Consider the following 129,579-nt stretch of genomic DNA (forward strand, 5'->3'; position numbering starts at 1 on the left):
CTTATAATTTTTCTTGGTAGGCTTTTGGCCCATGATCCCTTAAATACTTTAGGGGATCATAGGCCAAATGACCACCAAAAAAAAGAATAGCTGCTGTCACATGGTGGCAGAGAACAGATGCCAATATGTAAAGTGAGCTGGGTCTGAGCAGGGTCCGCTGTTCCTCTCCCACTTCCAGTCTCTAGCATTTGGGATCTCAGAAATTCTGCTTTGGATGCTGCATCCCTCACTCCCATGTTCAATAGCTACTGATGCCCCTTTCCTCCAACAATGTGTCCAAGCCCTCGGTGAACCTGGCTGAACTCTCAGCTTCCACCGCATCTGGTGGCACCCTTGGTTGGCCTGCTGAGTGAAAAAGAACTGCCATGTGTCCAATTTTAAATGATGGCCCAGTCATTTCATGTTGTAGCAGGCTTGCCTTTTGGAGCTTGGGTTGAGACACAGGCTTGAAACCTTGCTGTTTTGATTTGTGGTGCTCATCCAGCAATCAAGAAGCAGCAAAAGGAGTTCAAGTCACACCCCTTTCCCCCTTCCCGACCTGATTGAAGACTGCAACACTCAGGTCCGAAGACTACACTCCAGGAGCCCTGGAGTGTATAAAAGGAGCTGCGCGCCCAGCATGAGGAAGCACACCTGGGACAGAGAAGAGAGAAGAGCGGGACTTAGAAGAGCTGAGGAGAGCTGCTCAGCAAGGTGAAGCAGTAGCCCAGAAGTGCCCCTGAAGACTTCCATCAGCAGGGAACAGCAGACAGCTCCAGCAGCTAGGCTCTTGGTGTCCAGCACAGCACGCAGCGTCCATACCCTGGGAGCTGCATGAGGTGGCTCGGGTCTGCAACCTCTGGCGAGTGGCCAGAGACACGGTGTACAGGCTGGTGCATGGAGCAGGACCTTTGGAGCCCATGGGGTGGTTCAGGTCCTCAACCCCCAGGACGATACTGGGAGCTTGGTGCAGGAGGCACTGCACGGCGGTCTGGGAGCGGACCGAGCCTGGTGCTGCGTGAGGCAGCCCAGGCCTCTGGCCCATAGCAAAAAGTTGAGTCCAGGGAGCCAAACAGTGCTCGGGTTACTGAGCCAGCAGACAGGGCCAAGCCAGAGGCCCCAGAAGTCCTGCATAGAGAAGCCCGGTTCCAGGAGACACCAACCCCCCCCGAAGCCCACTGCAGGTGAGAGAGCAGCTTGGTGCAGGGGATGAGGGATGAGGCCTGGGAGCCGTGAGTTGCAGGGAAAAGAGGATTCCCACAGGCAAGGGGGAGTCCCCCTGGTTAGTTAAGGGCTCCTGAAAGTGGAGATCCCACTGGGAGGGCCCCGCTAAAGTTACCAGCTTCCTTGTAGGGCTTGGGAAAAGCCCAAGGGTTCCCCTTGGGATTAAGTTTATCTTTGAGGTTCTTGTGCCATAAGTAGTGTGATGTCATGCCTTATATTTTGTGAACTCTCATGTTTGTAAATGAGTAGATGAGTAGAGTCCTAAGGCTCTGCTGGGACCCCCTGTTGCTATTATTTCACCTGTTGTCTACTTGTATGTATTTGTGGCTCACCCATACTTATCTGTAGTTTATCTGTTGGCTATCTATTTTTATTTTGGGGTTTATCTGTTTCATATCAGATACTGACCTGTGACTTACCTGTATCTGGAGCACTGGTATAATGTTTTATGTCATTTACCCAGAGGGTATTGTTTCTGTTATTTGTTTAGAAATCTTATATATATATACACATATGTTTATATCCATGTTCCTTTTCCTTGTGATGAGTTCATGTAAATAAATTTGTATATAGTTAAGTCCCCTGACTGTCCTGGCCTGGTTTTATAGGGACAGAGGGAAACTGAGTGGTCTGCAGTTCCCCCACAGCACGCCTGCCAGCTAACAATCCCCTTCAGTTGGAGAAGGGGAGTATATACCTGAGTTACCTGGGCTACACTGTGACCCACTCACTCTTGTATGGGAAGAGACAGTTAGTAATAAATTCCTATTGACTTTCTCTTTCTAGGATGCAGCCCATGAGAAGGACAAGGGAGAGGCCAGGAATCCAGGTCTACAAGTGTTCAGCTGTGCACCCAGCTGGGGGGACAGACAGCAGCAAGAGTCGAGGGATGGCCCCAACAAGGAGATGACAGAAAAGGACCCAGGCTCTAAGCCACCTACCTTCAGCCGCAGCTGTGTGCTTTTGCTCTATGGCAGATTGTGAAATGGCCACATGATGGCACCAAAAACCAAAGCAAGCTCTGGGAAGGGCCTGTGCAGGCTGCTTGAGGAGCCAGGCACAGATGTAGGATGACAGCAGATGTCAGATTTTCCCAGTACAAAGCCCTTTATTCTGGGACCCTGCAGAGGAATAAGCCCATTGTCCCATTTTAAAGACCTACAAAAGACATGGGGGACTTTCAATCTTGCTAGGCCATAGTGATGCTAAACTCTAGTTTAGATAAGGCACTGCAGAGGCCTTTGGAAGGAGCAGGCTTCCATGACTGCTGGATGACCTGATAATTTAAGATGTGGTGAGCCAAAGTGCTGATTCTCCCTGAGAACAGGAGCTGAACAAGCTGAGGAATAAAACATTAGAACTCACTGGTAAAGATAGCAAGTGGCCAGCTGGACTTAGCAGGCAGGGAGCTGGAGATGCCCAATCTCAGCAGTGAGTGAGCTGGGGATACCCAAAATCAGCAGGGTGTGAGCTCCAGGTGCCTGAACTCAGTAGGGAAAGAGCTGGAGGCATGTGGACTTGGCAAAGAGATGAGGAAAAATGGGACATCAGGACAGAGGTCAAGATAAGAACTGGCATGGGATGGGGCATCTCAGCTATAAATACAGGGGTTACAACACTCAGCCTTTCGTAGCGACTTAAGGGGTATCAGTGCATGTAATGCATTGCTTATCATTGTCTGGGCAGTGTTAGTGAGCTGGGCTGATGGCTGGACAGCCCTACTAGCTACTGTCATAGGAGACAATCAACCTCTCTGAGCTTTCACCAACACACACAAATTCAAGTCCTTCTTTTTGCAACCCATGCAGCCTGAACCCAAGAGTGACAGCAGGCAGGAGGCTGGCAGGGAACCCTCCCAATCCCATGCACCTCTGAACAATGGCACGTAGGGCAGCATGTACTGAGCAGCCAAGGGAACGTGTTAGGGAGTGGTGCTGGTGTGGGCGTGGATGGGAGAGAAGTCAAGGGGGAAGAGTGAGTGTTCCTTGTCCACGAGGGCTCGGTCCTCGTAGCAGTGGGTGGTGGAGATGTGTGTGGTGCTGGGGGACTGATCCCATGGCCAGTCACTACCCTCTGCATGCCAGAATTGGTCCCTAGGGAGTTGGTACCACCCCACCCAATCCTATGTGCTGGGATCAGGTGCCAAATGCAGCACATAGGGCCTGAGGCTCCTGGGGGTCTGGAGATTTGGCAGCATGATAGGGGTGGCACTGCTCCCCTGTTGCCAAACTTCCAGCCCTGTGGGGAGCCCCGTAGGCTGGATGACACAGCACCTCTGGCTGATATTCTACTCCCCATCCCCAGAACCTGAGACCTGCTGACCAGGCTCTCCATGACCACAGCCACAGCTGCACCCCCAGCAAGTCCCATAGACAAACACATAGCAGAGCCTGGACAGGGCAGCACCCACGACAACACCTCAAAACCACCCCTTCACAACCACCCAGCACCCATGGACCCCATCCCTGTTTCACTTGCTGGGCCTCAGCCCTGACTCATGTGCTATCCCAGCCCACTGGGGTCCCTGACCCAGGCCAGGCTACTCTCACTCAGGTACAGCCCCCTGGGCTCCCTGATCCTTGCAGGGCTCTCTGTGGGATGCCATCAGCCCTGATGGTGGAACCCATGCCACTGCTTCCAAACTGAAATTCACCCCCACTCTGCATCACTGCCCTACCCCAATCCATACTTCCCCCTTAGGCCCTTCGGGTAGCTTGGGTTTCCTGCAGCCCTTCTTCCTGCAGTATGCAGGGCTAGACTGCCACTTTGCCTCTGTCACAGGGCTTATATGTTCCAAAGTACCCTTGCTTCCAGACATGTGGCTTCCCAGCCACACACAGAGGTTTTCCTTTGGCCTAATGGCCCTTCTGCCCTCCTTTTCTGCAGGCTGACCCAGCTGCTTGCAGCCCTTACTCCCTGGCTGCCTGGGCACCTGCCCGTTCGCTGCCTACTGCAATTCACCCAGTTGCAGCAGTCACTCCCAGTACAAGCCCCTGTCCCTGCTGTCTGTGACCTGCTTGATTTGTAGCAGCCGGCATTGCTCAGTGGCCTGCCCCACACATCAAGCTCAGCCAGCTGAACTCTCTCCCTTGCCAGTTATGGAAGGGGATGTTTGTTCATGCCACTCTAGCAGTTGAAGGTGGAGATGACCCTGTGGACAGAGCACTAAGACACAGAAACAGGAAAGCCTTGTAGAAAGGCCTAGGAACAACCTGGCTTGAGGAACAAGTTCAAGATGAAGTTTGTGTTCAGATCTTGAGTTACAGATGAAGCTGGACTCAAGAAGGGAATAGAGTTACCGTCCGCAAGCCAGGTAGGCACTGTGTGGAGCCAGGTGGGGACCCCATGTGTTCACAGTGCAAATGGAGCAGGATTTGGGTCCCAGACAGCAGCAACACAGCAATAGGTTCTGAACACAGGGAGGGTGTGATTGCCTCACACAACTGCGCCTCTGTTTCCCTGATGAGCCAAGAAAGCTTCCCTCTCACAGGACAGAATCCGAGGCCCACTGAAGCTAATGGAAAGGTACCCATTGATGGCTGCAGGCTTTGGGTCAGGGCTGTAATAATGAAGTAAGGGGCCGCAAGGCGCTGGAAGCAGGTTCTTAGCACCTGAGCCAGCACGGAGATTTTTTCACCAAAGAGATAATCTCCACCCTGTGGACATTTCAATTCCCTGTGTCTCCTGGCAGTGGATGGGGTGCTGTGCCGTCATTGCCAGCCTGCCTGCTTCATGGCCACAGATACAAGCCACTGATGACATCTCATGGGAAACAAAAACATCCCATGCTAACACCAGGAAAGCATCTCTTCCTGCAGGCTTCTCACTGCTTACACTTCTACTGAGCAGAACCTGTAGCCTTACTCAGAACATAAATTGTGCCATTTCATATGAACTGGATCTTATTGATTTTGATGTCAATCAACTTCCCCCCTTCAGTGCAGATGTGTAACTACACATTCCCATACCACTTGCTGTGTCAGAAGAAGAGCTCCTGGCAAAATTACTAGGAACCTCCAAGATTGCTGCCTTATGCTAAGTTCTCTGACACTAGATGGCAGTGGCACATTAGTTGCATAGAGGAGTGGGGCTGGCAGCAACCTCCAGAGATGATATCTAGTCCAACACCCTACCTGGGACAGGTTCAGCCCTGTCCAAGCCTTCCTATACAATCCATCATCTAAACTCTGCATAAGACTACAGTCAATCCTGACACAACAACCAAACCTGCCACAGGGAAAGCAGGAGGACCACGGCAGCCAAGGTCCTGCTTCTATAGAAGTTTGTCACTATATGCTCAAGATATCCCCAGCAGAGGCCATGCCCCCAGTACAGAGGTAGGCAAACCCCACCACACACACACCTCTTTACCCCCCAGTCTATGCCAATCTGAGGAGGGGGATTCCTTCCTAACCCCAAATGTGGCATGAATAATTGGCCAAAAATGTATGATACCAGTATGTTCCCAGATATTAAAGCTTCCTGGTAAATTCCTTGGATTTAATGCAATATTATTAGGCATAGGCCCCCTCTATACATTACAGGTATCATGCAATTAGCTGATTAATTGCACAGTTACTTTGAGACCTGTGCAAGGTAGCTATCACATGATAAAAAGCTCCAACTAGCTATAAAGTCAGACCTGGCAAATGTGCACTAACTTTATAGCTGGTTGCTATCAAGCTTTAATTTGCACATGTAGCAGCAGGGTGACGCATAGGGGGTGCATGCAGGTATATGTGCACCCCCTGAGCGAGGTGATGCCCCCTACAAAAAGGTGCCGCCAACACTGTCGGCAGCACCTGCAGGCGGTCACCACTCACCACCCCCTGCCACTGACACCGCCAGCTGTGTCTGCCAGCAGCATCTGCGACTGGTTGCCAACCCTGGACTTCAGGAGGGCGGATTTCAACGAGGTAAGGAGAATAGTCAGGGAGACACTGAGGTCCCCTGAGCGAGGGAGGGCAGGAGGGGTGTCCAGGAAGAGTGGTTGTTCCTTAAGGAGATGATCCTCCAAGCCCAAAGGGAGGTAATCCCAACACGGATCAAAGGGGGCAAGAGGGAGCAAAAGCCCCCATGGCTCACCAAAAGCATCTGGGAACGTCTCGTAGCTAAAAAGGAGGCATACACCCAATGGAAGGGAGGGGCCGTCACCAGGGAGGACTATACCTCGGTTACTCAGGGCTGCAGGGGGGCGGCCAGGAAGGCCAAGGCGGAGATGGAGCTGGGACTAGCTACCCGGATCAAGGACCACAAGAAGTCCTTTTTTAAATACATAGGGGGTAAAAAGAAGGTACCGGGTAATGTGGGGCCTCTGCAGGACACGCTAGGAAATCTGGTCATCACACCAGACAGCAAAGCAAACCTATTTAACAATTTCTTTGCCTCCATTTTTCTGAGCAGGGACCGGGTCACCCCCCACACCGGGACCCCCGTAGGTCCCAAGAGAGGCGTGCCCAGGCCTAGGGTCAGACAGGATCTAGTCAGGGAACTTCTAGAGGGACTGGACATGTATAAATCAGCAGGTCCTGACGATCTCCACCCCAGAGCGCTGAGGGAATTAGCAGAGGTCATTGTGGGACCCCTGGCACGGCTTTACGAGCACTCGTGGTGCTCTGGGGTGGTGCCAGAGGACTGGAAAAGGGCCAGTGTGGTTCCCATTTTCAAAAAAGGGAGGAAGGAGGACCCAGGAAACTATAGGCCAGTCAGTCTTACCTCGATCCTGGGGAAGCTTGTTGAGAGAATTATCCTGGCGCATGTCCACGAGGGGTCAGCAGGGGAGGTTATGCTTAGCGGCAACCAGCATGGGTTCATTAGCGGCAGGTCCTGTCAGACCAACCTGGTGGCCTTATATGACCAGGTCACAAAATCCTTAGATGCAGAGGTAGCAGTGGATGTAGTCTTTCTGGACTTTAGGAAGGCCTTTGACACTGTCTCTCACCCCATTCTCATTAAAAAAACTAGAGGACTGTGGCGTCGACACCTACACAGTCAAACGGGTCGCTAACTGGCTGGAGGGCCGCACCCAGAGCGTGGTGGTGGATGGGTCATTTTTGACCTGGAGGGATGTGGGCAGTGGGGTCCCCCAGGGCTCGGTCCTCGGGCCCGCGCTGTTCAACATCTTCATCAGCAAGTTGGACGAGCGTGTGAAAAGCACCCTGTTCAAATTCACAGATGACACTAAGATGTGGGGGGATGTGGGCATGCTAGAAGGGAGGAATAGGCTGCAATTGGACCTAGACAGGTTACAGGGGTGGGCGGATGAGAACAGGGTGGGTTTCAACACTGACAAGTGCAAGGTGCTGCACCTGGGGAGGAAGAACCAGCAGCAGACCTACAGGCTGGGGAACTCCCTTCGTTCTCATAAAGGGGAGATCATATATTGGATTTGGCCCAAAAGATTTCTTTAGCCATGGTACTACAACACACCAAATTTCTATGTTGGCTGGCTTGGTAGTAATATTTAATGTTTGGAAGCACTGGTCACTTCTTTTGCTGAAGCCATTGCAGAATGGACTCTTACATCTACATTTCTTATTTCCCCAAATAAACATATTTTTCATAGCCTGCCAGTCACCTAAGAGATTAGTTGGCACTAGACTAGGTAGAGCTTGGAACAGAAAATAAATCTGAGCTACAATATTCATTTTGACAGCTGGAATTCTATCTAACAATGACATTTTGTATTTTGCTCAGTTTTCCAAGTCTATTTTGAGCCTTTCAATCAAAGGAATATAATTAAAACTGTACAAGCCCTGCCATTTTTTTTAGCAAGATTCACCCCTAAGTATTTAAATGAAGTAGTTACCCATTTATATTTATAGCTATCTTTACTAGATGATCTCTTGCGGTCCCTTCTAGCCTTACTTCTCTATGAAATCTCTTTCAGTGAGCTAGCTTGTTTTCTAGTGCATGGCAGGTCAGGGGCCACACTGTGAAAAGGGTCTTAAAAGCATAGTGGGGCACTTTTCCAGTGCCCACATCAGACTGGGAAGCTGATGTGGTTGTATTGTTTGCTTATAGGTTATATGCTGAAAAGGTTTCTTTGCATGGGCTTTCTTCTGGCAGGGAAAGGATTAATGGCTGGATTGCCAAGTGCCTCACCCACAGGGCAAGTGAAGCAGCCCGAATAACTTCAGGGTCATCAAAGTAGACCCAACGGACGTGGGGTGGTCAAGGCAGGGTCTATCACCAGTACCATTCAGAGGCATGAGTGGAGGGCAATGCTAGAAATAGATTGAGAGCTTTCAAATCACAGTGAAGGGGGATAGCTGGGGAGACGGATGGGACACAACACACCAAAGGCAGGTGTCATGCGGGTGCTATGGGAGGAGGGGTTTGAGTGCCCTGCGGGTGCCCTGGGGGACTCCCTGGGGACATGTCTACCCAGTGGGGTCTTGGGGCGGACAGGTGCTGAGTGGAGCCAGGCGGCCAGCAGGCTGCCCCATGTGTTCTACGAGCAGTACCTGGGCATTGTGGACAAGGGGCTGTTCACACTGGCACTGTGCCTGGCACCCACGTTTGCTGTCAATTGCCTGCTACTGGGCTTGGAGCTGCACCTGGGCCTGGCCAACCTGGTGGCTGTGCTGTCTGTGCTGGTGGGTACCAGCAGTGCCATGACCCTCTGGGGCATCCCCTAAAATGCCATCGCCCTCATCAACTTCATCACAGTGCGTTACCCCCTGGTCCCCACACTGTGCCCCCTGCACTCCCACCTGCTACTTCCTGCCCTGACACTGTCCCCTGCACCCTTGTGCCCCCTGTCCTGCCCCTTCTGTGCCCCCTGATCCCCAAACCCTTACCCTTGCCCTATGCCCCCTGCACCCCCACACCTACTGCTTCCTGCCCTGGCACTGCCCCCTACCAGCCTGCTGCATCCCCAGCTCGCCCCACCCTACCCTCTCTGCTGGCCCTCATCCTGCCCCCCATGCCCCCTGACCCTCTGGCAAAAATTAAAGTCAGCACCTATGGTGTGAAGTAAAAGGGCAGTGTGGGGGAAGAACAGAGAAAAGAGTGAAAAAAGCAACAACAACAAAATTAAAAGACCGAAAATCTTGCACATGTTTCACTCCATTGGGATTGGGTCAGGGTGGGGTGGGGTTAGCACTTGTACCACAGCAGAGCTGAGACCCAGACAAATAGCTGCAGACCACACCGGACAGAACTGAGAACAAGTGCACTCACTGCACACCGCACTGGGCAGAGCCGAAAACAAGCGAGCTTCCTGCAGTGCACACCGGGCAGGGCTGAGACCCAACTGAGAATGGTTTCCATTCTTTGGCTCAGTCTCTCCAAGGAGGCAGGTAGTTGGATTGTGGTACCAATGAGCCTTGGTAGAGATCCCCCTCAAATCAAAAGACTGCCAATACCAGTGGTGATGGCTCTGAGTGCTCAGGGTTTGCTGGGTCACACCACTCATGGGTGGGAGGGGACTTTGACTTGGTTCCAGCACCACCCCTTGCGCAGTAGAGTTCAGGAGGGCTGAAAGTCTGTGCACCAAGTAAAAGAGTGGGAAGGGCTGGGAACAGTGCATCCTGGGATTCTGGAGGAATTAAAATAGAGTGTTGTATCTCCCCAGAGCACGCCAACAACACCCTGGAATGACCATATCAGTAAGGCTGAAAGAGACCTCAAGATATCTTGTAGGATGAACGATAACCCTCCTCTGAAGTGGCAGAACCGTAAACCGATCACCGGTTATGTAGCATGGGTTAACACCCTTCATGGCTGAATGCTCCAATGTTAAGTGTCTTTATGACAGTTTAAAGGTAACCTGTATCCCTAAAATATCCTCGTTGCAGATTGAAGAGCAGCTAAAAACCAGCAGCACTGGCAAGGGCTGACAAGCAGCACAGGGCATAGCAAAAAGTCAAGCACAAACCTGGTGTCTTCTCCAGAAGGGGGTCACCTGCTTGTCCTTCTGTCTCAATAGGTCAGGGCTGGTTGGGAGGTCGCCACTGAGGGTCACGCTTCACTGCCTATTATCCCTTTCTGGCAGATTTGTGTGATCCCCCAGCATCATCTCGGATGCCCAATCTGGAGGTCTCTGTCCCACGTGGACTCTGTCCCTAATGCATGACAGCTGTCAGTCACAGGGGTCTCTGCCTCCTGGTATGTGCAGTTTCAGGAGTCAGTTTGTGATTTTGATTAATTTAATAATTATATTGTTAAGGGGTACAGGAATAGTCATTTGGGTGGGTGCTCAGTTCCAGGAATCAGTTCCTTGGCTTGATTAGCCTAAAATGGCTTGTAGAGTAGGGTTTTGTGATGCTAAGTTTCTCTGGCTAGGCTATTGTCAATTAACAGCCAGAGGCTCTTGCCTTGTCATTTAATTACCCACTGATCATCATACATACTCACATTCACTCAAGCGACCAGCCCAATATAGCAGGTTTTATCACTTTACAATTACAATTGCAATGCAGTTTACTCCCTGTAAAATGAAGTTACACTCTGGACCATCCAGGGTGTAACTTCATTCTACAGGGACCACATCATTAAGGGTTTAAAAGTATAAAATATAAAATACAAAGTGGCATGGTAAAGATGAGACAGATGAAATATACCAATGCACCATGAGAAATATATAAAAACGCAATGTGAGTACTGAGGATCAAAGGCTACTGAGGACAGTAAGTTAGTTGGGTTAGCACCAGGATATATTTACAGTCTTTGAAGTGGATATTTTAGTTCTTTTGTTTTCTTTCGTGACACTGAGCTTAACTGATATGTAGATATAGTTTCTAGGTTTCTCATATAGAAAGCCATTTCAACTTTCTGGCTTGCTCTGAGACTTGCCACACCCATGCAATGAGTGTGCTAGGTCTCTCCCAATACTCAGAAGGAAAAAGAAATGTACAAAATGGGGGGTGCTGGCAAGAAGGGGCTTCTTGTTACACATGTCCACATTTTCCCCTTGCTACTGAGCAAGGAGGACAACTAAATGAGTTCTGCTCCTATGCACCTGCTCCTCTTTTCCCTGCCTGTGGTCCTTTCTGGGACAGAAGCCGGCCCACCAGTGGGATCACCCCAAGCTTTAGAAGGGCATAGCATTGTCTGGCTATGGTGTCAGACTTGGGGACCTAGCTGCTCATCTCAACCAGCCACACTACAGCTGAATACCCGGGCTGGTCATGGCTAGTCTGAAGCCTCCAGTAAAGCCCAGGCCTCCACCCACTCCCTGTCACCCTATCTTTCTGCTACATGTATCAAGGGGGGGGTTAAGCCTTCCTCAGAGCTGTTGGCTGTAGCCTAGGCTGGGGATGGCAACTGACCTGTGCCAGTGCTCCTGTTAGGACCAAACCCAGAGGATCCTGAGTAGAGGGTCTTCCCTTCTGCTCAGGCTCAGACTGATGCTGCATTTGGGATCAGAAAGGAACTTCTCCCCCTACCCCGTCTCGTCCGACTGGTACCCTACTCTGTAGTGGGAGGCACAGCCTTCCTCTATAGTGGAGGCACAGTCTCTGCCTGGGGTCTCTTACAACAACTTCTTACAGCAGTAAAACGTTGGCCAGTGTGGTTCTCCTGCTTTTCCTGTGACCAGGTTGGGTGTGATGCCTGGTGTTGTGTCAGGCCTGACAGTAGTTTTACTGAGAGGTCAGACAATGGGGTTGTCTGAGCTGGTTTGGACAGGGCTGATACTGCCTCAGGCAGGGGGTTGGACTAGATGTGACCTCCAGAAGTCCCTTCCAGCCCCACTTTTGTATGATTTCTATGCTTCTATGAAACAGGCACCTTGTTTGCATGCACGTGATATGTGAGAAGACAGTATTAATATGCTGCAAGCAGGGACCCATAAGCCAGGCCCTGCTAAGTCAGTCCCTATGGGCGCGCCCTTACCCTGCAGTGAGTGACTGGTTCATAAACGCAGGGATGGGGTGGAGATGGGGAAAGAAAGAGGAGAATCCAAACAGGCCATGGAGTCCTTGGGAGCCAAGACAAGGCAGGAGAAATGTCCCAGGGCCCGTCCCCAGGAAGAGAATCCTGCTGGTGTCTTTTGTGCTTCTGGCTGGAAGCTTGCCTGACTTGCCCTGCCAATAGATACCTAGCCCCGCTGGCAGCAGGGGCACCCAGTTGCGGCTTGGACAGGGTCTTTGGCTTCTCTAGGCTCCTGATTGAACACACCTGGTAGTCCCCCTACTCCCTGGTCCCTAGCAGAAGCCCCTGGCCTGTCAGCCCCAGCCTCAGCCCCTCTGCTGTGTCCTGGAGAAGGTCACAGTGCCACCCGCATAGGGCTATTTCTGTCCTGCAACCCCGTGACTCCATGCTTCTAATTCTGTCCTGGCATCTGGCTGTCACTCAAACAGCAGACACCGCTCTGCTCCCATGCTGCAATTGGTACTTCCCCTGTCCCTCTACCCCACGTCAGCGTGGATTGGCTGGGCAGACAGGTATATAAAAGCTGCCACCAGCCGCCCAGGGGTCCCCCCTCGCAAGGCCTAAAGATGCCAACCCACCGGCTGGTGATTGTGAGGCATGGCGAGAGCACGTGGAACCAGGAGAACCGCTTCTGTGGCTGGTTCGACGCCGACCTGAGTGCCAAGGGGGCCGAGGAGGCGACACGGGGGGCCCAGGCCCTGAAGGAGGCTGGCTATGAGTTTGACATCTGCTTCACCTCGGTTCTCAAGCGAGCCATCCGCACCCTCTGGTTCATCCTGGATGGCATTGACCAGATGTGGCTGCCCGTGGTCAGAACTTGGCGCCTCAATGAGCGCCACTATGGTGGCCTCACTGGCCTCAACAAGGCCGAGACGGCTGCCAAGCATGGCGAGGAGCAGGTCAAGGTATGGCGCCGCTCCTATGACGTGCCCCCACCCCCCATGGATGAGCACCACTCCTTCCACCAGATCATCAGCAAGGTGAGCCAGGTCCCCCCAGTGGTGGCTAGGGGGCAGGGGGTTGATCTCAGTGCCCCATGGGGGATCTCAGGCTGGGTCAGGCAGCTGAGGAAGGTTTTGGTGCTTGAATGGGGTGTCTGCATGTGTCCCCAGGCACGGCGCTATGCAGATCTGAAGCCCGGAGAGCTGCCACTGTGCGAGAGCCTCAAGGACACCATTGCCCGGGCACTGCCCTTCTGGAATGACCACATTGCCCCCCAGATCAAGACCGGCAAGCGGGTCCTCATTGCTGCCCATGGCAACAGCTTGCGTGGCATTGTCAAACATCTAGAAGGTAGGCTGCCGCGGCTCCAGCCCAGCCTGCCTTGGGCCCTGGCATGGGGGATGCAGGCAGCTGGGCCGTGCCCGGGGCTATCACTTACTGGTAACCTTTGCCTGGGCCCTGCGCCAGCACTGTGCCCTCCCCGCTATGGGCTGCACCCTGACCTGTGACCTTTAGCATATCCCCACCAACCAGCACCAGGATCAGCAGCTGCTGGACCCCCTGCAGGGCATCTCTTCTAACCCCCAGGCTGACTGGGAGCAGGCACAAGGTCCCCATGACCCAGTCTGCCCAGTGCTGGGCTCCCACTGCACTGGGAATAGCTGGAGGGGTCCGGCAGGAGTTGGCAGAGCGAAGGCTAGAGGTGCCATGAGGCCAGGGAGGCTGCCACCTGGCACTGAATGAAGAGAGCCCCTGCCCCGCCTCATGCCTCAGTTTCCCTTTCCCTGGGTGGCATAGCCTGCCCTGTGCCTCAGTTTCCCCAGGGTAGGGCTGGGAGCTGGAGCCAGCAGCTCCATGACCCTCACTGAAGGTCATTGCTATTTCCAGGCGGGCTTCACATTTCAAGGCTCAGCGGGAAGGGGCAGGTTTCCCTGCAGAGCCCCCCTGCCCCCACCCCTACCCTAGCCAGCAGCCACACACCCCAACAGGGGATCTGGTTTCCTTTCCCCAGGCCTAAAGGTCACCAGGATTCCAAGGAGGTGGAAAGGGACAGGACCTCTGGGGACCCCCAGGAGCTGCCCCCACAGCTGGCTTCTGCCCCCCCCCCCGGCACACAGATTCTGCCCCCCCCGGCTGGTTCCTGTCCCCACAGTGCCCCCTGTTGGGGGCCTGGGAGCTCCCCCACACCTAGATCCTGCCCCACAGCCCCCAGGGCGCCCAGATTCTGCCCCCACCAGGCAGCTCCTACCCCCAAGGCACCCTCCCTACCACCCCACTCCCCCCAGAGCTGGGGGCCCATCATGCACTCCAGCAGAAGGTGCCTGGCATGTTTCCCACCCCAAGTCCAGACCTCACCCCCAGCCCATGACCCTCTCTGTCCCACAGGCCTATCAGATGCTGCCATCATGGAGCTAAACCTGCCCACAGGCATCCCCATCGTCTATGAGCTGGACGACAACCTCAAGCCCACCAAGCCCATGCAGTTTCTGGGCGATGAAGAAACCGTTCGCAAAGCCATGGAGGCAGTCGCCGCTCAGGGAAAGGTCAAGAAGTGAGGGAGGGGCCATGGAATAAACCCCTGAAACCATCCCCCAGTACCCGAGCCTCTGTCAGCAAGGAGGGATGGTTGGGCATGGCTCGACTGGCAGAGGAAGATGTAACAGTGCCTAGCCCCCCTGCTCCAGTGGGGCTGCCAAGCTGCTGCTGTAGGGGTCTGGGTTGTGGTGACCATCTCCAGGGGTCAGTCCCTCTAGGCAGCAGTTCTGGGGCAAGTTGAGTGCCTCTAAGAGTTGTGTGTGGGGGGGAGGGACTTGCTGAGACAGGCTTGGTGGGAGCAGCTATGGAAAGTTGTTACCCAAGCTCTAGCTGCTCCATGGACCTGCCCCGCACGTGCCACCAGGGCCATATGCCAGGAGACAGGTTCTGTGGTGGTCATGTCACCCCCACAGTCCCCCACCATGGGGGCAAAATGCCTGCAGGTAGTTCACCTGCTGTGTGTGTGTGTGTGTGTGTGTGTGTGTGTGTGTGTGTGTGTGTGTGTGTCCCAGACATCTGGGGGGCTGTGGGGAGTGTCCTGGGTAGGGTTACAATATTTCCGGTATCAAAAAAAAGGAGGGGGGGAGAGAAGGGAGGGGCATATGATGGGGGCGGGGGGGCAGTGGTATGCCTGTGCCCTGTCTCTGCCCCACACTCCTAAGCCCCTGCCCCCCCAGCCTTGCCAGTCCCACTCCCAGTCCACAGCCCCCTGCCCCCCAGTGTTGTTGGTGCCCCTCACTCCCAACCCACAGCACTCTGCCCCCCCAGCCCTGCTGCCCAAGCAGCTCCCACGTTGCACACATGCACACACACACACCCCCACACATACACAATGTCCCTTTTCTTGGCCAGCCTGAATGGGGAGCACATGTCCCCTGACAGCCAATCACCTTGCCTGCTGCTTCCAGCCCTAAGCAGCCAACCTGAGAGAGCAAAGGAAGAGTAAAAGACCTATTCTCCAACCATTTGGGTTGGTCTAATAAAAGATATCAAATTCACCCGAGTAAAAGCCCGGACATTTGCTCTCATTTTCAAAACCCACCCGGACATGAGGACAGGGGGCCAAAAAAGAGGACATGTCCAGAAAAACCTGGAAGTATGCGTGTGTGTAAGACAATGATTCTCAACCCTGGTTCTTTGTGTGTGGGGGGCAGGGTGGGGGCTCTCTCTGCATGTGCATGTGTGTGTGTGTCCTGGACCCTGGGTTCTTTGTTTATATGTGTCCCAGACACTTGGGGGGGGTGGGGGGGGCAGGGTGTTGGTGTGTAAGACAATTCTCATCCTGGGTTCTGTGTGTATGTGTGGTATAGGACAGTGGCTTTCAACCTCTTAGCATTGACTAGGGAAGAACCCTATAGAACAGCATTTCTCAACCCATGGATCACGACCTAAAAGTAGATTGCAAGAATATATGAAAGGGTCACGAACAAACTTTAAAAATGGATTCTCCTTTCAAGGAGAAAAACTTGGGAATCTGTGGGCTTTCCCTCTCAGGCTGACAGAGTTCCAGCCTGCAAGGGGCTGGTTGGGGCCCCCCATGCCCCCCTCCCTTGCCCCACACACTGGGAGTGGGAGCCAGCAGGTTGGGAGTGAGGGGCACCGAGTCAGGACTGGCTATCAATGTTTACAAATGGGTTCTGGTAGAAAAAAGGTTGACAACTTCTATAGAGCCAATCATTCTCGTGTGGCAAAGAACTCCGCCAGCCCTCGGCGGGGCAGGAGCGGGGCTGGCCACTCTGGATTCCTGTGTGAAATCCCTGAGTTTCTCTTGCAACTCAGGCATTGGTGTTGGCAACCCTAGCTGTGCTAAGACAACATGACACCCTGGAGAGGGTCTCAGGGATCCCTCTACATGCTGCAGACCCCACAGTGAGAACCACGGGGACAGCACAATCAGCCTCTGGCCAGGCACAGAGCAGGACTGAGACAAGGCAAGAAGAGGCATCTGGTGGAGGCACGGGTCTTGCAGTCCAGCTCCTTGCACCGGAGCGACACCGAGTTCCCTCCCTGCTATCACAGGCTGGTGGCATCTGTCTCCCGGGTTCCAGCATCCCATGTTGCCAGGGACTGCAGGGGCTGAGCCCACCAGCCGTCAGGGTGTCACAAAGCGGCTTCATCATGGTGCCGGGGGGGACCTGGCCTCCTGCAGGGGACTGGGTGCTGCCAAGGTCATGGGGAAGATCTGGCCAAAGGGCAGGGCGGGCTGCATCCCTTCACCCACGTGTCTGTGCATCCATCTGTGGTGGCCAGGTCATACCCTGAGGCTCCCATGTAGGCACACCCTGCCCAGGGATTTCCAACCTGCATGCCCATTGCTGTAGTCAGGACAAATGAGGGTTACCATATGTTTAGGTTTTCCTGGACACGTCCTCTTTTTGGGTCCTCCCATCTCCATCCAGGGTTTTTTTTTAAACATCAACAAACATCCAAAATTTGGGCTTTTTGCAGCCTCTGAGCCCTCCTTTCTCTGCTTAGCTTAGCATGGAAGCATCCCTCCCCAACCTGCCCCCACGCGGCACCTGCTCCTCCAGTGGTGGAAGAGAGCTGGGGAGGGGCAGCGCAGAGCCAGGTGGCAGAGCTGCACCAGTGCCTGTGCTCACTGGTGAGATGCTTGCAGGGCTGCGGGGAGCAGGGGGCTGCAGGTCAAGAGTGAGTGGCACCAGCAGGGCTGTGGTTTGGGAGCGAGTGGCACCAGGGCGGCGGTGGACTATGAGCTGCAAATGCAGGGCACAGATTGTGCCAGGGGTCTGCAAGTTGGGAGCGAGGGGCAGCAGCAGGGCTGGGGGCTGTGGCTTGGGAATGAGGGGATATCGCTGCCCCCTACAATCATATAACACCCCCCCCCACACACACACACACACACACACACGTCTTTTTTGAAACTGTAAATACGGTAACCCTGGATCAGGCAGCAAATGTTTCACACTATGCCCACTATGGTTGGACCCGTACCATCACCCCCCGCCGCCGCCGCGCCCGCTCAGGGATGGCCGGAGCACTTAACGGGGCGGAAGCTGGAGGAAACTCGGGCAAGGGACTGGAAGTGACCGGAATTGGAGGAACCATTAGGTGAGGAACAGGGGAGACCGGAAGTGGAGGGATACCACTGGGTAAGGAACTTGAAACAACCATTGGGTGAGGGGGCCTGGGAGACCGGAAGTGGGGGAAGCCATTTGTTAAGGGACCGGGGTGAGCCGGAAATAAGGGGGGGGACGGCTTAGGGTGAAGAAAGGGTTCCACCTACCGGAAGTGGAGCGCCGCACGGCCGGAAGTGCGGGTGTTGCGGGGCAGCCATTGGGCGCGTGCCCGGGCGGACCGGAAGCGCCGGGCCGCGGGAGCCGCCGTCGCCGTTGCCATGGAGCCGGGCGCGGCGCTGACCGACGCGTACGACCAGGCGCTGCTCGGCATCCTGCAGCACGCGGGCGGCGTGCGCCAGTTCCTGCACGTGCTCTTCGGCTTCCTTTACCGCCGCACCGACTTCTACCGCCTGCTGCGCCGGCCCACCGACCGGCTCGGCTTCCCGCCCGGCGCCGCGCGCGCCATGGTCGGACAGGTAACCCCCGGCCCCTGCCAGCCCTGGCACCTAGCGATGACTCGCGCCTGCCTCCTTCCCCCGGCCCCCCCATAGGGTCACAGAAGGGTGGCTTGAAACCTACTGATGACCTCATAGGGTCACAGAGGGGTGTCTTGGAGAGACGTCAGGAGGGCCCATCCAGTCCAGCCCCCAGCCTGAGGCAGGATCAGCCCTGACCAAACCAGCCCAGGTGAATCCAGATTCCCTCCCCTGAACGCATGACACAGTCGCCCCCGACACAGGTTTGGTCCCAGCAGGACCGTTGGCACAGCGCCATCCCCAGCCCAGGCTGCAGCCAAGCGCCCAGTGCTTCTGAGCCTTAAGAAGGTTTAGAAACCCCCTGACAGGTGTAGCAGTAAAAGGAGGGAGCGTATCTAATTTCTTTCCAGCCTGGCACAGCAAACGGCAGAGTCATGAGCTGTCTCATGAGTCAGAACAATCATATCTTGTCTAAAGGCTGGTACCAGGGCCCTTAACCTCCCTTCTCCCAGCTGCCCCCATTGCCAAAATATCCAGCGTGGCCAGCTTGAGACCCACACAGCAGACAGGAGTTGGCAGGGGCAGGCCGGGCAGGTCTTGGGGAACAGTATTCACAGCACTGTCAGCCCTAGGGCTTGTGTAGGTGTCATCAGCTGCCCTTGCCCTGTATGCAAATGCACTATATGGGTCACACAACATCAGCAGAACCTGTCATCAGGCAGGTAACGAGCGTGTGTTTGTTATTGTGTGTTGTACTCTGTAATTACGGACCTTATGAAATTCCTTCCAACCCTGCTTCCTTCTGATCCTGTCGTTTATACCCAGTGACTGCATTTATTCCTTTTCCCCGCCACATTCTTCAAGTCGTTTTTGCTGCCAACACAACCAGGTAACTTCTCCAGCTGCATCCTGAGCATCCTACTCAGGGAAAACTGGTAAAAATGCTGTGGGAGACAGCTCCCAGATCAGCACTTGCATTGCTTACAGTGGGGTTCCCACATGAGTGAAATGACTGAACACATGCATTGAATCTGTGCCTGGGAATCCAAGTGGAAATGTTGCACGTGGAATCTATTGAGGGCAATTGATTGCTCCAGTTGCTTTACATTGAGAGTATGCTCTGTGCTGGCCAGCATGGCAACTGTCTCACCCACCCCATGGTATCTGGCTGCAGCTAGGTTGGTACAAAAGCATTCCCCTTGGCAGGATGGTTTTGGTAGGGATTGGAGGAAGATGACAGGTGTCGTGGCAGTCAAGTCTAGGGAGAGGTGTTGGAGGGGGATTGACAGCAGTGGTTTGGATGTGCTGAAGGGGAGAGTTGAGGTGCTTGCAGAGAGGAGACTGCAGTAATCATGATTTACCACGAGACTCAAAGGACCAGGTAGATGCTGGAGCCCTGGGGTTGGCAGGGGTCACCTGATCCAAACCCCCAGGCAAATGCAAATTACTCTTAAAACGCATCAGAGAGAAAAGCAACTAGATATCGCCACAGATGGGTAGGAGGCACAAGTAGAGTCTTCCTCCAAATTTCCCATGTTGTGTCCTGATTCTGACCCAGTGCTTCTCAGCTGGGTGACATAGCACCTGGGGTGCTATGAGAGCTCTTTCAGGGCAGATAAAGGTCCCCAGGTACCTTCTGCCCAGCCAAGCTAGTATGCTCTCCTGCCTCCTTGAGGTCTCTGTGAAGCTTAGAGCAGCCAGGGGAGTCCACTCATGCCACAGCTCTCCTCATCTCCCCTCCTCCCTACACAGTCACCCACCCTTGCACCCCTCCCAGAAACATAAATGTTCCACTTGCCCCACACACTTCTGTTTTTGGGAGGCACCACGCAGGGTCGGGTCAAGGTGGACTGCAACCTGACACCACTCCCCTGCCTGCTTCAGTGTTACTAGAGACCCCCAAAGCAGACAGGAGTAGGGTGCCTCAATCTTACTAGGCAGTGGGCATAACATAGATGGTGGATTTGTCTAGGTTAGTTTGAACAGGGATGATTCTGCCTTAGGCAGTGAGTGGGACTAGATGTGACCTGTGGAGGTTCCTTTCGCCCCTGCTTTTCTGTGATTTGTTGTGGATGTCTCGGTCTATTTCCTTGGGTGACACCTGCATGATGTTTGAAACTTTCCAAGCAAAGTTTCATCCCAAAGGCAGCCCAGTGGTTGATGTGACCAGGGTGTTAGGGGAAGCACTGGCTGATTTAAGGTCTTCCTGTTCCAGTTGTTTCGTGCTTAAATACCCAGTCACTTACATCTTCATCACCTGTAAGGAATAGTAGAGCTAGGATTCAGCGAGACCTAGGCAAATTGGAGGATTGGGCCAAAAGGAATCTTGTGAAGTTCAATAAGGACAAATGCAAAGTCCTCCACTCAGGACAGAACAATCCCATGCACCGCTACAGCCAGGGGACTAACTGGCTAAACAGATCTGCAGAAAAGGACCTGTAGGTTACAGCAGACAATAAGCTGAATTTAAGTAAGTAGTGTCCCGTTGTTACAAAGAAGACAAATGGCATTAGTAGTAGCATCGCCAGCAGATTGAGGGAAGTGATTGTTCCCCTCTATTCAGCACTGGTGAGTTCTGTGTCCAGTTTTGGGGCCCCCACTACTGAAAGGTTGGAGACAAATTGGAGAGAGTTCAGTGGAGGACAACAAAAATGGTGAGGAGGCTGGGGCACATATCTTATGATGAGAGACTGAGGGAACTGAGCTTATTTAGTCTGGAGAAGAGAAAACTGAGGGGGGATTTAATAACAGCTTTCAACTCCCTGAAGTGGGGTTCAAAGAGGACAGAACTGGACTGTTCTCAGTGGTGGCAGATGACAGAACAAGGAGCAATTGTCTCAAGTTGCAGCAAAGAAAGTTGAGGTTAGATATTAGGAAAAACTTTCACACTAGGAGGCCAGTAAAGCACTGGAGCAGGTTACCCAAAGAGATTATGGAGTCTCCACCCCTTAAGGTTTTGAAGACACGGATAGGTAAAGCCTTAGCTGGCATGAGATACTTGGGGATGGTCCTCCTTTGAGCAGGTGGTTGGACTAGATCAGTGGTTTTCAACCTTTTTTTACCAGGACCCACTTGTGGCCAGTGCCAACCCACTGTCCCGCACCCCAGGCCCCAGCCCCCCGGTATGAGGGGCAGGAGGTACCCCAACCAGCTCCTTGCAGGCTGGAACTCTGACAGCCTTCAAAGGAAAAGCCACTAGTGTCCAACGTTTTTCTCTTTAAAGGAGAAACCATTTTTAAAGTTTGTTGATCAATTTTTTTAAAGTGTGTTCATGACCCTTTCATCTATTCTTGTGACACACTTTTGGGTCACAACCCACAGGTTGAGAAATGCTGGACTAGATGACCTCCTGAGGTCCCTTCCAGCCCTCATTTTTCTATGATTATAGATCTTCAAGTCATGTTTGTGTCATACACAGTTAGTGAGATGTCAGTAGCTTCAGCTGGGTTGAGGGATAATTTATGCAGCCCCAAAGAAATGTGCCTGGTGTCGTAAAAGCCAGTAATGAAAGGATTCTAGCTGGAGCTTGTCGTTATGGGCAGGGAAGAAGCTGTGCCAGGAGTTGTATTTCTGGCTCTTCTACTCAAAACTTGTCCCTAGTAAAAAGGATCTTAATGACTTATTTTGCAGTGGCTGCTGCTTAGTTTCAATTTGTGTTTGCTGAGGGGTTGGGGCACACGGCAGGCCCCAGAAGGGTTTCTTCTTACATTGAAGCCGGAAGAAAAGGGGAATGAAGTATTCCATGCACATGCTGATCTTCAGCTGGCACTGAGTCACAGCAGGGAGAGGCAGAGGCAAGCTGGTGTTACTGAGGGGGAGATAAACACAGCCCCTTTAGCCTGGAGTTTGCACTAAAGCATAAACCTCCCACACTGGCACAGACACTGATTTATACAATCACAGCCTCAGAGTTGGCTGAAAGCTTAGACTGTCACTCCTGTACCTCTCCCAGCTACTGCCCCAGGTCTCCGTACAGCACAGCTCTTGACATGGTGATGAGGTCTGCGGGGCTTGCAGCTGGGCATTGCCTTGGTACTTAGTGGCAACAACAGGCCCCCTGCTTCAGTTCTGTGCCAGGGCGTTCCCCAAGTAGATTTCATAGATACCAGTATCTGGGGGAATGTTTGTTCACCAGAGTGCCCCAAGGGATGACGAGGTTGAACGGTTATAAACTACTGCAAGACCATTTCAGGCTGGACATAAGGAAGAATTTCTTTACTGTCAGAGCCCCCAAGGTCTGGAATAGCCTGCAATCAGAAGTGGTTCAAGCACCTACATTGAACACCTTCAAGAGAAATTTGGATGTTTATCTTGCTGGGATCCTCTGACCCCAGCTGACTTCCTGCCCCTGGGGCAGGGGGCTGGATTCAATGATCTTCTGAGGTCCTTTCCAGCCCTAATGTCTATGAAATCTACTTGGGGAATGCCCTGGCACAGAACTGAAGCAGGGGGCCTGTTGTTGCCACCTCCCTCCTTGGGAATCTAGGCAGGTGCCATAAGGTAGAGCAGCCCCTGGGACTCCTGTAGCTTAGGCTAGGGGTGGTGCCAGCCCCTGGAATACGCTGGAGGCTACAGATACAGAGATGCCCTCGAGCCTCTGAGGAGCTTCTGCTGCCTCCACGCAGCTCCAGACAGCATCCTGTGGCAGGCTTACTGTTTCCCTCACATAGCAGGCCCCCATTTTCCCCCCACAAAATGGTTCCAAGCAGTTGGGTTAAAAGGAAAAAAGTATACCCTCCCCCCACCCTTCGTTTTTGCATCCCCAGAACGAGGAGGCGACGTCTTGGAGAGCGGGTGGTAGGCCAGTAAATACAGCAATTGAGAAGGGCCCGCAGCCTGCATTCTTGGCTGTGTTCCCAGAGCCCCTTGGCCCTGCCAGCAGATGGGAGTGCCTGGCATATCTCTAGCAGTACGTTACCCGTGTACCCTCCCTGCTCGTGGTGCTAGGCTCCTTGCTGTCCCCTGGAGCTGCCGGGAGACTGGACAGGCCACTGCTGTCTAAGCTGACAGCTGTCATGTGTCATGGCCAGGGTCCAAGCTCGCTGCTTCTGCTCAGCATCTTGTGTGATCCCAGTCACTAGCTTCCTACCCAAGACTAGCACCCTCAGCTGTGGGACAGTGGGAGCCAAGGTGCCAGTTTTCTTAGGGCTCCTTCCAAGGGAGAGCTTGGCACTGGGAGCCCCGAGTGCCATCTGTTCCAATGCATTGTGGGAAGATCTGGCCAGATCCTTCATAATGCACCAGCTGAGGCGGGGTTTAAAGGGGTCACACAGAATCCAGCCACCAGCACCCAGAGTTCCCTTGGGAAATCCTGGCCAGAGGTTCCTGGTGTAGGGTCCTTTCACATCCCATTCCCCACCCCACCCCATCCCCATACCTCAGACCAGCCAGAAAACTCAAGGGGGCTCTGTCAGAACTGCAGAGAACTTCTGTGGGGCCGCCCTGGAGTGGAGCTGAGATATCTTTGCCCCCAAATGCACAGCTTCCCTCCATATTCATCTCTCTGAGGGCTAATAGCAGAACATGGTGGGAGTAAGAATTAACAGCTTACCCAGGCCTCCATCCCACTGAAAGGCCCAGCACTGGGCTGGCTGGAAGCTTGTGTCCTCAGTGAGGCCTGGCATCTGGGCAGAGGCAGGAGATGCAGGTCTAGGGAAAGATCCTCCCATTACCCATGGTTTTTCCCAGGGAAGTGGGACTTATTCCCTTCCTGGCTCCAGTATGACTTGCTCTATCTCTTCCAGGCATTCAAAGCCTTTGAGCACATGGCTCAGCAGGATGACGAGAGGCGCCAGCGGGAGATGGAGGAGAAAATGAAGGAGGAGGAGGAGGCAGCAGCCGAGAGGACCAAGGTGCCCCCAGCTGCACAAGAGGTTGAGATTGAGTCCACGGCTGAGCAGGCCTTGTCCCCCAAGCAGGGGCCCTGCATCCCAGAGGAGACAGCTGAGACAGCCACCAGCACTGCAGCCTCTGAGCTTCCCGGAGCCATGGTCCCCACAGAGCCCCAGCCACCGCAGCTCCCCATGTAAGTCCGTGCACTACGGGCCCATGCTCCCTGCTGCCTGCAGTCTGAGCTGGGTCTAGCCCAGAGGGCCCACCTGCATAGTGCCAGGGCAGTGTGTTTGGCCAGGCTGGGTATCTGTCTGTGGGGCCTGGGTGAGGCCACCCAGCCTCTCCTCTGCCTTGCCTGCAGTTGCACCTGTGTCTTCATGCTTCTAGTGCTGCTATTTCCAGTGCATTCTGGGAAAATGGCAGCAGCTCTTCCACAATGTTCCCATCTCCCAGGGGTCCTCCCAGGGAGCGTGCTCCACTGGTTTGATTAGTTTTGCTGGATAGACAAGGCAGAGGTGTTTGTGCCAACCCAGGCTGCAGGCATGGGGCAGGTGTGCTGCCATATGATGCCGAGTCCATTGTCTGGCTGGGTACTATGGTGTTCCATGGCCTGAGAGGTTCTTCAAGGCTGTAAAGTACTGATCCCACTCCGTGATGTCTTCTACTCATGCATCTGGCTTGGCATAGACCTGATGAACTCATCTGTCCAGGGCCTGGAAATTCGAGATACAGCGGGGCTTGTTGCAGTACCAAGTCATGATGCCCCCTCTTTTTCCAGAGAGGTTTTGCTGGGGGTGACCTGGGCTGGGGGATTCTTGGCACTGCTCCTGACCCTTCTGGCTTCCCACGGTTGTACTGGGATCTGGAGTGATTGGAGATGACTAGTAGCATTCACTGGGACATGGCTGGCCTGCCCAGGCCATGCTGGTCCCTGAGATTGCAGAGACAGTGGCGTGGCTGGTTTGGGGCTCTTTTGCATCTAGACTGGAATCAAGAGCAACAGGTGTTGGAGCCATCACCTGACTAGTCTGTTTGTATTGTCGTGGTATGTGTGGGAGCCCCCCCCTTGGCGCCCCAGCCCCCATGGTGCTAGGTGCTGTACACACCACACAAATTCCAGGCCTCCAGATTCTCAATCGGAGGCTCCTGCCAGCAGATGGCAGCTGCTGTAGGGCATTATTCTAGCCACATCCCAGGAAGTGCTGGTGGTACCAGGTGCTGCAGCTTAACCTATATCCTGTCAGCTGCCAAGGGAGAGCAGAGGCCTTTGGGTTTGCGGGGTAGGGTCTGGCACTGGTCTGCTGGCATTGGAGTAGGGGTCAGCACCCACAGGGGAGTTGGGAGTGTGAGTGAGTGCACAGTAACTCAGACCAGGTCTGAATATACTGTACTTTTTGGCATACCAAGCTCACCTTTCCCCCCGCCCCCCTCTCAAAAATCAACCCCTGAAAAATTGAGGTGTATGTCAGGGAAGCTGATCTTCTGCTCAGGGCAGCAAAAATCAGAGAAACCAGGGAGCTGGGCACAAAGAAGCTGGTGGAAAGAGGCAACAAGACAAGAGACTGGTGCTAATGCTGAATCTGAGCTGAGGACCAGGACGACTCCATGTCCCCTAAGCTAGCTCCCCAGGTTCTCCTGGAGGTGAACCCACTCACGAACCTATGTGTCCTCCTTCACCAGGAACTTCCCTGGACCTTTTCTTAACAGGGGACTTGATCATATGCTTTCTTCTCAGCAGTAACTGTCTCTGCACCCACCAGTACCCCAGGCAGCTTCTCAACATGACTCCATCATCCCAGTTCAGTCCTCACTTACCATGGGATAATTGTGGGCACATGGAGCAGCTGGGCTTTGCCTCCTTGTTAACTGCAGAGCAAACAAGTTTGGTGGGGGGGGGGAAGTCTTATGATCTCACTTCCAGTAGGGCTCAGCAGCCACAGGGGAACCAGCGTGGGGACTATGGCTTTTGGCTGCCAGTTAATGGGAAGATCTCATGGGATGGGAAAGACAAGCTAGTACATAAAAGAATGGGGAGCAGGTGGTCTTTGCTAGTGTAGAAGAGGAGTCTTGAAACATTGCAGTTGTCACATTAAGGGGGGGAACCTGGGGCTCTATGCACATGGCCGTGTTGGACCCAGAAAAGCAAGGGAGAAGGTGACTCCTATCTCGGCTCCCGTGGCACAGAACGAAGCCTAGAGTGAAATCACCTGCAGGGTCAGGTGCTGGGCACAGAAGACTCATCTCCAGGGTCCTCCATCTGGTGCCTCTCCCTACTCCAAAATTCATGCAAAGTAGGTGGAGATTGGATCTCAGGAAAAACTTCTTCACTGTTAGAGCAGGGAGGCAGTGGAATAGACTGCCTAGGGGAGCTATGGGCTCTCCATCACTGGAGGAGTTCAAGGAGAGGTTGGACAGACACTGTTCAGGGGTGATCTAGGCATGGTGATGAGGTTTCCCAGGCTTCTTGGCTTTGCTGGCTGTTCACCTCCACCCCACTTTCTGCTACATGTGTCAGGGGGGTTTTAAGCCTCCCTCCAAGGCACCGAGTGTTGGCTGCAGCCCAGGCTGGGGTTGGTAACTGGGCTGTGCCAATGCTTCTACTGGGACTCAAACCCAGAGGTTCTTATTTAGAGCGTCTTGCCCCTCAGCTCAGGCTCAGACTGACACTACGTTGGGGTCGGGAAGGAGTTTTTTCCCCTAGTCAGATTGCTCAGGACTTCGGGGGAGAGTGGGTTGCCTTCTTCTGTAGTGGGGGTACAGCCTCTACTTGGGATCTCTTGAGCATATATTAACAACCTTTGTAACAGCAGAAGGTTGGCTGGAATGGTCCCCCTGCTTTCCTTGTGGCAGTCAGGTGTGATGTCTGATGCTGTGCCAGGATTGATGGTAGTTTTGCTAAGAGATCGGACATTGGATTTGTATGAAATGGTTTAGGTAGGGATGATCCTGCCTCAGGCAGAGGGTGGGACTAGATGCGACCTCTGGATATCCCTTCCATCCCCACTTTTCTCTAGGATTCATTGAACCCCCTCAGCCCTGCCAGAAGATCTAGTCCATGTCTCCCTCCTTCCTCAGGGCCACCAGGTCTCAACCTCCCCCTTTGTTCTAAAACTAAAGTGGAGGTAGGGGGAACACATAGAAGTAGAAGCCTCCACAGCCCAAACCCAACCTGCTAGCAGCTGTCTTGTGTTCCATATCTGTTGCTCCAATATCCCAGGCTTCAGCCCTTCATTGCCAGGATAGGAGCTGGGGACCATGGACACTTCACTGCCTCTGAACAGATCAGAAGACTTTGTGGAAACGAGGAGAAGCGGTGTTAAAAGTGACACACGTAGGATGCATCTGCTAAGTGAGCCTGCCCCACAAGCTGCTGGGGAGCTGCCAAGAACAGGTCCCCACCTACCTTAGATAGAGGGGTAGGGACAGAGCTGTTAGGCCCAGGCCCTGCTGGTGAAGCTCTCTTGGTGGATGACACTGTTTCAGTATCACTGGATCTAGGGTGCCCAGTGCATGGAGCCCATGGATCCATTAGTTGCTCCTTAGCTGGTCTGAGATTCACCGGTGCCTGTCCCAGACAGGCGACTCAGTCTGGCATCCTCTAGAACTGAGTTCTGTCCAAGGGTGGTTGGGCACTGGAATAGGTTACCCAGAGGCATCTGTGGAGTCTCACTCGCTTTGGCAATGGAGACGGGCCCATATCTGCAGCAGGTTAGATTCTGGCTGGAGAAGGGAGTCGAACCCTGCATGGCCTCTTGAGGTCTGTAGTTAGCATTGCTGCAGTGGCTGAGCCAAATCAAACCCAGGAATTTCCCAGGGTCACAAGACCAAGGCAGGAGATTTCTGAAGTCTGAAGTTCTCTTAGCAGCCTGCCTCCACCAGACTCCTGCCCAGTGAAGGGGCAATCTGGGGCTGCTTTATTGAGGGTCTTTGCTGTGTCCGGGCCCCAGAAGGTCACAGTGGAACCCCCCTTGTCCCTTGGTGCCGTTATGCTGCCCAGGGGAAGAGCTTGCACTCTGCTCCAGGGCTCGGGCCAAGAACCCCTGCCTGGGCCAGTTCCTCAAAGGATGGCGCAGTGAGCACTCTCTGCCTCTGGGTGGTGCTGCAGGCCCCACCCCAACAAGGATCTGGCTGCTGGATCTGGCATTAAGACCTGTCTGTTGATGTCGGAATCGTTTACCAAGTGGGTTAATTCCCATGGCAAATCTCCATGCGAAGGCACTGGAGCCACTGTATTATTCCCCTCTCCTTTAAACCCCAGCCTCAGTCATCTCCCCCACCCCCAAGGGCAGAATAAGTATAGGGCAGAGCATAGCCCAGTTTCTCCAGCTCCCACTGGGGGCTTGGTTAGCTTGATGGGTATCTTGGAGGACCTCGGGACAGTGCGTGGAAAAGTTGGCTTGCATCGACCCGTACAGTAAGGCAGAGGAGTGAAAAGGGTTTGAGCCTTGGGGTGGAGGGGGGGCATTGTCCTGGATGCTGGTCAAGGCAGTGCCCTGTGCTTCAATTTCCCTCTCCGTAACAAGAATGTGGCCCTTCCCCTGCCCCATGGAGAGGCTTCTGAGTAAGCACACTGGTGCGCTCCAGAACAGCTGTAGCCTGGCTGTTTTAACAGGCGGCTCCCAGCCTCACAAGGGGCCAAGGCATTACTGGCCACTGCTAGCCCAGTTTGCAGCCCTGAAGACCCTTCCCTCATTAACTAGGGCAGGGGTAGCCAGTATGGGTGTCGTAAGCAGCATGGGCAGCCTCTGTGTGTAGCACATGGCAAATTGGAGAGGCAGGCAGCAGATAAAGCCAGGAGCAGATAACAGCAGACCAAACAGCAGCAGAAAGGAAATTCCCCTGCCCCATTGGCCACTCTGTTTTCTGCCTTCTGCCCCTGGCCCATTTTGCTCTCTGCTCCTGCCCTGTGCCCCGTGTCTGACTTGTTCTCCTTTCTGCCCTCTGCCCTGCCCACTTCTGTGCTCTCTGTCCCCTCATTCATGTCACTTACCACACAGATGCCACCCGTGCCATTTGTGGCACCCGTGCTACAGGCTGGTTGCGCCAGGCTAGGTGGATGCTTGCCTAGGACAGTTTAAGGTGAGAAAAATTTGCACCTTATAAACTAACTCAGGGAGACAGCATGAGCTCTCACAAGCCCCAACTCAAAGGCTGTGAAAGGACATGCCCAGAGCAGGGCATCTAATGGTTTGGTTCAGGCCTGATCCTCTCTGGAACTGGGGGATAGGACTAGAGGGGACCTTGTCCAGCCTGGCTGTTGAGGGGGTAGCCTGTAATGAGCAGCTCACACTCTCACAACCCTTTTGCCCCCTCAGCCTCAGGTTCCCCTTGCTCTCTGGAGTGTGGCCCATTTGTGCCAGCTTTGCTCTGGGGGCTGGCAGCCACAGCCCAGAGAAGGCATCTGGAGTGAGATGCTCCCCCAGGCCAAGGGCAGTGGGAGGGAGGTTGGGGGGAGGATCAGTGGCTCTGCTGCATTGCATCTGGGCAGGAAGGGGTTCATGGAAAGATGCCCTCACACCCTGAAAGAGGCTGGCAGAGCAGACTGGTGTGTTCAAGGGTGTTGCAGTGTGTCAAGGGAGCCGGGGCTAGAGGAAGCAAATTTCAGGCCCACCATATGACAGCATTGGTGGCTGAGGACAGGGTGTGGAAGCCAGCCCCCACTCTCTTCCTCCCTCTGGCAGAGCTCCTTGGGGCTCCCAGAGGTCCCTATGTGGGCCAGAACTTGGGGCTCAAGCTGGGAGCTCAGTCCCAGGTTAAGCAGTAGCTGGGCAGGGTAAATGGGACTATTGGGGCAGCCAGGCTGGGGTCTAGAAGGCGTCATTTCGCTTTGGAGGCTGTGACAGTCTCCCACTTCCCGCACAAAGACTGGTCATCTAGGAAGTGCCTTGAGATTTGCCACCAAAAGGCTGCGAGTTTCTTACCCCCCTCCTCTCAGCTAGGCAGCGCTGGGCCAGCTCTAAAGGGGGCTTCCCCAAATGGGATGATCCCACCTAAGGCAGGCTCCCCTAGGAGAGAACGTCCGGCCAGGTCATGGCCATAGACCTGTAATGGACTGGAGCAGAGAAACAGCAAGCTTTGAGACCCCTGCCCCTCTACCTGTTGCCACGGGCTGCCTGAGTGAAAGTCCCCTCTGGCCCAGTGCCTTCAGACAGATTCATTTGCCTCCCGCTCTGCCCAGGGCTCCCGGCAGTAGAAGCCACCATCTCCCTGCAGCAGTGACCAGCGGGTGAGGGGAAATGGCAGTCTTCCTACCTGATTGGAAGACTGTTGTTAAAGGAGGTCATGAAAGGCTTCCTGCAAGCAAAGCATCTTTCTGACAGGTTGAAGATGGGGTCCTGCTCAGTACTCTTGCCTGCCTGAGCTCCCTCTCTCTCAGAATCAGGACCTGTCAGGCACCATGACAGTTTCAGGTGCAGGTGAAATTCAGCCTAGGTTGCGTTTGTGTGGCAAGGTTGGGAACCGGAAGCCCCTGGGTTTCAATCCAGTCAGAGATCACCCGGTCAAGGTAATTCAGCTGGAATCTGGTGCAGGTTTATCTCAGGCAGGTCTCTGGGAAACCTTGTCCATAGCCAAGGTTGTCAGCGTCGTGTGAACAAGGAGATCCCAGGGGACCTTCTCCTAAAAGTAGCATGTCTTTGACCTACATTTCCCAGCAGGAGCGAGGCACAGGCCTCTGGTGACTAGGCTGCGGAGCTTTGCTACAAGCCAGCAGCGCCGTTCTAACCACTCCCGTGTTGGGCAAGGCAGTGCCAGCCCAGCTGCTCCAGAAATGAGGGAAGCCAAAGCAGAAGAGTGAGAAGATTCTGCCTGAAGAGAGGCAGCTGGCAGGATATGTTGGGAGAGAAGAAGGTTCCTGGTTCGTGAAGGCTGTAGGGAAAAGGCACTGGGAAAAGATCTCTCTCGTGATCCTAAAAGTGTGACTATGCATCTTCAGGCCAAAGGTCAAAGTTGGTAGGAAGACTACCCACTTTCATGGGCATATGACATACTGTTGGCTTAGGCAACTGCCCAGCTCAGTTGTCTGGTTCTCTCAGGTAGATGTTAGAAACTTTGTAGCTGACCTTAATGGCATTTGTTAAGATAGAGGGCACTGCCTTCGTTTTAACCTAGAGGGGCCTCCGACACCTTTCCACCACATCATCTAACCTGAATTATACATTCAAATACCCTAGTGCTGGTCACACTGGAGATTTTGCCTCTGATAGCGTTCTGGTGGTGAGGTACAGCTCAGTAGCTTGCTAGCGTAGACAAGGCCTAATGCTGTAGGGGCAGAGTGGGCTGGTTCCTGAGTCAGTCTGGGAGCTGGGCTGGCTCCTCAGGTGAGAAGGGGAGGCTGCAGGGTCAGTCTTTGCATGTCAGAGACTTGGTGGTGGCCACACTTCTCTCCTGGTAGGTGCCCAGTGCAAGTAGATACATAACTAACTAGCATGTGCTGTACCAGGAATGTGGCCTGGACAGAACTACGCAAAGAATCCTCTGCCTCTCCAGCTTCCCCACCTCTGTGCTTCTCCCGCTGTTCAACCTAGCTCAGATAATTCTCCAGCCATTCTTTTTAGCAGTGAGGGGTTACAAAGGAGGCATTAGGAGGTGGCTCTTGGCAGAGGCTCCAAACTAGGGCTGCTCCATCTAGTCACTTGTTCAGAGCTTCTGGAGAGAGGTGCTGGCACACATCCTAATGACCTCCTGCCAGTTAGACTCCTTGACATTCTCAGAGATGTGGCGCCCAGCTCCCCTGGATGCCGAGTGCTGCTAGCATCCGGAATCATTACATCTTGAGTAGCAGAGTAGGCCGGCCAAGAGCAGGCTGGATGGTTTTGCCAGGCCCAGAGCTGGGGGAGCGGTGGCAGTCAGGGGAGGGATCCAGCCAGCTCATTTGAAGGCTTTATAAACAAGGGGGCCATTCTGCCCTTAAAATCTGTTGCATAATACAGGACTGGTAGCAGCTTGGTTCCCGGGCTGCCCCTAGCAAATGGGACCAGAGCAGTGGTGTTTGATGAGGCTTCAAGCTGTGGGCTCCCATGCTTTCAGGGAAGCCTGCCATGAGATCTCCAATTAAGCACCTAGCACTCGGCTTCCAGGCCCATTTCCCCCATGGGGGTGGATCAGGGCCTGGTCGTGTCCTCTCTCCCCCAAGGCCCCTTCCCCCACACAGCTGGATCAGAGTTGGGCTGTGCCCTGTCCTCCATGCAGTCGGATGGTGCCTCACCAAGCCCACCCCAGGTACTGGATTGGGACCATTGGCCGGATCTGGACTAGGCACGACCCATCCAGCTTGCAGGGTAGAAAGGTTGAGCACCACTGGTGCTGGGGGAGTTAACAGCCCTATGGAAAGTCACTAGTGCTGTGGGAAGAGCAGGCCAAGTTCATAGAGGAAACATCCAGCTCAGAGTTGCCTCAGTCTCCCCAGCCCCCCAAGGCCGGATCCACAGTGCAGGGCAAGTGGTACAGTGTCAGTACAGCTGCCACAAAAGGTCTCTGAGGTCTGTGCCTGGCCCCAGGCTCCACTCACCGTGGCTGTAAACTCCCGGGCCCATCAGGAACCCCATGGGCTGAATTGGGCCCATAGCTCATGTGCTTCACACCCCTGCTGTAGCTAGTGTGACCATGGGCTGTGGAGAGGGGACTAGCAGGGTCCGTGCCATCTGAGCAGATAGCCCCGTCTTTCACCACAGCAGAATTCAAGGAGCTGGGGCTCTTCTCAGCTGTTGCCTGTCAGACCCACTCTCCTTTGTCACAATGCTGCATCTGGGGACTCATGGTTGATTGTTTTGATGGGTGTCTCTGGCTCCAGGCCACTGTCAGAAAGATGTGGCCTCTATTTGGACATCCAATCATTGCAATAAGCGCTGGCCAGTTTGACTGGGCATGGCATGGGTCTCCAGTCTGCACCAGCCGATGCACTTCAGGTGCATCGTCTGCAGTCTTCCCACTCACTCGCCACTTAGTTGCTTTGAAGTTTCAAGTCAAAAGGGCCTGGAACAGGGGGCAAAACTCAAGGCTGGAGGTGGGCTTTTCCTTTTCTTCTCTGTCACACACTTGCTTTGACCTTGGGGGAAGTAGTTTGCCTCTTGTGTTTCTTGAGCTCAGACGAGGAGGTTGAGTTCTGTGGCTGGGGGTGTCATGTGATAGAGAATTACCATGTTGTCCCCTGACTCTGTCAGTATCAGCAGGGGGTCATGTTGGGCTCTCCCTTTGTGGTCCATGGGCCATCTGATGCTGTACCCCCTAATGATTGTGTAGGGCTTCAGTTCTTAGCAACAGACCACAGTGTTGTCCACAGTGGGTCCCAGGTCCCTTCACATTCACCACAGACATATCTGAGTTTTCGCTGAATACTCCGATGTCTTTAGGGGACATTGTTCACTTCCTAGCATCCATCAGTCAATACAGCATGTTTTCTGGGTCATCCTGATCTTTTGCTTTTCATACCAGTCTTTCCGTTGGCCATACGAAGCACTCCTAAGCACTTACATTCTGACTTTTCCAGCACTTCCATGTGGTATGCCTGATTCTGACTTTGTTGAGGGCTGCTCTGGTTCATGACAGTAGCATTGAACCTCAGTGGTTGTACGAAAGCATATTCCAGCAAGGCGTATACTTGCCAAAGCATTTGGAGAGGATGAGAGGTCTTAAATGTATCCTTTGCACTCGTTTTGGTCAAACCCAGAGCCCCTTTGTAGACGAGGAGAAGTACAGTCCTTCCATCCGTACATGTTCACAGCTTTCTTATTGCTCCCTAGGTTAACATCTCACGATGTCTGCTGCATCCAGCTGTCTTGTTGGGGGTTGGTGTCTCAGTCAGACTGCTCTCGGACGTGTTCACGTAGTGTTCATTAGTGTTCTGTTCCTCAACTGAGGTCTCCAAACCATTGTCACCCAGTTCAGGTCACACCTAGGTTTCGCATCCCATTCTCCTTCAAACGCAGTGGTTCATTTCAGTCCTTCCACTTCCCATCAGCCTTAACATGTGCAGGGTTCACGTGACTCACTGCTTTCCCCTTAAAGCTTCCTCAGTCCTTCGCCTTTGGGCAGAGAACAACAGAAAAGTTAATGCCAGAGCAAAGCTCTTGAGGAGGCCACGCAACGGAGCACAGCAGGGTCTAGCATTGCTGTGTGATGCTAGCCACAGCACTGCTGTCTCAGCACTGCATGATGCCATGAGGCTCCTGGTATTTGACGTGCACTAGACACCCGATCGAGCCTGGGGTCAGATCCTTCATGACTATCTGCTATGATGGATCTCAGAAGAGGCAAAGTAACCATGATCGCAGTGGCCTTTCATTAGCTGAACCCGGTGTTGTTCTAGGAGCTCTTGGGGACAAAGTCCCAGCAGAGGGGTGACCTTGACTGATTGATTGTGTAGGACCTAGGCATCTCTATGTGTGCAATCCCTATCTGCCTGACTTGGTAAAGAAGGCAAAGACTGGGAAGCGGAAGGCTTCCAGCTAAGATGTTCAGAGTTGCCTAAAGGATTTGGGCACTGGGCATCCAAATCCCATAGTCACCTTTGACGAATTATCCATGCAAGCATAGGCTGGGCAAAATGCATCAAAAGCAGGCCAAGAGTCTCCTCCATTTGGCATCATTGGGTTAATTGGCAAATTGCAGCATCCCTGATTAAAGCCTTCTGCTTCCTGATTGAAGCTCTGAGCTCATCATCTGAGCTCTCAAGCTCTCTCACTGCTCCGTGTTATAGAAGACTCTTCGCATTCACTTCCTCATGCCTGCCTGCTGCTGCCCTTGTCTGTCACTGCAGAGCCATTCCAGCAGCTACAGGCCAAGCTTAGAGATGGGCTTCGGGGTGGGGGGGTCAAAGGATGTCTCCTCCACGCAGGCTCAGCCCATATGCTGCATTTGGGGTCAGGAAGGAATTTGACATCCTGGTCAGACTGGTACAGAATGGGCAGGCTGTTTTTTGCCTCCTCTGTAGCAGGATCCTGGGTTCTCTTGAGCATACATTAATAATCCGTTATAGCAGCAGGATGTTGGCCACCGTGGTTCCCCTGCTTTCCCTGTGGCAGGGTCAGGTGTGATGTCTGGTATTGTGTCAGGGCAGGCAGTAGTTTTGCTAAGAGGTTGGACAATGGGTTTGTTTGGGGTGGTTTGGACAGGGCTGATCCTGCCTCAGGCAGGAGGTTGAACTAGATGTGAAGGTCCCTTTCCAGCTTTACTTCTCTGTGATTCTCCAGGCACTCACTCCCCACTTTCCACCTCTTGGCATCCTGCACTTTCAGCCGGGATGGGTCGATTGCCCCCCTCTCCCTGCCAGCTGCACAGTGTGTAGACCTGGGAGCAGGCCTACATTTGTACGTTACCAGAGCCCGGCACCAGCTTGCGGCTCTGCGCCAAGCCAGATCGGCTGCTTCGGAGCGCTGCCTCCTGCAAGGTTTCACCTCCCCCAAAGTGACACATTGCAAGCAAAAATAGAGCAAGGCAGAACACACAGACCCACCCACAGCCAGGCAGCCACTGCTTGTGAGCCATACCAACCCCCTGATTTTAAAAACTGAGGCTTGCTGTCACCGTTCTTCCCCCCAGCCCACTGCCATTAGCTGCCAGGGCCTGCTGTGCCTTGCCAAGCTGCCCAGTGACTGTTTGCCCTTGTTACCTGTCTGGGAGCAGACCAGTGGCTTGTGGGATGTGACCTTCCAGACTTAGGTGCCTTTGGGTTCATGCATCAAATATCCAGGGTGCTTGCCCTTGTTAGATAAGGATGCAGTGGCTGCTACAGTGAGTTTCTACTTGCCATGCTAAGAAATCTTTCTTCTTGGCAGCACTGGGGAAACATCACAAACAGCATGTTTGACCATCTTTCCCCTAATATCTTGAAGCCTTGTCTGTGCTGGAGGGACTTGTCTGGACAAACAGCAGGTGCTTTGGAAATGCCACCAGGGTACAGGCATGCCCATGCCATGTCACTTCCCCAGCTGTGCCCTCTGGGAAGGCATCCAGCAGAAAGCACGGGGACATTCTCCTGTTTGTTCTGCCATTTGCTGGGTGGGGGCAGAAAACTCTTATCACCTTGGAGCGGGGGCTGTTCTGCCCAACAGAGAGCAGGGCTCTGCCAACCCACAGTTGTTTGAGTGCCATTGGCAGGCCCTGGTAATGTAGGCTAGGCCAAACTCCTGGCAAGGCAGGAGAAGCTGCCTTTCCTGGCACTTTTTGCCCTGGTTATCCTGTGGTTACTATGGTCACAGTGTCTGTGAAATTAGGAAGTGGTCTATCTCCTTCCTCACCTCCTGCAACAGCTGTATTACTTTGTGTTGTGATATGAGGGACCCTATAAACCAAGCAGGGCAGTTCAGGCTGGTATTTGGATGGGTGGTCTCTAAGGAAAGCCTCAGATGGCAGCTGAGAACGGTGTGGACAGCTCCCATCCCTGTCAGTTAGTACCAAGGACGGGGCCCTGCTCTACGTGGGTGCAGACAAGAGCTGGGCTTCGAGATGTGGACTTTAGTGCTGATGGTGCGCTCAGGGCATTAGCCTCAAGGCCTCGGTAAGTTCAGTTCCCTTTTGGCTTTACAGAATTGCCCTGCACCATTTCATTCCTCTATGGTGTGTTCATTATGCCTTGAGTAAAGGGCTGTGTTGTGTGCCATGAAATGTCCGCTCTATGCCCCACACCAAAAAAGCCAACAGCCTCTTGAACTGTATTACCAGCAGCGTCACTTGCAAATCAAGGGCGATGATTCTCCTGTTCTGTTCGGCCCCGGGGAGGCCTCCCCTAGACTCCTGTGTCAGTTCTAGGCTGCACACTTCAAGACGGAGGTGGACAGATTGGAAGGAGTTTAGCCCAGAGTGACAAAAATGATCAGGGCCCTGAGAAGGAGGACTGATGAGGACAGGCTGAAAGAACCAGGATGATTGAGTCTGGAGAAGAGAAGACTGAGGGAGGATTTGATCACAGCCTTCAAATACCCAAAGGGCAATGACAGAGAGGATGGAGACAGGCTTTTTTCTGTGGCTGTGATGACCTCAAACTGTAGCAGGGGAAACAGGTTGGAGATGATGCCTGACTCTGAGGCGGGTCCAGCATTGGAACAGGCTGCGCAGAGACATGGTAGAGTCTCCATCCTTGGAAGTTTCCAGGAGCAGGTTGGGAGGATTTCATGAGGGCTGATCTTGTCTGGAGCAGGGGGCTGGACTAGATGGACTTCCAGCCCTGCTTTCGTATACTTCTGTGACTTCATGTGTGGACGCTATGTATTACCCACCAGTGACTGAGCATTATCCGCATTGCAACCTCTCTCGGGAGGCTTGGAGCTGTTCAGGGTAAGGACCATTGTGTGCCTGGGGCCCCAGGAACAGCTCTGGGATGCAGTGAGGGCAGGAGGACACGGTCACTCTGTGAGTGGCTCAGTCTGTGTGGCTCTGGGGAAGGCATGATAGAGCACCCCAGGCCTCAGTGTGTGTCGTCTGTTCCACTCCCACCATGAGCAATGCTGGTGTTTTCCTATCATCACTGCAGAGCTGGGATGTCTAGAGAGCTAGCTTCCTTCCTTCCCCAGCTTGGTTAGGCTCTGGGGCAGCATTTGCAGCATGAGCTTGTGTTTCCTTTGCTCCATTCTCTCAGTGGAGAAGCACAAAGCCAAAAACAGGTTCTGCACACAGAGATACCACGGCTAGGCTGCACTTGGGGCTCACATACTATGCTGTAGCAAGGCTCTCTCATGCCCACAGCATGGTACATGACAGTGGTGGGAGCCTGGAGGAGCCACAGACTCCTCTCCAGCCAGCCGTGGAGTCTCGATGTATTGGGACCCCGTAATAATGGTCCTTCTATCTGGCTGCCACGTCTTCCTGCTGGCTTGCGTGTCCTGTGGCAGTAACCTCTGCATCGCTCACCAAGGTAGCTCCTGCATTCCCAAATAACCCCAGAGCATGACAGCTGGAAGGGAAGCGCCAGTAAAAGGGAACATGGCCTTCCTAAGGCCATCAACCATAGGGGCAAAAATTCAGGTGTCCCCCTCACCTCCTGGACAGTGGACATTGGTGATCGGACAGGTCTTGCGTGGGAGCATCAAGGACCCAAGTCAGAGCTTGTGCTGCCGTGTGTTTTAGGAGCAGGGGTCTTTCTCCACAGCCTGCCCAAGGTTGGGAGTTACAGATACAAAGCACAGAGGACCCCCTCCCCCAGCTAAAATTCAAAATGGCCAGGCTTAAAAATAGCTCGTGGAATGTCCTCGCCCCGCTCTCCCTCCTGCCCCTTCCAAGGAGACCTCTGGCAAAGCTGCAGCTTTTGATAGCTGCTGAGTTCAGCTGTAAATCAGCCAAAGGAGCCCTGGCTTTGTTAACATCCTAAAACTCCAAGGCTGCCTTTCTGCCAGAGAGCAGCAAAGAAGGCCTTAAACCTGATGCCCTTTCCCTCCTCACTAGCCCCCCCACTCTTATAAAAAGCCTAAAGAAGGGAAGAATTGACTTGAACACAGATCCTGGCCCTGTAGGTAGGAGGGACACCCTGCACAGCAGGGACTTGGTAACTACTTGCTGTAGAAGAAGGATTTATTCCTAACTGGTTGGATGAATGCCTCAGCTGGGGTGACTTAGTGAGGGGTGATCCTGCCTGGAGCAGAGAGCTGGGCTCAGTGCATGGGCAAATGGTGCCTCCTGAGTCACCAGTCGATCTGGGGGGGGGGGGGTCCCCCATGGCTGATCCTGCCAACCTGCAACTGGCAGCAGTGCACCACTGGCACTTCGGGGCACACCGCTAGCACTTCCAGGTTGATGGGATTGGCCGCAGGGGGACTGTTTCTCCTGGCGCACTCCCCACCTGGCGCTCTAAGGGGGCACCGGTGCTCTCACCTGCCCTTCCCCTGCCCGGGAACGCTGGCTGACGGGGTGCACCACCACTCAGGGGCTGCACATGCACCCTCGTGCACTCCGTATGCGTCGCCACTGGGTCAGTGTGATCTCCTGAGGCCCCTTCCAGCCCCGTTTGCCCATGCTCCATCTTTGTGCTCAATTACCAACCAGCTGCAGGCTAGATCCTTGCTGTTGGGAGAAGCCAGACAGATGTGGCCCCATGGCATCGTGTCTGGAGACTTGGGTGGGACACGGCAGTGCCAGCCGCTGGGAAGGCTGCCGCACTGGCCCCTCAGGCACAGGCCCCAGCCATCGCTCTGGATGGCGGGGAAGCTTTGCATCTGCTGATGATGATGCCAGGACGCTGAGCTTAGGACTGTTGTGTTTTTTCCTCAGGGCCTGGGGGAACAATCATCTTGGCTTGCCCTCTGAAATGGCTCCCCTCCCCGCATTGTGGAGGAGGGCATCAGAAGCCTCCCAAAAACCTTCCCTTGCACTTCCATCCTCTCGTTCTCCTTTTTTTTTGTTTTTGTTTTAATATCCCCCCCCAGCCCAACTGACTCCTGCAATCTGTAGGCGGTTTTGGAAGCTGACAGCTGGAACCAACCAGCAAAGCAAGCCGGTTGTGTGCTGCCATGCCAACCCCCTGTCTCCATGGAAATGGAGGCCCAATGGGCAAACATGCTGGGCAAGCCCAACTTTACACAACTGCTTTGTACCCCCTTGTCCACCCACACCTCCCACCATCCCCAAAATCTCAGCCCCAGTCTTGGCTGCTTTCTTCCTTCTTCCTAGGAGCAGGGGATGGCAGTCAGCTGCTGCCTCTGCCACTGTGCCCAGACCTGCCTCTGTCACACCTGATGCTCATTTAACAAGCAGCTCCCACTCTCCCTCCCAGAAAACAGGGCTTTAAGGAGACCGGTGACATCTTCCCGGCCCCCTCCAGCCCCTTTGAAAGCCCAGGAGATTCTCCCCCAACATTTCAAAGCACCCTTGAGGTGACAATGTTGAATTCAAATCTCCATCTCTTATGTAATCTCCAGGATGCGGCTGGGCTGGAAATCACCCACGCTCCCGCGTTGGCTGCAGGCCTGTCGGTGTGTGGGTGTGCACACGGCAGAGAGGGGGGAGACAGGTTCCCCTACCCCTGGCAGAGCTGGCTGCCCCTTGGTTCCCCATGTCCTCACCTCCCCCCAGCCCCTTGTTGGTGCGGAGAGAGATGAGGGATGTGTCAAAACATTTTTAAAATAACTCCCAACTCCTGTTAGCGCTGTCACTAAGTTTAGATACGACTGGGGGGAGGGGGAAAAGCCCTCACTGCAAGATGGGAATGCACGAGGGTGTGGAGCCCATCAGCGGTTTTATAGAGGGACACCGCCAGGTTGGGAATCTCCCTTCCAGCTGGCTTATCTGCCTTGTATCGATTCTTGTTAGAAATCTACCCCTTTCCTGCCTCAAAGCCATCAGATCAGACCCCTGAGGGTTTCTCCTCTGCCACAGCATTGATCGGTGACACTTCTGGGCATGATTTCACTCTCTGGCACAGCTCTCAGCGCTCACGTGCCCATGTTGCCCTCCAGCAGGTTGGGGTGGGGAGGGAGAGTCTGCATCCCTAAAGCTCACATCTGGGTGGGAGCAACCACAAAATCAGCAAAGAAGCAAGGAAGTGTAGAGAGGAAAGGGAATGCCCCTTCCCTTCGTTGCTGGACAGAGCCTCATAAATATCCCAGGGGACCAGAAATCCCCATGTGCATTGCAGAATGGAAAACCTTTCCACACTCTTTCAAAAGGCAGCTTCAGCAGATGCCACAACCTTGGGGAATGTTTTTTTCCAGGTTTCTGCATCTCCCCTTTAAACAGGCCAGTTCTGGGCCACAAGCCCCCAATCTGTGCTGTGCAAAGCCTGACTCAAAGGTTTGTTAACCCCTTCCCCCCCCCCCAAGCTGAATTGTGCCATTAGATAAGACTGTGAGGACTCTTGAAGTGTCTTTGGAAGGCTCCAAAGATCTCTGTGATCTCTGCGTTTCAAGCCTATCTGGGTCAAGGTAGTTTGGGTTCTTTTCATAAGCCTAATAAATACCATGGGAGGAAATGAGTTTCTTTTAGAGGTGAACTGCAAAAGACAAGTGAGACCAGAGCATAACCTAGATTCCAGCATCAACACTCCTGCCTGTCTGGCAGGGTACCAGGGGACTGGACCCCCTTAGCCTGAAGACCCCCTTTCCTCCCAGGAGATGGTCTTCCTAGTACTTCCTCACTCAGCAAAGGTGTCTCAGAAAGGGTGACAGCCAAGATGGGGCATCTCTGTTCTATGGCCTGAATGACATTGGAGCAAAGCATTCTGGGATGTTGCCCCCCTTCCCCACCCCCATCCCAGCAATTCCAAAAAAGTGAATCAGAGTTGCTTTTGGTGCTGTCTGTCTTCCACTTAAGGACTTCCTACCTCCTTTCAGTGGCTGAGAGAGCTGATGTATCCATCCCATCCCTGGAAGTTTTCAAGAGCAGGTTGGCCAGGCGCTCAGCTAGGAGGGTTGAATTGGGGACAGTCCTGCCTTGAGCAGGGGACTGAGGTCCTTTCCAGCCCTGCTTTGCCATGTTCCTTCAGGTCAGGGAAGGCAATATGCCTTGGAAGCAGCAAGGGAGACCCAGATGGAGGTGAAAAAGCTACCTAGAAAACCCCAGAGCACGCAGCCTGCCTTCTTCCCCCAGTTTCACCAGTCTGTCATGATGGGTGCCCATCATGACCGTGGGAGACTGGTTTTATGGGCAAAACACAATCAGATGAGGTTTAACAGGGAGAAGCGCAGGGTTCTTCGTCTGGGTAGGAAGACCTTTCACCATAACTACACAATGGGTGGTGGCCCGCTGACTTGCACAGCATGTGAACGAGACCTGGGGGTCACGATCAACCAGAAGATGAATGTGAGCCAGCAATGCAATGAGATTGCCAGAAGGGCAAACAGAGCTCTGGCATGCATCAGCCAATGTGTTGCCAGTAGATCCAGGGAGGTGCTTCTCCCTCTCTGTTCAGTGTTGTTGAGGCCCCAGCTGGAGTACTGTGTTCAGTTCTGGGCACCGCTCTTCAAGAAGGATGTGGATAAGCTCAAGAAGGTACAAAGAAGGGCCACCCTTGTGATTAGGGGCATGGAGGGTAGGCCGTATGAGGAGAGACTCCAGGAACTGGGCCTGTTCAGTTTAAGTAGGAAGACTGAGAGGTGACTTGATAGCTTCCTACAAGTTTGTCAGGGGTGAGCATCAAGATCTAGGGGAGCAACTCTTCAGGAAGGCACCTCAAGGGAGGACAGTGACCAATGGGCACAAGCTAATAGAGGGTAAATTTAGGCTGAACATAAGAAAAAACTTTTTCTCTGTAAGGGTCACCAGAAGCTGGAACACACTCCCAGCAGAGGTGGTACAGTCGCCATCCTTGGAGGTGTTCAAGATGAGGCTGGACAAGCACCTTGTTGAGCCCATCTGAGCCCAATAACTTCCTGCCCATGGCAGGGGACCGGACTTGATGATCTTGCAGGTCCCTTCTCGTCCTTCGATTCTGTGATTCTAGCCTCATGTCACCTGGTGCTGGTGAGAGTAGCAACCCCAGTGCCTGGGCTTCTGGGGGTCTTTCCCTGGAGGCAGTGGGAGGGTGGATGTAGGGCATTCTGCATACCATCAGCGAGTCCTCACTGGGCTGGGGAGATGGTGCTGATGGCACAGTGGAATTGCATTGGTACCATGGAGGGAGGAATTGGGAGCAAATTATAAGTGTGCCAGAACCTCTCCCCACACAAGGGGTCCCACAGGACAGGGCTGGGGCCAGGGCTGAGCCCTGTAGCTGTTCTGAGCCTGTGTGGAGAATATCCAGGAGGAGAAGGGGCACTGGGGTATAGAATCATAGAGCAGTCCAGCCAAAAGGGACCTCCAGAGGTCACATCTAGTCCAAACCTCTGCCTGAGGCAGGTCTATCCCTATCCAAACCATCCCAGACAAATCCATTGTCCAGCCTCATAGTAAAACGACATTGTCAATCCTGACACAACACCAAGCACCACACACTCCAGAGATCTGAGGCAGAGGCCATGACAAAGAAGGGGACCCCCCCCAATCTGTACTAACCTGACCATGGGGTAAAATTCCTTCCTGACCCCGATGTAGCATTGGTCTTAGCCTGAGCTGAGAAGCAAGACCCTCTAGCCAGGACCTTCTGGGTTCAAGTCCCAGCAAGAGCATTGGCACAGCCCAGTCACCATTCCCAGCCTGGGCTTAAGTTTAAAAAAAAAAAAAAAAAAAACCCTGGCACTTGCCAGCAGGAGGGGAAAAATTCCTTCCTGGCTCCATGCGGCAACTAACAGAGCCCAGAAGCCAGGGAAATCCCCATAGCAGAGCACAGGCATCACTATGCCTAGATCATCCCTGACCAGTGCCTCTCCAACCTCTCCCTGAACACCTCCAGTGATAGCAGGTCCACCCCTTCCCTGGGCATCTATTCCACCTGCAAGGTGGCTCCATGCTGGGCCTCAAGGAGGCAGCTCTTGGCACCATGCACCCTGTTCCCTGTGTGACACCTCCTACTCTCTCTCTCTCTCCCCCACAGGAGGCAGGAGCAGTTCCAGACTGACCCTGACAGCTACAATGGAGCTGTGCGGGAAAACTATGCCTGGTCCCAAGACTACAGTGACCTGGAGATCAAAGTGCCCGTGCCCAAGCACATTGTGAAAGGCAAGCAGGTAACAGGCATGTTTCCCCCTCCCCTCTCCTCCTCTGTAGCCCAAGGCTTCTCAACCCTTGATCCCCAGCAGCACTGAGTGTCTGGCCCAGGGCTAGGGGCTTGTGGCTGCATTCCCCATCCCAGCCCCAACTCTCCAGCCCACGCTTGCTGCTTTATCAGAGGGCTACATTCTATATTTCCTCTCACCTCCCTTCTTCCATGGACTCAAGGCCCAGCCACCATGTCCCCAGGCAAATGCTACTGCAGGTCTGCTCTGAAACCCCAGACCCGGCCCCACAGCTAAACAGATTCCCTTGCTGCCCCCTTTCCTTCTCTGGGGGCCTAGTGGCTCTGTCGGCTGCTGGATTGACTCCTCTGCAACCAAGATGCTGGGGAGTTTGAGAAAGCATGGCTCAGGTGAGGACAGCAAGGAGGTCCTGTCTGTGGCCCTCTTCTCAGAGGAGCTGGCCTGCTGTGTCAGGTCAGTTCTGCCCATAAGGGATTAGCAGCTGCAATCTCTAGCCTGGGCTTCCTGTGAGCAGCAGTCTTGCTGTTTCCAATCCTTGGCTCATACTTGCAAGGGAAACCCCATGGGGGACAGGGCTCCCCCACCCCCACCCCTTTCCTCTTCCCTTCTCTCCCCTGCCCTGTTTGCATCTCATAGCCAGGTGGTGGCATGGGGCTGTCAGAGCTAAATCACTTCCCTTTCCCCTCTGCTGGATTGGGGACAAGGCCCAGCCTCTGTCCAACCCAGCAGGCTATTTTTACCCCTTACTGGCCTAGAAGCCTTTGGCAGCGGCCGCCGCCCAACCCTGTACTTTTCCATTGGGGAGATCAGATTCCCTTCTCCCCTCCACTGCGTTATCAGGACAGCTGAAGTGAGCATGCTGGGTTTTGTTCACCAACTTCAACCTACACAGCTCCGGAGCCTGCCAGAGTAGCTGTGGGTGCACAGAGGCCTAATTGATGGTGGCAGGGCCAGCTAGGGGGTGGAGAGACCAGGCCGCAGCACTCCTGAGAGGCCAGCAGGGGGTGTACAGCACACAGGGTTTCTATAGGGTCTATAAAATGTAGCAAAAGAGAGGGATGGGGGTTCTGCCCCAGAAGAAGATCCCCTGCCTCTGTCATAGGGTAGTGGTCCTCGCTCCTACCTTGGGTAAATTCAAAAAGAGGTTGGATGAACACCTGTCTGGGGTCATGTGATGCCAGCGTGTGCTCCAGCCAGTGGTGGGGGGTCAGACTAGATGATCTATTTAGGTCCCTTCTGACCCCTAACTACTATGAAATTATAGCCTGTACTTCTTGTGCAGGGGACTATGTGGTTTGATCTGCACACAGTGCCACAGAACTTGAATCCCAGCTGTGGGAGATGCTTGTAGCCAAGACAGGCTGTTGGTGTTGGGTGAGGTCACCTGGGGGGGGCACTTTGTAGCCCCTTCTGCAGGGTAGACAAGGGGTGAATCTTAATTATTTTTTTCCAAACAATCCCCCATTTCCAGGAAGGCATGGGAGGTTGTAGCAGACCATAGGACACAGAGCCGGCTGCCTTCAGTAGTGATACAATCCCACTGTCCCCTCTTGCACCCTTCTGTGTAGGGGGCTTCCCAGAGCTGGGCTCTTAGGAGACACTGTCTGTCATTATTGCTCTGGTAGCTTCCCTTTACGGTTCCAGTCCAGCCCTCAGTCCTGCCCTGGTACTCAGGACGCTGCAGCATCTTGTGCTGAAGGGCAGACATTGGATGGGATTAAGAAGGACCCTGACAAGCCTCTGGCTGGAACATGGGTGTCATCATGCAATGGGATGAGATGTGGATGAAGAGGGGAAGCAATGCTTTTGGTCCCCGTCCCCACCCCACAGTCTGTATAGGTAGGCAGCTGCATTGCCATAGCACCACATTGTTTGATGTGGAAGGACCCCCCTGGGAACAAGATGACCAGGCTGTCAAGTCTCTTCGCTAAGCCACATCTGAACCAGAGTTCTCTAGAGACACCAACAAGTTCCTGGCCTCGCCATCTGCAGGAGGAATTGCAAAAGTGATATATCCCCCTTGTCTTCATCTGGCACTGGTCACTTGAAAACACCAGTGAGATTGGGTGATTATGGGACACTTCCTAGTTAAACTCTCCTGCTCCCCAAACAGATAAAGCCTTGCTGACAGAAAATCTGCCTCGATTTCCAAGCCTGAGGCCTAATGGGACCTTTTTCTATCCAATCCAAAGGTAAAAGGATTTGAGATTCATGGCCTGATGGCACCTGGAAAGTTCCATGAGTCATTTGCCACTAACTAGTAAGGCAGGATCCACATCGCCTTCGTTGGGGTCCCCTAACTAAGAACTACTTCCCAGCACCCAGTGATGACTAGAAGTGCTCTTTAAACATGGTTAACTTTTGAAGTAAGTCTGTTGCTATGACACACCAGCCCTGGCAAGCTAAAGGGTGTTTTTTTGTCCTCCCCTCTCTCTCTCAGGGGAAGCTCTGCAGACTGTCAGTGAGCAGCAGGGGATGGGGTGGGCAGAGGGCTTCCTCAATCACTGCCACCTCTTTGATCTACTTAGGTTCACCCCCACCCATATCCCTCATGGGTCTAAGCAATTCCCAAGCACTTAGAAATGATGATGACATTCCTTCCTCCATGGCACGCAGGAGAAATCACCGGCTTTTCAGCTGCTGGCATGTGTTTGCCTGCCTGATTTGCGTGGGTGTGCGTGGGCGGTTTTGTGTGCCGAGAAATTATTGCTGTGGAAAGCAGTGTTGCGGAGCTGAGCTCTGCTTTTAACTTAGTGCCCAGGCCTGCCACAGCTCTGAGCCCTAGGAAGCAGAGAGCTGGTGTAGCCCCTGAATACTGCTCTTGAGATGGGGCTGTCTCCCACACCTGTCCTTCACAAATCCAATGGTACGTAGTTGTCCTGGGGAACCATGGCAGCTGGGAAAGAGGAGGCCAGGGTCATGGCACAGAGGAGGTGGATATTGGGCTGTGAATACACTGAATGTCACATGGCTTGAAATGTTGTAGCGGGGGGGAACAAGCTTGCATCAGCTGATCCATTGGAACCGTGTCATCTGTCCACACCTATTGAGTGACGATTGAATTTCACCCCTGAATGAAAGAGCTGGTAAATGAGTAGCTTCGCTTTCACTTCCCGAGAAGCAGAGAGGATGCACGTCTGTCTATACCCACAGCTACTGCTTCCTGCACTGAATGACCAGCTGGCACACACAGTAAAGCCAGGGGACAGCATGTTCCCAGTGATCTGGACTGCACTGCAAGCTTTGCCATGCTCTGTGCCAGTTGAGCTTTCCCGGGGCACGTCACTTTGTAGCCAGGAGCTGCAACAATCAAGCAGAGAGGTCTCCATGTGCACTGGCCTCAGTAGTCAAGCATCTGTCTCCTAGGACAGGACACAGTCTCCAAGCCCATCATGAAAGTGAGCACTTTGCAACCATTTGGGTATCTGGTGGAACACAGAAGTTAAAGGACCTAATGGCTTACAGTAGTAGCAGCCTCTTAGGCCAAGACACCCAGAGTCCTGAAAAACAGCCATGGTTCTCTGCGGATGTCATGGCATAAGTGACTACCGCCATTGCTAGAAGGGTGCTTCAAACTGTGGTCTCACTAATAGAGTGGGAACGTTGGCCATCAGAGACCTTCTTCTGAGGTAGGCCATCAAAGACAACCTAGTGTCCAGCTCCTGGATAATCAACAATGGAATCTGAGCTGGAACATGTGCTTACAGCCTGAGTGGGTGATGGCAGAAAAGGAATGTCAAGCCTTGCACGTAGTTCTATTTTGGTTCAGCACTACTTTGGAGGCTGTGATGAAAACTTCAATAGTTAATGCATCTGCAAGACCCATCTTAGGAGAGTCATAGTCATAGAGAAGTGGGGCTGGAAGGGACCTCCAGAGATCATCTAGTCCAACACCCTGCCAGAGGCAGAATCAGCCCTATCCAAACCATCTCATATAAACAATCTAAACTCTACATAAGACTACCTTCAGCCCTGGAGAAAATAGGGAACCCCAATCATCTTATTGAAAACTTCCTTCTCCTGAGGTAGGGTCCAGAGATCCACTTCTCCCTGCTCTGGGGCATTTCTTTAGGTCATGGAGTAACAAACTGCAGCTGGAAATAGCCCATTTCAGCTGCCAGTGGATATTCTTCATGAGGGGAAGCCATCCTAACTGGTGGACCATGCAGTGCAGCTGCCACCCCTTCCCATGCTACTAACGGACATGTCTGGTTTGGTCTGTTGGCCTCAGGTGCAGGTGGAGAGGCCCTTAGCCAGTGGATCTGTGGACCTTGTAACTCAGAGATTTTTAACAAGCCACAGTCAATTTTTCCTTATCCAGGAAGCCTGGTTATCTTACATCAGGACCCATCTCGTCTTCTGGACAGGACCTTCTAGAACCAGAGCTCTGCTAACAAGCCTCCCTGTCATATCAGGTCATTCCAATCAAGATGGACTGGCATGAAACGCCTTTCCATCTCCTTTCCAACCCCATCTAGGGTGTTCCACCCTGTTGCTAGCTTCTCCCTTCATTGGTGCACTGCCCTACGGCCCTTCACCAGTGCCATTTCAAATACAAATAACTGCATCCTTTGTTGACTTGATTGGAAATAATAAGCCCTGCCTGGATGCTCTCTTATCTCCTGGCATCTTCTTGCGCCTTTTCTAATCTCATTTGAAAGGTTGCAGTAAACTCCCTCTGCTCCTGGCCACACACATTATCTGGGCCTCCATGCTGATACTGTCTCATTATTCCCAGAAGAATCCTTGGAGGTGCTTCTCTCTTAACTGCCTCATAAAATGTATCACAAGTTGGGTTTAATGAATTATTCACTCATTGGCTAAATGCTCTGTGGCTCCAGGATTTGACTGAACCACCTGTGGCTTCCAGGTTTTGCTGAAGGAGCAGGCAGTTCTACCCCACTGTTCTGGTTCTTTGGATTTCCCTTTGGACATCTCCCGTCAAGTAGCTTATTAGCTTGGAGCCATGGTTCCCTTGTTAGAGTCAAGGCCCCCTGCAGAAAAGGCTGGCTTTTTGCTTTCCCTTGGTTCTTAACTATGCAAAAGAAAAACAGAGCAAGTCTTCTGTTGCAGAGAGCTCAGCAAGACTGGATAGTGTGGACACTCTGGACTCCCATGGATCATGTGTAGATGTCCATGCACCTAATGGGGTTATACTGTGCAACATCCCACAACACCCTGAAAAAGATCTCATGGAACCCCAGCTGAGAACCACTTATGTAGAGACTTTCCATTTCTCTTGTACTCAAGTCTCATCACTGCCTCTCTCCTGGTTTGCCTTCACAGAGCAGCGTGGAAATGGTGGAAGCCCCAACATCTCCTCTCCCCCTCAGCTCCATGTTCTTGGGCCCTTCACCTTGGCTCTGCCCCTCACCAGGTGCCCGTCAGGAGGACTTGGTACACTGGTCTCATCTCCGGTATCAAGCACAGCTGCCATGCAGTCCCCGTGTGGGGTGGCACTGAGTCACCCGCAATCGTCTGGGTAACAGATAACGCAATAACGGTTCCAGTGAGAACCACAAAGCTGGAGCTGAAGCCGAGGGAGCAAAATCTTGTCTCGCCTCCAAATTCAAGGCTGGTGTCTCCAATATGTTCCCAAATTCTTCTTTGCAGCCAAGGGGAGTGGGAGGGGGGTGGAAAGGAGAGTGAATTTCGCACCTGGTGCTCACTGCAGAGGCCTTTGGTGTCGGCTCCCTCTTGAGATCAGGCAGAAAGGGAAACATATGGTGTCTCTGGAGATCAAAAGTGATGCTGCTCCTTGGCCTGAGGCAGCCACTGCCGCCAGCTCTGTGGGGAAGAAGGACATTGTCTCCACAGCGGGTCGGTTCCAGGTAGTCGTCCCATATGGCAGCCCTGCTGGGAGGGAGCAGGCTGGGAATCCTGTCTGTCTTGTCTCTCTTGTCATTTCCCCATGAGCCAGCCCCTGGCTCCTGTGCAAGCTGGAGAGGGGTGGGTGCCACAGTCCCCACACCCCTTCTAGGGCATTCTCAGAGGTATACCCCCCCCCCCCCACACACACACACACACACACCTCAAAGGGTGCAGGTGTAACACAATTCCCCTCCCATGAGATGAGAACAGGCATCCCCATTTTCCCCTCCATTGGGCCATCCAGTGTCTCAGAGATCCTGCCCCTCTGCCCTGTCTCTCAAGGCTCTGACTGCCTGGTCTGCCATTCACTGTGCCTCTATCAGCCTGCTATAAGCTAGGTCTCTCTATGGGGTATCGTCAGTGGCCTCCTTTCTTCCCCTTCTGCCACTCCCAGGCCTCACAGCTTAAACAGCAAACAAAGCCAACTGCAAAAGCAGTCAGTTGCAGCTGGGGGGGGCCTTTCTCCAAGCTGTCCCTCAGGCTTCTCCTCCGTTCTGCTGGCTTCTCCCAACTTGGACCCTCCTGGGTCTACTCCCAGTTCCCTTCCCAGTCTCTGGTACCTCTCTCAGCTTCCTTCATAGAGATCTCCTTCACTTAGCATAGTCAGGGTCAGTCTCACTGCGGGTGCTTTGCTCTGCTCCCCACAGTGAGCTTCCAGCTCTGTCCAGGTCAGATGACCTTCCCTGCCTCAGGTGCAAAGAGTTCATAGCCCCTGGTTCTTCCTGCTCCTGAGCTGAGGACACCTCAGCAGGCCCTGATCTAATGAGCTGCCAGGCATTCATTATCTGGGGCTCTGCAACTTTTTAGCTCTACTGCCCAGCCCTGCTTTCAGTAATAGGGCTTGGTCCTTACTACATATAGTGGTCCATAGGTTCCCGAGATGTTTCATGCCAGATGGGGGGGACCTGCAGCTGTTACACAAGGAAGGAATCCGCAGCATGGAGAAGGGGAGCAGTTTTCCCCCCTGCTTTGACTGGGATGGAGCCAGGCCCTATCCATTAGCTGCCTTGTCCCATGCTGAATGACTGAATGTCCTTCGCTGGTTGACCCCTCACATCCTGAAACTGCAACTCCTTCTCTGGGCCGCACAGGGAAGGGAGGAGGAGCACCAGGAGGGAGTACGTTGCTGATGCCATCCCCTCTGTGTGCTTGCAGGTAGCTGTGGAGATCGGCAGTAGCTGGCTGCGTGTAGCCCTTCAGGAGGGCAATGGACAGCGCATTCTGGTGGAAGGGAAGCTCACCCACAAGATTAACACAGAGAACTCCCTCTGGAGCCTGGAGCCGGGGAAGTGTGTGCTGGTAAGAACATACACACACGCGCGCATACACATGCAGAGGGCCCTGGTTTACACACACAGCATGTATGCACACCATGTCTGCAGAGAACTCTGTCTGCCAAGCTTGTGCACCCACACACCACACCTACACAGAGGGCCCTGCCTGCTTGGTTGCACACACCCACACACCACACCTACACAGAGTGCCCTGTCTGGTAGGCCTGTACACATGCAAATATACACACAAAGCACTGTCTGTCAGCCCTTTGTACATAGGTGCATACACCACATGCAGACATACACACATCCATGGTCCTGTCTGTCAGACCTGTATACACATGTACACACACACTTGCCTATGGGTCTCTGCTGCCAGCTTTCTCTGGAAAGGCCAGGGCATTTGGAGCTTGGGCCCAGTGCATAGACCTGGCTTAGCTGTAGCAACCATACCCTCTGGAACTCCTCCATCTCTGTTCTGTGCACACCTGGTCTCTTCCTCCAAAACCTACAGCTGGTTTCACATGGGCTGATCTTGTTTAGACTAGATGTGGCCTCCCAAGGGCCCTGCCAGCCTGGCTGTTCTGTAAATCCAGTAGCTCGCCCGAAGGCGTGGTGAGTGTGGTAGTTCTCACCATGAGGCATGCTGGGTGTCCCCAAAATACAGTTGCATGGTAAATAGCATCCCTTTGGAGGAAGGGGGCTGCAAGCTGGCGATGTAGGACCCAAGGGACATTGTCTGTTTCCTGTGGCAGGTGTTCGTCTCACAGGCACCATTCAGCTCTTGACTGTGCCACACACTAGTAGAGCTGTGGGGATCTTCAGCTGGTGGAACTGTGGGACACAAGGCACTGCTATGGGAGCTGCTGTCTCTCTGGGAGAGCTGTGACAGAAGTCTCCTCTTCCCCCTCCCTAATTCATTCGCTGCCTGTGGCTGCCTGAGAAGGTGGGCACTGTCTGGTCATGAATGGTCTGAGCTCGGGGCTGCTGGCCTCTCTCCCTGCCAGGCTGGGGTGTGGGACAGGCGTTGTCCGGAGTAAGATGCATCATCTGCTGCTTGGGATTATGATAAATGAGCCTGTTGGAAATTCAGCTGGAAATTCAGCAGCTGCCAAGGCTCAGCCTCGCACTCTAAAATTCCTTTTGCTATGAGTATCAGTGCCAGTGATGCCCACCCCTTTATGCTGGGCTTAGAAGATGGCTTTGGTCTTGACTTCCCTGGCATGCTGCTTTGGGGAACCGAGGTGAAGAAGAGCCAAGAACCACTGTGCAGAGCTCAGCGCCTGCCCTGTAATCTGAGCTGCTCTTTAAGCCACTGGGCACATTAGATCCATCCATTCCCCTCAGCCTACTGGGATCCAGCTGCCTGGGATCCCTGTTGCATCTGTATCCACTGAGCTGAGCACACATCAAGTGAACCCTTCATGCCTCCTTGCTCTGTGTGTACCCGGGCTCAGGGCCAACACTTCCCTACCACTGTCTTGCTGGGAGCAGGACAGTTTGGAACTATGCCATGGCTCTGGGTGGCCCTCAACTGAGGCTGGATCAGTGCCTCCAGAGGGCATGACATGGTCTGCTTCATGTTGGGAGTGCTGGTTTCTGCAGTTCCAACTGGTTTCTTTTAATTTGTGTCTGCTGTCTTTACTGGCATACAGAACAACACCCCCCCCCCACTCCACCCCCCAAAAAAAAACCCAACTGCAAGCAATGGCAGTATGCATTATATTGGAGAAATATGGTAAGAGCAGTTTCTGCCCCTTACAGGCAAAAGCAAAAGGAAAATCTGCAGGCAACTCACAGGGAGCAGAGCAATGAGCTGGATGGGCTCCCTATCCAGTTACTTCTGGTTTGTGGGGAGAGGTGTGTGTTGTATGCCAGACAATACAGTATTCATCCCCCTCAGCCGGATCCATCTGGTTGATCTTCCAGGGCTCACATTCATGTCCACTATGCATTGCTCTGCCTCTACCCTCTTGGCTTCTTTCATTCCCCTTTGCCTACCAGGACCAGCTCAGCCAGGGTGGCTGCAGAATCTGCCACCGTAACTAGATCCCCTCCAGAGCACGGCTGGAGCAGGTTTATTTCCATCTCCTTCCCCAAAACAGTCGTGAAGGGTGTAGGGATCTTTGGCCAGCCATGGGGGGAACTTGGCACGTGCTCCTTAATCCCCACACCAGTGCTGTCCCACCAAGCTCTGCAGGCCTTGAGATGCCTTGGCATTGCAGGGACAGATGCTCCACCAACCCCTACAAGCTGGCTTGGTATCCCACCCGAGACCCTCCTAAGAAGACAGGCGGCTGCCAGCCCCAAGCCCTGTGGATGCATTTAGCCTTCTCTATTACACCGGTTGGCCTGTCAAAGACTATGCTGAAAATAGCTCCCCGTGAGCTGTTTTTAGCAACATGCCGGGTGCCGCGCACAACACGTTCCCCTCCCCCGCCCCTCAGTGGAGCCGAGTCCAGCCTAGACTGACTAGTGAAGCGCTTGTCTGGCACCTACCTGGCTACCAGGGCGCTGGCAATCATCGCGCAGCACTCTTTTTCTCCCTGCATCTCTCAGCTCTGACCCTGGGCCCCGTGGATCAGAGCTGATGCCTTCTGTGATCTTGAGAGCGCCTCCTCGGCTCCACTGCTGCCCCCCTCCCCCCCCCCGAACCCCTTCTCCCCCTTTGTGACCCAACCTGCCACCTCCTTTCCTTTCCAGTCACCTTCTGTGCTACATGAATGCCAGGCTGTCTGGCCCAGCCAGCCTCCCCAGTGACACCCTGTTGTGGGGGGGGAAACGGGGTGACTTGGTCAGTAGCGTTGACACCAGATCACTGCCAGGGGGGTGGAATAGTGTCTTTGGAGTGGGACTTTCATGGGGATTTCTGATGACTCGCCATCATCAGAGATCCCAGCTCATCTGTCCTGCTCTTCCTGTCTCTTCTCCCATCCCCCCCATTTCCCTGTTGCTTATCCCAGTGGGGGCCAGCCCTTTGGGCACGTGTGCCCTGAATGAAGCCCTGCACCTTCCCCAAGTGTCACTCTGATCCTCTTCCCCTGCCATGTCTGCTGCTCTGCTTTGTGGTTCCCTGCCCTGTGCTCCTGGGCCCATACACTGCTCTGCTTTGTGCTCGCTGCCCCATCTATTGCTCTGTATTCTACCCCTGCCCTGTCTGGTGCTCTGCTTTATGCTCCTTGCCTGTGCCCCCTGTCCCATCTGCTGCTCCACTTTGTGCTCCCCTGCCCCATCTCTTGCTCTGTTTGTGCTCCCAGTCCCATCACTGTTGCTTGTCCCCTTGTCACTTATAGAACACATGCCTTGGGTTGGCCACCCCTGGCTTGTCTCAGCAGCACATAGCTTCTCACCCTCCTCACTGCCCAGCCCCTGCCCACCCCTCTGCTTAAAATCTCCCACCTGATACTGGGGCACCAGGTCCACTCTTTCTCTCCCATCTGCTTCACACCCATCCTCTCCCCTAAAGTTCTGGCCTGTAACTCTGCAGTCATGGGTTTGCCCTTTCCCTTCCGTGACATCCTCATTGCTTTGTAGTGATGGCATATTCCAGGCCAGATGGCGTTAGCCCCAGCACTCCCAACGCACACCAGTTCCAGGCATAAGGATATGCCAGAGCTCAGCAGAGACACACCTGAGCTGGCATTATTCAGGGCATCAGAGGCAGCTTGGCACAGGCCAGCCCTTGCCAGGCTTCATGCTGCACTAGCATAGTTACAGTGAGGCCAGGTATCTCCACAGTCCTGTGCAGTGTCTCTGCAGTTGCTTCTAGCTGGATTTTGCTTTCCTTAAAGCCAGTGTTGGTGCTGTCATAGAGCCACAACCAACATGGTGGCCCTGATTGCTTGTTGCCCGGCTCAGATTTGGGATACTGTCTTCCCCACTGAATGATAAGGAAAGAAACCCTAAACCCCATGACAGGTGCCTTGTCCCTAGAACTCAGCCACCTCCAGCCCACTGTTTGTTTCACTCACCAGCACTGAGATCTCCAGGCTGCCTCCCAGGCAAATAGGCCTGGAAGCCTGTGGTGAAGACCTTGGCTCCTTCCCTCCTGACCCAAGGGGAGCGAGACGGACACACTGTGATGCTCAGAGCTGCACATGGGTTCCCAGACCCAGCCACTTGTTCAGAGATGCTCTCAATGTCCTAATCATGCAGTGCTGCTTATGAGTCCTGTGGCTGTGAAGCTGTAGCTGGCTTCAGCCAGGAGCCCCCCATTTTCTCCACATTCGCTTGTAGCCCCGAGAGCATGCAGCTGCCCCAGCCACACACTGGCTTGGCTCTAAGCCACAACTCCCTGTTCCTGGGCATGTCACAGCCTGCCCAGGCTGGGGTTATAGGGCAAACACAGGGGCACAGATGGAAGAGCTGGGACATGCCACCCTCCTCCCCCCCCCCTTCTTCCCTGCCCCCCTCATCAGGGGTAGTCCAGGGTTTCCACAGCTAACAGTGCCTGTTGCCATCAGATCAACCTGAGCAAGGGGGACGAGTACTGGTGGAATGCCATCCTGGAGGGGGAGGAACCCATCGACATAGACAAGATCAACAAGGAGCGCTCCATGGCCACGGTGGATGAAGAGGAACATGCCGTGCTGGACCGCCTCACCTTTGACTACCACCAGAAGCTGCAGGGCAAACCTCAGAGCCATGAGCTGGTAGGTCTCGTGGTGCAGGCTTCTGCCTGCCCTTGGGGGGTCCAGACCCCAAGTGAGTGCCAGGGGCTCTTGACTTGCCCTAATAGGTAGCATTCCCTCTAAGCTGCATGGGGTGCGCAGCTTACAGGGAACACTGCTAATAGGTCCTACTGGGAATGCTGTCTCTGTGAGAACCCAGTGTCCCTAGCTCTAAACATCAAGCCTGGTTGTATGGGCACCTTCTGGTGCATGGACATTGGGCATCCAGTGTGGTAGTGCCAACTCCACAATTTTCCTCACAGCATGCACACACATATGGGCTTCTTACGGGTGTTGCATTTATGGCGCTATGCCTGCCATGCCATAAATAGCAATATGCTGCATGTCCAATTTATGGTGCCACGCAATGGCCAGCCAGCCACAAAGACATTCCACGTGCAAGGCAGAGCAGCTTTGGGGCTGGTGTGTGGCACCTTAAATTGAAGGTGTGGCATGTGCATCCCAGACCCAGGGCTGCCCCAGCCAGCACCCCATGGCTGGCAGCAAGAGCCATGTTGTCCATCTTGGGAGGGTTGCAGGTCCCAAGAGGTTGGTTCACAGCCAGGAGATGCACCAGCTGCAGTTCCCCAGGCAAGCCCTGAGGACAGTGCCCCATAAGCCAAAGTCTGGTAGAGATCCCAAGGGGGAGCCAGGTCCACTGGGAGACAATTTGGGGACTGCTGGAGTGGGCACGTGACATCTCCCTCCCCCAAGGGCCACCAGAGTCAGCCTGGCCTTGCTCTGGCTCCCAGCATGGCGGGATCTTGGCCCCTGAGAGGTAACATATGGGAAAGCCCAGAATAAGGGGTTGCATTGGGGTTCCCCAGGGCTAGAGGCTGCAAGTAGATGTGGGATGCCCTGGCCAGGCTGGAGTTGGGGGTGGGGTGGAGCCCACAGGGTTGAGCAGAGCCTGTTGCCTCCCACAGAAGGTGCATGAGATGCTGAAGAAGGGCTGGGACGCTGAGGGCTCCCCCTTCCGGGGCCAGAAGTTTGACCCTTCCATGTTCAACATCTCCCCCGGTGCCGTGCAGTTTTGATGGAGGAGCAGGCTCCGGCTCCTGCTCTGGCTCCAGCCTCTGGATTGGTTTCAAGCAGCATGGGGGGTGAGTGGGAGCGTGGGTGGGCGCCCCCTTGCCCCCCCCAGCCCAGCACCCGAGCACAGGCGAAGCCTCGCCAATGCAGATTGACGTCCTCTGTCACCATGGCAACCAGCGCCAGGGTTGTTTTGCTCTTCCAGGGAGAGCGGAGGCCGGGGGATGCCATCTCGGAGCTGCGGCTTGGCCCCAGGACCTCTCCCTCCATGCCCCATGGCCGCTGCCTTCTACAGAGCCCCAGTGCCTGCCACATGCCATGACAGGCAGCCCGTCATCACTTGGGGACCGTGGCTGGCCTCAGTAGCCCCTTCACAGTGCAGAGGGCCCTACTGCCCAGGGGATGGACACAGCTCTCCCAGCACCAGCAAGGGGCACAGCTGTCAGCACCAGACGTGTCCGGGTCGCTTTGTCCCTGCTCCGTCCCCCAACCCCACAGGGGCTGAGAGATGGGATGGGTGCTGCCAGGATCCCTGTGGCCCTGCCATACTGTCCTGACCCCCGGCACTTCCGCAAGGGACTTCTTCCGGCTTGTCTTCTTCCCACCTCACGTCCCATATCACCCCAAGCCAGCTGCCAGTGCCTTGCGCCCGTGAGTCCCACCCACCTGCTGGGGTTCGCAATAAATGTGTTTGTCGGAGCCACTGTCTCTGTGTGATTCCCTGCTGGGGCGCTCAGGCCAGGGCTGGGTGGCCATAGGACACTGCTGTTTGCCCTGTCCGAGATGCCTGCAATGTTGGGTTTCCCCATTGCTTGGGCGAGGTGGGGAGGCCATGCTCCTCCTAGACATCTGGGTGTGGGAGGAACTGGAGACTCACTGCCCCACATCCAGGGACTGGGCCCTGAAGCTGTACCCTGAAGCAACCACAGCCCCCAAGGCTGAGCCTGCAGCTGCCTGCAACTCCTGGGAACCCAGCCCTCATGGGAGTGGGCTCTGTGCAGCCACACAGCTGCCTGCAGCGCGCATATCAACCTCCGTGCCAGCTGCCTGCTCGCCCCTGGCCTGGCAGGGCTCCTGGCTCACACAGCAGGTAGTAGGGTGGGGGGCACCTCCTCCGTGCCCTAGCCTGCTCTGGCAGTGGTCTGGGCATCCAGCATCATCCCAAGGCTGCTCTCTCAGGCACCTACCTGCAACTTTGCAGATTTAAAGGGACAGGACACACAACTTAGGCTAAGACAAGACATGAAATCCTCCTGCCTTCCACACCTGGTAGCCCCAAAATACCCAGCCCAGAGCCACACCCTGTGGCATGATCCCTGCTCCTGGATGGCTGAGTGCGAAGTCACTTTCCCCATGGGAGCCTGCCTTGTGGGGGCAGATGTGGTCCCCAGCTGCCCAGGGAAGGGGCCATCCCCCACTCTGGCTGCCCCCAACCCGACAGGGAAAGATGAACACGTGGCCTCAAGGGCAACCTGGATGAGGCCATGGCCACTCCTGCCGCTCAGGACCTGCCTCCAGAAGGCTTGGTGACCCCAGTGCTGTGGTGAGAGCAGAAATCCTGGTTTTGAAACGGAGCAGGGCTCCCAGGGAGTTGGCGCTGCGAGTAGGACAAGCTGCCACGCCTGGGCTGCGCAAGCCGGGGAGGGCAGGGATGTCTCCCTGTTGGCAGAGACATGGGCCGTGCCTGGGTCCGTGCCTAGCGTAGCGGGGCTGGGGGCCATGCTGGGTGGTCCCCATCTACTCCAGTCAATCTCTGAGTCCCAGGACTTCAGAGTGCTCCCTCCCCACACACAGTCCATGGTTCCAGTGGTCCCAATCCTAGAGGTTGGAGGCACATGTGGCCCAGCATGCAGTCAAGGGCTGGGGACACCGAGATCCCCACCACCACCCCAGGCAGGCAGCCCCTAAGGCTGTTGACGTGGGTGTTTGGTGCACTGAGGGAAAAAGCAGCCCTATGCCACTCAAATCCGAGACTGCCTGGGCTGGCTGCCAGCAGGGAGGTGGGCACCATGCTGCGTCTACACGTTCTCAGGCCTCTCTGGGACAAAGCCTTTCCGGCACTCGGACGACCTGCAGTCAGCCCCCTTTCCCAGTCAATGGAGAGCCCCGAGTTCAGGGACACCAGGCCACACCAAACCCCTCCATGCAACGCTCGCAGATGCCCAGGGTCTTCCGACCCTTTTGTTTCATCTCCGCACTGGAAGGAACCAGACCTGAGACCCAGCTGGGCCAGGGATCCCCGTTTCCCTCAGCCACTGGTGGCAAAGCAGGTAAGATGGGGGCCCTGACATCAGGCACTGCAGTCCCAGCCCTCCCACTGCCCCCAGCTCTGCTGGTTTCCTCATAGGCCTCAGGCCTGCTTTTCGTAAAGCCCCAGCTCCAGGAATCAGGTGATGGGGAGAGACTGGCGGCCAGCTGGGGCTTGTCCCAGCACTGATAAAGGCCAGAGAGCGCCTGCCCGAGAGTGGCAGGAGCTCTGGCCTCTACTGCCGCTGCGAGGACTGCCCTGCTCTGTGCCGCAGTCACAAGCCAGCCCCAGAGGTCCTGCGATGGGGACGCCAGGCCCCTTCTTACAGCCAGAGCAGGGCAAAAAACCCAACCAGGCCGGACTTTCGGAGCGGAGGGCAGGCGGATGAGGTCCATGCTGTCCTGGAGGCCAAGCGCGGACCTGGCCTGGTTGGGGGGGGGAGATTGGGAGGTGTTCAGTGTCCCATGCAAGTCTGGGCAGCCCCCATCTTTCAGCCCAAGCCCTGCGGGCCAAGTGGACACTGCCCTGCTCTGCCCCTGGCCCGGCTGCGCTCCCATGGGTGGAGGGCATGCTGGGGCAGATGCTCCCCTCCCTGGGCCTGGGTCCTGGGGAGCCCCCTCTGCAGAGTCCTAGTTCCCGGGGGGGGACAGGGACAGGGGCAGGGGCAGGGGCAGGGGCAGAGCCAGGGCTGGCCGGGCCCGCCCAGCGCCTCCCGCCTCCGGCTCCTCCCCCGCCGCTGCCGGGCGGAGCCGCACCGCACCGCACCGCGCCGCAGCCGGAGCCGGAGCCGGAGCCGGAGCCGGCGGCTCAGAGCGGAGCGCAGCGCCAGCCGCGATGGCCACCACCGTGCCCTGTACCCGCTTCACCGACGAGTACCAGCTGTACGAGGAAATCGGCAAGTAAGCAGCGGGCCGCGGGGCCGCCCTGCGCGGGCTGCAGCGCCGAGCACCGGCCGGGGAGCCGGGCCCTGCCAGAGCCGAGCTGGGACCCTTGCCTTGCCTTGTCCCGTCCCCGCGGGCCCGCTGCCCCTCCGCCCCCACTTCGGCCTGCGCTGGAGAGGCCGGACATGCAGCCCCTGAAGATAGGGCTGTCACCCGGGCGGGGGGGGAGTTGCCCATATGGGGAAACTGAGGCACAGGGGGTGGGAGGGTGCATTGCCAGAGGTGCCCAGCAGGTGGGCTGCAGTGGCCGTGCCTACCCCCCACCCCAGCCTGGCATGGCTCCCCTGGGTCTCCAAGCAGAGACGGGCACGAGGCTCCCCATACCAGCCCTGGACCTAAGGCTGGCCCTGCCACTGGTGGCTGGCGCCGGCCCTTGGCAAGACCCTTAACCCCCCCCACTTGGTGTTGCTGTCCAGTGCTGCCACTGCTTGGGACCCGGTTCCCTCTTCCCCATCAGGGCCTGGCGGGTTCCTCCCGGACATCCCGGGGTGGGATGCGGTGACACGCCAGGCCCTGCTGGCCTGTGGAGATGGGGGGTGCCGGGGTTGGGGTGCCCCGCACCCACCAGCTGCTGACACGCTTGGAGGGGGGGGAAGCCTGCCTCTGGTGGGGGTATGTGGCTCTGGGGTGCTGAGGCTGGACTGACCAAGGTCATGGCTAGGACCTGAGCGCAGTGTTGGGGCCGATGGTCAAGCTGCAGGGTCCAAGCAGCCTTGGAGTGGGTTGAATGCCTGGATGCAGCTGGGAGGAGGGGAAGCTAAGGCACGAAGCATGGCCCCAGGCTGTTGTATCAGCTAGGCCCTCCCTGCTGTGGGGAGCACAGGGTGGTTCGCAGAGGCTGCTGGACACAGGCCCCCCCCACGCCCCCCCAAGACCCAGGGGCACCGGGCCAGGGTTCCCTCCTCTTAGAGACACCTGGAGAAACTCCCTGCCACCAGGCGCATCATGTTTGCTGGTGCCAGGAGATACAGAGCCTGGAGGCAAGGCCTCGGGGCTGGGGGACTCCCAGTGCCTCCCTGCAGTGGGTGTCCATGCTTGCGGAGGCTCCGGCTGCCAGCACCCTGACAGCCACGCTCCCTTCTCATGTCCCCAGGGCTGGGAGCATCTACGGGAACCTCTCGTCGGCTCCCACAGCCCTGCCGTGAGGTGACACCCCTCCGTGCAAGTCTGAGCCCTCCCAGCTCCAGAGCAGATGGCTTCTCCCTTAATCCTCCCTCCGGATTTCCCATCCACAAGCCAGGATCAGGCCGGACAGTTCCCCACAGCCAGCAGGGCCTGATGCTGATGGCCACTGGGTGCCAGCCTCAAGATGGTGGCACGTTCTCAAGGCTGGCAGGTCTAGTGGCAACAGAGCTGGGGCTTGGCGGGGGGGGGGACCCCATTGTGGACAGAGGGGGAGATCCAAGGGATTTAGGGTCCGGCCTCGGGCAATGGATCAGCTGCCCCAGGGCTCTGGGGAGAATTAGGAGCTGTCCTGCTGGGGACAGTTTCCAGGGCATGTCAGGAGGAGCTGGCTGCCACAGGATCCTGCTGGGCCACTGTAGTGAGCCACGGGGCCACAGATTGGCGCAGAGGCCCCAGAGACCCCCTTGCCACTGGGCCCCAGCCTTCCCAGGGGGCCTGGAGCTGGACCAGCCTCCAGTGCCTCCATCCCAGGCCACCCAGAGCCTCTTCTTCCCTTTCCCTTTCCAGGCATCCCCCCACCCTGCATCCAATGCGGGGTACCCGGCGTTTCCATGGTAACAGACTGCTGCGGTGGCAAACACTGCAGCATGCCTCGGCAGCAGAGGGAGGCCAGGCGGGCGGGGGCGGGTTGCTGCGATCTGCTCTCCGGGAGGGGTTTGGACCCCCTGCTGCAAACCTGGGGTGCCCTGGCTAGGGGAGAGACCCACCACAGGGTCCCCAGCAACTCCCCGCCCCCCCCCACCCATGGATCGCCCACAGTACAGGGTCTCTGATGCACAGCAAAGGCATCCCACAGCCCAGGAGTCTCCAGTGTGGTGCCAAGCAGGCTGGGGGACCCAGACATCACGGCAGGGTCCTGTATGCTGGTATCTCTGGGAGACCCCCCTGCTTTGGAGCTTGTGGCCACACAGGACTAAAGAGAGGTGGAGGCAGGGAGCAAAGCCTGACAGCTGCAGTTTGGGGACTGCTGCCGTAGACCTCCTTGCAGCTTGGGGGGGCTTTGAAAGTCTCCAGAGCACTGAGCAGGACTTGGCAGCTCTGGGGCGTGGCTGGGGCTTCCCCCTGCTGGCTGCATTGGCCCCGTGCCCGGCTGGGCGGACTTGGGCTGGATGGTGTCGGGGCTAGGAGCCTGGTGCCGGAGGGGAAAAGTGTGGCTGGGGGGAGCAGGGGAGCCCTGTCTCCTCCTAGCAGGCTGGCACAGTCATGGCTCCCTCCTCCTTGCCCTCGTGGTCACTGTATCTCTGGTACATGTCGCTGTACAGACTCAGGGCTGCTCGGTGCCACCAGGAGAGCAGAGGCAGGTGCACCAGGCGCAGGAGGCTGAAAAGAGACTGTTAAAGGAAGAATGAAGCACAGGTTTGCACCTTTGAGAGAAGTGAAGCTCGCTACCATTTCACTAGGGCCAGGCTCCATCCTTCAGCGAGTCTGGACCCTTCACCTTCTTCTGCCAGGATAAGCCATGGTGTCTTCTGGCCAGGCAGCCGGGCTGGATCATCCTGCCCTTCTTCCTAGCTCTGCAGTGATCACAATGCTTCTGTGTAGGACAGGGGTCAGCAACCCCTGGCACGCATGCCGAGCATGGCACGCAAGGCCATTTTACTCGGCACAACGCGCCAACCCGGGCTCTAAGCAGCTGTTGCCAGCCACAGAACCCAGGCTGCTCCCAGCAGGCGGCTGGGAGGCTGCAAGGCCTGCTGCAAGCAGACTGAGCTCCGTGGGCTGGCTGCAGCCGGGGGGATGCAAACAGCTGCTCCGGGCTCCGGCGTGTCGGCACTCCAGCACCTTCCAAGATAGACGTTGTGGGTTTTTTGGCACTCTGGTCAAAAAACGTTGCCTACCCCTGGTGTAGGATGATAGCCATCCTCAGGACGGGGATGGGTGTTAGCAGCCTGGGGGCTATATTTCCCTCTGTTTGGCACAAGGGAGAAGGATGCCAGGAGGATAGACAGTTATGGAACTAGCTGGCTTTTTGGGAAATCACCCTGCCACAGATTTTCCATGTGGCCATGATCAAATCCGTTTGCCTTTCCGGCCCCAGCTGGACACTGGGGAGAGGGACCTGCCTCGCTTTGCCTGCTAGAGACACCAGGTGAAGGGGCCTCCTTGTTCCAAGGGCCATGTCCCTAGCAGAGGCAGACCCATGTCCCATTTTTCACTTCCCAGGGCCTGTGTCCTTTCCCCTTCCCTCAGTGCTCATCACATGGGACCTGCACTGTTCTGGTGCGGCATTTTTTTTGGGGTGGAAGCAGCAGTAACACGGTGAGTCTTAGGTGTCCGTTGAAGGGCAGCTGGTGGGTGCTGTAGTGTAGGATTTCGGGGCTGGTGAACAACTCACTGGAATAGTGTAGTGTAGACAGGGCTCAGGAGCTGGCAAGGCCTTGGGGACAGGAGGGAACAGCTGCAGGGCTTGCCAGTTTGGGAGGGGCCTGGCACCTCTGATCCTGTCATCCTTGGCTTTGCAAAGACCATGGAAGCCAGGAAAGGCTGTTCCTGTCTTCGTGGGTCTTCCAGCCCAGGTGTTGCTATCAAAGATGCACAGCTCACACCAGCATGGGGTAGAGGCGCACTGTGCATAGTGGAGATGTGGGATTTCCTTTCCCCCACCCCGCGCTGGCTGCACCCCAGCCCAAGCCCTCTCACTGAGCCTTGCCTGGAGCGCAGGGGAAGCCCAGGAGAAATCCTCTGCCAAACCTGTGTCTGTTTGAAGGAGCCCCTTGCTGCTCCCACGCTTTGAAGGTGCGTGGAGTTCCCTGTGCCCACCAGGGTGCCCGCCAGACACCGCCGGGAGAGGCTGAGACATGGGTATGGAAATCGCAGTGCTCTAGAAGCCTCCAGCCCAGTTTCAAGTCCTTCGCTCTCCCTGCTGGCTGGGATCACGTGCCCGCAAGCGACCAGCATGCTGCTGTCTCCACTGGCCATGGGACAGCACTGTGAGTCTCTCAGGAGCAGGCCCAGACTGCAGCTGGCCTGACCCCATTTCGGCAGCCCCCACCCTGCCAGATAGTGCAAGGCCCAGCCTCCCGTGATGGCTGCCTTTGAGCATCTGCAGTTTGCCAGGCTGCTGTCTCTAAAGCCAGAGGGAACAGAAAGCTGCTTCGCTGCAGGGAGGTGGTGACAGCCATTCCTGCTGGCTCATGGGACCCCTGTGTCCCTGAACCCCCCTTGTAGCCATGTCCCCACATGGCAGGGTCTCCAGGTACCCCTTCCCCTCTGGCTTGTGCTTCCCCTGCCCCCTTGACTTCCTGGGGCACTTGGTGCTTTGAGAGCGAGCAAGCTGACTCCCAACCCCACAGTGCAGCCCTCCGTGCCATTCCCAACCCCCAGAGGTTCCTGGGCAGTGCTAGAAAACTGCCCAAGCCGGTGTAAAGCCAAGCTCCTGGGTGCCAGGAGCCCCAGGCACAGATCCTGCAGGCAGGGGCCAGGCTCAAGAAAGCCCTTGCTGTCTAAGTCAGGCCATGTGGAGCTGGTAACAGTGGAAACTGTGGTGGGACCCCAGGAGAACCGTACTGTTGGGGTTGAAGGACAGCAGTAAAGGATGGGGAATTAACCAATGGACCTTGCTCCTGTGTGTGCACATGTTGCAGGGGGAGAGGAAGAGGGGCTGGCCATGGGATGGATGGGAACATGGTGTGGCTCCAGGGATGCTTGGTCGCCAGCTGCATCTGGCTGGCACATGGTGATGGGGTGGGTTTCCCAGTGTGAGGAAGGCTCTTCCAGAACCTCCTCCACCCCGAGCTGTTCCCTGGCTGCTGGTGGATAACGAGGATCAAGAGCAATTAAGTCCCCCAGAGCCATTCATCCCCCATCCCATCCTTGGAGAACAGCTCCCTCCCCTCCAGCCCCTGACAGCTTTCCTCCAGGTCCTGTCCCCTTGCAAGGGCATGGGGGAGGAAATCAGATGCTGCTTTAATGAGCAGGGAGGTATCACTGGGAGGGGAAAATTCTTAAGGCGGGGGAATGAAAGGAGTCAATAAACCCCCTGGGCTGGGTTTGCCAAGCAGCAGAGCCCCAAGGACAGGAGTGAGATGGGGGCAGAGAGCCCCTCATGTTCCCGGAGGTGATTCAGGAGGCTGGAGAGGCAGAGATGGGCCTTGTGGGGTTGGCAGTAGGGCCCGGGCTCTGGCCGGTCCTGGTCTGTCCTGTCCCTGCCCTGACGCTCTGTGGTGAAAAGGGCCAGGAGTGTCACGTGCTTGCACAATGCCTTTAGCTGGTCCCTCACAGCTGGAAACCACAGCCCCCCGCCATGTGCTGTCAACCCAGTCCAGGCCTGAGGGCAGCCACCTCGAGCTCAGCTTCAAGCCACCATTGCAAGTCTCATGCATGCCCCCTCACCCCAGGGAGACTGCAAAGTCTCAGCCTTGCTGTTAAGGAGCTGAAGGGTGGCTGGCAGGGCCAGGGTCAGAGCTCTTCCTGCCTCTCCTGCACCAAGGGGCTGGGAAACAAAGCCACTTCAGGGGTCCCTGATGGCCTTGGTAAGCAAATCCATCCTCCCTGGGGCCTGGCGTGGACCAGGCAGGGGGCTCTCAAGAAGATGTGGCTTCAGAGGCAGCCGGGGGAGGGAGCCATCAAGGATCTCTCTGTCCCCAAGTCCATGCCTGGCAGGTCCCTACCCCGCCACTTCATCTGAGCTGGTGCAGGTTTGCTGGAGTCTGGACAGTGAGTGTCCTGTCTCGCTCTCCTCTCCTCTCTCTAGGGGGGCCTTCTCGGTGGTGCGGCGCTGTGTCAAACTCTGCAGTGGCCATGAGTACGCAGCCAAGATTATCAACACCAAGAAGCTGTCTGCGAGAGGTAGGTGTGGGCCCAGCCTGACTGCTGTGGGGGGAAGAGGTGGGCATGGCCCTCATGATGGAGGGGAGAAGGCATCAAGGGCGTTGTGGTGTGCCCAGTGGCCTTACCTTGGCCAAGAGAAACCAGTGTCCTCATGCAACTTGTTCAGAGCATCAGGGGCTGGGGAGAGGGCTCTGTCTGCTGCAGCTGGTGTGGAGGGAGCTGGCAGCTGGCTTTGCAAATGCCCATATGGTCGATCCCAGCTGGGGCACAGACCCTGCTACATAGCTTTGCTTGGCGCCCCCCAGCATTGGTGCTGGTTGCTTTGTGGCCAAGTATTCAGTCCCCTTTGCAGAGTACTCAAGAAGAGATACTGAGAGCATGAGCTTTCACGAACCTGGGCTCACTGCTGCCACGACGGCCGAGCCCTGGGAATGGACTGAGAGAACTGGTCAAGGGTTTCTGGCAGCATCTCACACCCCAGCTGGGTGATGCAGGATGATATGGATGTGAGTGCCTGTAGCTCAGCCTTCTCACCAGGGAAAGCAGGGATTTAACATGACGGTTGCAGCAGGTGCCTGACAGAATCAGCACCGGCTGATGGTGGCTTCGTAGTAAATGGGGATTGTCTGTGCTATGGGGCGTCCATGAGAGAATTGCAGGGGCACAAGAGATAGTCACTATGTTCACCAGGTTTGTGCCTCTGGCTGCCAGCTGCTGAGTGATGTAGGACAGCTGTCCCGTTCCTTGGGGAAGTGAAGACACAGCAAGGAGCCTAGACACCACGGTGATGGGCACAGGGTGAGGGGGTCCATACTCCACCTCAGGCATGCTGGACCCACTGCTTCATGCTTCCAATGTCATGGGTGATCTCATGCTTGTCTCCATGGGGACCAATGGCAACATCACCACCTGACACACATGACCTCATGGCAGCCAAAGATCCTCACTCATTAGGGTGATGAATGCCTCTGGCTGCAGCGGAGGAGACATGGAAAACCACTGGCCCAGAGACCCCACTTCCTCAGCTGCCCCAAGAGAGGCAATGTTGCCTGGGGAAGAAACTGCCTGGCATTAAAACAGGGGTAGAAACAGAGTTATGGGGGCACTTACCCTCCCCTGAGAGCCAAAGCAGGGCTGCTTACCTGTGTTACAGATGGGGGAAACTGAGGCATGGGGCCTGGGTCCCAGACCTGCCCAGTCCAGCACTCTGACACTGGGGCTGCCCATCCATGCCAGGAAGTACCCACGGCTCTTGCAGGTCAGGGATATAATCCCACCTTCCTTCATCTGCATATCCATGTGTATTAGCCCAGTCAGAGTCAGCTGCTAGGCCAGTGTGTTTGTGTAGGTCCTATGTCAAGCATCAAGGGTGCTTTTTCTCACCCACTCAGCTAAATTTTTGGAAGAAGCCACTGATTTGAAATATAAAAAAGAGCTCAGGAGGGCTTGGCCCAGCCAGTGAACACCCTCGAGGGGAAATCTGTTGTTAGAATAAAATACAGCCCTGGGATAACCTGGATTTATTCCTGGGCATGGTAAAAATCATGTGAGGGCTCTCCACTACCAATCAACCCCTCAGAGCTATTTTGTAGCACCGGGTTGGGATACTGTGGCTGAGGCAAGGAAGCCAAAAGCTAAGGCTGTATGCAGCACCTTAACTCTGCCCTCCGCTGCAGGCCTGCTGGTGCTTCTCTAGAGCTTCGTGATCTCATGCTGGAAGGGCTAGTTTCAGTAAGGGAAGGTTGTGGTCTATGCAACTCCTAGCGCTGTGAAGTCCTGGCCCATGGGGAGGGATGGTTGGCACTGCTCTGACCCCATGGGTTTTGAGCAATGTCTGGGGGTGGGTGACAAGGCCGAGCAGAGGGGAAGGGGAAGTTGTGTGGGTTTTGCTAGCGGCATGGAAGGGAGGAAGGAGAAAAAGGCTGCCAGAGGTGGGATATGTATGATCAGACTTGGCTAACCTCTGTTCAGACTCTGCTAGCCAGCGGCCCTGGCTTTAGTTCAGCTTGGAGGGGACAGCCAGCTTTGCAATGTGGATTAGCAGGGTTTTAGGTGTAAGAGGTTGACCAGATTGGGAGGATAAGAACACTAAAGAGGTGCCGTGGCAGAAATATTTAAACTAGATCAGCACCGGCAGGGCTGATGGAGGATCAGAGACTGAGGCAGCCTGGTCAAGTTGATAAGGCACCAACTGTCTGGTATGTCAGGGACCTTGTGAGCAGGGATCACTGCAAGTGGGGGAGGCAGGCAGCACCCAGGGATGTAGGCCGGTGCCCGGGGTTGTTCTGGGTTGCATGAGCAAGAGGTCAGTGCAGGGACATTGTAGGGGAAGGTGAAGGGTCCTAGTCTCACTTGTCTCCTGGGGCTTTCTGGGGACCCACCACTCATAAATAGTCTAAATCTCCTAATGGGGAGACCTGTCCACCACCTCAGATGTCTCTCAGCTCTCCAGCCCCAGCTTTCCTCTACTGGGCTTCACCCTGTTACCATCAGCAGTTCCTCAGGAGCCAGTCTCTCTGTCAGTGACTCTGGCCTGCATGCTCTCTGTGCGGTGGAGACACCAAGGCCTTGCCTAGGGGAGAACCACGGCCATGAGGTTCATGCATGAAGCTGAAGATCTCCGGCGGGCAGGACAATCTGGCTGGCCCAGATAGAAGCCAGGGGGGGAGCTTCTTCCATTTGGATCAGGGGCATGAGGTTTAGCAGGGGACAGTCTTTGGAGTCAGGAAGGTGCCACTGGTCATCCCCATAGCATTCCTCTACAATTTGGCTGGAGTAGTAGTCACTGGTAGTAGCCACTGCTAGTTGGCTCATCGCTTATGTCTCACTGGGCACGTTCCCATCTCGCCAAGCTCTGGAGCATGCACACTGCCCGTTGCAGAGGCCAGGAGTGCCAAGCTGGTGGGTGACACCACAGGTCCTGTGCATGTTACCAGGATGGCAGCAAATCCAAGTGTCCGGGGTAGTCTCCATGCCATGGGATCTTGTGCAGCAGGGCTTGGTAGGCTCTCCGCCTTGCTCGGGGGCCAGGCCAGACAGTGCAGTGGAAGGCTGCAGTGTCAGAGGAGACGTTCCCTTGCAAGGCAAGATCTGGGCTGTGACACCAGCGAGCTGCATGCTATTCCTGGCAACGTTCCCCTGAGGGGGTGATGGGCTCAGGCACACAGCCCACGGACTTGCACTTGAATCTGGCCTTTCCTCGCCTTCTAGTTCCAACTCTCCAGCCTTGCGGGTATTTCCAGTTTGGGGTCTCATATGACACCAGGGAAAGGAGATGAGGTCTCAGTATCCTTGCAGGATTACTTTTCCCCCCTGCAACCTGGTGAGAGAACAGCTTCCCTAGTCCGATTGTCCTAAAAACTGACGGGCCCCAGAAACACCCCAGAAACACCATGTCCAGGATGGGATGCTAGTGTGGACCCATCATGGTCCGTGTTTCTTTCGGTGCTGGCCTGCGTTTTCAACTAAGGCATTGAGGTACGCCTCACCAAGTTAATTTGCTTGGATCCGACCGCCACCAACATCTGGGATCCCACACCACGTGGGGAGAAGCTATAGTTAAAAAAGTGATTAGATGAGACAGGTCTGGTGTCACAAAGTGGGGGCAAATTTGAGCCACAAGCCAGGAGAAATGCTTTGCCATTGTGTTATCTCGTGCCCTCTGCGTGGTGGCTACCCACTCAACGAGCGCAGGGCAGAAGGCCTCGAACCCAAGCAAAACCTCACAGCTCTCGCAGCCTGCCCCTGGCTGCAGCTCTGTGCAGTGTAGAGAGTATTGACATACTCTCTTGTGCTTCTCAGCCGGGGTGCCTAGAGAGCCTTTCAGGGGGTGGCACAGGGTCAGGTGTGTGAATGCACTTCACAAAATAGCTCTGCAGATTTCAAGTTGAAAACCATTCTGGCCTGTCAGGCCCTTTCTGAATTCCTCACCAGAGAAGAGTGGCTCTCGTGTTTTTCTTTAGCTGAGAAACGAATGAAAGCTCAGAGCTGGCATTTTCTGAGTGGGGCCTGGAGTCTAAAAAAAGTTAAAAACCACCACTCTCATCTTTGCCTTGCTTTTGCTAGCAACTAAGGCCCTCCTGCTGTTCAGCCTTGCCCATAGATCTTTCCCTTGAACAGCTGATTATTCTTACACCACAGAGAGCTGGAAAATTGATGCATATTAGTGGGATGGATGAAAGCCAGCGTGCCTTGAGTGGGGTCTGCAGTGGGGCCAGCTGATCGTGTCCCCAGGGCTCCTGAGAGCAGCCTACTTGTAGACTGTCTTGGAGACAGCATGCACAGAGCTGTGGCAACCCCCTGGACCCTCCTAAACTGTACGGTGCTGGCCCGACTGAGCTCAGCAGTCTAGGAGCCTGGAAACCCAGCTGCGGCTCTCCTGGACTTCATTGCCTCACACCAAGGTGATCTGTGGTTTCCTGAGTTTGAATTCTCCCCTTGGTCTGGGACTTCCTGCTGTGGATGTTAGCGTGCCCAATAGCAGTTGGCTGGTGGAAGTCAGAGGGGTGAAGGCTATACCTCTTACTGGCCTGGCTGGGAGAGGCTGGACTGCATCTGAGGTAGGAAGCATGGTAGAGCCCAGTGGCCTCGTTCAAGATGACCCCAGCTCTCGGCCTGGAGCCCTGGGTCCAAGCCGAGGAAGAGAGGCACCCAGTGCACGCCCCAGGCATACGCCGTGGAGCCCAGAATAGGAAGGGGACATTCGGCCCCTGCAGCCTGCACTGCTGGGCCCCTTCCCCTGATATCAGGCATTTGTGGTCATGTGGGAAACCCTAGAGACCCCTCACACATCCACAGGAGGTAGCGAGGGCTGAGTGATTGTTTCTCTGCCCAGCCAGTGTCACAGAGCACAGTTTGGGATGTTGGGCCAGTTGCTTAAAGCAAGTGCTAGAGACTGTCATCGTTTCATAGCTGGTAGGGTTGGAAAGGACCTGAGCAAATCAAGTCCAACCCCCTGCCATGGGCAGGAAAGGATGCTGAGGTTGTTAAGCACTGACTCCTCAGAGGCAATAAGAACAGTGCCGAAAGCCTTGAAAGGGCTTAGAGCAGCTAGGCACCCAGCACAAGCCAACACTCACCCCTCCTCTGCCCACCTCAGTTTCTCTGGGAGTGTGCACACCCAATGCTGCAGCACCGCAGCAAACCCGCTGTGGTTGGGCTGGGATGGAGCCAACTGTGCCACATGGAGCTCATGTGTGAAATCAAGATAGAAAAGATTAGTGCAGTTTGCTGGCCCATGCCTCCTTTGCCAGGGCCCATTTATACTTGGCCATACACTAAGGCCCATGATGAACATAGGTGTGATCTGTCTCCAGGACGTGGTCAGGCAGCAGCTCTTCACGCAGCTCAGCTTGGCATCATGTGGTAGAGCGAACAGCCAGGCTGCAATGCCCGCAGCTTGAGCAGGGAAGCAGGATTTAATCAGGATGGTGGATCAGTTGGGAAGGGGGAGGTGGGTGCCATGGGTCTCGAACTGGACCTGCTGCTTTTGCCCCATGCAGGAAAGGGAGTCACTGTCTGCCCTTGGCATGGGGTAGACCCAGGACAGCATGACCCCCCTGACACAACTGCTCTCTCCCCACTCCTCCAGTGTTGGCAGGCTGGGGCAGGGCTGGGAAAGAGCCGGGGTATTTGTTCTGCATGGCCCAAATAACCCTCCGCACTATCCTCAGGGAGGTTCAGTTTGCTCTGGCTGGTGCAATGGCCTCAGCGCGGCCTCCTGGTGCCTGTCCCTGGGGGGGCTTAAGCCCTGAGCCTCCTGACTCTACATTCAGATGCACTGTTCTCTGAGACAGTTTCTCAACCTTTTAAGTAGCAAGTACCCCCTAACTTTTGAAATTTTTAATAATTACCCCAACACTCAATTTTCCAGGGGATTTTATATTTACAGACTAATGTGTGCCATATGTTGGAAGAAGGGCTGTGTATATAAGGCTGTGATACAACAGATATCTGATCTGGTGTGGATAGAGTTGCCATCTTTTACACCAGGGGTGCACAACTCAAGTATATACCTGGGCTAGAGGTGATGTAGGCCAAAGCTAGGAGGGCACACCAAATTATTACTGGGGAATTTAAAGCACCACACAATATGCAGTGCACCAAATTTTTTGCCATAGTTTTGAGAGGAAAGGAGGGCAAGAGAGAAAGAGATAGAGGGGAAAAGAGGGCAAGAGAGAGTGTTGGGGTACTCGTGTACCCCCCGCTTGTGTATCGTTTACCCCCAGGGGTACGTATACCACAGGTTGAGAAACTATACTCTGAAACATGTGGCAGGGATGTGGCCCACCCCTCCAAACTGCCACAGCCTTCCACGGGGCTCTTCAGAGCTCCCCTAGTCATTGACCAGAGCCGTAATCCAGCCTTTCTGGCCCATTCCTGTGCTGTCCATCAGGGTTTTCTCTTCCTTGTGACACACAAGAGAGGGTCCGCCAGTGACCAGGCCCCCTGAGGACCTCCCCTCAGCCCCCTACCTCTTACATGCCAGGCTGTCACCCCTCCTTGCACTCTATGGAGCAGACACAGGCATGTGGGGTCCCCACAGTGCTGCAGGTCCATGCCCCAGCCTAGCTGGAGCCAGGTCCTTCACATGCCCCTGCCCCTAATCCAGGGGCTTTCAGCCTTTTTTAATAGGTGTACCCCCAGCATCTGGACACGGCAAGGGGGTGGCGAATGGCTGCCCTTGCTCCCCCCCCCGGCCCTGCTTCTGAGACACAGTGGCACGGGCTGGTGGGTGGTGGCACTCTGTCCTCGCCCGCCTGCACATATCCACTAGGGCCTTCCCAAGTACCCCAAGGGATACGCTTACCTTGGTTGACAACCCCTGCCCTATTCCATCAGGTGACCAGGTGACACGGGGTTTGACCCCAAGTGGGTTGAGAGCCTGGCTGCAGTGGTGATCGCACCATGGATGTCCTGGCACTGGGCCTTACCTCTTGGAGTCATGAGGGCAGTTTGGAGAGCAAGAATAGTCCTGGGAGGGAACAGTAAAGACCTTTGTTCCCATATCATGCCATCCGACTCTGTGCTGCAGTGCCTGCCCCAGGAGCTAGGCAGAAATGGAACAAGAGCTGCTCAGATTGATGGCGCGGGGCATGCCCCGGAGAGCTGGCATAATTCTGGCTGCCTGGGACAGCTGGCTCAGCATGCATGTAGGCCACGGGGCCATGTCCTCTTCTGCACATGGAGCTGCGTATCCCCAGGTCCAAGGATCCCTGCTGATTTCTCCCCCCACACCCCGGGGGCATGTGGCCACTCTCTCTCAGCACATGCGAGACCTGGCAGCATGCCTGCGACAGTGCCTGGGGCCTCTGCCCTTGTTTGTCACACTTCTCCCTGCTGTTTCCTTCCTCCCCTTCCTTCCCGGGGCCCCAGCTCTCAGCCAGTGGCCTGCCCTGGCCCAGCTTTCAAGCCCCAGCTCCCAGCTCTCAGCTTCCAACGTAGGCCCCAGCTGCCTGCCTGCTGCAGAGGACTCTGCTTGTCATTTGCATTCGGTTCCAGTTAAAAATAGCAGCTTTCCTGCCCCCCACCCCCACCCTGTCCTCCCCATACCATCTTTCAGGCCGTGGTCCCCCGCCCCCCCCCAGCTCTGCTGCTGCTGTGCTAATCAGTGTCCTGGGTGGCATGACAGGATTAGCATACAGCTGGGTTAGTAGAGGACACTTGCAGCCACTGCATTGCAGGTAGAATGGAGCATGCTCAGTCACGCCACTCCCCTCCCCAGCCAGGCTCTACATGGCTGGGCCATGGCTGCCCCCCCCGCCCCCCCGCACCAGGCAGCACTGGGGAAGTGCCCATTATCTTCCAGACATCTCTGTCCCCAGTGAGATGGGTGCCGGGAGCCTGGCCCCACTGTCTCAGCTTGGCAGCTGGAGCAGAGCAGCTCAGAGATCCAAGCCAGATGGTGCAGATCTGTACAGCCTCTAGCCCGCCCCCTGCCTTCACAGCCTCCCCACTCTGGTCCGAGCCATGTCCCAGCCCTGCAGGGCCAGGGAAGACCCCAGCCTGGGTGAGGAGCTCAGGTGGATGGAGCAGGGCTGAGCCTGAATGTCTCTACTCGACAGCAGCTTCTTGGGACCCCTACTGAGCAAGTATGACTGGAAGCCACTTGCTGTGTGCTGGTTGCATGTCCTGAACCAGCTCCAACCGTGGAGAAGCCATGCTCTGCCCAGAGCAGGGGTGGGCAAAATGCAGCCCACAGACCGGATGCGGCCCGCCAGGCCATTCTATCTGGCCCGTGGGGCGCCTAAAAAATGTAGAAAATTAATTTTTATCTGCCCCTGGCTGCCTGTCATGCGGCCCTCGATGGCTTGCCAAAACTCAGTAAGTGGTCCTCCACCAAAATAATTGCCCACCCCTGGTCCAGAGCATCAGCATTGCATGCACAGGCTTCTACCAACTACTCCCACCTCACCCCAGGCTGTTTGGTGTTGCAGCATTGAACTTTCCAAGGAGCTCCTGGACTGTAGAGAGCAGCAGGGTGACTTCCCTCTGGGCCCATACTGGCCTCTGTGTCCCTCTGGCTGGGAGTCCTAGGTCCTATGCTCAGCCTGGCCACCCAGAAGGGTGGGGGATCAAGCCAGCTATACCTGGGAGTGAAGTCACCTCTTAGCATGCCGTTCCAACACCCGGTTTCCAAACTGCTCTGAGCCTCTGTCTGGGAAACTTGCCAGCAAAGCACGCCTCTCGTGGCCACATAGTGCTGACCCACTGTGAACGTGACCCCTGCTGCTGGCTCCTGCAGCAGATCTGGGGGTTTTGGCCTTCCCCCCTTGCCACGGGGGGATCTACCTTGCGAAGGCTGAAGAGATCTAGGTCCCTCCTTCTCTCCCCGTAGGGCCTTGCCCATGAACGACGCCGTGCCCCCAGCAGCTGGGGGTGCATGACAGTGGGAAGCTGGGAGCTGTGGCAGATGCCATTGGCGCTGTCGGCAGTGGGGGGTTGGCAAGCGCTGACCAGGGGTTGGCAACCACCCGCAGGCGCTGCCAGCAGCGTCGGCAGCGCCTTTTCATAGGGGGTGCATGTGCACCTGCATGCATCCCCTACACGTTGCCGGTGGCCTTGCCTGCAGGCCTCTGACCATACGAGCGGCCCTCCTCTTAACCCTCTCAAGATTCTCCGCATCCCTCTTGAAGTGCAGTGCCCAAAACTGGACGCAGTACCCCAACTGCAGCCTCACCACTGCCGCATAGAGGGGAAGCATCACCTCCCTGGACCTGTTTGTCATGCATCTGCTAATGCATGATAAAGTGTTGTTAGCCTTGTTGATCACTTTGTCACATCGACAAGTGAATCCCTAGACCATTCAGTAAACCCCTAGACCAGAGCTGTTTTGTGGGAGAGACCCAAGGCTTGTTCTCAGCCTCTCAGACTCTCATGGACCCACCTGGACGAGGCGCCTTGTGGCTGGTGAACACTGAGCACGCAGCTCTGGGCTTGCTGCATGCTCTGCTCTGGCTTCTCAGGCATGGGATTGTGCCTTGTGCCTAGCTCATGCTGACCCTCAGATACCCAGTTAGGGTTGCAGGGGGCTCAAAGGTGGCAGGGTGGGATGGCAGGGCTGCTCTGTGCCTCAGTTTCCCCATCCCTACCATGGGTGGATGTTGATACTCTCTCCTCTGTGAAATGTCTTATGAGATCCTGCAATGACAGCACCAGTCCTGCTATTGCCTGAGGCTGACTGAGGCTTGGGGGCAGCACAGTGTCCATCCAGCCAAGAAGGTGAAGAGGCAGCAGCCAGGGTTGAGCACATGCCAGGTCTGTTGTCTGGCTACTACTGCAACTGAGCTATCCTTGACTGCCAGGCTGGGCTCAGCAGAAGGATCCTGGCAGTCACAAGTTGTGGATCCTGGAGAGGAAGCGAATGGGGCATGGGGAGGGGGTTCCCCCTGCCCCAAAGTCCACCCTGCCCAGGCACCAGCTCCAGGGAGAAGGCCTCACTGGGTACAGTGGGGCCTGGAGGAGATGCCCCGCCACACTACCCTTCCCTAACTGTAGCCTGGGGAGCATGTCCCAGCTTGCACCCCTTGAATACTCCCTGCATCCAGCCCCAAGGGTCACCAGACCCCTGTATGTGTCAGCAGTCATGGGCTCTCTGAACGGCAGCTGGGAAAATCTGGAGGCCAAGCCCTGCCCCATGGTGGGTCCAGAGGCCACATCTTCCACCCCCGTGATCAGCAGGGCACTGCCTAGGACTCAGCATCTTCCTGCCTGCCTGCTGTCCCTCTTTCTAGCGCTGGCCCACTGCTAGGAGGCGTTCAGAAAAAAACAGAGCTCGGGCTTGCCCTTGTCAGCCCAGTGGTGGCAGCATGCAAAGCTGGCAAGCTCAGTGGGGTAGAGTGTTGGTTGGGTTGGGGCCATGGGGCCATGGTCCATGGCTGGGTCTCAGGGTCAGAGGCTTGTCACAGAGAGGCAGAGGGGCGCTTGGTTGTATTGGCAAAGCCTCGGTGCAGGCAAGGAGCCCAAAGGGCTGGGCTGGGCCAGCACCACTCATCAGGGCTGTTTCCATGGCACCGAGGCAGGCTTGTTAGGGCTGTGACTGTGGGGGCGTCAGGCTGGCACAGTGCCCAGGGTTGGTGATGGTGGGGGGGAGTTGCTGCAGTGTGATGGAGCAGGAGTCAGGCTGGATCTGTTGGTGCCTCTCTCACGGGTTGCGGGCTCTGTTGCTGGGGTGGGGGCTGCATGGCGAGAGTCAGAGGCTGCTGGAGCTGGAGCTGAGAGGACAAGGCTGGGGATGGGGAGAGAGCAAGGAGCTGGGTGGCACCGATGCCTTCAACTGCCTTTGCTCTGCTGTGACTTGGCAGGCTGGGCGAGTCATCCTCTTTAAAGATGCTGTGCTCACTATTAGCATAGTTGCATGTGTGGTCCCAGTGAGGGTTTCCTCTCAGCCTGGAGCACTGGGCATGGCCATCTCCTGGCACCTGGCCCATACACACAGCCCAGGCAGGGCAAGGCAGCAGCAATCCCAGCCTCTGTGGGAGGGTGTTGTGCCCATGCCCAGAGCTGGGAAGGCAAGGAGCCTGCCCCAGGCCCCTTAGACATGAGGCGGTGCCTGCTCTGGGGCTGTCCTGTCCCCACTGGTGCAAAAGCCATTTAGAGAAGCCCTGGGGGGGTCTCACCGTGCTGGTGTAGGGAGCCCACTGGCTCCAAGCACCCTGCTCTGCCTCTCCTTCTGCCATGGGGATGTGGCCCCTCAGGCACCCGCTTCCCCCAGTCCCTCCAGGGGGGCAGAGACAGGGACAGCCATGGCACCAAGACCGGCAGCCAGTTTCCCAGCTGTGCCAGTGCCCAAGGGGAGCAGGGAAGACTGGGCCACCGGTGCCAGCTGTGGGGCAGAGGCGGGTAGAGAAAGCCTGGCTCACCCGCCTCTGGTGTGGGGGGACGGGACATGCTGCAGCTGCTCACGGAGGCGGGAGGCTGGGGCTGCCAAGGCAGCGGCACCAGCAGAGGCACTGGGGTGGGATGTGATTGGCAAGTGTGCGTGGGATGCCAGGCCTGGGGGCAGCCACGCTGGGGGACTGGCAGTCTCTGATCTCCCTGTGTGGCTCTACGAATGCCTGCCACCCCAGCCCAGCCTGCCCCACTCCCCTCTTCCAGCATCCAGGCGCTGCGGGGATAGCACCGTTCCCTTCCTGTCCTGTGCAGGGGCAGACAGCACAGTGCGGGGACCCGCCACCCCCTTCACTGTGGGCACAGTCGTGTCTGAGGCTGTGGGTACCAGGGTAAGAACGTAGCTCATTCGGGGAGCAATGGGATGGAGGAAGCAGCCCCTGCTCTGCCCTGCCTGGTGGGTCCAAGGTCAAGTCTACCCCCTGCACTCCCTTGCCCACAGCGAACACCCCAGGCCAGGCGCACAGCCCCGTGGCAGTGGGATCCCCCTGTGACAGGGACCGGGCAGGTGTCTGTCTGAGGTGGGCTGGGAGCAGCTGACAGGTCTTATTGTGGGGGGCTTTGTCCTGTGGGATCCTGAGTGCTGGGAGGAGGACAGTCTCGCTGAGAGCCTCAGGAGAGCAGGCGGTGAAGCCCTCAGCTCTGCAAAGAGCCTGGCGGCTGCACCCAGCCACCTGGCTCCACAGCCCCGAGTGATTGGCACCACTGCCCACCCTGCCGGCCAGGGAGTTCCCTGGCAGGCTCCCACCTCTAGGCCGTGATGCGGGTCCTCTCTGCTGAGCCGAGCCCAGGAGATCCAGCAGGGCTTGGCTCAGCTCTCACAGGGACTGCCAGCCTGCTCTGGTCAGCACCCCCAGCTGGCGTAGACCTCAGGGGGACCTGCTGCTGCCTCTGGAGCCTGGGGGTTTCCTGCATACCCCGCAGCCCTAGCACAGGCTCCATCCACAGCTGCAGAGGTACCTGGATCTCTAGGGCTGGGGTGTCTCCCTTGTGCCCTCTCTCACTGCAGCTGGTGGAAGGTGGGAGCTGCCTCTCCTCAGTGTCCAAATGTGTCAGCCACCTGGCTGCTAGAAAGACCCTGCTCCCATCCCCTGGGCTGGGAGCTCTGAACCCCTTGTGCCTCTTCCCTGGGAGAGCCAAACCCTGTCTCAGGCAGTGCCTGGGGTGAGGCAGGCTGTCAGGCCGGGCCCCCGGGTGCCCATGCTGAGAAGGAGTGGGACATGTCCTCCATATTCCTGGGTTCCCCCATCGCCCCAGGGCCCAGGGAGGGCAGTGCCTGGCTGCCAATGGAGCTGCTCTGAGTCACGCTTCCAGCCACTGCTGGGGGTGGCTGGTGGAGCAGAGCCTGGCATTGCTCTCAGGAAGGTTTGGGGGGAGAGGGGTGTTACTGCCACTGGCAGTGAGAACAAGGAGGTGGCAGCAGGCAGAGAGCTGCCCCAGGAGGGTTCAGACAAGGCTGAGCATGCTGGGAGCAGGGGCTTGGCCTTGATGAAGTCCCCTCCAGCCAGATTTTCCTGCAGCGCCCTTGGCAAAACCGGAGGGGATACTTATTGTCAGGAGCTTGTCACCAGTGAACAGAAGAACACCAGAGCTGCCATTTACTGGGGCAGACCCAGTCTTGCCCAGTCTGAACCGGCCTGACCTTGTTAGTGTTTTCTCATAGCGAAGCCTCTCCACACCACTCATCATCCTTGTTGCCTTTCTCTGTACCTTCTCTAGTTCCCCTGTCTCCTTTCAGAGTTGCGGGAACCAGAGATGAGCACAGCATTCAAGGTGTAGATGCCTCAGGGATTTATAAAGAGACATCATGATGCTTTCAGTTTTGTTCACAATTCCCTTCCCCTGACGGAACAAGGGAGGAGATTCAGGTCTGAGTGTCCCTGCTTGTTCTCACACTCACTTCCAAACCAGGTCACCCGTGATGCCTCTTGGGGAGCAGGGCCCCAAGACATGTTGGGGAATCTGGGTCATGGAGGCGATGATGGGCAGACTCCTACAGGGCCTGGGACCGTGTGGGACAGGCACAAGGTGGAGTTGGGATGGGAAGGAGAGGAACCCCCTGTCCATTGGGAAGCAAAGCACCCAATGGGCTGGGCTGGGCTGGGCTGATGACATACCTTGAGTAGCAACACCCTCCCAGGCCCCTGTCTGAGTGCAGGGTGCCCTTTGCTGCCCGTGCTCCAACCGCCCCTGGGAAGGAAGCTGAGCCTGGTGATGTGAACCACTGTATGGACTGGCACGGTTCTGGGGCCAGGGACTGAGGGGTCATGTAACCAGGAGGGCAGAAAGCATGCCGCAGGGGAGCAGTGGTGGGCTCTGCCGACGGGGTATCTCAGAGCCCTGGTTTGGATGGCTGGTAGGATCGTGGTGGTTATTGTCTGCCCTCTAGGATCTAACAAGACAGAGACCCTTGCCCAGGGGCCCCAGCATCTCGCTCACAACCCTGAGCTGAGACAGCAGGGATCTGCTGCGAGAGACCCCCAGGGCTCTCCCTGACGGAGGATCTGTCCCACCCTGGGGTCCTGTTCATAGGTCCCAGGGACAAGATGCAGCTGGACAGCAAACATCGTTGGCCATGGCAGTCCTGTGAGAGATGAGGCAGCATGTTCATGAGCTGAGACCAGAGGGTCGGAGCATCTCATGCCTGTTTTGCTTCAGCCTTCACTAAAAAGATTAGCTGATCAGCTGACTAATGCAATTAGCAGCTGGGGCAGGGGGGGCAGGGAAAAAAACCCAGCTACTGTCAGGAAAGAACTGGTTAGAGGCTACCTAGAGAAGGTAGCTGCCTGGAGATCAGTTGGGCCTGCTCCCCCACCACCCCCTCCAGTGGATTCAAAGGAACAATTTCATAGCTGCTAATGACAATGGTGGAGAATACGGGAAGGCAGGTGAGGCTCCAGGAGATAGGAAAGGGCTGGTGTAACATTAATCTATGGAAGGGGAACAAAAGAGGGAGGAGAGGGAAGAGATGGCCAGCCTGAGTGCCCAGAAGCCCTCACGTAGGAGCTAATGAGATAATACATCTGTGCACAACATCGATTTGTGGAGAACAGAAGCTCATCAACCCAACGTCCTTGCCTCCTAGGGGAAGGAGGGAAGGCAACATGATGTCTCCAGGCTGTAGTAAGGTGTCTGACCCTGCCTGCCTGTCTCCAGGAAGCTTGTGGGGGGACACCTGTAACTGGAAGGCAGTATCCAGCCGGTTTCCTGGGGGTCAGTCCTTTGTCAGGTCCCGGTCTTGTTGTTAAAGGGGACATGGGTTCATCATACTAGATCGGGGGGAGGGGGTCCCTGGTATGGTGGAGGTTGCTGGAGTGAGAATGCACAGCTCTCCCACCAGTGGAAGACTTGGCCCAAAATCAATGGAGGAGAAGCCCTATATCGAGGATGAAGGCAAATGGGGGAGCAACAGATAGAAACTCGGCCCATGAGGTGAGACTGAAAGAGCTGGGTGGATTTAGCCTGGAGATGGCAGGGAGGGAGGGTGGGTGGTGGCTTCCAATTGGAGCCAGGGCAAATCAGAGCAGACCTTAAGGAAACTTGCCCCCTGCGAGGAGAGCTCAGCCCTGACAACAGCTCCTCATGGGGCTGGGGGATCTCTGGTGGCAAGTGTGGCTGCAGCCTGTGCTGCCTGGGGCCAGGGGTTGGATGCAGTGACCTCTCAGGGTCCCGTCCAAGCCATGTGAGGGCACAAGAGGAAATATCTCCATGGGCTAAGGCCTCTCCTCCTTGCCTGACACTCTGTGGCTGGACTGGACCATGGGGCTCAAGTCCAGGCATCCTGCTGCCTTCTCACCCCTTCAGTCACTGGGCTGGATCCATGGCCAAGGCAATCAAGGTGACCTAACTAACTGGGCTTGCTCCTTCTCTCCCCAGATCATCAGAAGCTGGAGCGTGAGGCCCGGATTTGCCGTCTCCTGAAGCATTCCAACATCGGTGAGGGGCTCCTGCCGGCATGGAGAGGGGCTGTGCTGGTTGGAGAGGAGACTTGGGGGTTGGGAAGAAAGGAGGTAGGGGAGCTACAGGGGGTCTGGTGGAGGAGGATGCAGCCTGTGGCTCTGTGGAGGAGGATGCTGCCTGCCACAGTCCTCGCTGAGTCCAACCCCAGCTTGCAGGACATGGCACCCACGTGGCTGGGGCATAGAGACCACAAAGGACCTGCGTGCAGCCGGGCATGGCATGGCCCATGGCATCAGCACATCCATCGGTTGGCCAAGGAGCTGTCACACCCTCCCCGGTGGCAGCTCCCAGGCTGTTGATACTACTTATTTTTCCTTGGGTTTTGTCCTTTTTTTAGCCCCTCTCTGTACCCTACCCCCTTCCCCCCCATTAGTTACTATAGAAACAGTGTCGTCAGGACTCCCTCCAAGGTGGTGTTTGAATACAGCCAGGAGTGTGGGCTGCAGTCGGTTTATGTAAAGGGCCACGATGGAGGCAGAAAGGCAGGCAGGGCCCTGCCCTGATGGATGGGCGTGGGACAGGCAGACAGAGCAGGCAAGCTCCCTTGAGCTCCTCCCAAGCCCTGGTGGGGACATCCAGCAGCAGTGTGAAGGGGTGGGGGGCCACGGCACACCTAGACTATGGGGTGCTGCCAGCTGGCTCCATGCGAATCCCCAGAAGTTGGCAGTAGGCATGTCCTGTCGGTGAACACTGGATCTCAAGTCCTCATAGCTCGGGAGCCCCTGTCAGGACGGCACAGATGCCCCCATGACTTAGCAGCACTGAATGCAGAGGCCACGTGGCGGACATTGCTCCAGAAAGCCCCATGTGTGTCCCACAGATCAGAGGTGCTTCTGGTGTGGCCAGGGGAACCACACTCCTCCTTGGACAGTGCCAGGGAGCTCCTGCACTGGCTGGTGTGGCCCCCATGCACTGCCCAGGCTACCTCAGCTTGTGAGAAGCCCGTAGTGGTGTTAGTGGCCTAGTGCTCATAGCTTGGTGCCACCACCACCGAAGCTGGTCCTGATATCAGACAGACAGGCGTGGAAGCTGGTCTGTATTGGCAGGCCCCACCAGCAGGAAATGGAGTGGCTGCCACAGGCCACACGTGTCTGGCTTGGAGCTCCCCCAAGACCTGGCCACAGCCTTTTCTCTGCCTTCTGATCTGGCATCTGGCACAGGCTCAGGAAGCCCCCCAAGGTGCCTGCGGCTCAGCAGCATCCCTCCAGGAGACGAGCCAGAGGCTCCCGGAGGCAGTACTGACTTGTTCCGTCTGTTCCTTTCCAGTGCGTCTCCACGACAGCATATCCGAGGAGGGCTTCCACTACCTCGTCTTCGACCTGTGAGTACAGCACATGCCAGCCCTCTGCACACGACCTTCATGTCTCTGGGTCACTCCTGGCTGCCAAGCAGCATTAGTCAGAGTGAGGGTGGCTTGCAGCGGGGCAGCAAGCTGCGAGAGGCAGGGAGCACAGAATCCCTTCCTCCATCGTGGGGCGTTGCTTTTCCTCCAGGACTCGCTGGGGAGGTGGTTCTTTGTATGGCAGCAGTAGGTATGGGCCCCACCTTGGCTTTCTCTCTGGCAAGCAGCAAGAACCGTCCATGCTCATGGGGGACTCAGAAACTGTGGTGTGCTCCCACACTGCCTGTTACTAGGCCAGCAAGAGTCCTGCAGTTTGGGAATATGCCATACCTCGTGTCTTCTGATGGGCACTGTGTCTTAGCATGCATTGACTGTAGTATGGAGGTCTGTGTTCCTGGACAATTGTGCATGGGGGAGCTGGACTTTCCACAACAGATCCTGAGATACTGCAGCTGGAGGCTCTTTCCTTAGTGAACAGATGTGAAAACCGGGAGAGGGGCAGTAGATGGGGAGCTGCTGCTCTGAGCTGCCCTGTGCCTCATGAGAGACATGGCCTGTTCCAATTCCGGTTTGCCAAAATGAATGGGAATTGCCGAATTCCCAAATGAAAAATTGCAGTGCTGCATCCCAAAGGTCTCCAGGGCTCATAGGTGTCAGATCCAGCACGCCCCAGCCTCTGCGGACTCGAGGTACCCTTCAGCTCTTGGTTTTTCCTCAGTTTGACTCTGGAAAAGGAACAGCGGTTTTTTTCTCTTGTCAAGAGCTCAGGAAACCCCCAGCAGGACAGGATGTTTTTAACACTGTGGGGATCTGAGATCTCTGGGCTTGTCTCATGAGTCAGGGCTAGCATCATACAATACCCTTGTAAGGTGCTGGAGGCATCCAGGAGTGCCACAGTGGCCTGGTTGGGAATCAGGGCATGCTCCCGTGTGTGTAGGTGCTAAGGATCTGTGGCTTCCCCCAAATGGACCACATGTTGAAACTGGGGTGGCAGACAGCTGTCTGTGGTATTCGCTGGGGAAAAGATTTTTCTATTCAGGACAGCAGCTGTCCTAGGACCTTCTCTGTCCTCTCCAGTGCAGCCTTACCTGCCCAGCTGCTTGTGCCTCCAAGAGGCAGGGGCTGAGGTCCAATGTGGGGTGAACTCATCCAGTGACAGTGCCAAGGCAGGAGGTTAGTGCCAGGCCTTTAGGTCCTCAGCTCCTGGGCACCATTGGCATGTACCCAGCTGGGCATCTGGTGCCTGACTCAGAGCTGGGTGCAGTAGTTGTGGTGTATCATCCATTTTCCAAGGCAGGTGCTGGGAAGTATGAAGCTGTTGGCTGGTCCGGAGGAGGGAAGTTGGCACAGGGAGAAATATTTCCTTTGGAGGCTGGTTTGGTGGGTTGTCTTTTTAAAGGAAACTGTTAGACTGTCCATGGGAAACCTGCCTGAGATCAAGGGAGAAAGTGGGGTTTGGTTGGCTTTTGTTTGGAACCCACAAAGCAGCCAAGCACACTGCTCTGGGGTGAGCAAGAAGGTATGGATCAACCCAGAGGGAAATATTTCCTTTTTTCCCAAAGAAACACCACCATCGCCCTCCAAAACTGCCTATTTGCAATGGTCTTGAACCATGCTCATCCCCAGAACAGAAATACTGAACCTCTGAACCCAGCTCCAGGGTATCCTCCCTGAATTAGCTCAGAGGGTCCAGGCTGGGCAGGCGGAAGAGCCGTGCTCTCCCCAGGCATGGGGAGATGCAGCATGCTGGGCTCAGCTGCCTCGCGCCTTTTTCCCGATATAGCAGCGAGTGATCTCATCCCTCCTGCTCTCTGACAGCTCTGGAGAAGCACTGGGCTATATTTAGCTCTCCTCTGAGTCAGTGCAGTTCCAGATCCCCCTCCCCTGCAAGCCTCCTGAGCCACACAAACCTTGGCACGTCCCTGGCCTGAGAGACATCGGTGCCCTAGTGTCGCCTGCTCCCGTTGCACTGGGGGGCTGGGCCCAGACAGTGGGGGCTACTGGATCCAGAGGGCTAGGGGGCACCCCACTGCTTCGTTGCTGTTTCCACCCTGGGTCTCAGGCCAGGCTAGGATTCCCCCCAGCTACCAGCCCCTGGAGCACCCACTGGGGGATCCAGGAGCAGCCTGTTCCTGCCCCACAGAAATTCAGTCTGTGCTAGCTGCCCCATATCTCAGTAGTTGAGAAGCAGAATGACTGTAGCGTGGATGTGACTAGGATGTGGCTAAAACCTACAAGCTTTGTGGCTAGAACCTACAACCCACAAATTGATTGAGAACAGATTCGGTCTAGATATCAGGAGGCATTACTTTATGGTTAGGGCTGCCAGGCTCTGGAATAGGTTCCCAAGGGAGGTGGTGCTCTCCCCTACCTTGGGAGTCTTCAAGAGGAAGCTGGATAGATATCTGGCTGTGGTGTTATGACCCCAGCACTCATTCCTGCCCAGGGCAGGGGGTTGGACTTGATGATCTGTTTGGGTCCCTTTTGATGCTAGAAACTATGAAACTAAGCTTGGCAGCTGGTGCCCTTCAAGTTAACATTCCCTGGGCATCCGGGCCTCCAAAATCTGTCTTTGCTGGACATGTCCTAGTCACAGTGTCTGGGCACCTCAGTCCCTGACCACAGGTCTGAGTGGGGGAGGGTGAGCCCCACTCCTCCAGCCAGGCACCAAGACCCAAAGCAACGGGACTGGAGACAGCAGGGGCTGGGACCCAGGTGTCTGGCTGCCCACAGAGGCTTCTCCCATGGGAACGGCATCCACTTGCTGGAGCTGAAGGGAGTGGGCAGGGCACCTCCGGGGCCTGGCATCCTCACTCCACCCCTTACCTAACCTGACAGCAGTGTGTCGGGGTGGGTGCTGTGGGGTGCTAACCCCTGCCTGCTCTGGTTGCAGGGTCACCGGTGGGGAGCTCTTTGAGGACATCGTTGCCCGGGAATACTACAGTGAAGCTGATGCCAGGTGAGCGCCACCCTCCCAGCCCCCCACTCCTTCCCTTGCCCCTCTCACCTCCTCACCCCCACCCCTGCTTATCTCTGTCCACCCCAAATCCTGCACCATTAACCCATTCATAAACCAGGCAGAGGTCTCTCAAAGCATCTGAGTCCTCATCCCTTCCAGCGCCCCTGGGCCCAGAGTCCCACCTCTGCACACAGCCCCATCCTGGGGAAGGGGCTCCAGGTGTGTGGGCAGGTGGCAAAGTGGGGTCAGAGTTTCTCAGGCCTAGCCCTGGGGCTTGGAGGAGGGTCTGTGTGGGATCTGGGGGGTCCCTGCTGCCTCTTGCCAGCTCAGAGTGGGGGCAATGCCAAATGCAGCTCACTGGGGGATTGAACTGGGTCACAACCCAGTGCTCACAAAAGGCAGCAGGGCAGGCTGGGTTAGAGGGATCTCAGCTGGGCCTGGCAGAAGGAAGAGCAGGGGCCTGGGCAAGAACCAGGCAACAGGGCCAGACAGGCACAGAGGGGTAGCGGGTCGGGACATGGGGATGACAGGGCAAGCTGCACTGATGCAGGTGGGGTGCAAGCACTGACAGGGCTGTACCAGGGGTTGCCTGGCCTCTGGCCCAAGCAAGAGGACTTGGATGGATGTGGCTAGGACCTTGTTGTGGGGCGCTAGCATGCCTCCTTCCAGCTGCACAGGAACTCTGCAAGCTGGGAGCAAAGGCAGGGCAGTGGGGGACAAGGTGTCCCAGCCCAGTAGCTGCTCCTCAGACAGCGTCTCTGTCCTGCTGTGCCCCCAGGGCTCCCTGCATGCAGTTTCTGCCCTCCTCGCTTCCCGCTGCCTGTCGTGTCTCACCTCTCTTGGTCTCTTTTTCTCTCTTTTTCCGTCTCCCAGCCCCACTTCACATGGGCAGGGGATCTGGTCTTTAGCCACTGGTGTGACCAGGCTCTGCCTGGCTTCTTCTTGAAGGGGTCAGGTTGTTGTGCCCCAGTGTCACCCCTCTCTGGGACCCCTCTGACATCCCCTCGGGGCCTGTCACGCCCTGAGCTGGGGATGACCCAGCCTGGCCTGAAAGGCTGAGGGGGAGGTGGGGTCCCAGATGAGGGGGCTGGGCTGGCAGAGGACTGGGGGAGTAGGGGGGGCAGGGATCTGAGCTGGGGCTGGGGGCTAATTTGGAGGGCACCAAGCAGAACTGGACTTGTGGGGAGCCCAGACCTGGCAGGGCAGGGAAGGGATTTAGCTGTGTCCCTCACTTCCATACACATCCCGGTCCCCAGTGCCTGTGGAGCTAAGGCCCCCTGCCTGTTATCCTGGCTCAGGTGTGCAAGGCAAGTGTCCCTGCCATGGTGACAGCCAGTGCCAGGTGGGTCTCAGTCACCTGGGCAGCTGAGACACAGAGGCCAAGCCAGGGAGAGAGTCTGAGGGAGGCTGATGTCGGCTCTGCCTTGGTCCCAGCTGGCTGGAGAGAGGCCAGGCCACCATGTAACACCCGGGGGCGGGTGAGTCCGGTGTGGCATTGTCCATGGCCGTTCCAGGCCATGTAGTGGAGTAGGGCACGGCAGGGCCATGGCACACTAGGGGCCTGTGGAGGCTGCTGTCAGACATCTGCTGGTGGCTGGGGGTTGATCCAGCCGCAGCCCGTGGTCCTCCTGCCCAGTCAGCCAGGCCACGTTAGTCCCTGTGCTGTTGCCAGCCCACAGAGCCCTCCCTCCCTGGCACATGCCCCCTTTGTGCCTGCTGTCACAGGCCCCCCAGCGTACCCTCAGCTCTGTCCTTATGGTCCAGGTGTCTCCGGCCACTTGGTCTCAGGGGCATGCTACCTTGCCCGTGCATCCCCCCCAGCCACCCGCAGCTCCCAGTGCCATCAACAGCCGCCCATTAGGGCAACCTGTCGGCGCTTTCACGACATTTTGTTTCTCTCCTTCTCTTGTCCCCCCCCATCTCCGCCCTGTCCCCCATGCCCCTCTGTCCATCTGTCTATTCCTGCCCTTCCTCCACCCCAATGCCCTTCCCCTCTGCGCCCTGCCTCATGTCCCACCGTGCCTGGTTTCTCTCTGTGCATTGTGGTGCCTTTCTCTGCCGCCCCCTGCACCGTCCACCCTGGTCTGGGGCCTCGGCACCTGCCTGTGTCCCTGCATCCGACTGTCCCGGCCTCCGTGCCCACCTGTGTCCCCCCCACCACCATGTCTGACTTCTCTGCCTCTCCCCAACCCCCCCTCCCTGACCCGCTCTCTCTCTCCCTTCCTCCCCGTTTTGTTTTGCAGTCACTGTATCCATCAGATATTAGAAAGCGTTACTTACATTCACCACTATGCCATTGTGCACAGGGACCTGAAGGTCAGTATACACCTATCCCCATTCCTCTCCCAGCGCCGGGCTTGGGGGTGCCGGTGCTGCCCCGGCTGGGGCCCCCTGGGAGTGCCCCCCCAGCCAGTGCCCAGGTCCCTTCCCCCCGCGACTTCTCGGTGGTGGTGGGGGGTGGGGCAGAGGCAACATCCAGGGATCTGGTGCGGGGGGATTTTTCTCTGAAATGCCAGGCTGAGCTTGCATGCAGGTCTGCCTAGCACCCCTGGGGCAAGGCAGGGCAGGCAGGGCTGAGAGCCGTGGTAGTGCCAGGATGCAGATACCTCCCCTCCCCACCCCGCCCTGCCCCGCCACCTGGGACCTGACCTGCTCGGGTTCATCTCCCCTCCTTCAGACACAGAACGGTACTGGGGCGGCTGGAGTCGAGGTGCATTTCACTGTCTCATCCCCCCCATCACCCCTCTCCTCCCTCCCCTCACCCCCTCCTTTCTCTCTCTCTCACTCTCTGTCCTCTGCTGTTTTGGCGTCTCTTGTCTCGTTAGCCACCCTCGCTCTCCTCCCCTACCCCAAGCCCTGCATGGCTACAAGTCCTGTCTCCCAGACCGAGGATGGACCACTGGCTCCAAGGCCAGAGGCAGCACTCCCCACCCCAGGCACACTCTGGCACCGGCCTGGGAAGGGGATGCCAAGGCCCCAGTGAGGAGCATCCCTGGCTGGATCTGAGGCAGAGGGATCCTCTTGGACACTGAAGGGCTGGGGGTTCAGTCTTCTTATGGAGCACTGTGAGGCTGTTCCCAGCCCACCCAGCCTTCTGCATGGGGCTGTGTCTGAGCACAGGGTGCAGGAGGACTCACGAGATGCCCCCTCTCCCCGCTCATGATGGAGGGGCCCTGTTGCACCATGGAGGTTATTCAAGACCTAGCTAGACAAAGCCCTGGCTGAGATGATCTAGTTGGGGCTGGCCCTGCTTTGAGCAGGGGGTTGGACTAGATGATCTCCTGAGGTTCCTTCCAACCCTCATTTTCTATGATATTATGGCCTGGGGCCTCCAGTGCCTCACAGCTGTCCCTCCAGGTGCCCTCTCACAGCGTGAGTCAGGTGGCGCCAGGGGATCCAGCTCCGGGCCAGGTCTGCGACCGACTGGCTGCATCTGTGGGTCAGACATGGAGCCCCTGGGGGTTGACTGGCTACCTCTCTAGGCCAGATATGGGGTCCCTGGGGGTTGCACAGACACTGCCCGTGAGAGTGGTTGTCTGTGCCCTCATGGAGCTAGAAGTGCCGCTGGGTGTGTGATGGCCCAGGGCTGTAGCCAGGGACAGAGGAACAGAAAGCCCAGCCTGCCACTGGGCTGCCTTTTTCAGAGGCCCCAGCAGAGGCAGCTTGAGACTGGGGGCAGAAAACAGCCCCTGGGAGTAAAGTGAAGGGGCATTAGCAGGTGGAGGAATCCCTGCCCCCAGCCCAGGCAGGTGCAGTGCAGGTGAGCAGAGCAGATGCAGCCAGGCCCTGTTCTTGGGACCAAGAGCTGTCCTGCCTCCCCATGGTCTCCACTCCTTGCACACAAGGGGAAGGAATGCAGTCACCAGCACAATGGCCTGGACCGGAGCAGAGAGAGGATCCGGGGCTGTGCAGGCTGGGACGTGGCCTGAACTCCCCAGCCTGTCATGGCCTGGCTCCTAATGGACCGTGTCAGGCAGGCCCAATTGCTGGAGCCCGTTGTCGCGTGGTGCACCCATCAGCATAGCAATCGAGGCCAGAGCCTGGCAATGGGAACTGCTGCACCAGGAAACCTAAGATATACTAATTAGGAAGACTGAGCACGAATGTCAGGCTGCAGAGGGAGCAGACCTGCCACCAGCATGATGAGGACAGGGGACAGACCACGGCCCCTGGAAGGGCACAGGGCAGTGTTGGGGGTGCGCCATTCACCCCCAGAGAGAGCAAGTAGGCAAGGTGGAGCCAGCACCCCCTCCCTGCCTCTGGGAAGGCAAAGCAGCCTGCCCAGACCCCTGCAAAAGGTGGCAGGGTCAGTCTTATGGCCAGGATAGAGCCCCAAGTCATGAAATGTCTGGCTGCAGCACCCTGGCTTCTAGGAGTGAGAAGTCACCTCCCTCCTCCACACCTTGAACACCAGCATTTCATGCGGGCCCAAGGGCTCTGTCATCAACACCCAGGCCCCTCACAGGTCAGCCAGGCCAGCCCCTGGCACAAAGGTGGAACACAGTGCTCCCAGATGGATACCCCTTGAGCTTCAAAGGAAAGAGCTTCCCCTGCCTCCCTGGGTGGCTTGTTCACTGCTCTCCTGCACTGACCCTTCAGAAGTGTCACCAGAGGCTCCAACCTCAGGCCACCTTACTGCCATCTCAGCTCCGGAGCAAGGGAGAACCCCCATTCTCCTTGCTCTTTATGGTGGCCTTTCTAATACCTGACCTCTCCTCCCCTGTCTTCCCTCAGTCTCCTTTCCTCCAGGCTCAAGGGACCTGGTTCCTTCAACCATTCCTAACTGTATTGGGACTGCTTGATCATCCCCATCTCTCGCCTCTGGGTCCTTTCCATTTGCACAGTGGCCGGTGATGCCTGCGGTGGCCCTTGGCTGGCTAGGCCCAGCTGGAGGATCTTTTGGGGCATGTCTTCTCAAGGTCCCTATTCCCCCCAGCTCAAAGAACGCAGTTGATGCCAGCCACCTCAGCCTCCTCTTCAATCTGGGCCTCAAGTTGGTGCCAGGGGTGGCCACCCTCTGCATAACGTTGGCTAGCGAGAAGTGACCCATGGCTCACTGGTCAGAGTTCCCCCATCCATGAAGTGCTTCAGCCTCCTCGTCTCCCAGCAAGACAACTTGTAGGACCAGTCTTGGAGTCCTTCCAGGCTCCACATGCCAGGAAGAGCTGCCGGGCTTTCAGCTGAAACATGCCGCCCTGGGCACAACGCTCAAGTCTTCTGGTCTCCTTAGCAGGTTCTTCCCAATCCTTGCAGTCTTACCATGACTCTGGACTCCCCTTCAGCCCCCTTGAAGCCAGGCAAGGGAGCTCAGCCAGAGTCCCAGGCCCCCTGCTCCATGCATTTGCTGAGCCTTGTTTCTGGAATGGCGACACCAGCTGAGGCCCTGTGTGCACGCGTGAAGCTCAGCCAGGCATCTCTTCATGGAGAGAGGTATCCCAGTGTCCCGCAGTCGGCGAGAAACAAGGTGCTGGCGTTAGGGCTGTGCAAAGTTTCTGTAGCCGATTCGATTTGGAGGAGATGTGGCCCAATTTGAGGGCTGAATCTCCAAATCCAAATCAAATCAGAAGACCCATTAAAAGGTCCATATTGAACTGGAAGCCTCCAAATCGAATCAGAAGCCTCTGAATTGATTCGGAGATTCAGGTGGTCCCCGCTCACCACCACAGGCAGCTAGACCTGTGCTCCATACCGGTAAGTAGGGGGCTCAGGGGCTGGAGGAGGGGGGAGGGGACCATGGGGGGACCCCCACCTGGCCCCCTCCCTCACTGGCTCCCCCAGCCCCCCCCTCCGCCCCCCCCGAGCCTTCCCTCCCATGGCTGCCCCACCTGGACCCAGCATCCTGGCACTTAAAAAAAAAACCCTTGCGATCACTGGCTGCAGCAGTGGCAATCGGGTACTCTGGGCGCTCGTGGCAGAGCCCCCCTGTGCAGTGTGGGGCAGCAGGGATCGTGCCCCCCGCAGCCTGGCACCTATGCAGCAGCTGTCACATCATACAGGTACAGTGCAGCTCAGCAGGTCATCACGTGCTGTCCCAGAGCTGGTTTGGCTCCATGTATCAGCCAGAGCCCAGCACCGCTCAGCCCCAGTAGCCCCAGTTCATGGACAGCATGCGGAGCCCCACAGCACCCTGCTGAGCTGCGCTGCACCCACGCGATGCAACAGCTGCCACATGGGTGCCAGGTGGGGGGGGCTGATCCCCACTTCCCCGCACTGTGCAGGGAGGCTCTGCCATGAGCCCCCAGAGGCCCTGATTGCCACTGCTGCAGCCAGTGAGTGCGGGGCTTTTTTTTTTTTTTTTTTGCTTTTTTTTTTAAAGTGCCAGGGCCAAGCGGGGCAGCCATGACAGGGGCTGGGGGAGTGGCCTGGGTGTGGGGCCCCACTGACCACCACCACACCCCTACTGCTGACACTGCTGCCGCTGCCTTTTCAATTCAGAGGAGATTCATCTCAATTTGGCGGCCGAATCAGCTGAATTAAATCAGGACAGCGATTCGAATTACTGAATCGAATCACTGTCCCTCCAAATCAGCCGAATCCAAAACCAAATCGAATACTTTCTGCTTCACAGGAGCCTAGCTTGCAAGTAATGCAGGGTTCCTCCATAGTTCTTCCTCCCTCCATGCTCCCCATCCCAGCTGGAGTCCATGGGGAGGGCAATGTGGAGCAGAGCCCAGAGCAGGAGGCTTGGCCTTGCTGTGCAGAAAGGGTCTGGGGTCTGGGTTTCCCCTACCCAGTAGGTGCAGATGGCGAAGGATGAGAAGACCAGGCCGGGGGAGCTCAGGGCTTTGCATGCGTTGCTGAGGTAGGACTGGACGTAAAGGATTCTGGCAAAGCTGAAGAGGCATCTTTCTCTGGCTTTAGCTGAAGGGAGGTGGAGCAGGAGGCCAGCTACTCTGGAGGTGACTGCTCCAGACTGCCCCCATTCTCTCCCTGCGAGGAGGTTAGCCATGCTAGCCCTGCCGAGGAGGGAGCCCATGCTCCCCTGCCACTAGGGCATGCCTAGCAGAGCCAGCCAGTGCCTGTGATCTTTCCCATGAAGTTGGGGAGGCTTCACTGGGGGGGAAGAGAGCTGCCACGCAGAGTGTGGCAGCTCCCAGGAGCTGTCACACCAGGGGCTGTATGGACATGGGGGTGAGCGGTGGCCACTTCCCTACCTGGGAACTGTGCTATGGAACAAGCTCTGGGGCTGGGGCTGGGGCTGGCTCAGGGCAAGCAGGAGGGAAGGAGATCTGTGCAGGGGTTGCAGGCCCAGGCAGAAGGGGGAGGCTGGAACCACAAGCTGCCTGGGCCCCTCCCAGCACGGGCACAGCTGGATTCAAGGGCCAAGTCTCAGCCCCCACCTTGCCAAAGCTGTTGGGATTAACAGGGTGTGACCCTGACACTGCATCCAGCAAAGGGCTGCCTGGGGAGACCTGTTGGATGGGGTCAGTGCCCATTGGTGACCCCACTCGCTGCCCCCAGCTGTAGCTCGGGCCAGCTCCTGGGCAGCTAGGCCAAGTTGAGAGGGAGCGTGACTCCTGTCCTCTCCATCCTCCTCTCCTCTTCCTCCTGGCCCCATTCCCCCCATCGCCCCCTTCCTGCCCCCGCTCCCACCCCCCCGCGTGGTCGGTGCCAGTCCCCGTGAACTAACACGCCCCGTGGTGTTTGCATGCAGTCATTGCATCCAGCAGATCCTGGAGGCTGTTCTCCATTGCCACCAAATGGGGGTCGTCCACAGGGACCTCAAGGTGAGTTGCCTGTCCCACTGCTCTGTCCGTCTGTCCGTCCGTCCGTCTGCATTCCCTGTGCATGGGGGTGCTGGCGCCGGGGTGTGGAGCTGCCCATCCCGCCGTTGCAAGGGCTCACGGGAAAGAGGCGCGAGGCCAGGCACCCATTTGGGTTTGGCCCAAGAGAGCGGACAGCAACGGGGGACGCTACTCTCACCACGCCGGCCAGGTGGCCACTGTGCACAGCTGGGCTGGGATCTGAGGTGGCTGGGTGAACCCTTCTCTGCCAACAAGGGGCAGAGAGCCTCGTAGCCATGCCCACACGTTCATAGAGGGGGCTGTGCCACCGCCAACGTGGGTGCTGTTCCTGGCACAGCTTGCAAGAGCCAGGCCCCCACACTAGCTTGGCAGGGGACATTGGTGGGTGGTTGGCAGCCCACGGTGTTCCCATGGCCTCAGGGGTGAGCTGAGGGTGCAACAGGGAGAGGGAAGCTGCCCATTAACCAGAGTCCATTCTGGACTCACTGCCCAAGCCCGCATCCCCTGAGATCCAGATCTTGTGTCGCTGCCTGGGATTGCTGTCTGGCTCTCCTGAGGCTTGGGGCCACCCTGGAGCATCCCAGGACTCATGGGATTGGGAAGGGGTTTCACAGTGTGGCTGGAGGGACATGAGGGCTGAGCTGAGCCAGGACCTGAGGCACAAGGAGACCCCCAACGCATTCTGCTGGCTTCCTCCCACCCCTTCCCTGAGCCACTCACCCTCCCAAACCATCCCCACCATCGCTTCTCTTCCCATGCCGCGGCAGGGGGTAGCTCTACTTATCGAGGGTCTGTCTCCACATGTGTGCATGTCTCATGTCTGGTGGCCCCTTGTGCCAGTTTTCCGTGCTCCGTGGTGCACGGCAAGGCTCTCTGGTCCTGGTTTCCTCCTCTCCATGAGCCTGAGAGGGGGTAGGATGGCTCATCCTCTGTGGCTGTAAGCCCAGGGGAGTGTCCCAGTCTCCATGTGTGTCTGTGTGTGGTGCGTGTATTGGCCGGGAAGTGTCCTGTGGTTGTCTTGTCAGGGCCACGTTGTCCTTGGACCTAGTGCTGCCATGCAGAGAGCTAGACTGTCAGGGGAGCTAGCAGCCTGGGAAGGCATGCTGTCACCAGGCCACAGAGCCCATGGCCATGCTGGGACCGGCAGAGCATCAAAGGACTGGGCCTTTTGTTCCCAATGCTGGGGGGTGGTGGCCAAGCTGGGCTCCCACACTTCTTGGTGGGTGAGGCTGGGTGTAGGACAGAACCATGGGAGTTGGGCCATGCTGGAAGGGGCCAGGCTGAGCAGCTTGGCACCGTGGGGGAGGCCTGGGGGTATTCTGCAGGAGCCGCAGCCTTGCCTGGGGCAGCTCCAATGCGGCTTGTATCTATCCCACACAGCTCCAGGGGCACTGTGGTGTTGGGCAGGGGAGACAGAGGCCACAGAGCAACTGGAAGAGCCTTCCCAGAGCAGGCAGGAGCCGGGTCAAGGCAGCAAGGGTCTGTGCCTCTGGCAGCATCTCAAGAGGAGTGGATTAGCAGAGCCACAGCCTCGTGGGAGGCACTGGTGCAAGTCTGGGCCCAGGCCGGCTGTGTGGCTGGCTGGGCAAGGGCAGGGAAAAGTTCAGAGACCTTCCTGCCTTTGCGCACCATGTCCTGACAGCGTGGACCTGGAGGGAGGTGGCTGCCCTGGCAGAGAGGCAGTGATCCTGGCTCCCTTTGCCAGGACCACGGCCAAGCCAAGAGGGCTGGTGCCCAAGTTCCCTGCAGCCTGGGCTGGCACTGGCCCTTTTGGGAAATGTTTCCAGGGGTCCCCAGAAGAGCTTGGTGACTGGGTAGCTTTGAGTACTGGGCTCCAAGCAGCCCCATGGGGGTAGAGCAGTGTTGTGGCTGTGTGGTGAGGCCATGGGGCTGGTGCAGCCTATGGCCAAAGGGCACTATCGGTTCCTAGCTCACATGGTTCATGGTATGGGTCACCTCGGGAAGGCGTACATGGCATTAGCTCCTCCCAGCTGCAGGCCCCAAGCGCAGCGTAATGATGGTCAGTGCCCCAACCCTGTGCTAGAGCAGGGATGTGCCCAGAGGCGGCAGTGGGTAGAGGCTGGGCCAGGCCAGCCTGGAGAGATCTGTATAGCCCAGGCTGCTGGTACAAAGCTGCAGGGCTGGTAGGAGCTGGTGACTCCTCCCCCTTCCCCCCCCACACACACGCACATCTCTACCACCCTGCTCCAAAATCCTTGTTCTACCTGCTCGGGCAGACCACCAGTCTCTGACCCTCAGCTGCAAACCAGATGTCCTTGTCTCTCTCTGTCCCTTCCTTTCCTTTTCTCTCCCCCGCTCCTCCCCCACCTTCCCTCTCCTCCTGATGTTGGCACCTGGGTGCACCCCGCAGCCGGAGAACCTGCTTCTGGCCAGCAAGTGCAAGGGGGCGGCAGTGAAGCTGGCAGACTTTGGGTTGGCCATCGAGGTGCAGGGGGATCAGCAGGCCTGGTTCGGTGAGTGATGGACACCCTCATCTCCCCCCGTCTTCAGGTGCCCAGACTGGCAGTGCCAACACACTTTGTGCTCTTTCCCCAGGGTTTGCAGGCACCCCTGGCTACCTCTCCCCTGAAGTGCTGCGTAAAGAAGCCTACGGAAAACCCGTGGACATCTGGGCATGTGGTAAGTACCAACCTGGACCCTGGTTGTTTGGGTGCTGTGAATGTGGGGCTAGCTCATCTGCTGGTCAGGGCCTGGCCTGGGTGTGGGAAGCCAGGGATTTAGTCCCAGGTTCCCAGGAACAGGTGTGCTAAGGGGTTTAGGCACCCTCCCTCAATATGCCAGGGGCTGAGTAAGGTTGAGGAGCCTGTCCTGGGCTTTCCACAGGAGCTGGGCACCTTGATCCCCTCAGTGCTGAACAAACTCCTCTATTCTCCTTTGGTACCTTGAAGGTCACTACATGGATCTGGCTCTGGTACACAAAGGCTTCCCAGGGCAGTGCCAGCAACAGAGCACCAGCACTGCAGCTGGGGTTTTCCCATGATGGGAGCCTGCTTGGGGCAGGGCTGAAGCCAGGGCCTGGCCTTTGGTGGAGGGAGGTCGCTGCTTTGGGGAGGGGGGCCTTTGGCAGCCCTGCTGAAGGGAGAACACAGTCTGGACGGCCCTGTCCTGATGCTGGTGCCTTGCTCTCTCCCCAGGCGTGATCCTGTATATTCTGCTGGTGGGCTACCCACCCTTCTGGGATGAAGACCAGCACAAGCTGTACCAGCAGATCAAAGCCGGCGCCTACGATGTGAGTCCCTAGTGGATGCTCTCCGCAGCTGCCCTCCACATGGAAGTCCCTCCCAAATCTTTGGTGGCTGCGGTGATGGGCCACGGGCCCACCCTGATCTCCAGGGGTGGCTGCTGTCCAGCCCCAGCCTCACGCCCCATTTCACAGCCACCTGTCCTGGGAGCTGCCCTGTGGAAGGGGAGGCCCCTGAGCGCACACAGGCCCACCTAGAGCCTTTGGCGGCTCAATGTGATCTCGGTGCCCATGTGGGTTGGGCCTGGTGGCAGTTAGGAACCCACCTTGAGACCCCCTGAGGGGAGGTGGGGCATGACTAGGTCACACAGAGTGAACTGTGCCAGGGCTTGCAGCTTGAGAGTTGGGGTGGGCCCATGGCAAGTCTGTCCCATCAAAGCTCCTCTGGTGCCCAGGCGTGATTCTGTTGCTTGGCACATGATGGAGCACAATCTGCATTGCATCCTTCACTGCTGTGCCAGTGGGGAAAGCTGCCTCCCTGGCCTGCTCAGACAGAGCCACTTCAGAGTGTCCCACAGGATTCAGGGGTTTGGCGGCTCTGTGTCTAGCGATCCAGCCTGGGCTTCCTGAAGGAGCCTGTGTGATTCAGCCTCCTCCCACCCTGAAGCCTCCTCCTGCTCCGTCCAGAGCTGGCAAGTTGTCCTGGGGCCCTCGGGGAGCGGGGTTGATGCCAAGTATCCCTGGCATAGGCAGCCTGGAAGACTGCTGCACAGACACTCCCCCCCGCACCACCCCAGCACACAGCAACTCCCCCACCCGGTGCCTCCATGGTGCCTGCCAGTGCCATGCCTGGCACCCAGGACTCTGGTGCTTGGAGGCAGGTGGGAGGCAAGGCACAGGTACCTGTGGAACTGGAAGCCGGGTGTGAAGTGATGCCAGGTCCCTAGAGAAAGCCAGAGCAGGGCGGGGGCTGTGCCAGGTCCCACCATGGCCCAGGGAGCCGGCAAGGGTGGTAACATGGCATCCTGGCTCCCTTGCAGACCCCAGGCAGGGCAGCGGCTCAGGGGACACAGCCAAGACCCCCCGACGGCGTGGAGGGAGCATATGGGAGTCCCTCAGGAGCCAGTGGGTATCTCTCCGCTCCCAGCCGCTTGGGGAAATCAGCCCCCTCTCTCCTGCCTCTCTCCCCCTCTCCTGCTGGCGCTTTCTTCCCCTCTTGCTCACCTGTGCTGCCACGGCGCCTCTCCCCCGGGTTCTGCTGGCTGGGTCACGGGGTCTTCCCTGGTTCCACTGCCCAGTTCCTTTCCGGCTGCTTCCTAGGGGTATCCTATTGCAGACCCTGGGTCCGCGGTCTCCACAGCTGGCTGTGAGGTGGAGAGCAGCTTCTGGAAGGGGACCCCCATGCCATGCAGTCATCCCCAGCTAGCAGCATCCAGCACAGAGGCTCCCCACTCCACTGCCCCCAGTTGGCCCAAGCCCTTGGCTGCCCCTGCAACTTTGTCGCCAGCTCTCAGCACATCCAGCCTGTCCAGCATGGGGTGCCACAGTGATGCAGGGGCCAAGGAGGGCAGGCAACAATGCTGAGGGTTGCTTTTCAGGGGGGAGCCAGAAGTATCCTTTTCATCTCCCTCTCTGCTCCCTGAATCCACCACCAAAATAACAGCCCACTGCTGTGCCCAAACAGCACAGCAGGCTGGGCCTTGGCATGAAAAAAGGTAGGGGGGCACCTGGGTCTAAGGGGGCTGCTGGACATAGCCAGCCCCTCTCCTGCTGCCCCTGGACAGCGACACCTGCCCCACCGCCACATTTCTCTCCCATAGTTCCCATCCCCCGAGTGGGACACGGTCACCCCAGAAGCCAAGAACCTCATCAACCAGATGCTCACCATCAACCCGGCCAAACGCATCACAGCCCATGAAGCTCTGAAGCACCCATGGGTCTGCGTGAGTATTGCTGCCACCCCTTTCTCCCCCTGCTCACTCGCTGTTCCCCTCAGTCTGAGTTGGGGCTGACTGGGCATTCCCCACAGCCCCCAGCCCTGTCCCAGGCCACACCAATGGGGCCAGGCCATGTACAGTCTTTGGAGAACTGCCTGGCATAATGCAGGGGGTCTCACCTGGCAGTGACTGGCACTGTCCCCAGGTGGCTGTGCCCCCTGCTGCCCTGCAGGGATAAGGGGGCCAGGTGGATGGTCTCCACACTGTTCCCTCCCCAGCGGGGCTCTTTGTGCCCCCTCCTGCCAGCCAGCCCCTCACTTTGCTTCCTGTCCTTCCTTTTTCCAGCAACGCTCGACCGTGGCCTCCATGATGCACAGGCAGGAGACCGTAGAGTGTCTGAAGAAGTTCAATGCCCGGAGGAAGCTCAAGGTGGGTCCTGGTGCCAGGGTGGGAATCTCAGCCAGATTTGTGGCAGTGCCCCCCTCCTCCCCACACCATGCCCTGTACCCTCATGGTGATCCAGGGCAGAGATCTCACCCCATCAGAGGCTCTGGGTAAACTCCCAGGGACTTCCAGCTAAACCAGAGGAGCCCACATCATCCCAGGCTGGTGTGAGGGTCCATGTCTGTGCCACAGCTGCCAGCCTCACTGGGCTCTCAGGCCCACCGTGCTGATGTCTTCAGCCCTGGTGAACTCCCAGCTGGGAACCGATAGAGCCTGGGGAAAGCCTAAGAGCCAGGGGGAAGATAAGAGCTGGGAAGGGAGAGAGGCTCTGCATGGTTTGCCAGCCCCAAGGTGATGGGGCCTGGGTGTGGTGTGCATGTTGGTGACCTCCCTGGCAGGAGAAAATGGAGTTGGGGAAGAAGGTGATGGGATCTGGCGGGGGTAGGTGGCTGCCTGCCCTTACCCACCACCACCATGTTCTCTTCCAGGGCGCCATCCTCACCACCATGCTGGCCACACGCAACTTCTCAGGTGAGCGTCTCACCATGGCTGACCCTAGCCCAGAGACGGGGCCCCTCTGAGGTGGGTGCGGCCGCGGGAGCAAGGAGTAGGCGGCAGCCGTGACCCTAGCCCCACGGGCGGTGGAGACGTGGGCACCAGCAGGGCCCAGAACTGAGAACATGCAAGCTCATCTCTCCTCTAGGCAGCTGCCCCAGATGTCTGCTCTGGAGATGAGGCCGTGTCGGGGCTCTGCCTGGGGGTTCTGGGGGAGTTTGTGTTGCAGGGGAGTTACTGCTGAAGGTTTTCTTCCCTCTGTCTTTCTCTCTGAGCTGCCATTCTCCAACTGAGTTTGGGGGTCAGCAGCGTGTTGCCCCCAGGAGAGCACCAGGCTGAGGGCTGGGAAAGCTCATTTCCCAGCCCCTGGCACCCCTGATCTATGTCCCCTTCTCTCCTGGGAGCTGGATCCTCCAGCCCCATGCAGCCTAAGGCTTCCTCCTCCCTGCCCCCACCCCTCTGCCTATTGGGGGGCGGGAGCAGCAGTCAGGAGGGGAGGCATCAGAGAGCAAGGCTGGGTGCAGGTAGCCCTGAGCTGTGGAGCACGGGCTTTCCAGGCACCAAGGGGCTGAGGCCTGCCAAAGAGGAGCACAATGGGGCCATTCCCGTTTGGTGCCAGGGCACTGTGGGGCTTGCCTGGTGTCAGAAGGGCCCCCAGCTCCCCTTCAGGCCACTGGGGCTAGGCAGGAGGGCAGGAGGATGATGTAGACATCCTCATGCCTCTGGGCCCCATCTCCAGCATCTAGACTGGAACGCTAATCTGGTTTCTGCTTCCCTTGTCTCCTCTCTCCCCCTCTGTCTGTCCGTCTGGCTCCCTCTCTCTGTCTTTCACTGTCTCCTGCCCCCACCCCACCCCTTCCCGTCTGCTGTCCCGCTCTGTTGGCTTCCCTCCACCCCCCGGTGCTCACAGTGGGCAGACAGACCACCGCGCCCGCCACCATGTCGGCAGCAGCTTCCGGTGCCACCATGGGGTTGGTGGAACAAGGTAGACGTGTCTTGAGAGGGGCCTGGCCTGTGTTCCCCCCACCCCGCCTCACCCTCCTCAGCCGTCCCAGTGCATGTCGCACATGCCCCATCCAAGGACCCCCCACCCCATCAGTGGGATGAGGCTGTTCATGACCCAACACAGCTGCCGAGCCAGGGCACAGGTGGGAGGCCAGTCAGGGGCCTGCTAGCAGGGCATATTGGCAGCAGAGGCTGGGAGAGAAGAAGGCAGGGGAGATGCCCAGAGCCACTGCAGCAGAGCATCATGTCTATGAGGACCACCCTGCAAGGGGTCTCGGTGCTGGATCCAGGGCAGCTGGATCCCCGGACACAGAGGGGTGGGGCTGCGCTGCGGGGACTGAGCTCTGCCAATGCCCCTCCCCCTGGCATGGCAAGCCTTTGCTGTGCCCACGGGTGAGAGCTACATGCCAGTGGCCCCCTTGGGAAGCACAGCAGAGGCTCTCCCATGGTCAGATCTAGGTACTGCAAGGCCAAAGGAAAATGTTGGCAAGCACCTGAATCACTGGGAAGCAAAGCCCCCCAGGGGCCCTTTGTGATTGAGGAGCTGGCATCCAATTTTCCAAAGCTCTTTCTGGAACTGAGTTTAGGCACCTGGTTTCTAAAGGTGGTCAGGCAGTGCCTGGCAGGAGGTTGCAACTGGCAGGGCACCTGCCAGCCTTTAAAAACCCAGCCTCGGGCACATTTGGAAATGGTCCCTCTGCTTGTGCCCCTGCCATCCAGCCGGGGCATCCCCCAAGAAGGGCACATACCCCAGATCTCAGAGCTAGCGGATCCCACTCAAGCTACATGGGTCCTGGCCAGGCCACCAGCATCCTTGGGACCAGCATATCTGGACAGAGCCCATTTCCAAAGGTGCCCAAGTCACTTGTGGAGCCTAAATCCTCTGCCTCTTTGCTACCTTGGTGCCAAGGAGCCGGGCCATGCCTGCACACACATCAGGAGATCAGCTCTGACCATGCCAGGCAAGGGATGCTGCCTAGCTCCCCTCCCACTGCCAGGCTTCCCCACTGTAAAGCAGCCTTGCCTGGGCACCTCTCTGACTGAAGAGCTGCCTCTCTCTGTGGCAGGGTCAAGTCGATCCTAAAGCTGAATTTGGTTCAAGTTTGGAGGATGGAGCTGAGGGAGACCATGGAAAACACAGGGATAATTTCCTGTGGGTACATGCCTGTGTGCTGCCCATAGCCCTCAGGGCACACCAGGCAATGAGGAAGTGGAGTCTAGTGCCCATGGTTCCCCCAGTCAGAGCAGATACCTGGGCAGGTCCTTTGAGGTGGTAAAGCCCCACTTCTTTTACCCAATAGTGAATTGTCCATCTGTCCCTCTCCCTGCTGGGTCAGGCGAGCTGGCAGGGAGGGGGCTCTTGTTCTCCACTCATCCTCGTTTTACTGGGGGGGTTTCCTTTCAGCCCATCTCCAAGGTCACACACAAGGGTTTGTTCCCCCTTGGAGCCCTTTCCCGGCCTCACCCCTCAGCCCGTGCCTGCTCCCCAAGGGCTCAGCAGTCTCCAGAGCTGGCCATGCCCGGTCATGGGGGCAGGAGTCACCGTGGGGTGACAAGCAGCCGCCCCCTGTGCCCTTGTCCTGCCCGGGGTCCCCATGAATGCTGTCTGTTTGCTTGCCACGGCCTGTCTGTTCCTTCCTCCTTGCCTGCCAGGTGACTGTGGTGACCAGTGCATGAGGTGTCAGAGGCCCCCTTGCATGCTGGTGCAACCATCCTCCAAGACGCAGGCTGGAGGCAGGGGCCGCTTGCTGCTTTGCGTGCTCTGGTGCTGCATGGGGGCACAGTAAGAAGTGCATGGCCGCGGTGGCTGAGGCTGGGCCCGGCGGCAGCAGCCCGGGATGCGCGGCATGGTTGGAACCTCCCTGCCGCCAGAGCAGCAACTGGTGAGCGACTGGCTTCCCACCCCAGGCGTGGCAGTGCCTGCCCTGCCAGCTTCCCGGCCTCGCTTTCAGAGGAGAGGTTGAATCCCTTGGCGGCCCCAGCCCACTGGATTCCCTATGGAGCTGGGTGAGGACACACCTGTGAGGAGGCAGGGACTGTGTGTGGCGTGGCTGAGAGGAGGGACAGGGTACCTGAGGCACCAGGGGAGGCAATACAGATGCTTGCTGGACGAAGCCCAGACTACACACAGGCGGCCACGTTCCTTGAGGCTGCATGTGTTGAGGATGCATGTGTACATCAGTCAGGCTCAGTCCCCGCTGCTGCTACTGTGGTCCCTAAACAGCAAGGGAGCAGTAGTGGTGGATGCAGACAGAGCGGTGGAAAGCAGGGCAGCGGTGCACCTTACAGGCCAACTCTAGCAGACATACACAAACCATCATGAGCAGCAGCACCCTGCCTCTGAGGCTACAAGAGGGCTTGCAAAGAGCCAGCATTTGCATAGCCAGTGTGTCTGGAAGGAATTTTCCACCCTGCTCAGATGGTTACAGACTGGGGAGGTTTTCCTTCCTCTGTAGCGGGGACACAACCTCTTTTTGGTATCTCTCCAGTATATGTTAGCCTGTGCAGCTGCAGGACATTGGTAGCTGTGGTTCCCTCATGGACTTTCGGGTGTGATGTGTGGTGCTGTGTCAGGGTCAACTGTGTTGTTTTGATAAGAAGTCAGATGATGGGTTTGTCTGGAATGGTTTGGACAGGGCTTATCCTGCCTCAGCCAGGGGTTGGGCTAGATGTGACTTCTGCAGGTCCCACTTCCCTTTGATTTCGATGATATAAATGCTGGACAGAGACGTGGGGAAAGAAGGAGAAAGGGCAGCACTGAGCACAGCAGAGGGGCTATTGATGCATAGGGATGGAGGGGATCTCAAACGCTACTCCAGGTCATGGCATAAGAATCCTCAGTCCCTGGCAAGGCCAGCCTGGAGATGACATCCTGGCGCATGCCAGTTTACTTTCAAGTTGGTTTTTCCAAGCCCTCTTGGTTAAGAGTAGCCACGCTGAGGTCAGTTCTGGGATGTCCAGGGAGATTTTAATGCCTGCCATGGGCTTTTATGTCTGATGGCAGATGGGCTTCCATTTGCTCTGCCACGTAGGGATCTGTCCAAGTCAGGCAGAGCAACTGATGGCAGTAGTGACCTTGGTGGAGGAGCAGGGGCCAAACTTGGGATGTGCTACCCCATGTTGGCTGGAGTCTCCCCAGTGAGTCGTTCATGACCATTCCCTACCAGATGGGGGAACCTGCCCCAACGCAGGGGCCCATGTCCTCTGTAACCAGGGATGCACCTGGACTTGACAGAGCCAAGAAGATGCTGCTTCATCCCCCTGGTACCAAGATCACTCTGTGGGGAACATACAGCCCAGATGTGGCGGCTGAAGGACTGGGGCCAGTGCCTCCATATGGAAGGGACAGTTCCTGTCTCTGAAGAGCACAGCTGGCTCTGGATGTGATGCCCAGAGCAGCGAGCAAGGCACCACGGTTCCTGAGATCATGGGAGCTACAGGCCAATGGAAAGCACATGCTGCTGAGTGTACATCTCCCACTGCTCATCGGTTTCCTCCACTCCTGGCACCTGGACTCAGGCCAACACGAGCCATTCCTGGAACATGTTTCTGAAAGTATTTGTAGAGGCCTTAGTTGGAAGCCAGGATAAGGTCTGAAGTTTCCTTTCCAAGCAGCTGTGCCCTCTCTGTCCCTGACACCTGTCTTCCTGCATCCAGCTTTGTTCCTGCAGGCTCCTCTTGCTCCCTCTGGATGGCTCTGGGCTTGGCCTTTCAGTCTTCGCCACTCCCCCCAGGGCATGACAGGCATCCCTTCTTGCAGCCATCCCCAACTTTGGGGTCTTCCATGCTTTCCTGAAGTCCAGGGGCAATGTGTAGTGCATGCGGGTGCACCCCCTGCAAAAAGGGGTTGCCAACACTATTGGCAGCACCTGTGGGCATCTGCAGGTGGTCCATGATCTCCCCTGGCCACTGCTGTCAGTGGTGCCTGCAAGTGGTCACCGACCCGTGGTCAGCGCTCGCCACCCCCCCCGCTGTCAGCACTGCCAGCGGCGTCTGTGGGAGCTCCCTGCTCACTGCTGCTGGGCTCCCGCCGGCACAGACGTGCCCGCCCAGTCACCGGGGCACGCGTCATTCATGCCCTGAAGTCAGTAAATCCAGCAGGCCCAGGCCAGCTCTGCTGTCATCTTCCCAGTGCTTTCAGAAAGGAGCATTTTCCAGGCATTGGTGTCTCTCTTCAGCAGCACTGCCAGCTTCTCTCAACCTCTAGTAAAAGAACCAGAGTCTCGTGTCTCCAGAGCATGTGCGCTTTGTCACCACCTGCCCTGCTTGGTCCCTGGAGCCTCTTCCTAGCTACTGGCTTAAGCCAGGCTCCCTGCAGCAGAGCCCGAGTTCCCTCCAGGAGAAGGAGTTTCCCTCAGGAGATTCTCCTGGAGGTGCCCCACCATCCTGTTATCACCCCAAGGACCTGTTTGTTGCTGTGTGCCATTGGCCTGGGCTTGCATAGACCCTGTGTGGGCATGTGAGCTGCTGCGGGGATGAGAAGGCAGAAGGCATCCTGTTCCAGGGTGGTGCCTTGCTTCTTGGATCTGCGTATGGAGCCAAGGGGGCCTGACTTCTCAGGGTCACTTCCTGCAAGGAAGCTCCCAACTCCCCTGGGCTGACCAGCAAGGGTTGGAAGCTGCCAACAAGACTGCCCTGAGATGCCTTCTGGAAGGCAGGCTGGAGACTGTGGCACATCTCAGTCGCCTGACTGTGAGCTAAGGGAGGTATTTTGGAGAGAGCCATCCAGGCTGGGCAGCCCCTGAGCCTCAAGCACCTGACTGCTGCCTTTGGTCTTTGCACCCATAGCTTGGCTCTCTCAAGTGCCTGTTAACACTTGCAGTGGCAGGGCACAGCCAGCCCTGGGGCAGAGCTGGGGGCTTTTTCTGTCCTGGAACCAACAGGCCTGGTACACAGGGCTGTTGTGTGGTGTCAGGACCAGGCCAGACAAAGACATCTCTGGGAGGGTTTGGACAGGGCTGGTCCTGCCTGGGTTGGACTGGACGTGGCTTGCCCTCCTCACGGGGTGCAGAAACTCCCATCTCCCAGAAGACTGCAAGCAGACGGAGCTACCAGCGCTGTGGAAGTGCCAGCACCCCCTTCCCAACTGCCTGCTGGGTGCCAGCAGGATGGCACAGAGCCAGATCCCATGTGCTTGGGTCCACAGGGTGACCTGGAGCCCCAGAACGGGGGCAGAAGCCATGGAAGGTCAAAGCTGTCGGCACAGCGCTGCATACACGGGAAACCAGCAGTAGCCGCAGGGCAGGGAGATGGGGGGGCAGGTCTCCACAGCTGTGGGGGAGAGGCGCAAACCAGGGGGACGTGGCCGCAATGGCCTGGATGAGTTGACCTCCACCACATCTCTCCTCCGAGGGCCACAGCACAGCCAAGGCTCCCTGCGATGCTTGTGCTGCGGGGTGTCTCACCATGTGAGCAATAGTCTGAGCCGGGTTCCCGGCAGCTCGGATTTATTTCCTCTCCCTAACTCAACACATCTTTTTCTTCTCCTTTCTTTTTTTCCTCCCTCCATCACACCCCGCCTTCCTGTCCGCCCCCTTCCTCCACCTCCTCCTCCTGCCTGTCTCTCTCGCTTTCCTCCTTTCTCTAAGGTAAGCAAACTTTTCACAGGTTTTCTCTCTCACTAGGCTCTCTCAGGGGGCAGGAGCAGGGCCCGGGGCAGGTGTGTCTGTGGGTCCCCAGTGGAGGTGGGAGCTGGCCTCCTTCTCTGGGCCAGGGCTGAGCCAAGCAAAGCTCAAGCTACCCAAGTCCTTGCAGCTTCCCCTGGACCAGCCTGAGCCCCTTGGCACCAGGGCCAGATTAACCCTTTAGTGGGCTCTAGGCAAGCAAACTCATATGTATGCTATGTAAAATAAGCACAACTGGGACCCTTCTTCACTTAAGGCCCTAGGCATGTGCCTAGTTTGCTTATGTGTGAATCCAGCCCTGCTGGGCAGCACAGTGTTGGGCTCTCAGGCTGGTGCACTGGGGATGCCCCACCGTCCCGATCCGCAGCCCCCTCCAGCCCAGGCTCCCCCACATGTAGCTCTGCTGATGTTGCTCAGTTCTGGGCCACAGCCCTCCCGGGCTCCTGAGGCAGGTGGTGCCGCTCACTCCCGACCAGCTGACTGTTGGGTCCGACCCAGGGTCCCCGCGGCCCTGCTATTGGCCATCTTTCCAGCCCCAGGGCCAAGCTGCTCCAAGGGTCTGGGGCTGCCAGCGGATCTGAAGTGGGATGACTCTAGAGTGGGTTGGATGCCAGATCTGAGCCAAGAGAAGCCCAAAGCTGGGGGGGGGGGCATCTGGAAAGTGGGATGATGGGATGCAGGGGGCTTAGTGTCTGGCTCTGGGCGGTGGCAGGTAGAGAGCAGAGTGTGGCTCCATGGTCTCTGCTGGGGGGAGGCTGTGGCCTGCAGAGGTGAGTGCCCTGATGAGGTTGCATTTGTTGCTTTGAGATCCAGGCTTCCCCACACTCCATGTCTCCCCTCAGCATAGCTCAGATGTGCAGGAAGAGCCCAGAGTGGCCTCTCATTAGGTAGCAAGGCTGAGGGCAGGTGGGGCTGGCTGGCATAGGGGCCAGAGAGGGAGGGGTAGGGTCCCTGCTCACTAGCAGGATAGGCCAGAGAGAGCTCTGGGGGCTCTGCCAGTAGTGGCTGGGCAGGGTGCTGGGGTGGCCTGTGGGCACACTGCCCCCTGGGCCAGGGCAAAGAGATACCTCTCTGCCCCCGGTGCTGGAAATGGATTCAGTCACAAGGCAGTGGGGTGTCAGGGTCACTTCTGGGAACAGACAGGAAAGGAGAGGCCAGGGCTGGCCCAGCAAGAGGGGAGACGGTGCCATGTGTGTTGTGGATGCGGGCAGAAGTGCTGCCCAGCTGGGACCTGTCACCTGATGGCTGTGGGGCAGGCCAGAAGGGATTTAGGCTCGAGGGTGGCTTCCAGGGGCATGGAGCCAGTACTAAACCCATCCTTTCCCTCCCCCTGCAGCAGCTAAGAGCTTGCTGAACAAGAAAGCCGACGGAGTCAAGGTGAGAGGCGCTTGGGGGAGAGCAGAGCCGTCTCCTGCCAGCTAGCGGGACCCACCACTTCCAGAGGGCTTCGGGCAGGGCTGGAGGTGCCTGGGCTCAGCCCGGGGCAATGTGTTTGGAGCTGGGGGTCTGGGCATCTACCTGGTTCCCCACAAACACCTGTTGAGGGCATGGGTGCTTGGCACAGATGTGCACTCAGTGCTGGCTTGCTGATCCCAGGCAGGCACCAGCAGGGAGTTGCTCACAGGTCTCTCCCCCCCTCTGTGCCTTGTCTTTTGCAGCCACAGACGAACAGCACCAAAGGCAGTGCCGGCGTCACCAGCCCGAAGGGGACGCTCCCACCTGCAGCACTGGTATGGCTCTTTCTTTGGCACAAGGCAGGGTCTCTGGGCCCATGGAACAGCACACACTGCTGATAGCAGCCTGGCACATGGCTGGGACCTCTGCATAGCCAGCTGGCAGACCCCGCCTCCCACACCAGCTTCAACCTGCCCAGCAAAGCCTGGCCATGCTGCTTCGTGGGCACAAGGCCTGTATCCACAATGCCCTTCCAGACACAGGGGCCATTTTAGCCTGGCCCCAAGGCTAGCCTGGCTCTCCACACACCCCACAGCATAGCCAGCAGTGGGGTGGAATTCCCTGAGGCCCTCCTGCCAAGAGGCTGTCCCATGCTGGGTCTCCTTCCCCCGCCTGGCCATGCCAACACCCCAGAGCAGAGCTCCCCTGGCACATGGTGAGTTGCGGTCGGTGAACGCCGCCATGGGGCAGACCGCATCTTGGCCAGGGTAAGTGCGCGGTAACACGTGGCAGGGCGCATGCAAGGAGAGGTCTGTGGGGGCAACTGCCTGAAGGATCGCTGCACAGAAAGGCTCCTGGAGCAGAAAAGTGAAGTCCAAGACCTCAGCATGAACCCACTTCTGCTGGGCCAGGCTGTGACTGGCGTCTGGCTGCTGTCACTGGCACAGTATCAATCCTTACACAAGTTTATCCGTGGGAGCTTCCCCATGTGGTTTCCATCCCAGAGGCCATGAACCGCCCCTGCACCCCACTGTAGTGGCCCAGATGCCTGTGGAGAGGCTTGGCTGGCAAGCAAGATAGCTGCAGTTGGATCTGCACTGAGATTGGGTCTTGCCCCATGTGAATGAGGGCACGGGGGCATATGAACCAGGCTGCAATGAAGCCACCTGGCTCCCCGTGGCTGGAAAGTAGCACTGAGAGAGCCAGACAACACAGGTGGGAAGGGGGTGCGCAGCCTGAGGGGGGACAGGAGAGAGATGAAGGAGCCGGAGAGCAGATGAGGGTGCTGGAGGGCAGACCTGGCTCTAGCGAGTGGCATCATCAGGAGTAGCCAGAGAGTCAAGAGGCTGTGAGTCAGAAGCCAGCTGGCGCACCTGGAGATCCCCATGCAGGTTGAGAGGAGCTCTTGGCTCGGACTTTGCCGTCCTCCAGCCCCTTCCCCCCCACCCCTTCGCTGTCATGCAGTCTCTCAGCCCTTGGTGCATTCTGGCCTCCATCCCATCCCATCCATCTACATGCCCACCCCAGGTGCCCTCCAGGCCAAGCTTACCAGGGTGCTCCCAAGTGTCAAGGGTGCTCTCCCTCTCTCCTTTACCTGACTCCCTGTGCCTTCATTCCTGATCTGCTCAGTCCTGGGGCATGGACCTCCCTGATTGGGGTCTTGCCAGGAAACAACTGGAGGTTCTCCTTGCAGTGGGCCCCCATGCAGCCAGCTCCATCTGGAGCCCAGGGTATACCAGCCCCAGGCTCTCCTTGCAGAGACAGGCCCTCTGGGCAGCATCCCTTGGCATCCCAGGTGAGTGCTGCTTTCTTCAAAGGCTGGAGAGAAGACCGGTGTCCATGTCCATCTCTAAAGGTAAGAGCCCAGACAGCCATGCCTCCCATATCAGCCCAACACAGCCCCGTCAGATGGTGGAGTGAATTCAGGTACAGCTCCTGGGTCTCAGAGAGCAGCTACTGGTTATTTTGATGGGGGAGGGGGTCTGGACCTGTCTGGAGGGGACCCTGAGTCCAGAGCCTACCTGTTGCTCCTAGGAAGGTCAGGGACATGCACGGAGCATCTGAGTGTCCTGTGAAGCATCCAAGGGAGACCCACCCACGAGGGGCACCTTGGCAAGGCAGCATAGGCTTCACCAGTCTCCTGCCAACCTGCCTCAGAGGAAGGTGCTGCCCTATGCCTTGGACCCCTTGGCTTGCATGCCTGTCTTAGGGCAGGGCGAGGCATTGGTCTGCTTCCAACCCACCCTTGTGGCAGCCATTAAGGGAGGTGGGTTGTAGGCCCTGGACACAGGATGGGCTGGAGGCACCAGCAGCCCAGGGCCCAGACCAGTCAGCATGTCTGTAGTCCCGTGTGCCCTCCAGGTAAGTGCTCAGGCTGACAGTCTCCTGGGGCAAGATGCCAGCTCCAGCACTGTTTGGCAAAGGAAGGTAAGAGACCTCCCCGTGTTGCAGTCCCGGGGGGCAGGGGGAAGGGGTGTCTGGCAGGCTTCTGCTCCCAGCCCTGCGTTGGGAGCCAACAAGCAGCCCCCGGGCAAGCAATCCCCCTGGACCCCCAGGCCCCATGACAAAAGCATGGGCTAACTCTGGGGGCCATCCTTTGGCCAGTGACTGCTCTCTTCATGGCCCCTGGGTGGCAGGGTCCACAGGAGGGGGGCCGTTCCTTCTGCCCCTCCCGCAGCACTCTCCCTCCAGCTCCATCTCCGTCCCAACGCCTCGCCATGGCTCCAATGCCTCCTCCAGTCCATTCCCAGCACTCTCCATACACACGCACTCTCTCTTTCTCTCTCTCTTTCTCTTCCCTGCCCCCCCTAAATCACTCTGCTGCTCCTCTGTCTTTAATCATTTTTTGCCCTCTTGCGGGACTAATCACTTTTTGCTTTTCTCCCTCCATCCTTCCCCTTCCCCTGGGTCTCGTCCACCCCCCCCCAACCCCCATGTTCTCACCGCCGTCTTTCCGGTCCATCTCTCCCTCTCTTCAACGCCACCTCGTTCTCTCTTCCTTCCTCTCTGTCTCTCCCCCCTCTTCTATAGGAGCCTCAAACCACCGTTATCCATAACCCCGTGGACGGCATTAAGGTACTGCTCTCCGGCTTTCCACCCCTTGTGCAGCCTTCAGTACATGTGACTCTCTCTGTCCCCCATGCAGCTGTGTTCTCCTGCCTTTGGCACCAGGCCTGGGGCTGGGCTGTGGGTCTGTAACACATGTCAGTCTCTCTCCAGACAAAGGGGTGGGAGTTCCCCAGGCTGGGGGGGAACCCCATGAGCTTGGATACAGGGTGTCTCTATCAAGGGTCTATGTGCTGGGTTTCAGTTCTGATCTCCAAAGGACAGAGAGGGTTGGGGGAAGGGGGTGGAGCTGGTCCTAGGGCCTATGAAGGGATGCTCCAAAGCAGGACACTGGGGTCCTTGAGGTCTGTGGGGTGTCACTCAGCTTCCAAGGTACCTGGGTTTCTCCTCAGTGTGGTGGTACTGTCACACAGACCTCAAGGAGCTGATGCCACAAGTTCAGCCAATTTATGGTGCTATAAAATGCAAACCATCCACAAAGATGTTCCATGTGCAACGTAGAATATCTTTGTGTCTGATTTTTACGGTACCTTAAACTGAGCATGTAGCAGCCTTCAAGTATCTGAAGGGTGGTTACAAAGAGGATGGGGCTAGACTGCTGACTCCACACTGCCTTCATCCATCCTGCTGCAGCTCTTCTCACTCTGATCTGCATCTTCTATGTCCCGATTCTCAGTACTGGATAGGATTATTTGCCTGTGACTCCACGCTCCTTGGCAACTGACATAGTCCCCTCCCTGTAGCCCAGGCTGGTGGATGGGCTCTCTTCCAGGTTCCAGGTTGCTCCTCGATCTTCCCTCTTGCACCTGTGGGAGGGGGATTGATAACCAGCTGCAGGCTCTGTAGCCTCTCTGCCCCTCCACTCTGGGACAGGTTGTTCCCAGATGTCAGCAGCCCCAGCGTTCCCCACAGGATGGCCAGGCAGATATCGGGCTGCTGACATCTGGGAATAACCTGTCCAAGAGTAGAGTCTTGTGGTGGCTGTGCTGTGTCTTCATTAGCTATGTCAGATGGTCACCAGGGTTTGTGAGGGCAGAAGACACTGCTCTGGGCAGAGGCAGCTGCAGGTTTCAGACACATTGTCCAAGCTGAGATAACCAGGAGATGGAGCCTGGTGAAAAAGAGTTCTCCAGCACTTGCGCTCAGTGCTGTCTCAAAGTGTTGGTGCACAGAGCAGTGTGGCCCAGAGCCTCTGCCAGGCCCAAGCAAGTGGGTTCAGCCCTCCACCCCTGCCTGGCGGAGACCCTTCTGCCTGCTCGGGACTGCCAGAGCACGGTACAGTCCAAACCAGCTCCCCTCAAGGCAAGAGACTGAGGCCTGGAGCCTCACCTAGAGTGTCTGTGCTGGGCTGGTTGCACTCCCAGGGTCCCTGGGGAGAGCCTGGAATAGGACAGCAGCAGCAACTTGTGCCTGGGTGACATGATGCCTGTTAGAGAAAGGGAGTCTTTGATGTCTGAGCTGCAGCCTGTTTTGTCTTTGCAATGAGTGAAGCATGTGCAGGGAAAGGGGGCCAGGGTGTGTGTTGCCTGATATCTAGTGTCCCCTCAGTCACGGGATGGTTAGAGGTGTCTTGGATAGCAAGTGGAGTTTCCATGTGCAGGCTGGAGGGTCTGAGCTGTAGATAGAGTCTTCTCTGCTGCCCATGGAAAAGGCCACAGCTTTGTGCTTAGCTGCCAGCACTCCTTGCTGTGCATTATCACCATTGGAGGCCCAAAGCGAGGAGCAGAGAAGCTGGATCTAAAAGGTCAGGGTCTCCAGGCAGCTGAAAAGAAAGGAAGGGTGCGTTCTTCAGCACAGCACAGCACTGCAGGTGCCTGGTCCATCCAGCATGCTTCACCTGTGCATGCTGACTGCTGGGTGACGGTGTCTGTCCTCTTGCAGCTGGAGAAAGCAGAGAAAGCCTGTAGGAGCTGGCCCTCTGATGTCAGGCCCGGGGAGGCAGGCTAAGTGTCAGGATCTGGTGTCCAGTTGTATGTCAGGCACCCAGGAGCATTGGTAACAGAGTTCCTGGTCACCAGAAGCCAGTGTGAAGCTGAGATTCAGTCATATGGTGCCATTCAGGTCATTCATTTGAGTCCAAGAGGCATCCAAACTGACCTCTGAGAAGTGGGGATTGGGGAGACTGGGGAAAAAGGTCCTGGGGAAAAAGACATCTTCCCCCCAGCTGGCTGGGGCTGGGGCTGCCAGAGAGGCCAGAGACCTGTCCTGGCCTCTCCAGCCTGGGGCAGCCTGAACTAACACATTCCTCCTGTCTCTCCCCCTCTCCCCCGCCCTCCCATTGGTTCCTGCAGGAGTCATCGGACAGCACCAACACCACCATTGAAGACGAGGACACCAAAGGTAACCCACAGCTGGGGTCGGTGGTGCAGTGAGTGAAGCCGGGCTTGGCATGCATGGGGCATTCAGGCTTTGGGGGCCACAGGCCAGGGTGGGGATGAGTCTGAAGGCAAGGAGAAGACTTGGTGACTGCCTGGAGGTCTGTGCTAGCCAGGTCCTAGCAGTGCCGTGGCCCCCAGGAGTGGTGCTGGGACCTCATGAAATAGGGACGTCGGCATGCCCCCAGCCAGGCCCTAGGCATTGTTGCACCCCCAAAGCTCTCTTGGCTTCAGGCTGGTCAGGCTAGCCAGAGAGCGGACACCCTGAGGAACTGGGGTCTGGCCCTTCGCGCCACAGTGGTGGAGCCCATGGGGCCTGCCAGGGCAGGAGCTCAGAGATGGCGACTGGTGCCATCCTGGGGCCGTGGTGCAACGTCTGATGTCAGGCAGAGAGCAGGGAGTAGATGAGAAGTGGCAGGGCTAGGCCCAGGGGCCAGATGCCCGCTGGACAAGTCTGAGCTGCCTTGGGGTAGGGTCGAGCTGCCTTGGGTAGGGTCGAGCTGTGGGTGCAGTGTGTGCAGCAGGGGTAGGTTGTTGCTTGCTCAGCCAGTGTTGAAGGGTTTCAGAGGGCGGAGGAGGGAGTCAGACTTGCTGTGTAGGGTACCAGGGGGGTGGAGCCTGTCCCGGGGCTGCCAGGGGGCCAAGGCTTGGTGTGCTGTGGCTGGGGTTTGTTGCATGTGTGTTAGGGGACATGGTGTGGGCCAGGCAGCGTAAAGCCTGCTGGAGGACACGTCCCAGGCTGGGCCTCCCAAAGAGACACTTAGTGAAGGGACTCAGCCAGGCCCCTTTGCTAGTCCTGTCTCCTCTCTGCCATCATCTCCCCAGCTCCATCACCTCACTCCCTCCCAGCCCTGGGTGGGCTCTGTGCATCTGTTTCTCCCACCACTCATGTCTCTATGCCATTGCTGTCTCTTTTCTCTCCTCTCTCTCTGTGTCTATTTCCATTTCTCCCTCCTGCCCACCCCCTTCCCCCAGCCAAGGGCCCCAACATTGAGAGCCCGATGGAGCTGGGACCCACTACCGAGGTGCCCAGCCCTCCTCCTCCAGCTCCCGCTGTTGCTGCTGCTGCCGCTGCTGTGTGTAAGTCACCTCCATGCGTGTAAGTGCCCTGGGTCATGAGTGGCGCCTCTCTGGCCCCATGGCAGAGGGTGAGATGGAAGGGCTGGGTCACCACAGAGCCTGGCATGTGTCCGGCCTTCTGTCTATCCCTGTGCCCAGCTCTCTATGCACTCTCTCTGTCCATACCGCTGTCTGGTCATCTTCACATGTTCCTATCTCCCCGTCTCGCTCTCTCCCCACACCTATGTCTCCCTGTGACCCTGTCCCAGCAACCTGTGGTTGGGACCAAAGACCCCCTCCTTCCCCATGCAGAGCTCCATCCCAGAGGCAGCCATATGGAGATGGACCACACCAGGCCACACAACTCCCCATGCCCCTTTCCTGGCAGCTCCAGGGCTCCCCCAGTCCCTGGGCTGGACAACAGCACAGGCAACTCCTGGACCTTAGCCCCTGAGGCCAGCGATCTGCATAATTGGCATTGGTGACATGTCAGCTAGACTGCCCTAATAGAGGAGACAGGTGTCCAGCTGCTCTGGTGGTAGCTGGAATGGTTAGAGAGGAGCAGCTCCAGGAAAAACAGTGGTGATAGCAGTAGAGTGGGGGTTGCCTCACCAGAGACCCTGACACCCTGGGCTGTCAAGCAGCCGGCAGTAGGCCTGGGCATGTGGGTGCCAAGAAAATCCCAGAGAAGGGACAAGGGGCTGGGTGTCCGGTGTCCGGGAGGGCTCTGCTGGTAGCGGTCTGGCTGCACTTCTTCCCCGCGGCAGAGAAGCCAGCCCCAACTGTCTGCCCCACTCTGTGATGCCTCCATTCCCATCCTCCTCTCATTCCTCTCTCCCCTCTCCACGCTGTTGTCTGTTCTCCCTTTTCCCCCATAGCCACCCGGTTCTCTGACCTTTTAAGCACCGTGAAAAGGAGCTCAGGCTCCCCAGACACCGAGGGGCCACAGCCGGCCACCAGCCAGCCGTGCCCGACTCCAGCTGCCACCAACCCACTGTCTCCCCAGTGTAAGTAGCAGGTCTTGGGCTGCAGCCAGACCCCCGAGGAGCTCTTCCCTGGTGCATCTGGGGCCTCTTGCCTGAGACCCTGGGTAGCTGCAGCATGGCTCACCTGTCTCTAGTCCCTGGGATTCCTGCTTTGAGCCCGGCTATAATACCGTCTCTGCCCCTGATCCCAACAGATGTGAAGCCATGTGGGTGGGCAAGTCCTGGCGAGTCCCCCCAGTCTCTCCAGCTGGTGTTGGGCTGGGGCACCCCGCAGGCACTTACCCCTGGCCATGGCCCCTCAAGCATGGCAGCTGTGAGGCAGGCACCCCTCAGAGAGATGCTGCAGCCCTCCATTAGCCTGGCTCTATTGCTCCTCCCCACCAACCCACAGAGTTAGTCTGTGAGCTCAGGGCTCCCTGCAGGCTCTGCACAGCTCCTGGGGTTGGACAGATGTGCGAAGGAAGGACCCCTCTCCCCACTGGCACTCGGACCTGCCTTTGCCTCAGCCGATCAGGCCAGGCTCTCAGGCCAGTGCTGTAAGAGACTTGGCTGGGCAAAGTGACCCTTCACCAGTGCTTGGTAGCAGGGGAGTGGTGAGAGACCCGAGCAGTGGGAGGCCCTGGCTAGTGCTCCAAGCACTGTTGTGGCCAGTCTGGAGGCCAAGTCCCTGCAAGAGCTGGACTAGGTCAGAGCAGCAATTATGAGGGATTTGCCCCCTGCCCTGCCCCTGTTCTATGGTGAGGGCAGACACGGGCCAGGGGCTTGGCATGGCTGTGTGGCTGGCCAGCTCCTGCTGGGATCTGTCCCAGTCCCTCTGGTCCCTTTCCATCCTGCCCTCCCCTGGTGCAGCCTGGGCTCCTCTGTTGTCTCCATCCCATCCCCTGTCTCATCCCTCTCTCTCCTTTCTGCTCTGTCATCAATCCCCATAGCAGCCCGGTTCTCTGACCTTTTAAGCACTGTGAAAAGGGGCGCAGGCTCCCCAGATGCCGAGGGGCCTCTCCCTGCTGCCAGCCAGCCCTGTCTGCCTCCGGCTGCCACCAACCCTCCAGCTCTCCAGTGTAAGTAGCTGGGGCCTTGCCCCTGGGCAGTTTGGGGCCTGGGGCATGCTGTGGTGGCGTGAACAAGCTGGAGGTACAGCACAGGTGAGGGACAGCGGTAATGTCCTGAGGCAGAATAGCAAGCTGGAGCTTAGCGTTCGGTGTCAGGGGGCATCAGTGGAGCTGGCAAGGGGTGTAGGGTACAAGTGAGGAGTGGTGCCAGGGCTGGAAAGAGGTGGCACCAGCAGCGGGGAAAGGAGCTTTGGGCTGGGGATGAGGTCTGGGCCACACTAGCCAGTGGCTGTGGGTTGGTTGCTGGCAGGGATGGGGGAACTGAGTGCTGGGGTTGCAGCAATACCAAAAGAGGTGGATGCTGGGAGCCCAGGGATGTCTCGTGCCTTGGGTGCCAGTGCTTGTTAGCCCCCCATCAGCTGGGTGGGTGCCAGTGGTGGCCCCCTTCCTGGCAGAGAGGGCCAGGGGGTTTTCTTGCCCAGAGGGCCGCAGGCTGGCAGATCACTTACAGAGCTGGGTGTCAGCCCAGGAGACACCGGGGAATGTGAGCCGAGATGCCTTGGAGATAGTGTCAGGCTGGGGGCCAGGGAGTGCCGCACATGACCAGCCGGTGCGATGTAGGGAGGGGCTTTGCGTGGACTGGGAATGTGAGGACGGGCTCCCTCCAAGCAGCAGGGAGAGCAGGGGTCATGCTTTGTGCCTCCGACACGAGAGCAGAGCCAGATCAGATGTACTCTATTGGGACTCGCATGTGCTGTGGGCAGATGGCTCTGGGAGGGGAGGTCAGTGGCTTCAGGGTACCTGGGCCATGGCAGATGCTACAGAGCCGGTGTGTGTTGCTTAGAAGCTATGTGATGCCAGAGCTCGCTCCATGGGGCTCTGCCTCTGCCAGCTTGGGGGTCCAGGTCTGATCCTGCCAGTGTGAGCAAAGAACAGCTGCATGTGTCCTTGCCGTCTGCTGCTGCGGGCATCCCTTGTGTGGAGGAAGGTTGACTTACCTGGCTTTCCCCTTCTCTGCTGGTCACAGACCTGAGTCCCCGGCATCACTGGGAGAGCTCATGAGGCCGGGCAGCTCTGGAGAGCAGCTGGGGGCCCAGGCGCCAAGGTGTCTGGCATGCATTTGAGGGCACGCATCATGAACGAGCAGCAATGGCTAGGTCAGTGCAGCCCAGGGTGGGCAGACAGAGACCTAAGCACCCATGTGGAGCCAGCTTTCTGCCTGCGGAGGCGAGGAGCAGACAGGGGAGGTGAGCCCTGCTCCCACATTCCCCAGTCCGGTGTGCAAATAACCTTCCATGCGGCCATCCACCCTGAATACAGGTGCCCGTGGAGGTGCAGCAGCATTGTGGGGCTGACCAGTAATGGCCCTGGGCCATCTCCAGGCTCCAGCAGCCTCCCCACAGCATCAGAGAGGCTTTTCTGCCATCCACGTGGAAATCAGGGGGTGTGGGTGTTGTACTAAATTTAGTTAAGGAATGAGGTGAATGAAAATGAACTAATCAGTGAGACTATTCTGGTCCCACACCCTAACTGACTGAACACACAAATAATACCAATATTCAAGCAAGGCTTTAAATACAGCACTCGGCTTTCAAGCAAGCCCTAACAGTCAATATAACTATTCTTCCTCGAGCCTTCTGACGGATGCAGGCATTTCAGCTGGCCAGGCATCCATGACCGTGCCAGGGTTCGAGTAGTTGTTTCTTTCCCTCTCACCAACTTTAAGTTTTTTTTCCTAGGTTTTTATATACCTTTCTTACAGTTCTCTTCTGGATGCATACCATAAATATTCACCAGTCATCTTTCACAGTGCTCATTTTCCTGTCAGGCTGTTGTCTCGGTCTGTTAAACCACATCCTCTTTTAACTTTTTTGCTCATGTGGGTTATGAAAAGGTCACCCTAAACAACGACCCACTGGCTTTGCTTTTAGGTAGTGTCATTAGTTATGTCAGGGCACAAAACAACGTTGCCTATGCTAAGCATTTGGCTAGGGTGGCCTTCAGGCCTACAGAAGGAAGAGCCTTGAGAAGTCAGGGCTTGAGGGACCTAGAGCTGAGCATGGCAAGGAGATGGGGTGGCTGTGCTGGAGCTTGAGCTGGCAAGGGAGGGACTGTGGCCTGACTGAGCCCCCCAGGTGTCTGCATAGGGATCCAGGGCAGGCGGGGGAATCTCAGTGGGGCATGAAACAGATGCTGCACGGCAGGCCAGAAGTTTCCGTGCACCGCTCTGAGGTCACGGCCTCAGCAGAGCGTGGAGCAGTGCCTCCCTGCATAATGCATGGGGCTGGAGCTAACTGGGTCACCAGCATGTTGCACTGGTGCCCAGCCCTGGCTCTCAGCTCTGGGGAAGAGCCGGGCTGGGCATGGGGCTCCGTGCCCGTGGTGGCTGCAGCTGGGGGCTAGGCACAGGGCGCCGGAGGAGTATGGAGCTGGGCTGTTGGGATGCAGCCAGAGGGTGGCCTGGGCTGTTTGTGGAGCATGGGGGGTAACTCCAGACTTGGAGTCTGGGGTTTTGGGATGCTGTGGCTTCCGGTCTGGGTAGCATGTTGGGGCATGTGCGCTCCGTGGATTACCTGGTTGGTGCTCGAGCTCTGTGCTCAGCCAGGCGTGTGAGGGTATGGGCCGTGGGGAGCTGCCAAGCAGTGGGGCAGGCCCTCCATGGGCAGCTTGGTGATTCTCTGCCTTTTTCATGCCCGCAGCAAGGAAGCAGGAGATCATCAAGATCACAGAGCAGCTGATTGAGGCAGTGAATAACGGGGACTTTGAGGCCTACGCGTGAGTGCAGGGGCCCAGCAAGCTGGCGGTGGTGTGTGCACAGCGGGCGGGTGCCTGGGTTGCAGCTGCAATGCAGCCACCTCCTGGGAGGGTCAGTAACAGGTCTGGTGGGAGCTTCAACCTCACGCGGCGGGCTCCAATCACCCACAAATGAGAGGGCTCTCCTGGGAAGGGGCCTCGGACTCTGTAGAGCGAATCTTGCCTGCCCTTGTGTCCTCAGCAGTCATGGATGCAAGCCTTTAGGAAGCCTTGTGTGGGGAAGTGGGGGGAAAGGGGATGGTGGGGGGCGGGCACGGGAAACTGGGCTCTACAGAGAGAGGGGCAAATAGCCAGGGCCAGGGCAGGCTTCTCACCCTCCACCTGTCCTCCTCCAGAAAGATCTGTGACCCAGGTCTCACCTCATTCGAGCCCGAAGCCCTGGGCAACCTGGTTGAGGGCATGGACTTCCACAGATTCTACTTCGAGAACTGTGAGTGTCCCACGGCAGCCCCAGTCCTGGCCCTGGCCCCCTGGCTGTCAGCGGGACCCTGGGCAATGTTCCTGACCCTCCTGAAAACCATATGCCCCAGGCAAGCAGCCAGCGGCAGCTCCTCCATCTGCGTGTGGACCTCAGGGAGACCCTGAGGGATGTGGAGTAGCCTGGGGTGGCATGAGGACAGCTCCCCCCGCCCTCCCTGGGGTTGTGCATGGGGAACAATCCCAATCTGGAGGGCAGAGGGAGGGGAATGGTGCCCCTTCCAGGGGCGGGTGAAGAGAATTCTCCCCCCAGGAGTTGCCCAAGGGGATCCCATCTCCCTCTGGGGCTGTGAGGAGGGGCCTGGGCAGTGGGGGCTGCTGCCAGCCCCCACTGTGGTGTGGTTGCCCCCAAGCCCTGATCAGCGATTCCCCGGTGCCCCCACAGTGTTATCCAAAAACAACAAGCCCATCCACACAACCATCCTGAACCCGCACGTGCACGTTATTGGGGACGACGCAGCCTGCATCGCTTACATCCGCCTGACACAGTACATCGACGGCCAGGGCCGACCCCGCACCAGCCAGTCTGAGGAAACTCGTGTGTGGCACCGCCGCGACGGCAAGTGGCAGAACGTCCACTTCCACTGCTCGGGGGCACCCGTGGCACCACTCCAGTGAAGGTGAGGCTAGGATGCTCGTCCCCTGCCCCCTCCGGGGGTCCTAGTTTGGGTCCCCCCGCCCCTGGCAGTGCCAGGAGGAAGAGCCTGGAAGCAGCCCCTGGCGGTGTCTGAACCCCTGCAGTGTGCAAACCAGCTTCCCTATAAAGGGGTACTGGGCATGAGGGGAAGGGCCTCTAAATCTGAATGTCCCAGATCTTAAATGCTAGAGGCAAGTGAGAGAGGAGCAGGGGAAGCAACCTGGGTCATGCCCAGCTCACTCTCCCTTCCAGCATAGGAGGGTGGGCAAGACGGAGCTAAGGTCTGACCCAGTCTATGGCAGCTCTTATGTTCTTAATCATGCCCTGTTACCCCCATACACAGAGGCATCCCATGTCCTGGCTGGGCCTCAGTTTCCCCATTCGCTGCAGCCAGGTGAAGGTCTCTGGTGATGCAGAGAAGAGCTCCCTCCCTTCATACAACACGGCCAGAGCTTCTGTAGCCTGATGTGCAGAGGGATGGCACCCCTGTGCCCTGTCCAGCGCCAGGCGGACAGTGACGGGGCCGGCACGCATGTCCTTGTGTCTCTGCAGAGCTCACGCCGACTGTTGTGGTTTCATCCCCGACGGAGACGGTGTTTCGCGCCGAGCCGCTAGCCAGGAGCAGCAGTGGCCAGCACGCGCCCGCATGCTCGTGTCCCCCTCCCCCCACCCCTCCCATCTCCAGTGCCTGTGTTTGCAGAAAAAAAAAAAAGGGAAAAAAAAACCTAAGGATCTTAAAAAAAAAAATCTAAAAAAGTACAAAAAAAAAAAATTTAAAAAAACCCACCCCAGGCCAGACGTGACCTTTCCAGTGGCTCCATCCCAGCCGAGCGTCCCCTTCCCATCCTGTCCCCATGTCCGTCTGTCCTGGTGACTAGGTGTTGCGACCCGAACGTACGAAAGGGGAGAAGGACACCAGCGATCGTGGACCAGACCGAAGCCCGAGGGGGGATGTCCCAAGGCTCCGTGGCTGCCGCACCCTGTGTCTACCTCCCCATTCCCCGTCCCAACGTGCCCCATGTGGAACAATGGTCTAGTTCGTTAGGTGATTTACAAACAAAAGAAAAACAAAAAAAGCCTGAAAAAAAATCGCCCACCCACCCCCAAGGCGACTTGCATTCTCTGCCAAAGCATGGGCCTGCTCCCGTGGTCGTGTGCGCTTCAACCATTCGTTCTCTGGAGGACTCGTGGCCCCCCCTGCCCCTGCGGACGCTCAGGCCCCCTCTTTTCTTTGCCCTTCTACTTGTGCTTGTGGATTATTATGATGATGATGGTTGTTACTTCTTCTTCGGACTCTTTCCTTTGCGCGCCGACGGGTTGTCATGTTTTTCTTTGGATGCTCCTCAGATTCAGTTGCCCTCTCCTCATTTAATCTCTCTCTTTCTCTATATATATTTGGGGTTTTGGGAGGGGGGGGTTGCAGTCCTTTCCCCTCCCAGCTGATTGGGCTGGCGTGGAAGCAGTGTGGCGGGAGGTAAAGCTGGTGGGGCTTGTGGCAGGCTCCTTGTTCTATGCTGGGTCCCATAGTCGGGGGATCCCGGGAAACCTCAGGTTAGAGAGGTACAGAGGGGTTCAGGATCCAGAAGGTTTTGGAGGTTTTTAAGGTTTTTAAGATGCAGGTAGACAAAGCCCTGGCTGGAATGATCTAGTTGGGAATGGTCCTGCTTTGGGCAGGGGTTGGACTTGATGACCGCCTGAGGTCCTTCCAACCCTTATCATCTATGAGGTCCCTGTGAAATAGCGAAGGGAGTGAGTGCCGCAGGCCGGGGGTGGGGGGGTGTTGATCTAGTGCCGTGTGAGAGATTCCTGCTTCTTCTCCAGCCTGATTGTGGGCTCCAGATTACAAAACAGAGGTGTGGGACCAGGCTGTGAGCCACCCAGGTTGTCAGTGCCTGTGCTAACAGTTAAGGTATGAGGGTGACGGGCCCAGGCCATGGTCGCCTCTCATCCTAGTTTGGGAGGGAATAGGATAGCAGGTGGATGAATGTGCCCCCAGTGAGGTGTGCAGGGCTGTGGGGCAGTTTCCCTGTGGCCATAGTGCTGTCCCTAGGGGAGGGAGGTGTGCGGAGCTGGGAGAATGAAAAGCAGCCTGTGTTGGCCACGAGGCCTGGTATTTCCACGAGAACAAAAGGCCCTGGAGAGGGTGTCGGGGTGGCTCTACAGCCATCCTGGGTGCAGCATGGCAAGCCCTGAAGCTTCAGATCAGATGCTGTTGGCCTATGTGGCTGTAGAGCAGCATGAGGCTCAGGTTATGCCATGTCTGTGCCCAAACAGAGGGCTTGTGACTTTGCCATTGTGTCTATGGGGAGTATGCCAGCAACTCTGTGTGTCTGGGTTTACTCAACGCCCCCTGCCCCAAATCAGAGCTGGTGGGGTGTCACCTGCTTTGCTGTGTGGGAACATGGCATGCGCCGCATGTCATTCTCCCCGTGGAACCGAGCCCCTGGCCTTCTGGCTGTAGCTTCCCCCCCCAGCGTGGTGCTGGGTGGCTAGGCTGGTGTTAGGTATACAGACATGGGGAAACTTGGAGTGAAGGTGGTGAGGGAGCTGGAGGCTGAGGGGGTCCTTCCGCTGGGGAGGCCTAGGGCATGTGGTTTCAGCAGGCAGTGGTTGTATGTCTTGGGATGATGAAGGTTGCACCCATTTCTCCCTAGGCTTGGGCAGGCATTGGGTGGGTGCCCTTGGGTTGGAGCCGGGTAGATGTAGGGGCACAGTGAGGGGCTCCTTGTCAAGACTGGAGGCTTGCTGCTATGACCTGGCTGGTCCACCATTGAGTGGATGCCATTGGAGAGACAGTGTGCGCTAGCAGAGGGCTCTGGTTCTCCCTGGCTGGGGTCCTGCCATGCCAGGTGGCCTAGGTGGGGAGTGGGCAGAGTCTGGGGCTCTCAGCAGTCCCAGCTGCAGTCCGTGTGGATGCAGGCAGAGTCCTGTGGGGGCTATCTACCCTGGTGCTTCAAGCTAAGTTTTCTTGGAGCCTGGCAGGGAACAGAGAGGGATGTCATCATGGAGGCAGGGAGAGGGTGACCAAAAGTTTGGCTGGTCTCAAAGGCCTGTGGCCAAGATGTGGTCCAAGGAGCTGGGTGGGGAGTGCTGCAGTGTAGCAATTCGATGCAACTAGGGTCCTTGGTTTGAGGGTGTGAGTGGCAGTGTACATTGTGTGCATGTGGGGGGCACACTTGAGTGATGCTGCTAGCTAGCTATAGTGGCAGGGCTCTGATCCTTCAGGGGTTGGGGAGTTTGTCCAGAACCTATGGAAGAATTGCAACAGGGCCTGAGATAGAGCTAGGCTGGATGGTAACATGGGCTAGGGGTTAGTGCACCACCCCCCCCCCCCCCCGGCCCTCCAACCCATGGGAGGGGCATAGTGGGCGCTGCAGCTTGCCTGGAGGGGGTGAGGGCACTGTGCACCCAGGCACAGAGGCACGCTGGGCTGGGGAGTGGTATGGAGCCCAAGGAGCAGGGGCTGTTCCCGGACACAGCCGTAAAGCACTTTAGACTAAGAGAATGGGTCTCTTAGGTGGGGTGGGAGGGGGCCTGCCAAGCCACCCGCCAAGGCAGCTGCCTTACATGAGGCTCCAGGGTCCGCTCCAGGCCTTGGGTCCTCTCCATGCACTGGTGGACAGCTCCACGTCCACCTGCACAGAGGAGGTGGGAGCTGGGGCAGGGTAGGGGCCAGCTGGTTGGTTCTGGGCAGGCTCTGGCCTGGTTCACCCTCCAGTCAATAGTGCGTGTCTGGGGGCTCTTTTCAGGGAGGAAGTTGGTCCTGCCGGAGGAGCAGGAACGGGTGGGCTCTCATGCCTGCAGGGATGACATGGACTAGAAAGGAAGCAGCTCTTTGTTCCCCACGCCATGTGGGTGCCCCTGGCGCTGCTGCCCTGCCTCTTGTGTCCGAGGAATGGGGGTTTCTGCAATCATGGGACCTGCCCTTCCAGGTGCCCCAGTTTTGCCTGGCCACCCCATCTTGCTGAGCCTCACCACGCACCCACCCTGTGCCCGCTGCACGCGGGTGTCAAATCCCCTTCTTCCCCTTTCCATTCCTTGGCATCTCACTGTCTTTTCTTTATGAGCCTTGTAAGTGTCAATGACGACTCGGGTTTTGTTTTTGTCTCGGGAAACTGCAAATAAATTAAACAGAAAAAAAAGAAAAATAGTGTTTAAAAAAAAAAACTCAGGATGATGTGAACCAGCTGCGTCTTATTCTTTGTGGGGGGGGCACACAGGGAGACAGGCACACACATGGTGCTGGCCTGCTGCCAGCAGCGTTGGATAATTCTCCCAGTTATACACTCGTATCACCTGCAGCATCCATCAGCCCATAGATTCATAGATTCATAGATTAAACAGTGCGGGCCTGAGGACTGAGCCCTGGGAGACCCCACTGCCCACGTCCCTCCAGGACCCGTCCGCCACCACTCTCTGGGTACGGCCCCCTCAGCCAATTTGTGACCCATCTGACTGTGTAGGCATCAATGCCACAGTCGCCTAGCTTTTTAATAAGAATAGGGTGGGAGACAGTGTCAAAGGCCTTCCTAAAGTCCAGAAAGACTACATCCACTGCGACACCTGCGTCCAATGATTTTGTGACCTGATAGTTCAAGTCCCACCTTGGCCCTTTGAGTACCTTGCTCTTTCCTGAGCCTTTCCAGTCCTGCTGCCTGCCTAGGACTGTGCAGATGTGGCTGGCTGCCAGGCATGGAGGAGGGTGCTGGGGTAAGAGGAGCCCTGCTGGTGCTGGGGTGGGGAGGGTGCAAGGGCCAGCCTGGAAGGGGCTGGGTGTGGGGGGACCTCTTTGGGCGGGGGGATGCCAGGGGTTGTGTCATGCACATAGGGGCTGTAGGGAGGACCTGTGGAGTCTTCCAGGTGTGGGCTGGGTGTAGGGGCCCTGCAAGAGGCAGAAGTCACCTGGAGATCCCAGGCTGCAGGGAGCGTGGTGTGGGGCTGTTGCCCTGGTGCTTTCGCCCCTGCAGGTGGTGCTGAGCTGGGGAGTGGCTGGTGTGTCCTTTTTTGCAGGTGGGCCTTGTGGCTTCCAGCTGCTGCACATCAAACTGGAGCTTGGAGGAGAGACATACAGGGGAGGAGGTGATGAAGGATGGCATGTATGCCAGGTGCCTGGCCTGCTGATGGTTTGGGTTGTGGTTTCCTCGTGGTCAGTGGGTGCACATGACTCAATACCCCTAGTGATGGGCACAGCTGTGGGCACAGCAGCCTGGAGACATGGAGGCCTGGGCACAGGGAGACTCGGAGACACTCAGCCAAGGCCACAGGGTCCTGCCTCTCAATGGCCAACATTGATGGCAAGTCATGGGATTCATGCCCCAACCTCCTTCTTTTGTAGAGGCTCCTTTGGCTACTGGCAAGCTCAGGGCAGTGTGTGCATGGTCTGGGGGCTCCTTCTGCCTCACAGTGCAGTTGAGGTCTGAGAGCAGTTGTCCTGGCCAGGTCGGGTGACTGGGATGCTGGGCCTGGGCTGTCTGGGGCTACGGGCTGAGCTGAAGGCTCCTAGGTGCAGTGGGTTGGGTTGGTAAGCTGCGCATGGGGTGTGCTTTGCACTTCAGGCATGGAGCTGGGCCCCCTACTCTGTCTCCTCGCATGGACACTCTAAGCATGGCACTGGGTCTCAAGGGCATCATTTGCTTTCACACCAGAGTCAGGAAAATGGGTTGGAGCAGGAAGAGACACTGCAGCCCATTACAGACCCTGAATCCTTGTCCAAATTTGGGGAGGAGCTCTGTTGCCTCCTCTCCCAGTAGACACCCCCTGAGAGGTTTTCGCTGCCTTTGCTGGTCCATGAGCCCTTGATGTCAGTGTAACATCCCTGTGTGAAACAGGGCATTGGCTATCACTGGTCCTGGCCCAGCACTGCCTTGGAGGGTACTGCACGAGGCCCATGTGGCTTGTGTGGTTAGTGCTCAGCAGTGTGCCGGTGATGTGGAGCAGGCTGCTGTTGTAAGCCATATATCGGCGGAGCAGGGAAAGCCACATGGTGTTACATGAAGCATCTCTGGGGATTGTGGCTGTGGATGGTTCTGGGCTCAGAGGACAGTCCTGCTGTCTGAATATGATGGCCTTTGTTGGTCACTGTCATGGTGTGGGTGAAGGTGTGGAACCCACACGGGAGCTTTGGCTGAGGGGTTTGCCTCCATGTATCATACATGTGAAAGAGCATTACATGAAAATGAAATGCATTACATACGCTAAGTCTCAATGAAAGGGTGAGCATCATAACCTCTGTATTAATAGCCGAGATGCCCCACTCCATGCCATCAAGATTTCCCTTTTTACTCAGCTCTTTGCCAGGTCTACACACACGAAGCTCTCCCCGGCCAACTTGGGGCACCTAGAGCTCGCTCACTGCCGAGATTGAGCATCTCCAGCTCCCCACCTGCTAAGTCCACCTGGCCCCTTGCTATCTTTACCAGTGAGTCCTAAAGTTTTGCCCCTCAGCTTGTTTAGCTCCTGTTTCTCAGGGAGAATCAGTGCTTTGGCTCATTGCATCTTATCAGGTCATCCAGCAGTCAGGGAAGCCTGCTACTCCCAAGGGCCTTTGCAGTGCCTTATCTAAACTAGAGCTTAGCATCACTATGGCCTAGCAGAACCGAAACTCCCCCACGTATTTTACAGGTCCTTAAAATGGACAATCCAGGCCTCTGAGGGATCCCAGCATAAAGGGCTCTCAGCCCAGGAGGTCTGTGCCTGGCTCTTCCAGCAGCCTCCAGTTCCTTCTTGGAGGCCGTGAGCTTGCTCAGTCCCTGCTGCGGGTTTTGGTGCCATCATGTGGCCATTTCACCACCTGCCATAGAGCAAAAGGACCCAGCTGCGGCTGAGGGAAGGTAGCTTGGACCTTGGGTCCTTGTTTCTGTCATCTCCCAGTCGGAGCCACGGAGGATACTTCTACATCCCATGACTCTTGCTGCTCTCTTGCTCTCCGTCCCCCTGGCTGGGAGGCCGGGATTCCTCACCTCTCCCCAAGGGCTGCATCCTGGGGGCAGGTGAGCTTGGAGCACAAGTGCCCACAGTCTGCTCCTGCCCACCTCTGCGGCAAAGAGAATGCCTGGCCTTGGATGAATGTTGTCCTGCCAGCATCTGTGCAGGGTGAACAGAGGCCTCCACGTGCCTAGAGACAGGGGACAGCAGAACAGGCAGGGACCTGGACTCATGGGTGGATCCAGGACTTTGAAAAGGGGGGGCTGCAGGCAGTGAGAGATGTATTTATGTGCTAGGGGTCCAGCACGCTATTACTGAGTTTATAATCAAAGCAAAACCAAATATGACTTGATCGGAAGGGGCACTAATTTAGTAGCTTCTATATGAAGCTCAAAAAAACCCACAAACTAGGCAAAAACAAGCCGAAGATACTGCTTTATTTATTCACCCCTCCAATAAGAAATGTAGTTCTCAGTCCCAGTTAAAATCTAGCCTTCGTTCAAACTCTAGCCGTCTTGACAGGGCATCCACATCTGAATTAATGTTCTCCCAAGTTAGTATCAACACACCTGAGTGAAGTCTTTTAGCTAGGACTTAAACCAGTCTTGCAGGGCTGTGGACTAGAAGAGGGCTGGGAAGAGCGAAAGGCCAGCAACATTGCAGAAAAACAGCAACACCTGCCTGGGCACCTGGTTTGGGGCCAGGGGGTCACTGAGGAGCTAAGAGCCCCGAACCGAGCATCTGCATGTCCCATGGCCCAGATGCCCTTGATGACTCCCATGGCCCAGCTCCCCCCCTCAGACATGCCGCTCTGTGCCGGAGCCCTTATGCTCTGTGCCTGCCTGAGTCACACTCCTCAGGCCAGCAGACAGGACCAGGTGGGGTGGGCCATGGCAGCTTCCAAAACCACAACGGCTCCAAGGGAGGGAGACCAGTGTCGGCCAGAGGGCACGGATGCGCAGAACACTAGGACTGCTTTAGCCCCAAATCGAACAGACATGCAGGCCTGTTACACCAATTTAAAGCTGCCTTGGTTGGTTCAGCAGGGAAAACCCAGGTGCTATTTTGATCCAGTTTAGTGCTAGGTGTGGATGGGTCTGGTGGGTTGTCCAGGCATCCCACACTGCATTGCTTCTCACCCCCTCCTTAGCTGTAACTAGCTCCTCTGGTACACAGCCACAACTCTACTGCTTTTTCCCCCCTTGTATTGGCCTTGGTCGGCTTGGCAAGGCAGTGCAAGGAACGGAGCCATGCCGGGAAAAGGCCTGTGACTTCTGGACCCTGCCTGGCTCCTCCCACCTATATAAGGTCTCCTGTTTCTTGGGGAAGCTTCCCGCTGTCCTTGCACTCTGTTGTGTCCCTGCCTTTGTGCCCAGCTGCTAGATCTCACCACCTCTTGCTGATCCCTCTGCTAGGACTTTAACCTCTGATTCCGCCTTCAATTTGGGTGATTGAGCTTTGCCAATGCTTCTGCTGGGACTCAACCCCAGAGGGTCCAGGCTGGGGGCTCAAACGTATAACCCAGGGGCTAGATCTGGCCTCTGAAAGTGGGTCATCCAGTCTGCAGGGCCTGGATGACCCACTTTGAGGCTGGATTCAGCCCATGGGGCTTGTCACCGCGGCTGAGTCTCTGTGTCATTACAGCTCGAGAAACCAAGCTTACATTGCTGTTGTAAGCTCCTTTCCCTGGCTGCTGCTGGTCCCAGGCCATATTTGCTGAGGGAGCTTCATATGCCCTGATAATGTGAATTTTGCTTGAAAACACTCCCACCGAGGGCTTGCCTGGCAAGGACAGGCCATGGAAAGGAGAAGGCACTAGGAGAGCTCTCTCTTCCCCGTCTAGAGACCCCTGGGTCCTGTCCCTCGCCGGACTGGGAAGCAGAGCAATGTTGTGCTCTCCGCTGTGTTTCCAGTTGTTTCAGCCAACACTGCAGAAGAGCCAGTGGTGAGCTGCGGCTGAAGCCGCTCTATGCTACACCCCACCAGTGCTTCCCACCTCAAATCTTTCTCATAATCAGAGGCTGGCTATTTGCACAGGTATGGATATGCAAATTGGCTTAAGTAAGGGGGATGAAATGCAACAGGGAGCAATGCCCCCCCAGTGTGCCAGTGACATGCTCACGTGGGAAGGCATTGGTTTTTAACCCTCAAGGACTGAACCGAATGCTGTCACCATGACTTTGGGGCTGGCTGAGCACAAGCTCTTTAGTGCAGAAGTCACCAGCCTGTGGCACGTGTACCTCAAGTTGGGAAAGCCTGGGAGAGAGCAGTAGATGGGGCGGGGAGCACAGGGCAGGGAACAGAAAGCGAAGCGTCAGAGCAGGCAGGGAAAGGGGAGCAGAGTGGTGTTTGGGGAGGCCTGGGCCTTAGCTTGGAGGTTGACGCCCCACTACTCCAATACAGAAATGCCCGAACCCGCCACATGGAAAGCAGGGGACCATGGCAGTCAATGTGCTGCTGCTGTAAAAGGTTGTTAACGTACACTCAAGAGAGCCCAGGCAGAGGCCGTGACCCTGCTACAGAGGAAGGCGAACACCCCCAGTCGGTACCCATCTGACTAGGGGGGGAAATTCTTTCCTGACCCCAAATGCAGCATCAGTCTGAGCAGAGAGGCAAGACCCTCTAGCCAGGACCCTCTGGCTTTGGTCCCAGCAGGAGCATTGGCACAGCCCAGTCACCATCCCCAGCCTGGGTTGCACCCAGCACCCAATGCGTCAGAGGGAGGCTTAAACCCCGCTGACACATGTAACAGCAAGTAGGGGGAAGAGGGCAACCAGCAAATCCCAGAAGCCTAGGTAATCCCCATAGCAGAGCATAGGCATCACTATGCCTAGATCATCCCTGACCAGTGCCCATCCAACCTCTCCTTGAACACCTCCAGTGATGGAGAGTCCACAATGCCACTAGGCATCTATACCACTGCTTCACTTGTCTACCAGGAAAGAAGTTTTTCCTGAGATCCAATCTAATTTCATGGCTTTCTTTGAGTATGGAGGGGGTTTTTTGGCAAAGAGAATTGTGATAAACCTAGGTTTGTTTGTAAACCGCAGCCTAAAAATCAGCTCCCCCGCACCATCAACATGCCCCGGATGGAAGCTAGCTAACTTCTAGATCTCTGAATGACCTGGCTAAATAACCATCAAGTAGAAAAGTCTCTAGTGGGATT

General features: G+C 56.8%; 3 protein-coding genes across 12 annotated transcripts; all 3 read left to right on the forward strand.

Annotated features, from left to right (window-relative positions):
- The first annotated feature begins 12,609 nt into the window (after positions 1-12,609).
- On the forward strand, positions 12,610-14,613 carry LOC102572264 (phosphoglycerate mutase 2). The gene is made up of 3 exons (XM_006269368.4): positions 12,610-13,061; positions 13,194-13,374; positions 14,410-14,613. The coding sequence occupies exons 1-3, from the start codon at positions 12,648-12,650 to the stop codon at positions 14,577-14,579; spliced, it is 765 nt and encodes a 254-aa protein (XP_006269430.1). The 5' UTR covers positions 12,610-12,647; the 3' UTR covers positions 14,580-14,613.
- A 3,222-nt stretch (positions 14,614-17,835) lies between these two features.
- Positions 17,836-57,025, forward strand: NUDCD3 (NudC domain containing 3). Its single transcript, XM_006269367.4, has 6 exons — positions 17,836-18,112; positions 23,857-24,137; positions 43,338-43,470; positions 50,506-50,649; positions 55,088-55,276; positions 56,221-57,025. The coding sequence occupies exons 1-6, from the start codon at positions 17,915-17,917 to the stop codon at positions 56,329-56,331; spliced, it is 1,056 nt and encodes a 351-aa protein (XP_006269429.1). The 5' UTR covers positions 17,836-17,914; the 3' UTR covers positions 56,332-57,025.
- A 2,294-nt stretch (positions 57,026-59,319) lies between these two features.
- On the forward strand, positions 59,320-120,769 carry CAMK2B (calcium/calmodulin dependent protein kinase II beta). 10 transcript variants are annotated; one of them, XM_059730487.1, is made up of 21 exons: positions 59,321-59,473; positions 65,394-65,488; positions 80,735-80,794; positions 82,085-82,139; positions 85,054-85,119; positions 92,774-92,846; positions 95,236-95,338; positions 95,421-95,504; positions 96,020-96,114; positions 97,887-98,009; positions 98,349-98,432; positions 98,936-98,978; positions 99,913-99,987; positions 106,968-107,008; positions 107,290-107,361; positions 110,057-110,101; positions 112,384-112,432; positions 118,261-118,336; positions 118,711-118,805; positions 119,238-119,472; positions 119,833-119,988. In XM_059730487.1, the coding sequence occupies exons 1-20, from the start codon at positions 59,409-59,411 to the stop codon at positions 119,468-119,470; spliced, it is 1,632 nt and encodes a 543-aa protein (XP_059586470.1). In that variant the 5' UTR covers positions 59,321-59,408; the 3' UTR covers positions 119,471-119,472; positions 119,833-119,988. The 10 variants fall into 10 exon arrangements, with proteins under 10 accessions (XP_059586478.1, XP_059586470.1, XP_059586469.1 ...); XM_059730486.1 differs by lacking the exon at positions 119,833-119,988 and adding an exon at positions 120,042-120,769 and having other exon boundaries at positions 59,322-59,473; XM_059730488.1 differs by lacking the exon at positions 119,833-119,988 and adding an exon at positions 120,042-120,769 and having other exon boundaries at positions 59,322-59,473; positions 106,971-107,008.
- The last annotated feature ends 8,810 nt before the right edge of the window (positions 120,770-129,579 follow it).

This window comes from Alligator mississippiensis, chromosome 7 (genome assembly GCF_030867095.1).
Source record: "Alligator mississippiensis isolate rAllMis1 chromosome 7, rAllMis1, whole genome shotgun sequence".
Taxonomy (NCBI): domain Eukaryota; kingdom Metazoa; phylum Chordata; order Crocodylia; family Alligatoridae; genus Alligator; species Alligator mississippiensis.

Bases quoted from the DNA above. Each gene is read 5' to 3' on its own strand.
- LOC102572264 (XM_006269368.4), top strand. From the start codon at position 12,648: ATGCCAACCCACCGGCTGGTGATTGTGAGGCATGGCGAGAGCACGTGG. The intron at 13,062-13,193 runs GTGAGCCAGGTC...ATGTGTCCCCAG, and splicing joins TCCACCAGATCATCAGCAAG to GCACGGCGCTATGCAGATCT. The intron at 13,375-14,409 runs GTAGGCTGCCGC...TCTGTCCCACAG, and splicing joins CATTGTCAAACATCTAGAAG to GCCTATCAGATGCTGCCATC.
- NUDCD3 (XM_006269367.4), top strand. From the start codon at position 17,915: ATGGAGCCGGGCGCGGCGCTGACCGACGCGTACGACCAGGCGCTGCTC. The intron at 18,113-23,856 runs GTAACCCCCGGC...TATCTCTTCCAG, and splicing joins CGCGCGCCATGGTCGGACAG to GCATTCAAAGCCTTTGAGCA. The intron at 55,277-56,220 runs GTAGGTCTCGTG...TGCCTCCCACAG, and splicing joins AACCTCAGAGCCATGAGCTG to AAGGTGCATGAGATGCTGAA.
- CAMK2B (XM_059730487.1), top strand. From the start codon at position 59,409: ATGGCCACCACCGTGCCCTGTACCCGCTTCACCGACGAGTACCAGCTG. The intron at 98,979-99,912 runs GTGAGCGTCTCA...CGGTGCTCACAG, and splicing joins GGCCACACGCAACTTCTCAG to TGGGCAGACAGACCACCGCG. The intron at 118,806-119,237 runs GTGAGTGTCCCA...GTGCCCCCACAG, and splicing joins CAGATTCTACTTCGAGAACT to TGTTATCCAAAAACAACAAG.